Here is a 121,896-nt window from a genome sequence, read left to right as displayed (position 1 = left end):
GGACTTTTACTTTTCCTGTGATTTTGGTAGTGCCACCTACTATTGTTCCCTGAGTGTGTGATCAGTGAATTAATAGAGCGTATAGGAATAGAATGCTGCCACATTCATTATAAGGTTGAAGTTATTACCTCCTAACCTTGTGAGGTAGTTGTCAGAAAAAGCATAGGCTTGGAAATCACACAAGTCCTCAGTCTGCCATTTATTAGCTCTCTAATTTGGGAACAGGTTATCTAACCTCTTTAAGCCTCAGTCTTTTTCATCAGCGAAAAGGAGATAGTGACATTTAGTTCATAGAGGTATCAGAGGATGAAGTGAGATACTTATATAACATCTAGCAGAGTGCACCCAACAAATGCCAGCTCCAGTTCTTTCCTCTTGCTTCCCTCTCCTGAGCTCGCAGTCCATTCTTTTCCATCTGCCCCCACACCTTGCTCCAAAAACATTACCTCTCCTTTGCATTTTCTAAGTCTCCCTGTCCACTGGCTCCTTCCTTTCAGCCTACAAATGGCCTCGAACTCCAAGTTAAAAATAGTCCCTCTGTCAATCCAGTTTCCCATTCCCTTAAGCTACCTTTCCATTTCTCTTCATCCCTTTACCACCATACTCCTTAAAGGAGTTGTTAACATTTCCCAATCCAAGTTGTATCAAGGACCCTCAGCTCTGGAACCTGGGCTGAGAGAGGTGGGAATAAGAAAGGAGCCAAGACCCAATCACTGTCTCCAAGGAGGAGAACCAATGGTTTTGGAGTCACTGGTATGCTGACTGCCTCCACTTCTGAACTTCAATCTTTACTCTTCAACTTTTCACAACTGGACAATGTTCCAATTCTTCCCTTTCTGTTAGAACTTCTTATAAAACCACCAGCTCTCAAGGTCTCTCACTGGTTCTCATACTGTGCTTAAGCAAGCTATACCAGTGATCACTTCCTTTTAAGCATGCCCTTTCCTCAGCTAAAATTTCACTGAAGTCTCTAACCTAGTCCCACTGGGCTAATGATTTCACTCCCCCGATCAAAAACCTTTAATGTCTCCCTACTGTCTACAGCAAAAGTCTGAAGTGTTGAGCAACTCCCTTAAAGCCTTTCATGATCTGGTCTTTTTCCTTCTTCACTTTTTTTCAAACAACCTATGCTCCAGTCATACAGAATAAATCACCACTTCCTGAACATGCTCTGTATTATCATTGTTTGCTCTATGGCTTATGCTTATCTCCATTATCTGGGAAGCAGAAGCATTTCTTCCACACTCTGCCTAGTAAGTAGTTAAATCCATCCTTCTAAGTCCACCTCTTCAGCCCTCCTATCAGAAATAATCTAAATTTCTCTTTACTCTCATAATTCCTTAAACTTCTGTTACAGCTAATGACATCATTTGACTTGTATTACAGTTATGTGTGCTTACATTTATCTCCCTGACCAGGCTGGGAGATAAATGTAAGCACATTTCTTTCTTTTTTTTTTTTTTTTTGGCCGTGTGCGCATGTGGGGTGTTAGCTAGCGAGGCATGTGAGATCTTAGTTCCCTGACCAGAACTGAACCTGCACCCTCTGCGTTGGAAGCATGGGGTCTTTTTTTTTGGAAGCGCGGAGTCTTAACCACTGGACTGCCAGCGAAGTCCCTGTAAGATTCTTTCTTTAAAAAAAAAAAACTTCTTTTTATACATTTATTTATTTTTGGCTGCATTGGGTCTTCATTGCTGCACATGGGCTTTCTCTAGTTGCGGCAAGTGAGGGCTACTGTTCATTGCGGTGCACTGGCTTCTCATTGCGGTGCACCGGCTTATTGCGGTGGCTTTTCTTGTTGAGGTGGCTTTTCTTGTTGCCGAGCATGGGCTCTAGGCGCTTGGGCTTCAGTAGCTGTGGAACGCGGGCTCAGTAGTTGTGGCTCGTGGGCTTAGTTGCTCCACGACATGTGGGATCTTCCCGAACCAGGGCTCAAACCCGTGTCCCCTGCATTGGCAGGTGGATTCTTAACCACTGTGCCACCAGGGAAGTCCCTTACCTTCATTCTTTTTTTTTTTTAACATCTTTATTGGAGTATAATTGCTTTACAATGGTGTGTTAGTTTCTGCTTTATAACAAAGTGAATCAGCTATACATATACATATATCCCCATATCTCCTCCCTCTTGCGTCTCCCTCCCACCCTCCCTATCCCACCTCTCTAGGTGATCACAAAGCCCTGAGCTGATCTCCCTGTGCTATGCGCTGCTTCCCACTAGCTATCTATTTTACATTTGGTAGTGTATATATGTCCATGCCACTCTCTCACTTTGTCCCAGCTTACCCTTCCCCCTCCCAGTGTCCTCAAGTCCATTCTCTAGTAGGTCTGTGTCTTTATTCCTGTCCTGCCCCTAGGTTCTTCATGACCATTTTTTTCTTTTTCTTTTTTTTTTAGATTCCATATATATGTGTTAGCATATGGTATTTGTTTTTCTCTTTCTGACTTACTTCACTCTGTATGACAGACTCTAGGTCCATCCACCTCTCTACAAATAACTCAATTTTGTTTCTTTTTATGGCTGAGTAATATTCCATTGTATATATGTGCCACATCTTCTTTATCTATTCATCTGTCGATGGACACTTAGGTAGCTTCCATGTCCTGGCTATTGTAAATAGAGCTGCAATGAACATTGTGGTATATGACTCTTTTTGAATTACGGTTTTCTCAGGGTATATGCCCAGGAGTGGGATTGCTGGGTCGTATGGTAGTTCTATTTTTAGTTTTTTAAGGAACCTCCATACTGTCCTCCATAGTGGCTGTATCAACTTACATTCCCACCAACAGTGCAAGAGGGTTCCCTTTTCTCCACACCCTCTCCAGCATTTTTTTTTCCCAGAATTTCTTGTTTGTAGATCTTTTGAGGATGGCCATTCTGACTGGGGTGAGATTAGTATATGTGCTGTTGAAGTGAGCACTACCTTCATTCATAACGTGTTAGCAGCTATAAAGCACAGTGAGAGCGCTGCCTCTAGTGGTTCAATGATGTGCTGACACCTGCTGGTCATACCTAGTTCGGCAGCCCTGACCCCAGCACCTTCGTCTCTCTTAAGTATTAAGGGTGGGAACCCCCTTACCCAGCCAGACGCTGAAAGCGTATGCTCGTGGTAATGTCTCCCCACAGCGCCACCCACCCCTGGAGACTCCAGGGACACACTCCGACCTCCTGATCTCTAACTTGCCTCTGGTGTCTCCAGTCTAAGCTCAGTTCAATCTTCACAACTTTCCCCACGGACCCCCCACCCCAGCAATCTGTACTTAACATTTTCCCCATTACCACAGACATATAAGGAGAACAAGATCTCAAGGAACTGGGCAGCAAGGATAGAAAGAGGTAGACAACTTGGGAGCAGGAGATGTACAATTCCTCTTCCTCACCTCAAAGAATCAAGACTATTTCCTACAGAGTGCTATTCCTTTTGACCTTTTATTTCTAGGAGGCTGTCGGTGTCATAGACCTTCTTGGTGACAGTGTGATGAAGGGAGGTTGAGCACAGAGTAGGTAGGCGGGGCTTAGGGGTGGGGCCAGGCCAAAGGGCCTCTCACTTAGGAGCTTCTCCATTCTGTCAGCTCTCCCGGAACATCCAAGGCAAGACTGGCACCCAGGGCGCAGCAGGTGAGGGACCAGGCAATGACAGAAGGGTAGGCTTTAGGGGTGATGGTGGCAGAAGAGTCCTAGCTCTGTCAGCCTGAGCTTTCCATATTGTGAGACTCTCATTTGATAGAATTCTTGAGCCCCCAGTGGGGAGGTCCAGCTCAGTTCTTCCTGGGGCCAGGCAGCCTCAGTAAGACATGGTTTGGTTTGGGTGGGGGCAGGGCTGAGGGATGGCGGTGGATAAGGGTATGTGACAGACTACTGAGAGGTGCAAGGAGATCTTAGGAGACATGGAGGTAGATGTAGGGGCCAGCAGGATAGCATGGCCAGAGGGCCACAGGGCAGGACTCAGACAAGAGAAAACAGGAGACTGAAACACGGAGACGGGGAGAGGACAGTGGACAAAACGTGAGATGGCAACGGGGGCAGTGGAGAGCTGGGTAGCAGGAAGGCCAAGGAGGAAGGAAGGCTCACATGGAGCAATCTCCTCTTCCGGATGTACAGCGTGGTCCAGAAAGCCCCAGGCAAAGCCGGGAGCAGAGCAAGGTTCCAGATTCCCACTGGACCGATTCAGCTGGGGGAGAACCACCCCTCCTCCCCGTTACCCATTTCCCCTGCTTCTTCAGATTCCTATTTCGTTTGGGGGGAGAGGGCAAGGCTGCTCCTCACTGCGGTCAGAGCCACATCCTGCAGAGAAGGGGAGGGGGAAGTAAGAAGCAAAACAAGCAGAACCACCACAGGCGAGGACCATGGGGAGAGCGCCCTGGATACTTGCAGCTGATGTGCCACCAGGAGGTCCTCAGCACAGTCCCAGCAGAGGACCTGAGACCTCTAGGACTGTCTTGAGGTGCTTGTTTTTCATGATTCCTCAGTGTGCTTCAACCTCATTGAGCGCATTCCAAGGGAAGGAGGCTTCTTTGGATTATATGGTTCAAAGCCCGCTTTTACCATTTGCTAATGACTTTAGCCAAGTTGCTTAATTTTTCTTAGTTTCATTTTTCTCGTTGCAAATTGGGGATACCTACCTTACAAAGGGTTGGGAAAACTGAGATAAAGCACTTGGCACATAATAGGTTCTCAATAAATGTTCATTATTATTTTTGTCAGGACTCCCAGGACCCCTATATTTCTCACGTCTTTAAAGGCAGTACAGCACACTAGCTGACATGGGCTTTTGGAGTCAGAAAAACAGTTGTGTTTGACCTTGGGTAAATTATTTAACGTAAGCTTCAGTTTGCTCAGCTGTAAAACAAGGATAGTAATACCTACACCTCATAGATGTACGGTACCCAGGCAGTGTCCAAAAATGGCAGCTGTGAGAACTATCTGCCAGGTAAGCTTTATCTTCTCCACTGTAATAGCAACAGCCTACTTCCCCTGAGGTCTTAACTTGCGGTGCGCTAGCGTCCGGTGTGCCCTCATTCCTCCAGCCAAAGCTATTACTGCTCCTCTGGTTTTAGAGATCATGATTTCCTACAGTACAAAAGGAGAAAAAATGGAAACAAAGCACAGAGGACTGAGGGGGCCCAGGGGGAGAAAGATGACAAATAAAGATGAAGATGAGATAGAAACCAAAGAGACAGAAAGGGGAAAAGCCATTTCTCTCTAAGGAAGCCTGTGGCCTTTCTTCTAGTGACGACCACATACCCTCCTATCTAACCCTTCCCTAGGAATCATGGAGTCCTTCAGTTCAAAGAGTCTGGCGCTGCAAGCAGAGAAGAAGCTGCTGAGTAAGATGGCAGGTCGATCTGTGGCTCATCTCTTCGTTGATGAGACGAGCAGCGAGGTGCTAGATGAGCTCTACCGTGTGTCCAAAGAATACACACACAGCAGGCCCCAGGCCCAGCGGGTTATCAAGGACCTGATCAAGGTGGCCGTCAAGGTGGCCGTGCTGCACCGCAGTGGCTGCTTCAGCCCCAGCGAGCTGGCCTTGGCTACCCGCTTTCGCCAGAAGCTGCGGCAGGGCGCCATGACCGCACTCAGCTTCGGCGAGGTGGACTTCACCTTTGAGGCTGCTGTGCTGGCCGGCCTGCTGACCGAGTGCCGGGATGTGCTGCTGGAACTGGTGGAGCGCCACCTCACACCCAAGTCACATGGCCGCATCCGCCACGTGTTTGATCACTTCTCTGACCCAGGCCTCCTCACGGCCCTCTATGGGCCTGACTACACTCAGCACCTTGGCAAGATCTGTGATGGGCTCAGGAAGCTGCTGGATGAGGGGAAGCTCTGAGAACCCTGACCCCGGCACGTTCCTTCTTGGCAAAATGGCTGACTGAGAAAAAAACAGATAATGGGCTTTCTAACCCTGCTCATCTGCACTAATGCTTTTCAACCCTCAGGTTTCAGTCTTTCCCAAGAGTGCCTGTGACTCTGAGACCACCCCATGCCCAACTGCTGGTGGAGAAGAAGCAATGCTGAGGGTTGAGGCCTCTCTCCTACTCCAGCCCCAAGACAGGAAACAAAGCTGCTTGAAAAAGATGAAGCGAAACTTGGATCTCTATTTTCCCCACAAGGGACCTTTCAAACAGGGAAGCCCCCTCCCCTCAGAACCAGGGGAAGGGGGCGTAGCCCATCTCACTCCTCTGGGGACACTAAAGACAGGCGGTGCAGGGAGCCTTTAGAGATATCCTAGACCTTCAGTTCTAGACGAGTCTGGACAGATACCAGAGACTCTGCTCCAGAGGGCAGGAAGAAGGGGCTAGGGCAGGGGAGAGTCTCACAGAGGAAATAAAACTATTAAAACATGCACAGGGCTCAATGTTTAATCTCTCCAGCTTCTTGTATCTTATGATCATCACAGAGGAAAGAGGTATATAAACACCACTCATCTCACCTCTCACCATTTCCATACAGGAGACTGAGGCATATTTCCAGCATCACCGGGGTTCCCTTGCCTACTTCTTCTGTTTAAGAAACTCAAAAAAAACTGTACCGCAGATCAGTGCTACAAATTGCAAATAAATATGCAGTGAGGAGCAAGACATAGATCAATAGGCTCTGGTCGGGAAAGGATATAAGAAAAAAGACTCCCACAACTGTCCTCCTCTTCAAACTCCACGGCAATTCTTCTTCCATCCCTTAGCCTCACACAGGCTGAACAGAGGAGCAGATTAGAAGGGTGAACTGGTGGCATGGAGAGTTCAGGACCCTACATAGCTGTTTTTTTCTCAGAGCAAGAATTGTGAAAAAGTTATAGTGACCTGGTTAGTTAAGACTGAGCCCAAATTCTTCCATTTGAGATTGGGGGCGAGGCACAGTCTGCCATTCCCTGCAGCAGGGCTAGATCACTGATTGCCCATTCTCAATAACATGGCTGGCTAAGAAGGTGGGGAAGGTGGGCCAGGAGTCACTGGCTCACTTACTGTTCCTGGGTTCCCCTCATCCCAGGGCTATAGCAATCCCATTTTTCAGCTAATACTGGGAAAGAATAAGATATAGCAAATAAATAATACTTCAATATAGCACCAAATAAATTAGGTAACATAGTTGGAGATGGGGAGGAAGTTTGGGGCTGTGAGAGTCCCTGCCTCCCTGCTCTAAGGCCAAGGAATGGTGAAAGGGATGGGAAAGGCAGCAGGGATGTTAAAAGAGCCTTTTGAATCTAAAGGACAACTCTAGATTCAGCCCCAGAACTGAGAAGGGGTCTATTTCCCATCCCCTACCCTTGCCAATAGAACTGCTCCAGACCAAGGAACTCCTGACGGACAAGTAGGCTCAGAAGATGGCAGGAGTAAGGGAGGTGGGCTGGGAGGCCATGTTCCTGAGCCTCACCTCAGGCTCCTCTCTCCCTCAAGTTGCTCCTTCAACATCTGGCTTCTCTCAATCAGTTCTGGAGACATCAGAGTTTGAAGATTTCATCCTCCTGGTCCCGAAGTGTCCGGGTCCGAGAGGTCCGGGTCAGCGGCACAGGACCTAGGACTGCTCGTTGCTGCATCCGAGGAGAGCTCAGGTGAAGACCTGAATCCTCCCCAGGTATCCTGCAGGTGAGGAAAGGGGGAAAGAGTGACAGATCAAGGGAAGAGGCTGAGACTAGGCTGAGCGAAGAAGTACGTGGGAAGCTGTCCTTCTCTAATATACATGAGCTGGTTGCCTTAAGATGGAGTCTCAGTACCCTCTGGATAAATCCTAATCCTAATGCTCCTTCATGGACCATCAGAGCAGTAAGAACAGTCAACTATTTCACTCCACTGAGAACACAGAACCATTACCCAGTGCCTCTACCCATTCCAGCAGCCATAGGCTCTGCTCATTGTCTTGCGGCCACCTGAGGGAAAGGTTTCACCTTGCTTCTGCTGACACTGGAATTACTTACTTTGTGTCTGGTCAGGTATGGTTGGGGGAACAGAGAGTCTATGGACGGACTTAAAAGAACCCATTCAAACTTCCCTGGTGGCACAGTGGTTGGGAGTCCGCCTGCCAAGGCAGGAGGCACGGGTTCGAGGATCCCACATGCCACGGAGCAACTAAGCCCGTGTGCCAAACTACTGAGCCTGTGCTCTAGAGCCCACAAGCCACAACTACTGAGCCCACGTGCCGCAACTACTGAGGCCCATGCACCTAGAGCCTGTGCTCCGCAACGGGAGAGGCTGCCGCAGTGAGAGGCCTGCGCACCGCAGTGAAGAGTGGCCCCTGCTCGCTGCAACTGGAGAGGAGGGCCCGCGTGCAGCAATGAAGACCCATTGCAGCCCAAAATAAATAAATAAAATAAAAATAAATTTAAAAAAAAAGAAATAGAAAAAAAAATTTATATAAAAAAAAAAGGACCCATTCAAGACTCACCCACTTTCTCCCTTTTTCAGCTTCTGGGCAGCAGCCTTCTTTGACAAGCTGATCTGTGAATCAAGCTTCTTAAGGAAATCAGAGGCAGAGAGGTCGTGAATGGGGGGCTCCTGGCCAGCTGTAGGAAGGGCTTCACCATTGGCACGTCCCGAACCTGTCTCTTGTTTCTTCCTCTCAGCTGAGTGTGGCCCAACTTCATCCTTACTTGGCTGTACCTCTTCCTCTCCATCCTTCTCTTCCTCAGAATCCAAACCATTGAACAGGTCTCTGGGCTCTGTCAGGATGGGGATGTAGAGGGTTTTCTTCAGGAAGATCGAGTCATTAGTATAAAGGCGGTTTGCACGCTTAATCTGTTCCATCTTAAAAAAAAAAGTCACCACAGTTAATGACAGTAATAACAATCCATCTTATATTTGTATAGCACCTCATGCTTTTTAAAGTGATTGTACAAAGTCTTATCTGACCCTATAACAACCAAAACTACAGTGGGCTGATATTATCCCTATTTTTTTTATTGATCAGTAGCTTTCATACTTTTTGGTCCTAGGGCCCCTTTACATTTAAAAAAATTATTGAGGAAAAAAGTTTTTACTTATGTTGATCACATCTATCAATATTTAAGGTATTATAAAATTAAAACTGAAAAAATTTAAAAACACTTCCATTACATATTAACATAAATATTTTGATGAAAAATAACTATATTTTCCAAAACAAAAACAACAAACATGTAGCAAGAACAGAGGCACTGTTTTACATTTTTGTAAATCACTTTAATGTCCGACTTAATGGAAGACAACAGGATTCTCATATCTGCCTCTACATGCATCTGCTGCAGTAACACATGTCACGTAGCCTCTGGAAAACAGTACACTCATGAGAATAAAAAAGACAAATAAAGTCTTGTTATTATTACCATGAAAATTGTTTTGACCTTGTGGATCCCTACAGCGTCTTAGGGACCCCTAGGGGGTCCCTTTAACTACTGTTAAAGATGAAGGAACTGAGGTTCAGAGAGGTTAAATTACTTGCCTAGCAAGTTACTGACAGAGATAAAACTAGAATTCTAGGTCTTTTTACTCCTTCCAGGAATGCTTTTCTTATTATATTAATAATTTCACTGATCAAATATTTATTTAGTACTTATTTATTCATCACTGAACATAGTGACTGATATCACCATCTCTATCTACCTGCCTCCCAAGGTAGAAATATCAATGTCATCCTTAACTCATACTTTTCTTTCATGATCCAGACCTAACAGGTCAACAAAAATGCTGTAAAAATCTCTCACATCTGGTCTCATCTTCACATTCACTGCCATTGACTTAGAACAGACTCTTAATATTTCTCATCTGGGTACTGTAACAGTTTTTGTTTTGTTTTCTATAAATTTATTTATTTTTGGCTGTGTTGGGTCTTCGTTGCTGTGCGCAGGCTTTCTCTAGTTGTGGTGAGCGGGAGCTACTCTTCACTGCAGTGCGTGAACTCTTCTCACTGTGGTGGCTTCTCTTGTTGTGGAGCATGGGCTCTAGGCATGCGGGCTTCAGTAGTTGCAGCACGCAGGCTCAGTAGTTGTAACTCGTGGGCTCTAGAGCAGCTCAGGCTCTAGAGTTGTGGCTCAGTAGTTGTGGCGCACAACTACAGGCTCAGTAGTTGTGGTGCACGGGCTTAGCTGCTCTGTGGCACGTGGGATCTTCCCGGACCAGGGCTCGAACCCGTGTCCCCTGCATTGGCAGGTGGATTCTTAACCACTGCACCACCAGGAAAGCCCCAACCCACTACCTTGCTTATAAACCTTCTATGGCTCCCCATTGGCTCAGAGATAGAATCCAAATTAGCAGGACTTCTCTGGCAGTCCAGTGGTTAGGACTCAGCACGTTCACTCACAGGGCCCGCGTTCGATCCCTGGTCGGGGAACTAAGATCTCACAAGCCACGTGGTGCGGCCAAAAAAAATATCCAAATTAGCATTCAAGGGCATTCTCAATCTAGCTCTCATAGGAAGTCCACCCACACCTCCCTTCTTCTGCCACTTATACATTTTGCCATCCTGAACTTTTTATTTTTCTTCCAACATTTCATGATCTTTCACCTTTTTGTGTCTTTATCTGCCTGGAATGTTTCTCCACTACTCCCTTCTCTGCCTGGAAAACTTCTCATCAACTATCATTCCCTTTGTGTTATCTTCTTCAGGGCTCCCAATGCATACTGTAAATATTGCTGTAATAATACCTACCCTATTATATTGTTATTCATCTCTTTGCATATTTGTCTTGCTCAAACTGTGAGTCCTTTAAGGGCAGGGTTGGTGACTTGCCGTCTCTGTATGCCTAAGGCACTCTTCAGCATTGCACAAACTTGGCACACAGCAGAGGCTCATTAATGCTTTATGAGTAAATAAACTAGATAATAAAATATAGGAACCACAGACACAGTATGTCAGTATTTTATTATTCAAGGCCAGGCAGCCAGTTTTACTAAAAATTCATCCCATAATGGCACCAGTTTGGGAAATCATAATTCTTATATCTGTCAAATATCAAAGCTGTTTCCACTCTAAGGCAAGACTACTATAATAAAGTTGACTTATAAAATCTTATGCTATAATGAGTTTAAAAATAAAATTGGATTGATCTAACAATAAAAAAAAGTTAAAAATGGCTTGCAGTTTTGTACTTTTTCTTCGCCAAGTGCTTTGATGCTATTCATTTTATTTTGCCTAGATAATATCCTAGGTCTCTTTTGTCTCGATAATATCCTAGGTCCTTTTCTGTTGCTTTTATTATTTCCTAGCAGTACCATATAAGGGGACATTGTTCCATTTCCATTGAGCCAAGAGCTAGAAAGGTCATTAGAATCTAGTTAGTTTAATAGAGCAATTCAAAGTGAGGATTTTAGAATGAGACAACCTGGTCTGAATCTTAGCTCTACTAATTAGACTAGTTGTATTTAGTCTATGGCAAATTATCTCTCTAAGCTTCAGTCTCCTTATCTTTAAAATTTTATTTTTATTGAAGTATAACTGACTTAAAATATTTTATTAGTTTCAGATGTACAACACAGTGATATTCCTTACCTTTAAATAGAAATAGTTACATCTACCTCATAAAGATTTACAGAGAAATATGAGATAATATATAGCGCTTGGCACATACTAAGTGTTCCTTAAATGACAGGTAGGTAATTGATTTATCTAAGTTTTTTTTGTTTGTTTTGATTTATCTAAGTTTTAAATTTAATACATCTTCCTCATTTTACAAATGATAAGAAACTGAGGCCCCAAACAGGGGAAGTGATTGACTATTCAGTCACTCAGCTAGTAAGCAGCAGAATGAGGCCAGAACCTAAAACTCTTCTTCACTAGACTACAGAGGTTTTCTGTACTCAGAAAGGTACAGGGCTGTAAGAAAACCTCAAAAAAATTGTTGATTCACTAGCAGCACAGTTTCCTTCATTGCATGGCCTCTGAGCCTCTGCTGGGATGAAAGCACTGCTCAGTACTTTCACATCTACTTCTTTGTTTAGGCCATCCCTCTACTTGAAATGTTCACTTTACTATACTCCCAAATCTCCATGTGTGGAAATCGTAGCCATAATTTCATTCGTTCAAAAAACATCTATTAAGCTTTTATGTGCTGGGGACTATGCCAGGCTCTAGAGATATAAAATTGAAAGGAAATAGTTCTGTCCCTTAAAGAGAGTACAGGCTACCGGAAAGACAAAGATGTAAAAGGTGTAAACCACTGGATTACATAGGTTTATAGAGAGGAGCATAGAGGAAAGAATGTCCAAGTCTTTCAAGGCCCATTGCGATGGCTCCCTTAAAATCTGCACCGATGTCCCCTTCCAAATAAAAATCAGTCTTCTTTCCTGACTTCCCCCTCTTTGTTAACACCTCTACGAACTCACCACATTCTGTCACCTACAATCATTATTTATGTCCCTGTCCATATCTCACTAGACTGTAAATTCATGAGGGCAGCAACTATACACTTTATTTATGTTTCTGTCTCCCAAGGTGGTTACCACAGTGCTTTAAACATACCAAGCATTAAAATGTTGACTAAATTCAACCGGATATGGAAAAAAAAAACCACCTTTATCAACTTTAAAACAATGTATTTTTACATCTACCAAATACATCCTATGCAGGAGCTGAAATGCTTGGCATAGAGAGTACCTGTTTTGTACCAAGGAGGCCACCTTCCAGAAAAGAAGAGGGCAGAGCATTGAGGAGAAAAAAGAACAACAGACAGGCAGGTAGGGAACTTAGGACTAAAAACTAGCTCTCCACTGTTTGCTGTAAATGTTTAATCACTCTCAATTAGTGTTGCTATGTGGTTAACAGTACAAGCTTTGGAGTCAGACAGACCTGTTTGAATTTTCACTTCAACACTTTAGTTATTTGACCTTGGTCAAACTGGTTAACCAATCTAAGTCTCGGTTTCTTCATCTGTAAAAAGGGGACAATAATTGTGTGCTTGACAGGGATGTGAGGATCAAATGGGCTAACAGATGTAAAGTCTTTAGTATAGTGACTGGCATAATAAATAGGAGTTGCTCCCCTCCATTGGGATAGTGGGACAGGATTTGTCCCAACCAGACAGTGCAACCCTGCGATGGGAACACAAACCAAAACACAAAGGTGGACCAGACTTACACCACAATTAATTTATCAAAATTAGTTAATTTAAACACAATTAAGAAAATTTCAGGGGAAGTTGCCTAGAGGGCCACTACCTACTCATGAGAAATAAGTCTCTTTTAAGTGGGTGTCTGCGTCCCAATCCTGTTAAGACTCACCGTCACCCCGTATTTGAGTGCTAGTCCAGCCAGGGTGTCTCCGGGCGCCAACTGATGCTCCAGGCGTCTTTCCCTCACCGGGGAGCAGGCAGACTGCACCAGGCTTCCATAAGAACGAGCCCGGCTCCCTTGAAGCAGTCCTGACCCGCCAAGGGGGGCCTGTCTAGAGGGAGAAGCCATCTCCTCACCCTGCGGACAACTGGGGTTGCAACTGCGGGAGGCCTGTCTAAGTGACCAATAGTGACGGGCCCGGGGTCTCTAGGACTTAGAGGATTCCTTTCCCCTTCAGTCTTCTGTCCTAAGTCTCCCCGCCTCCCCCGGCACTACGCGACCTCACAGCCCTCGCTTCTCCTCCCTCCAAGCCCCTTTCCCACCAATCTGTACTCCGACTATTCAGTCTCTACCTGAGTCTCTCCTTAGCACCCCTCCGACTATCGATTCCCCACGACAACTCGCGACATTGACCTCTGACCTTTGAATTCTAGACAACCTCCTCAACACTCAGCTCAGTTTGCCCCTAGGTCCGGCAGCCCGACCTCCCGGCCCCTCAACACCCCGACTCCGCCCCGTCCCGGGGTGGGCCGGCTAGGGTCGGGAACAAATCAGGCCCACCCCAGGTGGGCTGTGGCCGCAAGAGAAGCGCGTGATGAAAGCGAGAGTCTACAGCACACTTTCCCCTCAGAGATCCTCAAAGGTACCCTCCACATCAAATTAGTCACACCCTCAAATTCGGGCTCCACATCTAGGTTCTTGTCCCTCCAAACCCTCGAATCTGTCAAGATGCAGGGGCCTGTATCCAGCCCGGCGGCAAGTTCTTTGAAAAAAAGACTTCATTTCCCTAAAGGCTCCGCGCCGGCGGGGTCGCAGGGCACCATAGGAAATGCAGTCCCCATCCGCAGGCAAGGGGCGGGCTTCCGGGATCGCGCAGTGCATGCGTGGAAGAGCGTCCCCGGAAGTAAGGGGGCCAACCGGAAAGAGACAGGAAAGGAAGGAAGGTAGCAGTCCCACTCTCGCTACGGTGGCCTGAAAGGAGTGCTGAAGGCGGAGCCGTAGAATTGATCGTTTCTGGGGCTCACAGTCGTGATGTCTTTCAAGAGGGAAGGGGATGATTGGAGTCAACTCAATGTGCTCAAAGTAAGCGCGAGAGAAGAGCGTCTGGAGCAGCTTCACCTGCCCTCTGAAGGATGTGAAGGAGCTGTTTTGTTGCCGTGACAACAACTGGTGGGGGGGGTGGTGCGGAGGGAGCCAGACGACTAGAGCTGCTGTTGACCCCTTCTTCGCCCCAGATCTCTGCTCGCCCCATGGTCTTTATTCCCTTTGAGTCCTCGTCCCTATCATTTCACTTTTATCCCGTCCGGACTTCTTCCCCTATCTCCTGCAGAAACGAAGAGTTGGGGATCTGCTGGCTAGTTATATCCCAGAGGATGAGGCGCTGATGCTACGGGATGGACGGTGAGGGCGAGGAGTGGATCAAGCCTAAGGGTTCTGCGGTTAGAGGCTCAATAAATTTTTTTTTTTTGGCTGCGTTGGGTCTTTGTTGCTGCCCACGGGCTTTCTCTAGTTGCGGAGAGCGGGGCTTACTCTTCGTTGCGGTGCGCGGTCTTCTCACTGTGGTGGCTTCTCGTTGCGGAGCACAGACTCTAAGTGCGCGGGCTTCAGTAGTTGCGGCTCGTGGGCTCTAGAGCGCAGGCTCAGTGGTTGTGACGCACGGGCTTAGTTGCTCTGCGGCATGTGGGATCTTCCTGGACCAGGGCTCGAACCCGTGTCCCCTGCATTGGCAGGCGGACTCTCAACCACTGTGCCACCAGGGATGCCTAATAAACTTTTGTTATTAAGGAGGAGAGCGGGAGTATCTAAGATTCTTTAGGAGGGAGCGACAGGGATGTGGTTGGTGGACATTGGGAGACTTTGGAAAGGAGTGCTAGGACGGGGTGGGACCTATGGCCGAGACTCCACTACTCTGGGGCCAGTTATCTTCTTCTTTCCTCCTCCCCAGCTTTGCTTGTGCCATATGTCCCCATCGACCTGTACTGGACACTCTGGCCATGCTGACTGCCCACCGTGCAGGCAAGAAGCATCTGTCCAGTAAGTTTGGGAGAAGACAGAGGATGGAGAATAAACCCTTAAAATCTCTTCAGACCACCCTTGGTGCTCTGCTTTTAATTATCTTCCCCTTCCTCCTCAGGCCTGCAGCTTTTCTATGGCAAGAAGCAGCCAGGAAAGGGCATGGAGCAGAATCCAAGAGAGCAGAATGAACTAAGGAGGGAAGAGACCAAAGTGGAGGTAATCAGAGTGGGGAGGTTGTGTTCCAGGCAGGACTGTGCTGCACACCCTAGGCTTGAAGGGCTTGGGCTTCTTTCTAGCTCTGAAGGCTCTGATTCTGTCTCCCATCTCCATGCCAGGCTCCTCTGTTAATCCAGACTCGACTTATCACCCAGAATGCTCTGCACAGAGCTCCTCACTATAACAGTTGCTGCCGCCGGAAGTACAGGTGTGTGGGGTGGGAAAGCCAGAGATAGGGAGGGACAGGAGATAGATGGCTCTAAAGTGATTGTTTTCCTAATTGTAATCTGAGGAATACTAGTGTTCTGGAGGTGTTAACTTGTATTTCAGGAAAAGGAATCTTGTAATTAAGAAAAAAGTTTGGGAAGTGGTGCTTTGTAATCCTATTTGAAGAATAGTAATATTAGTGTATTTTAAGGGGTCTACAAAGTCTTAAGATAAAAAAAAAACCTTAAAAAAGTTAACTTAGCCTTTCCTAAATTCACTGGATTCCAAAATCCTTTTTATGCACAACGCTTATTAATATCTTGAGGAACACAGTTTTAGGAAGCACTGCTTTAAGGGGTTGGGAGTCACAGGAGATTTGGCCCTTTCCTTCACTGCTTTTACAGACTTTGATTCTTCTCTACCCAGACGAGAAGCCCTTCGTCCCTCTGTCTCTCATTCCCCTTTGCCACCCCCAGAGGTTGAACCCCAAGGTGGGAAGATCAGTAGAGAACCCGAGCCTGAGGCTGGCTCACAGACCAAGGAGTCAGCAACTGTCTCATCCCCTGCACCTGTGAGCCCCACAAGAAAACGGGCCCTGGATCATTACCTCACCCTTCGAAGGTGAGTATGCAGAATCACTTTCCTCAGATTTCCCCTTTTCTCTCTGACCCTCCTTTTTTCAAAGCTTTTCAAGTGTTTTTACTTATCTCCACTAATTTCTTGATAAACTTCCTTTCCTGACCAATTCTCTTTTTTCTGATGTTTCCAGCTCTGGATGGATCCCAGATGGACGAGGTCGATGGGTAAAAGATGAAAATGTTGAGTTTGACTCTGATGAAGAGGAACCCCCTGATCTCCCCTTGGACTGACACCCTCTTTTCCCGTTCAGTTCACAAATAAACTACAGTGGGTGCTGGGAGCCTAACTTTCCTTGAGTCTGGCTCCTTGTTTCAGGATTTCAGAATTGTTCCTTCTCAGCCCAGCCAATTCTTCTCTGCAATGTACACAGCTCCCCATACTTCTAACCCCTCCCCCACCTTCTACCAAAGTCATGCCAAGCGTCAGCTGCATGCAGCCCGGTGCCCTATTAATAAGTCTGTCAGAAGGAGATTTTTGCCCTTCATGTTTTCTGCCTTCTTCTCCACCTCCACTCAAAGTCCTTTCCTCCTTCAAATAACATGGGGGTTGTGGGTAGGTGTTCGGGGGGAGGGGCTGGACATGTCAAGAAACAGGGCCAGGGCTGGCCACCCTGTGAAAGTAGAAGAGACTAAAGGCATTGGAAGGGTTATGGGGAACACCAAGGGAGGGAGCTCCCCCACCTCCTGCTGGTAACCTGAACCTCCCTGCCTGCTGATCCCCAGAGTATAAATAATCCCCTGATGAACTGGCAGTAACCCTTGGGGGTTAGCGCCAAGATTTCCACCCCAAAGCCGAAGGAAGGAGGCAGGCAGAGCGGACAGAAGGGCTTTTATTTACAAGATGAGGATTTAAGCTTTCAGGGCTCCGAGCTCTAGTTGGTAAAGGGAAGGGTAGTGTTATCTCTTCTTTTGCTGGCGACCTGTAAAGGAAGAAGAGTAAACACAAGTCGTTATCCCATCTCTTGCTTCCTGCAAAGGTGCTCTTCTTTCTAGTTCCTTGGCCAGACTCATAAAGAGGTAATGTCTTAGGCCACCAAACATGCCCTTCCCCCCTCACATTAACAAAATAAGAAACAACGCAGCAAATAAAAATACCATTCCCCCAAACAGGTATTTGTAGCTTCCCTCCGCCTCTTTCCTGGTATATTTGGGCAGAGGTGCTTTTCTGTCTACTTTCGGATCACCTGTGGGGTTTGAGCTTCTCATGTGAGTCACTTTGGCAGCACCCCAGGCTGTTAGTCACTAAGTCAGCTTTCAGGAGCATCCACCAGCTTCTGCAGCTACGTGCCCTCTCCCCCACACACCACCTCTGCAGCTACTCACGCAGTTCATTGTTCCGGGTCATGGCCTGGGCTGCCCGAGTTCGTGGCCCCTGCTGTGTAAAGTGGTAGCCAAAGCGGACAATGGAGGGGCACTGTTCAAGCACGGTGGCCATCTCCATCTCCACTGCGTCGCCAGGCCACTGGCGCTGGGGGAAGGAGAGATGGAAGCTGTCACCAACCCTGTCTGGCTTGTTCACTGTCCTAGACCACCGACCCTTTGGGAGGTCAAAGAGGCTTGTTTCTCCGGAGTGGGTGATAAGAGATGCTGCCTTGGCTCCCCTCATAGGGACAAAGAAGAGGAGAGTTCAAACAAGATCAGATGAGCTCCTGCCCCAGTGGCTGCCTCAGGGAGGAGGCTCAGTGAGTATTAGCTGACTGCAAAGACCAGGAGATGGGAAGGGAATGCTGACCTGGTTGTCTACGCGGAGCTCAGTGAGTGTGGCATTCTCCCGAACTGCCTTCAGCACAGCCATGAGCCCTGTGCTGCTAATGAAGTTGGATTCAATGTTCAGGCTCTGGAGGCTACGATTCTCACGCAACATGTCAGCCACCGCCTGGGTAGTAGGAACTTGGGTTAGGGTTAGGGGACAGTTTCACAGATGACTGAGGAGAGAAAGAACAGGAGCAAGAGGGAAACACAGCTCCTGGAGAAGAGTCCTTGAGCTGTGGGTGGGGCTTGAGGGAGGCAGGTGTGGGAGTAGGTAGCAAGGAAAGCAGGGAGATTAAGTGCGCAGTGGAGTTGGCGTGGGTAGGAGGGTTGTGGCTCTTCAGGAAGATGAGCTGAGGATTTCAGAGCAGTGAGTCATAGAACTGAGGGTAGGAGTCTCCAGCAGGGCTCCCCTAAGAGAGCATGATGGGAACAGCACCCCCAGCACAACCCTTTATGTCAGCCCTGCCAGCGGGGCATGTCAGGGTGCAGGGAGAGGGCTAGGGATGTCAGCTAGCCTTACACTGGCAACGGGGTCACCACTCCTTGTGGCCACCAGACTGAAGCTCCGGACATGGGTATTTGTCTTCATTGCTTCACACAGCTCAGTTAGCATGGGTATCGGGATGTCCTATCAAAGGGGAATAGGAGATGGTGGGCTAGGGGACTCACATATGTCAGCAGAGTTATCCCAGTGTTATTGCTTAGAGGATGGGGGCCAGATACCTGGATATTATTGAGGTTCACCTCCTCCAGCTCCTTGTCATTGCTTCGAACACTCTTCAGTATCTCCTCGATGTTTGTGGGATTTGGGGGCTCATCTGGCACTGGCTTATACTTGTCAGGCTGCACCACACCTGGTGGGTGAGGGCAGGAAGGAAACCCCAACATGTCCCCCACAATCTCCTCCCCATTGGTTCTCATGACTTATGCATCATGTCCTCTCCCTGATTCACCTGTTTCACCCGTTGCTACCTTTGCTCAGACTCTGGGACTGCCTGCCAAGAGCCCTGGGCGCCATGCTCCCAAACACACTTACTGCTAATGCCTTCAGTGTTGCAGATTTCTCCGCTGCAGATAGCATCATAGTATTGCTTGTTGCTCATCAGTGTGTACATGCCCAGAATGGCTGGAGAGAGTAAGCAGAGGGGAGACAGGGAATGAGAGAAATGGACTTGTTCCAGGTCCCCCACCGACCTCATTCTGAATCTGTTGCATTTTTGAAGGCTGACCTCTTCCACTCTCCCTTGGTCCCAGGGGTCCCTTCCATTAAACTGCGTTAAGGCAGTGGTTTTTAAAACATTGAGACAGGGCTAAGGGAAGATCCCTAAGGAGACACTACAGGGTGAGGGAGTCTGTCAGGGAGACCCTCCTGTTTTCAGCCAGAATAGTTTTGCTTTATAATTCCTGTAAAATTGCCCTAGAGTTGTTAACTTATTAAATTTAAAGATGAGTGAATACATACATAAACAAGTAAGAAAAATTTAAAACCACTGCCTGAGGCTGTCTCAAAACGTCCACATCCTGGTTCAGGGCCTTCCCCGCGAGCCCCATGCCATGGTTAGGAGCCCCTGCCCCAGATCTTCCCAACTCCTCAACTTCCCACAGCTGCCCACCTGCTATATCACACATCTCAGCATCTGTGGCATGGGCCAGTGCCTCCTCCAGCTCAGGCTCCAGAGTGATCTGCTCCTGGGCTGGAATTTCTCTCTTGGGCTGAATATAGGGTTTCCCTGATGGGGAGATGAGGATGGTTCAGGTACAGGTCATTTCTCCTAAGATCCTGGCCTCCAGATTCCTTTCCTTCTCCAGGAGGTGGAATGCTGGGTTACTAGGAGCCACTATAAAGCCTGAGTTCTCTACAAGCTCAGGACTCCTGGGTCCCCTTGATCTCTTCTAAGAGCTGAAGAGTGCAAGCTGGCATGCAGGTGTAGGCAGCTGAGTCCCTGGGCAGCTAGGAGCTGGAAGGTGAGAGGGAAGCTGGAGGGGACATTTGAGAGACAACAATTTGGGTTCTGGGAGGCATGGATGTTAGGGTCTCCATACCCTTCTTCTCGCCTGTGTAGGGAACCAAGTCATCACGCTCTTTGACCTCTAGTGCCTGCTGTTCCAGGTACTGCAAAAGGGCCTCTCGGTCCAGCGGCCCCGTTGGGCTCTTCTTTGTCTGGTCACGTTGTCTTAGTCCAGCTGGCAGGAGCATGTTCTTAGGGATGAGTTTTGGGGAGCAAGTCAGACCTCCCCTCTGACCTGGGGCACCTCCAAGTCTCCCTAAAACATCTCCAGACACCATTCCCCTGACCCTCTTGGGACTCCAGTCCCTGTAGATAGCCCTGGTCTCAGTCACCCAGGGCCCCACACCCTTCCCAAATGCCTGGGGACTGCCCCTGGTACCCTGTGCTAGAGCCCCTACCTCGGGGTCCATCTCCTGTAGCTCGCAGTCCAGCTGCTCTAGCTCCTCAGGGCTCAAGGTCCTTAGGATCTCATCTTCATCTATGTCTCTGTATTTCTCCAGTTCCTTCTGATACGATGACATAATGGCCCCCACCCCCTCCCCACAGTGTGGCACTCACGGAGCCTGGGGTACATGGGGAAAGTGGTTGGACAATGGAAAGATGTACATGGACGCAGTAGGGAGACAAAGAGACAGGTCAGTGGGGCAGAACAATAAACTGCTTGCCTTGGAGGATAGACCTAGTTGGATATGGGAAGATGGGGGAAGGCTAGGTTGTTTAGCTAGGACCAGAGCCTCCTTCTGGCTCCCACAGCTTCCACCCACTCCGGATGGGGATCCCAGGCATCCAGGCTGAATCTGCCTTCCCCAGTGTATAAGAAATCCTGGCAGTACCTCTCCCCTATTACCTCGACTGTCCGTGCCTCTTGCCCTAGCACAGCTGCCGGGAGCCCTGCAAGCACAGCTGGCCCCAAGCCCAGTTCCTATTGAAAGGAATGGGGGCAGGCAGAGAGCTTCAGGGAAATTCCTCCTCTCGTCCCCATAATCCAGTTTTTCCTAAACTGGCTTAAGAAAGCAAGGAGGATTGCAGCGGGTGGGGGCGGGGGGGGGGGGAGACAGTGCTCTGACTCTACCCTCATTTCCTCTTTTATTGTGTCGGATCAAGATTTCACTATGTTTGCTAAAATTCTAAATCCTAAGGCAAAGCAAGGGCTCAGAGGAGCTGGGGGACTTCCAGGTTGGGGGAAGGGTGGTATGGCCTTAGAAGCAGGTACTGAGTTCCCATAATTTGTCCCTGGCTTTGGACAGGAAGGTGACACCGGTCTAATGGGTGGGAAATGCCTTATAAATGGGATAAAGTTTCTCTAAAAACAGTGAGAGGATTAAACTTGCAATATCTTTTACAATGTGAAAAATAAACACAAGCCACACATACACACCATACTGAATATGAAAGATTCAGAAAATGTGTGAGATACTTACATTGACAATGTAAACTACAGTTAAGGGAGAACATAAGACAGTGGCAGAAACATGCTGAGTGACAAGAGGCACACACTCCATTTCATTCCCAATAAGAGCCACTCTTCTCCTCCCATCTCCCGCCAGGCTCTGATCCATAAGGCCCCTGCCTTCCCCACCTACCAGTCCTGGTGGCCACCTCCGTTCTCACCTCCCCTTCTGTAGGTTGGTCTGTCTGTTCTACTGGAGCACTGTCCTGGCAGCAGGAGAAGCCCAGCGACGGGGGAGAGGGTGGGGGAACAGTGAGCTCAGCATTTTATTATTTTAGCTCTGGCCAGGTGGGGGGTAGTGGGAGATCACATATACACAGCCCCCATACCCTGCCCAGCCCTGAGAGCCTCTAGTGGCCACTAAGAGCCATGGCACCTCCTCCTCTTCATACAAGCCCGAGTCCTAGAAACAAGTTCTATGAGAATCACACAGTTCCTACTTATTTGGTGCCTGCTATATTCAAAGCAGTGACTATACAGATATAAAGGTGAGTATAAGGATTTTGTTTTGGTGTCTAATTTTAAGGTGTTTATAAACTGTTGGAGGAATGAATATTTTACAATTCAAAAAGGGCAACTCTGGGAATTCCCTGGCAGTCCAACGGTTAGGACTCGGCGCTTTCACTGCTGAAGGCTCAGGATCAATCCCTGGTCAGGGAACTAAGATCCTGCAAGCCACGCAGCACAGCCAAAAAATAAAAATAACCCTTAAAAAAATAAATAAGTAAAAAGGGCAACTCATAATAAATGCTATTAAACAAATATAAAGGCCCATATATACGCAGACATTCACAAATACTTTTTGCTCCCAACTTAGATTAGACACCAGACAAAAGGGATCTTTCTATTTTATTAGATTAAAAAACACAAACAAAAGCAGTGTAGGAACTAAGGGAAAAGATAGGGAAAGAAATACAGAGACGGGCTGGACAAAGATCAGCAATGACAAAGGGGAGAAGTGGGCTTCTTAAGAGCCCTAACTTAAGAGCCCCAAGTTAGGACAGGAAAGAGGTTTCTAAGGACTAGACATCCCTTCATTTGATGACAATTTTCTGGCGCAAGGCTCGGGGCCCAGAGCCAGGGAGGGGCTCAGGAGGTGGTGGGCCAGGGCCCAGGGCTGAAGCAGTGGGCGGCAGTCCGTGGGCAGTGATGTACTTCTTGTAGGCCTCACGGATGATCTTGAAGGCTCGAGCAGTGGCGTAGGGTATGTCTGTAACAGGGTCCCGGTACAGGGCTGGGCGATGGGTCACTGGGCAGACCTCCTGAACAGGGACCTTTGGAGGCCGCCCTTGGGGAAACCATTCCTCAAACGTCGCATCGTCACTAAAAGTGATGAAGGTACGTGAGCAGCGAGCAGGAGGGATGACGGGTCCAGTCCCAGCACGGGGAGTCAATGCAGAAGCTGTGGGAGCAGGATCAAGTCTGAGGGAAAAGACAGAGAAAAACACAAAGAGCTGAGGGACTTCCCTGGTGGTCCAGTGGTTAAGACTCCTCTCTCCCAATGCAGGGGACCTGGGTTCGATCCCCAGTCAGGGAACTAGATCCCACATGCACACCACAACTAACACTGAGCGCAGCCAAATAAATAAATAAGTAAATAAATGATTTAAAAATTTAAAAAAGCTGAGGAGAGAAAACTGATAAAGAAAGAGATCAGACAGGTGAGGAAAGAGGAGGAGGCAGTGGCTGGCAACATTCTGAGAGAACCTATTAAGTGATAGGACAAAACAAAGCAGAGCTGGATGGAAAACCAGAAAAGGAGAAGAGAGAGGCTAAAAGAGAAATAGGAGATGACAGGAAGAGGAATCTGAAAGATACTCAGGTGTTAGAGAGCTGTGTGAGGAAAGCAAGTGAGATGGGGCTGAGGGAATACAAGCTGAATACAGAAGGGAGAAACTGCACTCCTCTTCTCCCCTTGAGGTTCACTCACTCACCCTTCTACGTCGACATTCTCTTCTTTAGGGCCTGGCTCCCCAACTAGTGGCACTGTCACTGAATGGTAGGTGATTATGGGCCCAGGGCACTTCCGCTTCTTGTGGACCTGCTTCTTTTTGTCAGCCTCAAGCCGCTCATATGTCTCTTCAGGAAGGAATGAGGGGATGGTCAATTCCTGTCTTCCCAAACCCCAGGTCTGTCCTACAGTCTCTTATCTTCCTGGCTGTCTAGTCACTGCCTACCCAAGCCAATCAGGAAAGTCCTCTAAGGCCCTCAAGCATCTCCCATTTCATAAGCTTTCTGCTTGCCCTTCTTGACATCCTCTCTGCTCATCATTTCTTAGGTCCACTTGGTTCCTCACCCACTCAGAACTGTAGAACTTCAGAGTTGAAAGGGACCCTTTGATGAAGAGCCTACTCATTTCCCCAGATACCCCTCCGTTACAGCCCTGTCAACTTGCTCCCGTCCAAGGCAGTGCACTGCATCTTCAGGCATCTCTAGTCATTTAAGAGTTCTTTCCCATTTTGAGCTGCAACATACTTCCTGTTGACACTGTTTTACCTTTTAAGGCCATAAGGGACACAAGTCTAACCTGTCTTCCACTTGACAGTCCTTTAAATAGTTGAAATTAGTATCCACGAAGCAACAGACAAGGGATTAATCTCCAAAATATACAAACAGCTCATGCAGCTCAATATCAAGAAAACAAACACCCCAATCAAAAAATGGGTGAAGACCTATATAGACATTTCTCCAAAGAAAACATACAGATGGCCGAGAGGCACATGAAAAGATGCTCAACATCACTAGTTATTAGAGAAATGCAAATCAAAACTACGATAAGGTATCACCTCACACCGGTCAGAATGGCCATTATCAAAAAATCTACAAACAATAAATGCTGGAGAGGGTGTGGAGAAAAGGGAACACTCTTGCACTGTTGGTGGGAATGTAAATTGATATAGCCACTATGGAGAACAGTATGGAAATTCCTTAAAAAATTAAAAATAGAATTATCATATGACCCAGAAATCCCACTACTGGGCATATACCCAGAGAAAACCATAATTCAAAAAGACACACGCATCCCAATGTTAACTGCAGCACTATTTACAATAACCAGGTCATGGAAGCAACCTAAGCGTCCATCAACACATGAGTGGATAAAGAAAATGTGGTATATAAATGCACTGGAATATTACTCAGCCATAAAAAGGAACGAAATTGGGTCTTCTGTAGAGACGTGGATGGACCTAGAGACTCTCATACAGAGTGAAGTAAGTCAGAAAGAGAAAAAAAAATACTGTATGTTAACACATATATGTGGAATCTAGAAAAATGGTACAGATGAACCTGTTTGCAAAGCAGAAATAGAGACACAGACGTAGAGAACAAATGTATGGACATCAAGGGGGGAAAGGGGGTGTGGGATAACTTGGGAGATTGGGATTGACATATATACACTAATATGTATAAAACAGATAACTAATCAGAACCTGCTGTACAGCATAGGGAACTCTACATAATGCTCTGTGGTGACCTAAATGGGAAGGAAATCCAAAAAAGAGGGGATATATGTATACATACAGCTGATTCACTTCGCTGTACAGCAGAAACTAACACTGTAAAGCAACTACACCCCAGTTAAAAAAAAGAAAGAAATTAGTGTCCGTCTCTCTCCAGGCTGATCACAACACCCCTTCCACTGAACCATTCCTCATACAAGTGGTTCTGAGTCACTCCCTCCTTTGCCACCCCTGTGCCTAAAATACTCTTCTATTCCTGTACTTATCACAGTCTATGGCAGAGGCTGCAAGATGGCAGCTCCCTTATGTGTTTTGCTTGATTTGGATAGCGTTTTAAAGAAAATTTTGAATTAGTTGCTGACATTTAAAAGTCAGGAAATTACATTTAAACACAGAGCTTTCTGGTCCCTTTTAAAAATAATAAGAAAATCTGGCAACCCTGTGTCTGTATTCTCACAGGGCAACAATTAGCTGAGCTGAGTAACTGCTCCTCCTTTCAGGCACTCCTCTCTAGTTCACCACAGTTCCCCTGGCTGGACCCGGTGACACTGCTCTATGGCAGTTCATTGTTGGTATATATGTCTCTTCCTTAAGGGCAGTGACTGTGACTCATATTACCTATACATTATCACGGTCACGCAGCATTCCACACATTACAGGAATTCAATAAAGATTTGTTAATGTATAAACAGATCTAAATATTCCTGGTCCCTTTGTCCTCCTTAAACGTGGGTACTGTGAACACAATCCTCTAGATAGAGTAAGAGCAAAAGAGTCCTCTGGACTACACCCCCCTGCCCCCCATCCCCCCACACCCCCAGTGATTTAACCTCTTTTGTACTTGAATTCTGGTTGGTAATATTGCTTTCTTTCTCTTGAGCCAACCTTCCAGCCCTTCTCTTGAACACTTCCCTGTACCCTCTGTGACTCCTGCTCTATAATCAGCCAACTCATCTATTTCCTCAATTTCCTCACTCAGCATGCCTTCCAAAACTTGCCTTACGGGAAACCTGTCTTCCACAGAGACCAACACTCTCCTCTGGTACAGGCTGATTATTCTCCCACATCCTGGGCAGGATGTGCCCATGTCCTATTGGGCCCCACACTTCAGGTCTCTTTGCTCTACACTCTAGATACCTCTGTTCTTCTAGGTCTTCAGTACTTCTAATACCAGAATATCTCTTCATTCTATCACCGCTTCCAGCCTTCATTTTCCTTGTTATTTATTTATTTATTCATTTAAACCCTCTGTTTTATTTATTTTTTGGCCGCACAGCACAGCATGGGGGATCTTAGTTCCCCAACCAGGGATCGAACCCATGCCCCCTGCAATGGAAGCACGGAGTCTTAACCACTGGACCGCCAGGGAAGCCCCTTGTTTTCCTTTTTAAATCGAGCTTAGGTTCCTCAATCTATCAGTCATTCTCTTGTCAGTCTAAACTCCCTCGCCCAGACCTGGATTGCTGAGTGCTACTGGAGAAAAGTTACACAATAGGTAGAGTGGAACCCCAGAAATTCATGGTCCCAAACTTCAACAGACCTGCCAACACCAGCAGATGATCCTATCTCCACAACTATTTCAAACAGTCTTCACTCTCAAGCTTCCAACTCTATTCCCAACACCTGAGAGATGACAGTGCCTAAAAGACATCTGATGAAAACTACTGCACTGTCCTGCTCTGGATTTACAACCCTACAACTATGAGCCACCCTTCCTTCCTTCCTCTTAATGGAGGCCAATTCTTCCACCCATGCCCTAGCTCCCACCCCGCCTCCCATTTCTCCAAAACCCTACACTACTAACAATCCTTTCTTTCTTTTCTGTCTTTAAATTCTTTCAGTTGCATCTCACGAAAAATACACACTCTCCAATCTTTGAATAAAACAGAACAATGACAAACTCTACCTTGACCCCAGACCTCCCTGTTCCCTCTCCTACCCTTCATGGCCAAATTTTAGAAGTCTGGCTTCCCAACCGACTTCCAAATGGCTTGGTCCCCAAAAAGTGCTAAGGTCATCTCTGACCTCCATGTCACCAAAACCAATGGACACTTCTCAGTTCTCTTCACTGGTGTCTCAGCAGCTCTCAGCAGCTACTGCCCTCTAACAGTCCCTTTCCTTAGTGCTCTTATGACAAACTCTCCTGGAGTTTCCCACTCTCTGGCCACTTCTCAGATTCTTTTCTAAGCTCCTCCTCTTATAGGAGACCATTACATTTTAGTGTCTGCAGGACCTTCTTGAGCCTCTGTCTACTCTTCTCCCTCTATGCTTTCTCCCTGGGTAATCTCATCCACTCCAATGTCAATTACCATCCATATTCTAAAACCTCCGAATTTGTATTTCTAGCCCAGATATCTTGTCCAAGCATCAGATCTGTGTATTTAACTGACTTCTCAGCACTGCATGAACTGTTCATAGACACTTCAAATCCAACATGTTCAAAAATGAGCTTATTATTTTTTCTCCTGCTAAACAAGCCCCTCCAGGATCTCCTACGTCAGTTACTGATATCAGAAGCTTGGGAATCACTTTCTTCACAGTGGCCTGAAACAATCAATGTAGTCAAAGGATACAGATTGTAATTACAGTGACATCAAGTGACCACGTTATTTGTGATGGTTCTCAGTCATTTATATGTTTTAAGAGATAGCTACTGTTTTAAAGCACGGCATTGTCATTATACAGACAGAGGTTATATTTCCCATTTTAAAGCTAATATATTAAAAAAAAAAATGTCACGAGAATACATCCTGAAAATGTTGGAAACGAATTAAATCTTTTCTCGGTCATTGTGGTCTTTTGGAGTTAAGTTATCTAAATTTCAAAACTATCATTAAACTGAAATGAGTTGGGTCCAGATATTCTGGGTAAACAATCTTCTACTCCACAGTAAAATTGTATTTGGGTTATACACATTCAATTATATGTGCTTAGTCAAAAAAGAGAGAGATTCAGAGAGAGAGAAATAACAAATTAAATGTTGTAGGAGATTTCACCTGTTGTTTCACTCAATGCCAGTATGCCCCAGAGTGAGCATGTGATGCGAGGTACGAAATCTGCTGTTCCCTCAATTTCTCACGTACCTCTCATGATCTGAGAATCCTCACCATCCTTCAAAGAAATGTATGTTTTTGTACAATATATTACCATACATGACTGTGTGCCCAATAGCACATAAACTGAAGAGATTTTAAAGAATTTTTACTTTATAGCAATGTATCCCATGAACTGACTGATTCTACTCAACTTCTAATTCTCATGATCATTAAAGTAGGCATCATCACCCCATTTTGTGAACAAGGAGAGAAAGATGCAAGTAGGTTGCACATAATTTGCCTGCAGTCTTACAGCAAACCAACAGCAGAACTAGGATCTGCACTGAGTTCTATACGATTCTTATTTTACACCAAAGTACTTCAATATAACTTGTTCTTCAGAGCCCTCATAACTGCTTACTTCCTTGCCCCTAATCACATACTCTCCCCATTTCTTTCTTCTGATTCCCTTGTCCCAAATCTCCATCTTTCCAGTTCTTTGGGTCCTCCAGGTCTCAGTTTTTCTCATGCTCCTCAGCCCCTCTACCCGCTGTTCTGAAAACCACAGACTGACCCAGTGAACGTAAATTGAGCTCCTCTGTGATCTTGGCCTCCCTGAGCAGCTCCTCCTGGGTCAGTGGCCGCTCACAGTGGGGCCCCTTTCGCCGCCGTGACTGGCCTTGCCTCTCTTGTACCCGAAGGAATGTTTGTCGTGTGTGCTCAGCTGTAGACTGCCGCATGGACTTCCGACCTGGGAAGAAAATAAGAGAGGGAGAAATCTTTGAATTCATGTCTACCTCCTCTGTATTTTTTTTTTTTAATTTTAAAACTTTTTATTTGGAAATCATTTCAAACTTACAAAAAATTTGTAAGAATAGTACAAAGAACACCCATGTATCCTTTACCAGATCACCCGTTAATATCTTGCCCTATTTGCATTGTGTGTGTGTGTTTTCTGAATAATCTGTGAGTTAAGTTGCACACATCATGGCTCTCTTCCCCTAAATACTCGGTGTATATTTCCTAAGAATAAGAATTGTCCTTACATACCCATAGTACAGTTACCAACTTCAGTAAACTTAACACTAATACAATATTTTATCACCATATTTCAATTTTGTCAGTTGACCCAAACATCCCCACTCACTGTCAGAGCCATCATCCTGTAGTTCTAGTGGAAGCAGTGCCTTCTCTTCTCGGGTCTTCTGAGAGCTACCAGCTGGGGTGCTGACCTTTCGAGGCCTCAAGCTCTTCAGAGGCTCCTGGCGACAGATTGGAATCAGACACCAGGGAAGAGAAGAAATAGAAGAAAGAAGATGAAGATCTTAGGAAGAGAAAACCAGCAGAGTAGGAAATGAGATTGGTGTGGGGACAACTGGGACCTGATGAAAGGGAGACTACAAATGAAGGAAGTCCAAGAAAACCAGGCCTCCCCTGCACCTTATATGCTTTGGTGACTACTCGGCGCTTCCTTCTTGGCTCTTCTGCTTCTCCATCACTGGATGGTTCATCCCCTTCGTCGATGTCAAAGTCAGAGTCCACCTCATCCTCTGTGTCTGACTGGTCTCCTTGATACTCATCATCTCCTGATTCCTGGGGACATAGGGAGATGAGGTTCTCACTGGCATCAGTTGTTAATGCCCCTCCAGGACGAAGAGAATCCCTTTGCTTATTGATAAGGGCTGCCCCACTCTCCTTCCCATCTCAACCTTTCATTTGCCTCAAGCAAGAAGCTTTCCTAGCTGATGGCTCCAGCACCACCCCTTCTAACATTAATTGCTTGCCCTTCTCCTCTAGCACACTGTGTTAAGTGCTGGGGTACAAAAGGATATGGTTTGATCTCTACCTTCAGGGGTCTCACAGTCTAGTAGATGTCACAGCATAATTATAAAAGGAAGTTTTAATACAAGGCAACATATAAACTACCAAAGGCAATAAAATGTTACAGGTGTTCAGAGGAAGGTACACCTGCTCTGAATAGGTGGCCTGGGAAGGTCTAAACTTTAGAGTTTATTCCTTTAGAACAGGGGTTGGCAAACTTTTTCTGTAAAGGGCCAGATTAAAATAGGTAGTGGGCCAGGTTCAGCCAGCAGGTTGTAGTTTACTAAACCCTGCTTTAGACTCTAAAGAATGAAGAGGACTTGAGCCATGGTTTAAAATACTGGTAGTATTTAGATAACCAAGAGGGAAGAAGGAATCATGGGCAGATCAAATGGCAGGAACAAAGATGCAGAAGCAGGAATGTGTATAACATGTTGATAGATTAAGCATTTAGACCTAAGTAAAGCAGGTTTGTCTCTGGCAAGAAGTCTTCCTAGCTGACTGCTTTTGGCTCCAGTACAGCCTCCTTCCAACATTAACTGATTGCCCTAGAGAGATACAAGATTTGAAAAGAAGGTTGCATTCAATCTGTAGAGAAACTTAAATGTCAGGCTAATAAACTTATGACTTTAACTTGCAGGCCAGTGATTCTCAATCCTCTCCCTCTCCTTACTTGTCCCAGCATTGATAATCACTGTTGAAGTAAACTAAAGTTACCGAGAAATATGTCTCATTCCTCAGGTGAGTTGGGACAGAAAAATAGTTGGGTACTACTACTATCTATAATGGGAAGCCACCGAAGATTTGCGGGGAGGGGAAAACTGTATAAAAGGGGTGTTTCAGAAAGCTCTGGAGGTGGTCGGATGCGCTGGGGAAGAGAACATGGAGTAGAGCCAAGGCCTGAGGTGATACAAGCTAGGGCTAAAACGGCAGCCACACTGGAAAGGAAAGAGGAAAAAAAAAACAGTTGGGGGCAGGAGAGTTAATTGGGCGGGGCTGCACCTCAAACATGTGGCTTTTCTCTTTAATCAATGATGAGATTAATGGGCTAATCTTGGTACACATGGTGCCAAAGTAAGCAAATAACACAGACAGTTGACACTCCAAGCCAGCCAGCCAGTGTTCATTCTTGCACTGATGACCATCATTTCCTCCCAACTGATGTCTGTGAAAGACAACCTGGGAACACATTAATCCCCTCAGCACTGACCTGGTATTAAGTCAAATCACCAGAGGGTAGTAGTTCAACCACACATTAGCTTAGTGCCCAACTGAAATGCTTTCACTAAGTTTCGTATTTACTACCATTCCTTTGGCTTTTATCGAGGGTCATTAAGAGACATGACTAGATAAGAGAATGTTTTTACAACATCTACCAAACCCCTGTTACTTTATATATAAGGATACAATTCTCCCTAGGTTTAAAGCTGAGTAAGTTTACCTCTCTTGAAGAACTTATATGCTTCTTTCTTACTAAAAAAAGAAATTCAGGATTTGGTTGCCAGGAAAGTCACAGCTAAATTTAATATCAACTGCTATTACCATTTTAGCGGAGGCCCTGGTACAATTACTTCTGATCTGTCTCTATTTTTACTGTTCCTACTTTTTGTTTATATGGTAAGCCTCCTTAGATCGTTTTTGGAAGCATGAAGGGTACATATTAAATAACGACTCGTAAAATGACAGGAATAGGAAAATGGCCTTTGGGGGAGGTATGAGAAGGTTCTATTTTAAACTAATTGGTCAGGGCTGTGTATGATTAATGATTAATAATGATTCCTGATCAGTCACCAAGTCCTGTGGGTTCTATTTCCTTAATTTCTCTTGAACTCTCCTATCCATGTTTCTCCACTCCCACTGCCTCCTTCAAATCATTTTCCTCATTACAGAGTGATCTTTCTAAAGTAAAAATCTGATCATGAAATAATCTTCTCAGTCCTTTGAATGAAGAGCAAAACTCCTTAACATGGTTCACAAGGCCTTACAGGATCTGGCCCATGCCTACTCCCTCTAACTTTTATTCTCCTCATGGTCTGGAGGATGAGAGTAGATGTGTGGGTTCCAGACAAGGATCTCAGTGCCTTTACATATTCTGCCCCACCCCCTCGCTGGACTAACCTTCCTCCTCTCCCTGCTTCCAGTCCTACTGCTCTTCATCCACCCAAGACCTACTTTTCATACTGTCCTCAGCTTAAACATCATGTCCCCCAGGGATGCCCATCCCAAACAACAACTTTGGCTCCCATGTGTTACCACAGCACCCTATATGCTTAACACTTATTTTACTCCTTATCACACAATATTTTAACTGACTGTTAACTCAGCTAATTCCCCCATTGGAGTCTGGAATATGTAAAGATAAAGAGGTGTTTTTAACTCCCTGTTTCCATAGAGCCTGTCACGGTGACTGGCTTGCTCTACGCGCTTAAAACATTTAAAGAATGGATAGATTCAATCAATAAAAATTTAACAAGTGCCAGCTCAATCCAGACACTGGACATATACTGTTGAAGAAAACAGACCACCTCTGACCTTACAGAGCTTACAATCTAATGGAAAAGTATAAGCAAATAAGCAAACCAAATCTAATTACAAATTGAAATATGTTTTATGAAGGAAATATACGGGGACACTTTTTAGGACAGTCAAGGAACGGTTATCTAAGACATCTATACAACGAGATCTGAAAGTTGAAAAAGGAGTAGGCTAAGTCCCTCTAATTTTTTTTGAGAGGTTCCTTTCTATACTTCACGTTAATAACCAGGCAGTGGGCCAACGAGATATATACCGCGTGACTACGATGTGCCTGGCATATGCTAGACACGTCAAAAGTGCACTGAGAGACACAACTGGGGAAATACACAGTAGGTTTCAGCCACACTCTGGGGTCCTCCGGACAGCTTCTCCATTCCTGACCCCTCCAACCCCATCCAGGGCTCCCATTCTAGGACTCCAGTTTATCCCCCCATGTCGCCCACCCCATCTCTAGGATCAGCTACCAGGGCTCCTCTCTCTTCCCCGCCCCCTTCTTTGTCCGAGGTTTCTCCCTTCGTCAGGACTCCTTTTAGCTTTCTTCCCTCCCTCTTCCTGGGCCCGGCTCTTACCTCTGTGAAACCCCCATAAGTCGTCTGGTAGAACTCATCTTCCTCCTCTGCCTCCAGGAGCCCAGAAAGTCGGTTCCCCGCGGTCTTCCGGGGGGCCCGGCCCCCAGCCAAGCTCATATCGCCTACACGAACTGCGTTGCCATCAGCAGCTCCTCACCCAGCACCGTTCTCTGGGCTCGGTGCTCGACACCACTACCTGCGGGCGGGCAGCGGAAGCCGGTCGCCTACAGGCAGAAGTAGCAGAACGTCGAGAGGCTCGTAGTCCCATCCCCTAGGCCTTCTCAAAGTTTCAGCCCCGCCCACTCCTGCGTAGAGACCACCCCAAGCTCCCCGCCCCAGTTCGCGCGCCCATCTGGGCTGTGGAATGACTCCACTCGGAGACACCAGGAGCCCCACTACCCCAAGTACAGAATTTGGGAGTCTAGAAATTTTCATTTAGAATAGGTCAGTCTCCCTCTGCTCCAGTACGTTTTCCACTCTGCTGTCAGTAGAAACCTTTCTAAAAACGCAGATTTTGTCACTCTTCTGCTCAAAAATCTTTAATGGCTCCCCGTCAACTACAGGATAAAGTCCAAAATCCTTGTGGCAGAATAGTAGTGTGGTTAAGAGCACAGCTTTAGAGCCAGCCAGACCTGAGTTTGCGTTTGAGCTTAAGGTCTTCTAGCTGTGTGACTTTGGACAAGTTGCTTTACCTCGCTGAATTTCAGTTTTCTCATCTGTAAAGTGGGACTAATAATAATACCTACCCTTTAAGGTGGTTGAGAAGTTTAAGAAATGTAATCCTTGTAAACTGCTTAGCACAGTATTTAGTAAGCACATAGATGTTTAGTAGGTGATAATTATTAATTTTTTTGTATTTATTTGGTTGCTCTGGGTCTTAGTTGCGTCAGGCAGCCTCCTTAGTTGCAGCTTGCCGGCTCCTAGTTGCGGCATGTGAACTCTTAGTTGCGGCATGCATGTGGGATCTAGTTCCCTGACCAGGGATCAAGCCCGGGCCCCCTGCATTGAGAGCATGGAGTCTTAACCACTGCGCCACCAGCGAAGTCCCTAGGTGATAATTATTCACATGGCATTCAAGGTCCTTCATAATTTAGCCTCTCCCTGCCTTTCATAGCCTCAACTCCTGCCACATCATCCTATTCTAGCATCATTTCCCTGACACCAATTCACTGTCATGCCTCCATGCTTTTCCTTCTCCTTAAAATCTCTTTTCTTTCTTGTCTATGTGGAAAAATTCCAATTCTATACGACAGTGGAGTCTTCTCAACACCGATTCCTCTCTTCCCAGTCACAGCTCCTATAACGCTTGGGATCATGCCTCCTAAATCCTCGGGAATAGTTCCAATCTCAAATAGTTTGTGGTATTATCAAGAATGTATCGGTACTTCCCTGGTGGTCCAGTGGCTAAGTCTCCACGCTCCCAATGCAGGGGGCCTGGGGTTCGATCCCTGGTCAGGGAACTAGATACCACATGCCGCAACTAAGAGCCCACACGCGACAACGAAGATCCTGCGTACCGCAACTAAGACCTGAGGCAGCCAAATAAAATATAAATAAATAAATATTAAAAAAAAGAATGTATCAAAATAACGCCATTCACAGCAGCATGGATGGACCTAGAGATTGTCATATAGAGTGAAGTCAGAAAAAGAAAGACAAATATAGTATAATATCACTTATATGTGGAATCTAGAAAAATGATACAGATGAACTTATTTGCAAAGTAGAAATAGAGTCACAGATGTAGCAAACAAACTTATGGTTACCAAGGAGGGAAGTGGGATGAATTGGGAGACTGGGATTGACATATATACACTACTATACATAAAATAGATAACTAATGAGAACCTATGTATAGCACAGGGAACTCTACTCAGTGCTCTGTGGTGACCTAAATGAGAAGGAAATCTAAAAAAGAGTGGATATATGTATGTGTATAACCGATTCACTTTGCTGTACAGCAGAAACTAACACAACATTGTAAAGCAAATATACTCCAGTAAAAATTAATTTAAAAAAAGAGTGTATGGGGCTTCCCTGGTGGCGCAGTGGTTGAGAGTCCGCCTGCCGATGCAGGGGACACGGGTTCGTGCCCCGGTCCAGGAGGATCCCACATGCCGCGGAGCGGCTAGGCCCGTGAGCCATGGCCGCTAAGCCTGTGCTCCGCGACGGGAGAGGCCACAACAGTGAGAGGCCCGCGTACCGCAAAAAAAAAAAAAAGAGTGTATCAACTTCTCTTCCCATTTTTTATTCTGAAAATATGGTTTTCAAAACACAGCATTTGTGCATACTCTGTGATGGCACCTATTATGTTTTATTCTGATCATTTCTGTGTCTGTCTTTGTCATTAGTCTGTGATCTTTTTGACGCCAGGGACTTTATCTTCATCTGTGTATACCAGGAATTCCCATAGTGCCTAGGATGTAGTTGAGGCTAAATAATGCTAATTCAATGAATGAATGAAATAATGACTAATTGAGTGAATAAGATACCCATCCTCTTACTTTGCCTCTATGTTGACCTAGCCACTCCATTTTGACGTTAGGAACTGTCCTAAGACATGAAGGTCACTTTAGTAAGGCTGTGTGTGTTTGTGTGTGTCTGTGTATACACTATTTCCTTCAAGTCTGTATGTGTGGCTCTATTTTGAGATCACCAGATTGCCACCCCCCTTTCTAAAGGATATATTGGTGAATTCCCTTTTGCATATCCTTGGGGACACCAAGCCAATGTGTCCTGTTCTGCCCCTGCTTCCACACCCTGCCACGTCACCCCAGTACTGCTATGCCAGGAATGTTACTGGGGTAGAGTGGCTCTATGACTCAGAGGCCTCGCCAGGGATTGACTGGGAGTGGAGGCAAAGACAAGGTTTTGGGGAAAATATGGAAAACACCCCTAGCCCCACTTTTTGAATTTTGCCCTCATCCATTCATATATTCAGGAGCATGTACTGGGCACTGCTCTGTGCCAGGCACTATTCTAGATGTCTGAGATATAAAAATGGATAAGATGTAATCTTTGCCCTGGAATGTTCACAGTCTTATGAGGGAGACGAACAAGCAAACAGACTGACATAATACAAGGTGGTAGGAGTAATACTAGCTATTTTCTGGTACGTAAAGGAGAAACAAAAACCCCTAAGAAGCTACAAAACAGGGGTCTCTTCTTTCAGGAGGGCTGAAATCTAATTCATAGATCAAATCCGAGGGAGAAGATCCCCCTGTTGACTTACCGCCTTGGTAAGTCAGGGTTTTATTGGTCTATTTCCAATTTTAAAATCAGAATCATAAAATACTTCAATGTAACACAATCCCACTGCTATGGAATTATAAGTGGTAATACAAGCATTTGAAGTTTGTCTATCTTCAGTACCTAAAGGAAGATGAATAACCCAGCAGGTGGCAGCAGGGAAACAATTATTTTAGATCTTGATGACGCAGGGGGTAGAAGGCAGAGGTAAATGCTTGGAGATATTTTCTGGACGTTCAGGTCCTATGTTCTCTTTCGAAGACCCAGAAGACATCCGGATAGAGGATAACCAGGCCCATGTTGGGGGCTGCAATACCTAGGATTTTTCCTCCATTCCTCTTCATTTATTCATTCCACGAATAATTATTGAGCCCCTACTAAGTACAGACTTACGTCATGGGAGGAGCTGGAGATACAAGGGTGAAACACAGTCCTTGCTCTCTAGCAGCTTACAGTCTGTTCAGAGATAGTCAGGTCTTCATATCCCCAACGGGGTTCATAATCTCCAGGGTATTTTGTTAAAATTGAGCGGGGTTAGTACGAAGACTAGACTAGAATGGGGAATTTCTCTGAGTCTCCATGCCCTTTGGAGCATAGGTAACTGAGAGAGACTAAGGGCCTGGATCACAGGAAGATTGTGTTAGGTTTCTGATCGCCTTCCGTTGCCCTTTTGGACAGCTCTTTATTCCTATCCATTTATCAAATAAATGGACATTATTCGTTCATTTATCAAATATTTACTCAACTCAATCACTGTGCCCAGTATTGCGTTTGAGGCAAAGTGTAGATCTGTTTCGAATGTCATTCAGAGGAAGGCAAGACATGCACGCATGTTAAACTAAATGGTAAACAAGGCAGTAAAGCCGGAAGAATACTTGGTGGAATGTGTTTTGTGATATTCGACTGTTTAACGTCTTTGACTTGACACCGGCGCTTCTATCGGGAGTTCTTCCTGGGCTGTGAACTGAAAGGGTCAGCCCCGCGTACTCAGATCCCCTGCTCAGACTTCGCAACCTAGTCTCTTCAAAGAGGTCGAACGTAGATTGACTCACCGAGGCACCGTAGACAGGGGCGCGCCGTCTTCGACCCTTGGATTTGTTAGGGCGCGAGGGACCCGCGTCATGTGACCAGGATCAGCCTCCTGATTGGCTTGATTTCTCTGGGGCCCTCCCTCCTCTCCTATTGGATGGGATGGGCCGCGGAGAAGGTTGGGCGCATGCGCGATGCCTGAATTGCTTTGGCCACCGGGAGTGGAGCGGTGGGGTTGGGCGATAAACTGGTTGTGGCTAGGGAGGAGGGGGAGGGGCCACTCGCTCCGCTGGGACTTCTCACTCTCCACCTTGTTCTTTTAGGTGTGGTTTGGTCCGGACGCGGGGTCCCGGCAGCTGGCTTGAGCTTCCTCTGTTGTGAAGGGGGAAAGTAGCTCCCGCGGAAAGCGGTTAAAGTTGCGGAGAGGGTGCGAGACGAGAGTTCTCCCCCATGCCCGCCGAATGGTGCGGCCCTGAGTTGGTCCCGGAGCCGGCGCGACGTATCTGAGAGAGGGGGCGGGGAGGCGGCCCGGAGAACGCGGGTTCTGTGAAGAGACGTGGGGAAGATTCGACTCCGAGAAGAGGAAGAGGATTCAAAAGGAGCGAGGCCGCTGAGGGGGAGGGGGCTGCCAAGATGGCGTCGGCCTCCTCTGGGTCGTCGGCGGTTGGGTTTTCATCCGCGGATGCCGGGGTCCCTCCCTGCACCTCGTCTTCAGGTAATCAGGGCGGAGCGTGGGCTGGGGGCTGTTGACAGCTGTGCGATGGGGGGAAGAGCGAGACCCAGGAAGGGCACCTGTAGTTGGGGATGTCCGAGTCGTTGCCGGTAAGGAGGACAGAGGACTAGGCTTTTCTAGCTTTCTGAGCTGGCAGGGGGAGTGTGAGGAAAGGATGGATTTGACTGAGAAAAGGGAAGCTGTCAGGAACATTGGCTGGCTTCGAGGAGACCGGGTTGAGGGCTTTGAAGGAGTAGGGTCAGGAAGGGATGGAGATTGACGGTGGGGGTAGGAAGGCAACAGAAAGGGAACCGAAGGGAGTAGAGAAAAGTAGAGTAAATGGAGGCTTCGTAAGTAGGGAGGAATTACGTAGTGTGAGAGGCAGGTAGAATCCAAGTTAATTGCGGGATTAATTGGATGAAACTGTGGAAGAGAAGCCATGGGACTTAAAAGGTATGGAAGCGTTATGGGACGCTTTCCATTGCTGGGGAGTTAGGGAATTGTGGATTTTGTTGGGGGTGGGAGTTATTGGAGCCGTCTTTTTAGTCACACCTTCCCCTAATGCGTCATTCCTTCTCACTTCGTGCCCCCCGCCCCCAAACACGCGTGCGCTCGCACAGATAAACGTACAATTTTATCAAACATTCTCCTTTGGAGACTCTCATCTCTAGACTGCCCAACTTTGGGAAGGAATGGGAGGTTTTGAAGAAAACCTTAGGAATGTGGGAAATCAGGGCTAAAAGACCCTGAAAACAGATGGAGAAGGCGGAACGGTGGCGTCTCGAATTGCAGTAAAGGTTGAGGGAGGTGATGCTGGGAATTAGGCCTGAGAAGGATGGGGTGGGGGTGGCTCTCAGTGCTGTGGCGAATATTGCATAATAGGAAATGGACTGGAGGAATGATTAGGCACGACATTGGCACTTGGAGAAGGGAGCCAGGGAATATAGCTCAAAGTGGTTAGAAACTATTGAAGATTGAGGAGGGCTGAGAAGCCCACAAGAAAAGCAACAGATTGTGTGTAGGAGGGAAAATGTGTGGTGTTGGGGTTTGTGTGTGTGTGTGGGGGTAGTTTGAGTCAGAAACTGTTCTAGAGCTTCCATCAGAAATGTCTGGGGTTCCACAGTGACTGTTGCCTCTACACTGTGGACGGGAGAGGCTGCCACATGATGGATGCTTTACCTGAGACATTGACATTTCCTTAGGCCTGGGATTGCATCCTTCCCATTTTGAGTTGACTAAATAGAGGGTTCCACCTTTCATATTCCAGTTCAGATGAGCAAATACTTGGTCACAAATATCTTTTTCCAAACTGCAGTTTTATTTATGTACATCTATTTTTAGTTTCTTGAGAGGTGATTTTTACCTTTCCTGTAAAGGATTAGCAGGCCAGAACAACTCATGTTGCATTCTAAATGTGAAGAAGGATAAAGTTAAAATGACAGTGTTTTTAATACAGTAGCTCCTCAATTTAAAGCCTCTTCTCCCGCTCCCCCAGTGCTGAAAGAAGAATGGTTGTGTACAGTCGTTAAGCAGACTTAACTATCAAATCAGATATTAGAAACCAGGTTGATCTTTTTTTTTTTAAATTAATTTATTTTTTATTTTCGGCTGCCTTGGGTCTTTGTTGCTGCGCTCGGGCTTTCTCTAGTTGCGGCCAGCGGGGGCTAGTCTTCGTTGCAGTGCCCGGGCTTCTCATTGCGGTGGCTTCTCTTGTTGCGGAGCACGGGCTCTAGGCGCACGGGCTTCGGTAGTTGTGGCTCCTGGGCTCTAGAGCGCAGACTCAGTAGTTGTGGCACACGGGCTTAGTTGCTTCGCGGCATGTGGGATCTTCCTGGACCAGGGCTCGAACCCTTGTCCCCTGCATTGGCAGGCGGATTCTTAATCACTGCGCCACCAGGGAAGTCCTACTATCTATTTAAGATGTCACTATTTGATATTTTTGTATGTTTTTATATTTTCTGCCAGATCCGAGGACTAGCAAGATGTAATTCAGATTGAATAAATGTTTTTTGCTATTGTGTTTTCACCAGAAAATCAAATATCAGATTTTAGTGGACATTACAGCTCCTTGGCTTTACTGTGTTCATATGTGAAGTCAAGATATATAAAAATGGCTAAAAATAAATAGCTTAGATTCCTTTTTTTACTTTCGTTTCTTAACACCGTCCTTTTCTGCTTCTTTGGCAAATACTGAAATGGATTAAGAAATTAAGAAAAATGCTCGTAAATATTTCTGAAAACATGGGATTATCTGTGTGCAGATAAGCATTGTTGACTTTTTGTTGTATCTGCATGTTCACTTAGGTTTTGGCTTACTGAATTTAATTTAATAGAATATTTCATTTCAGGGATATGTTTTTGAAGAGGATGTTTGATTCTGATGCAAAAAAAGCTACTGAGAATGTGTTTTATTTGTGATTGGAGGGGAGTGGTGCTGTGTCGGGATGGTACCAGGGGAATTAAGACATTGGCAGGAATAAACAATGGTTTATGATTTCCTAAATTGTTAAAGGCTAGCTTTGTAGAAATTCAAGGTAGGACTGTGTGTGTTTGTGTTTTAATCATCCTAAAACCAAGTTACTGTCCTTAGGTGTTTAGCTGAACTCAAATATTGGTGAAACTGAAATCCTAAAGGCAAGATTCTCTGGCAGTGTTGAAAGTGGATACAAAATAAGAATGTCAGGATTCAGGGACAGATTGATGTTTTAGATAAGTCACTCATAACCTTTGGAGGCTCAAAATCTTTTGGCATTCAAATTAGGAAGGACAGGTAATTTAGAACGGTTGTTCCCTGCCAGTATTAAACCCCTGTCTATATTATTTCACCATTAAGTGAGAGCTGGTCTTTTAAGCTGCTGACAAGTGAAATACAGAAGGTAGAGCAAAGCATTCGCTTTGAGAGATATGTGAGAGATGTCTGAGAGATCTTTTCCCATTGGAGTGATTACCATGTTTGGATTTGTGGGAGGGAGGCAATTATAAATGAATATCAGTTTACAGCAGCCATTATCATGTGCTTGTTCTTAAACTTTGGTTAAGAAAAGGTGATGCAGTTTGCTGTCTGCTGTTGCATGTGTTAAAGGAAATGTATTCCCTCTCTTCCTTTCCCTCCTATCCTCATTATTTGGACAGTGGCACCACTTAAAAAATAAAATCAGCCCTGATAAGGTGCTGTTGACAGTGCGACCATCTGTCACATCAGTGTAGGAGAGCCCCCTGTCTGCAATTTGACTAGTCCATCAAGAGTTTGAAATTCAGCCACTGAGTCCCCTTTTTACCACCAGGAAGGGAGTGAAGAGTTTCTGTTTTGGAGACTTGATTTGAAGTTAGTGGAGGAGTTAAAAAGTAAAGTTAGAGTGTTGAGGTGTCCTTTGCTCCCCTGAAATAAGAGCTGTGTGATAAAATCATGTGTGACTCCCCTAAGAAAAAGCACTTGAAACCTTAGAAGATCATGAACCTATAGCTCCTTTTGCTTCAGACCAGAACATTTCTGAAATTGTCACACATCACCAAATGATTTTATCATGAGCACAAATAAATGATTTGGAGGTAACTTTTACAGCTCCTTTCCTGACTTTCCCTTAACTAGTGAGGGAGACCCTGGAAGACACAGGAGAGAAGATTTTTGCTTGGAACTTTTGTAGTAGAGCCAGTCTTATCATTCCTTGATTCTGGTGGCTTTGTTCTTCTCAGCAGAGCTCCACAAGTAAATAAATGTATGCTGTAATCTGATAACTCCAAATGGTAGGGGTTTTTTGTCTGTGTTCTTTGGTACAGTGTAGGCCATTTGCAGACTGATCTCTTTCCTTTCAATTCTTCCATACTAGTGAAAAATAAAGCAACTTAAGCCACTTTATTGGAGTGAGAAACTGAAATTTGGAAAGGTAAAGATAGAACAGAATGCCATGTAGGCAGACTATCACCAGGTTCCGTTTTGATTGGTATTTTATAAGTAGGGAGAGATTTTTCTTTTTGCTTTCTCTGCAGAGGGTTTACACCCACCTACCCCCTCCTTTTTTCTTTTGTCCCCTTGGTAGTTTCTGCCAGAATACTGACATTAGAATGTCATTGTTTTTAATTATCCATTTATTTCTGCCATGGCTGCTCAAGCCCACTGTCAATTATATAGACTTATTAGGTATCCAGTATCTGATATTAATTGGTAATGTGTACTTATAAGTTAGCTTTGAATATCAAAATACATATTATGTTTTGTTTGTTAATTTCTGTGTGCTGTTCTGGTTTGATATAAAACTGTTCTGATTAATAACTTTGCTTAAATATGTGCTAGCTACTAGCTGTTAAATATTTTATCAGTCTATTTTTCTTTGATAATAAATAATGGAAACTATAGCCTGTGAAGTGAACAACAGTGATAACACCAGGCCAAATTCAGAACTGGGAAGAAGGAAAGTGTGGGGGGGTATTTTGTCCTTTAAACTGGATATTTTCTTTCCTAGAATTTTGGGATATTCTTACTTGACATGAAGAAAGCAAAAAGACCAAAGTTGTCAGTTTCTTCTCTCTCCTTTTTACTGGGTGTATCCTCTTGATCAAGGATACAAGTATGCTTCAGGAAGTATGCTGTTTCTGATAGCTCAACAGAGAGAATTTCTGTTTCTCTGTGTTCCAAACCCCAGCCCATCATTCAGTCTCAAAGAGAGAGTGTGTGGACTGATGGTGTTTCCTAGAGGAAACCCCTTCCTAGTTCATTTCCCCTGTTGCCCTTCACTTCTCCACCCTTTCCTATCAAAAGAGAACATTGTTTAGTTTGTACATATGTGTTGGTTCTGTTTCATTCATATCTCCTATGAGCTTCTGTTGTTTCTTTTACTGTTGTTTTGTTTGAAGTGAACTTTTTTCCCTCAACCCCTCCATCTTTTTAAACTTTGTTACTGATCATTTTTCTTTCTCCTCCTGTGAAATTAGTCTGTTTGTTTTTAATGGCTGTATACAATATGTATTAATTTTTAAATATCTGATTCCCAAAAAGTCACCTAATTGTTGGAGTCTGAAGAAGACTGGTAAAAAGAGAGAGAAGGGCAGATTCCTTGTAGGGAGTTCCATATATCTTATTATTTGCCTTGTGTACTAAACTGAGCAATATGGAGTTAACCAAGAATAAGCACTATCCCAAAGGATCAGTAATGTTGATGGGGAGTGGGCAAAGGGAAGTTACAGGAAGAGAATGGGAAGAGGTTTTTTTTTTTTATTTTAAGGATATATAAATAGCTTAGAGTATATTAACTTTTCTGTGCACAGTGTAGGTAAACATCCCTGGTAAACTCCAAGTTGTCATTGACAAGAACCTGTATAAAAGGGATGGCAGAGAAGGAACTTGGCCGTATCTCTTATTTTCTTGCATTAGTGTCTGGGAGGTGATTGAAGTGCATTGTTGAGGTAATTTATGCTCGTTATGATATCATTTAAGTTACTTTCTCGGCTCAAATATGTACATTCTAAGCCAGCAATATCCACTGCTTTTTTTCAAGATAGATAGAACCAGGTTTGGAAATAGAATTGGGAGGTGGTGATCTGCCAGAAATCTCAACTGCTTCTTCGCTGTGGGTTGGCTTATCCAGGAGACTCGGGTCTTTTAAAGAAGGACTCAGATTTTTTCACAAATTTCAATCAAAATTTTACTGCTAAGAGATACATATTTGAGGCCTGAGAACCATGAAATTTGGCTTATAGAACTAGAAGCAAAAATTACCACTAGGGCTTCCCTGGTAGTGCAGTGGTTATGAATCGCCTTCTAGTGCAGGGGACCCGGGTTCTAGCCCTGGTCCGGGAAGATCCCACATGCCACGGAGCAACTAAGCCCGTGCGCCACAACTACTGAGCCTGCGCTCTAGAGCCCGCGAGCCCCAACTACTGGGCCTGCGTGCCATAACTACTGAAGCCTGTGCACCTAGAGCCCGTGCTCTGCAACAAGCACTGCAATGCGAAGCCCACGCACCACAATGAACAGTAGCCCACACAGTAGCACCACAACTAGAGAAAGCCCGCATGCAGCAACGAAGACCCAACGCAGCCAAAAATAAATAAATTAAAAAAAAATTATCACTAGAGGGAAGTGTAGAGATATTTTAATTTAACACTCTCATTTTACAAATTAGGAAAGTGAGATTCAAAGACATTGTTAATAGTGGCAAAGACTTTGCATAAAGTCTGTATGTTGTCAAGATGGGTCTTAATAAATTTGCAGCTCATTCCTTGCTACTTACTTAGTTGGCTCTTAGCTGACCAGGTTGGCTCTCAGCTGACCCCAGGACTGGTAGATCAAACTGCTTTTGAGCTTTTGTTTCTAAGAGCATCCTTGCCTTTCTCATTTTTTCTAGAAGATCCTTAGGAAAAACTGACACCTGCTAGGAAACAAAATTTAGCTCTTCTCTAAGATGTGGCTTGGTTTTCTTAATTGGCTTGGTTTAGTTCTTATTGAGGGCATAGTAATAGTGCCTTTTTAAAATTTCCTTTTAACACTATCTCTTAGAGCTTTGTGCTCAGCAGTACTTCTCATTAGGTAGGCTGACACATCAGACATATTTGTGAGTATTTTCATTTGGATAACATATTATGCCTCCTACATGCAGTGGTATAATTAAAATTCAGTATTTCAAGTTAAAGAGGACCAGAGAGCTTGTTTGAGATAGTCCAGCAAACAACTGGGCTGATGGCTTTTGTTTTTTTGTGCAGGTTTTTGCTTTTGCTCTTTTTTTTTTTCTTTTGAAATCTCTGGCTCTCAAAATTATCAACCAAGAGACCCTCTAAGAATTAGCATTTTGCTTCCAAAAAGCCTGCTTGTCTCTTTCTGCTTTATGTAGGAATTACTGACACATTTTTGTAGTAGTATTGGTAGGTCTCTGGAATTGCTTCTCTATGACCTGTTCGGGCAAAACTCGTCTGAGCAATGCACATCCGGCCAACTTCTAGCCTCCCGAAATTATATGAGTACTTCAAACATTGAAGTCAGTCACAGACTGCCTCTTAGTTTCTCATCTGGTAGATGATGTCATCTCATCTCCGTCGGAAATGCTTCTGCTCTGAAAGCACTGGGAGAGGCTCTGGTATTAAGGCCAACTCTGTTTTGTTCCACACACTGAGAGCAGGGCGGGGGAGGGGAACAACAACTCATATTTTGGAGCTATTTACTGTCTGAAAATATCTTTGTTTCAATTATCTCCTCTTTTAAGGCCTTGGGTACCTTTTTCATCACAAACACAATTTAGGGTGGGGCCAAGGACAAAAATGGAGTGCTTCCTTGAGACCAGTACAGAGTTACTCAGAAAAATTTTCTGTGACATGGTATGATGATTCAACTTTGTATTTTAGCAGGAATTGATTGGGTTGTTTCCACTTAGGCACTTGACTTGGCTAGTTCAGCTGTTGTGAAATTACTTAGTAACATTAAAGATTTCTCAGCTAATTTTCATAATTTTGAGGCTCGATCTTTATTTTTCAAGTATCCAGGAGATCTGCTGAAATTAGGTATACATGTTTTATAGGAGAAAATTGATATTCTGAAGGATATGAAAGGTAAATTCTTCAGAGAGAACCTCTTATCCTATGTGCTGATATAGGTTTGTTTCAGGTTGTATAGGCATCTCAAAGTAATAATTAATAAAGAATGGGAGGGAGTGTATAGGAGTCATGCTTATTTGTGGCTTGGAATTGTCAGCAGCTTTCTAGACATCTTTTCACATTTTTCCTCTATCTCTGCAGCATCATAATATGTTGTAATGAGCTTGAGTTAATGTGTGGGGAGGGGATTGATGGTGGTATGTGTGGGACTGTTGAGCACTAGTTTACTGGGAGAAATGGTTATAAAACAAAGATAATAAAGCCATTCCCGTGTATCTCTTTCCTTTAATTGTTAAATTATCTAATTATTTGTTACAGAAAATTTATATAGATAAGGAAAAATAGAAACTTAAACTTACAATATCAACTTAATCCCACTATCCAGTATAGTCGTATTTTAACATTCTGGTATATAATCTTTTGGACGTTTTCTATGTATATAAATACATGTGACTTTATAGGTAAGTGTTTTAGAAAAATATTGCATTATGTAATTTTTTACCTTTTTCCATTCAGCAATTTATTGTGACATCCATAAAAATAATGGATTTTATCCTACACATAAAAATAATGGTTGTATACTAGTCCATTTTATGACTGCACTACAACTTATGTCACCTATATTGTTCATTTAGATTCTTTCCCATTATATCTACCCAATTATAGTTATTATGTACAACGCTACAATAAATATCTTTGTATATATGTCTTTGTCCACTTGACTATTTCCTTAGGATAAATTCTCACTTCTGGGACAAATGGTACATATTTGTTTTTAAGGCTTTTTGCTAGATATTACCAAATTGCCCTCACAAGTGGAAGACCGTCAAATAAAATGTATACACAGTCTTTTTTAAAAGGATAGAAGCCTGCATGCAAGGAGCTTTATACCTGAAATTTTTTGGCCTATCTGAAATCACTCCAGTGTGAAATTGTTTGGGTTGCAAGTTTTGTGATCACTCCTGGAATTTTTCTTTTTTTTTTTTTCCCTGGAATTTTTCTGCCTGAGCTTCTCCTTCTGTCTCTTTTTTTGACATTTACCTAGAACTGCAGAAAATCATCTAACATTTCCCAGTATGGTACTGGGGGTCATCAGGTCAGGTCCTGTTAATAATTTTAAACTTTAGCATTGTTGTGTGTTTTTTGTTTGTTTTTTTAATGTGCTTATTCTGCTGTTAAGCAGGTAGAACCCCAGAAGTAAGTGATAATTTTCTGTTTTTCCTCGTTTAGGTTTCAGCTTTCTGTGCTGTGGGGTCAACCGTAAGAGAGGTAGAACTGATGTGTATTTGTGCTGAAGAAGCATGAGTCCTTGTAGTTACTAGCAGCCAACTCCTCTTCCCCATAACAATTGCAGACTTTTTTTTAGTAGTAGTGCATGGCCTTCTGAGAAGGCTGTGGATGTCTTGCAAGCATTATTTCACTTTAGCTCCCATTTCCCTCTGTCCTCTCCAAAAAAGATGCTGTCTTAACCCAGAAACTTCTTTTCTCACAGTTCCACAGTATGAAATGAATCCGTTCACTATCTTTTGTCTCCCTCAAAGTCTTCCCATAACTCCATTTCCTTTTGTTTCAGTAAATGAGTCTCTTTTTCTTTTCCCTTTCTGTTGTACCTCTTATTTCCCCTGACCCTTCCCATCCTGTAGATGGGGTTTCATAATTCACAATGATAGTAGTAATAATCGCTAGTATTTATAGAGCATTTATTACATGTTAGGTGCTATACAGGACTTATTTAATTCTCATAACAACCCTATGAAATACATGTTATTATATGTCCATTTTATGGATGAGGTAACCAAGGCCTAGAGCATTTTAACCAACTTGTCCAAAGTTACCTAATTAGTAAATGGTAGATCTAGTATTCAAATCTAGCCAACCTAGGTGTTCTGATTTCAGAGCCCACATTCCTACCCACTATACCTTATTGCTCTCTCACTAATCTGAAAGGCTGTTTGTGAACTAACTTGACTTTAAACCAGGTTAAATATTTGTTGTTCAACAAAAGAATAGTGCAGAAGGGAACTTCCCCTTCTGACTTTAGCTGTCCTAAAAAAGCAACAAAATTCTGAGCTCCTCCATGCATAATATGTGGAGTTATTTTTTTTAATTAATTAATTCATTTATTTATTTTTGCTGTGTTGGGTCTTCATTTCTGTGTGTGGGGTTTCTCTAGTTGTGGCAAGCGGGGGCCACTCTTCATCGCGGTGCGCGGGCCTCTCACTATCGCGACCTCTCTTGTTGCAGAGCACAGGCTCCAGACGCGCAGGCTCAGTAATTGTGGCTCACGGGCCTAGTTGCTCCGCGGTATATGGGATCCTCCCAGACCAGGGCTCGAACCCGTGTCCCCTGCATTGGCAGACAGATTCTCAACCACTGCGCCACCAGGGAAGCCCTATGTGGAGTTATTGATCATACTTTAAGAAAATATTTTAGAAGTTAATGTGGATTTTTGCCAAGGATTGGTGACTGATTCTGCAGTCAATTCCAAGATCACTGAAACAGGAGTGCCCATCAGATGCCCTCTTTTTGTCGTTGCAAATTCAATGATCGTAACCCTTATGCTTTTAATCAGAGCAAGACATGGTTCCACTTACACCAAAAAGAAAACTCCAATCTGAGATGAATTAAAAACTTTTTCTCTCTCTCTCTGCTAAAGTTGTTCATGTCTTATTACAAAGACAAAAAGATACTTTCTACTGCTAGTGAGGACCTTAACATCTGTGAAACTGCTCTTTCAAGTATCAGACTTGAAAGATAGCTTCTGCTCCTCTAGAATACTGGCATTGTCTGATTCAGAACAAGGATAATCTCACTAAAAGAAATGAAAGATACTTTCCTACTGTTTTTGCCAGTGACATTGATGACTGTTGCTGGAGGAAGAGTGTTGTTATTCATTTCATTGAGAGGAACTGAAGGAGGAGGTCTCTGCTCTTAATCCTCTTATCAGTGAAAATGGAAGGGAAGGGAATACCTCAAGGGAAGAAAATATATGTTCATGTTGTCCATTAGCAATTCTGAGATTTATTTAGTTTGTAAAAGTATTCTAGTTCCCTTGGTTTCTTGTCCTACCTAGACTCCAAGTGGCCAGGAAATTGTAAACAAAAGATAGATTAGAAGAAAGAGAGTTGAACTGGGGCTTAGGAATATGGATTCCAGTTCTGGCTCTGTCACTGCCTTTGCTCTGTGATTTTGAGCACATCCCTTATGCTCTGTACTTTTACTTATAAATAAGATTAGATTAAAATCTCAAAGGCCCTTGCTGAATGATTTTTTTTCTCAATATAAATTGTTATTGATTTGTTTGCTTGAAAATGGGCAAGTAGGTTCATATGTGGCTGAAGGAACTAAGTTCTCAACTTGTTCTATTTAAAAATCAACTTTCATTTAATGTCTATAAATTTCAGCCAGATTGAACCTGCTCTGGTCAGAATTTTTTAAAAATTCCCAAAGTGAGTACACCCTTGCTCCTCTAGGTCTTTTATTTATTAATATTTTTGGTGAACAACAAGCCAGTCTTTTTTTAGTAAATATGTAATTGAGTACAGTTTTGTACCTTGATCCTTGGTAATGTCCTCTAGGTCTTTTACATTTCCATCTTTCTGCAGAAGAACTAGGACTTGAAATCACCATGGTTGGTTCTATATCATCTATTGAGCCACTCAGAATTAAGTTATTTGAACCATTATTTTTCTGATGCAGCCTATTTGTCATGGCTTTATTTTTTGCTTCCAGTAGAACAACATTAGCTGGTTGTTTAGAATGCTTCTTGGTCTAGGGCCTGTTAATAAGTAGGAGTTACATAGTCATGAAGGAAACAAACTATGGAAACGTTTTTCCCTGAGGAAGAGGAAATTTAACATTGGAACTCTGCCCTATACTCAGTTTCCCCACCCAAAAAGAGGATGATACATATGGATCGTGGATATGGGGATTATAAGATGATAGTATATACTTATCAGAGATCATTTTTCACACAGATGCTAGAAAACAAACTTTCTGTTGAATAACATTCTAGTCTTATCCATAAGGATAAATCTCGTTCTCCTTAAACATTGGCTGGATGGCATTGCTAAGCCGGGTGTTGCCATGCTGAGTTGGTATTCTTTTCTTTTCTCTCTTTTTTCCCCTCACTTTTCCTCCCCCCTCCGTCCACCTCCCCCCTCTTCCTCCATTTCTGCTCCTCCTCTTCCTTCTGAAGAGAGCTTGATTAGGAGATGAACAGGTACAGTGCTGGTGACTCTTCAGTCTCAGTAGGCAGTTTCTCATTGGCAGAGCCTTGGGCCAAATGGTCAAGCCTTAGCAGATGGTACCTGGTTCCCTGAAATATCACTGCTCTTCATTGGGTTTCTTCTGGACCAAGCTGGGTGTTACAGCAACATTGATAAAATTCTCCAGTTATTTTTCTATTCCTGTCCATTCTTCTCTGGGAGGTTGGAGCTCTGACCTGTGCCCTAGGGGCAAAACTTCAGACAAGGAAGAGAGTAAGTCTTGGGTCCCAATTCTCCTCCCCGTGTTACTTGTTCTGATTATTATTTAGACCCCAGTATCCATCCAACTGCTTCAGCTATAGTGTTCTTGGGATTAATCCAAGCTTTGCAGTTGCAGATAGCTAAGTAGTTGGCACCATATTCCACTGAGTGAAGTCCTCCCACCCTCATTCTGGGTACTTTGTAAGGGTGTAGCAGCCCTAGAGCTATGTGTTTGTGTGATAAAACTAGGAAAGGTAGCAAAGTAGAACTTTTTAGGGAGTAAGAAAGCCCCAGACCGGGCTTCCCTGGTGGCGCAGTGGTTGAGAGTCCGCCTGCCGATGCAGCGGACGCAGGTTCGTGCCCCGGTCCGGGAAGATCCCACGTGCTGTGGAGCAGCTGGGCCTGTGAGCCATGGCCACTGAGGCTGTGCGTCTGGAGCCTGTGCTCCGCAACGGGAGAGGCCCGCGTACCACAAAAAAAAAAAAAAAAAAAAAAAGAAAGCCCCAGACCTACTCTCTGCCTTGAAAATCACTTACCTGCTTTTTTTTCTCCATTGTTTAACTTGGTCCATTGACTCCTTGCATGCAGAAGAGGTTGTGTTCTAGGAGAGACTGTCAGCCTAGGACTGGATGTTGGCTCTTGGTTCTGCCAGCTCCCTCCAAACCCCTTCCTCTGGGGTAAAAGAGGAAGGGATAAGCCAGGTACTGACCAAGAAGTCCAGAATCAGTGTTGTCTTCTCAACTGAAAGCATACTGATTTCCTTATTGAGACTTACTAATTCTACAGTTGCCTGTACACTTGCACAAGGTTATGTTGGGGGGGAGGTGGAGGCTGAGGGTTTGGGGAGGAGCCAAGAACTTTGAGGTGCTAATTAGAATTTCATATAGGTCTAGGTAATTGAACATTAAACCTTCCTGGGGGCCCAGCTTTACTCTTGCATTAGAAATCACATATGGGCGCAGCGGCTCAGTGGTTAAGAATCTGCCCGCCAGTGCAGGGGACACGTGTTCAATCCCTGGTTCAGGAAGATCCCACATGCTGTGCAGCAACTAAGCCTGTGCGCCACAATTGCTGCGCCTGTGCTCTAGAGCCCGCAAGCTACAACTACTGAGCCTGTGTGCCACAGCTGCTGAAGCCTGCGTGCCTAGAGCCTGTGCTCCGCAACACGGGAAGCCACCACAAAGAGAAGCATGTACACCGCGACGAAGAGTAGCCCCTGCTCGCTGCAATGAGAGAAAGCGTGCACGCAGTAACGAAGACCCAACACAGCCTAAATAAATAAAATAGATTTTTAAAAAATTAAAAAGAAACCGTCTTGCACCGTCTGTGGTCTCTTTAAAAAAAAAAAATTCACATATGACAACATATTTGTATAGCACGTCGCAGTCCATGAAGTACTTTGATTTAGTTTATCCTTTTTTGGGCTGTGTTGGGTGGGTCTTAGTTGCGGCATGCAGGATCTTTCATTGCAGCGCGCGGGCTTCTCTCTAGTTGTGGCACCCTGGCTCCAGAGCGTGCGGGCTCAGTAGTCGCAGCACACGGGCTTAGTTGCCCCACGGCATGTGGGATCTTAGTTCCTTGACCAGGGATTGAACCAGCATCCCTGCATTGCAAGACGGATTCTTTTTTTTTTTTTTTTTTAATGCGGTACGCGGGCCTCTCACAGTTATGGCCTCTCCCGTTGCGGAGCACAGGCTCAGCGGCATGGCTCACGGGCCCAGCAGCTCCGCGGCATGTGGGATCTTCCCGGACCAGGGCATGAACCCATGTCCCCTGCATCGGCAGGTGGACTCTCAACCACTGCGCCACCAGGGAAGCCCTGCAAGACGGATTCTTAACCACTGGACCACCAGGGAAGTCCCTGATTTAGTTTGTCTTATCTGATCTTTACATAAACCTTCTAATATGGTTCCTCTTTTTTTAGTTAAATATAGAGAACAGTTTACCTGATGTAACAGGGATTTGAACCCAGGTCTTCTGATTTTTAAATAGCTCAGCATGTTGGCTCTTGTCTAAAAGTTTTAAGTCAGTAACAGTTTTATCATAAATCTGACTCGTCCTGGCTTATTGTTCCTTGGAAGCTTTAGCTTAGGGTTCCAGTTCTAAAATGGTCTTTCACCTACCTGAACTTGACCTGACTGAAGATGAAGCATCCTGCAAAAAGCATAGATTATTGGGCTCTGCTGTTTTTCTAATTTTCTGGGCCATTTTATGCAGCACATCTTCCTAACAGCTAGATGACATTTCCCTTACCTCCTTTTTTGGGAAGAGGAATGAAAACCATCTGTTCCCCATAGTTTTGCTACTCTGACTCACTATGGGGAAGGAAACTTGCTGCTCTGCTTATTGGTACCAGAAATGCTTAGTCTGTGGCCTTTGTACTACTAAGGTCTACCACAATCTCTTCTCTGAGCCCAGCTATATTCTGAAATTCTTAGGGCCCTTGATCGTTGGTCTTAAACAATAGTAATTAGAGCTTTACCTGATTGCCCTTAAGCCCATCTTGTCTCAAACCTTATATATGGACCAGAACTGGGGTCTTCCTATTCAGGTATTATATTATTGAGGATTCGTCCGAATTGGATTCTTCTTTTTAATTTTCTTAAATATGGCTAATCTTTATTCATTTTGAATTCTTTAGAACTACATCAAAGTAATATATCAGTAGTCTTTGAAGAAAAAAGGCCAACATTCTTCAATATGAAGGGGAGAAAGTTCTGTCTCCCTGTTTCCAATGTGATCATGGATGAAAGTTATAGGGATCGCAGACCCTTAAGAATTGATTTAACCTTTTAGAGTATTTTTCTATAGATAATGGTCTTTTAGTCACTTTCTAAACATATTCTTGAAATCTTTTTCTACATTTAAGTGGATAAAAGTCATAATATTGATGAGATTTAACTACACACTTATCTTACACATCTCCACTGATTATATATTTACTAAGTACACACCAACAAATTCCTGTTGCTTTTACAGCAGAAATCAAGATGAGGATGGAAGGATGTAGAGTCAGGTTCTGCCTGCACTCTGTGCTCTTCCATTTTTTTGACATTGCATTTCCCCATCCTTAGCCTCCTCATCTCCATAGATCAACTCTTTTTTTTAAAATTGAAGAATAGTTGATTTATAATAATATATTAGTTTTAGATGTACAATGTAGTTCAATATTTTTACAGATAATACTCCATTTAAAGTTATTACACAATAATGGCTATATTTCACTGTGCTGTACAATATATCCTTGTTGCTTATTTATTTTATACACAGTAGTTTGTGTCTCTTAATCCCCTACCCCTAGCTTGTCCCTCCCCGCTTTTCCCTCCCCACTGGTAACCACTAGTTTTTTCTCTCTGTGAGTCTGTTTCTGTTTTGTTATATACATTGATCGGTTTTATTTTTTAGATTTCACATATAAGTGATAACATAGAGTATTTGTTTTTCTCTGACTTATTTCACTAAGCATAATAACCTCTAGAGACATCCACGTTGTTGCAAATGGCAGAATTTCATTCTTTTCTATGACTGAGTAATATTCCATTTGCATAAATATGTATATGTATACACACACATACACAGACACACCACAGCTTCTTTATCCATTCATCTGTTGATGGACACTTAGGTTGCTTCCATATCTTGGCTACTGTAAATAAAGCTTCCATAGACCAACTCTTTACCTTTTTTCTGAAATAATTAGTAGAAGTGTAAAGCACCATAGATATGCTCTAAGAGTACCTACCCTTTTAGCTCTACAGGAAAAATTATTAATCAAGCCCAGGTTGTCCAATAAGTCTTGGTATCTCTTATGCCCTTTCTCTTTCAGCCATGGTATCAAATGAGACCCTCTGGCTTTGATGGTTAAATGTATCAAGAACAGATATATTTCCTAGAGAAAATATGAACACTTGTGTAAGAAAAAGGACTAGAATGAGAACAGAATATGCATAAGGGCTCTGTGAGTATGGAGGAGGAAAAAGAAGGGACGTTTAAAATCCCTATCCAAAAGGATCTGTTATCAATGAGCAAGAGGCAGGAGCTCATTGTCAGGTTTAGTGTGACTCAAATCCTGATTGTTTCAGTGGGCTTGATAGAGATCGTTGTGAGTGTGTGTATATACTTATGGTTGTGTTTGTTTATTTTATTTTTTTCACAGCATCTGGAATCAAGAGACCCATGGCATCTGAGGTGAGTTTTATATTGATACAGTGGTTCTAAAACCTTAATTCTGGGATAGAAGGATACCTGTTTATAACATCCTTATTTTCCCCCTACTTGGGTCTTGGAATCTAGATAGGGTTCTCACATCTCTTTGGTAGGCTAGTAATTATACAACTCTACTTTTGTCACAGTTTATTATGAATATTAATAATAGCTCAGATTTATTGAACTTTTTTTTAATGTTTTAAATTTACTTATTTTATTTATTTATTTTTGGATCTGTTGGGTCTTCATTGCTGTGCGCAGGCTCTCTCTAGTTGCAGCGAGTGGGGGCTACTCCTTGCTGCAGTACGTGGGCTTCTCAATGTGGTGGCCTCTTCCATCACAGAGCACGCGCTCCAGGCGTGGGGGCCTCAGCAGTTGCAGCACGCAGGCTCAGCAGTTGTGGCTCACGGGCTCCAGAGGGCAGGCTCAGCAGTTGTGGCGCACGGGCCCAGTTGTTCCGCGGCTGCAGGATCTTCCTGGACCAGGGCTTGAACCCTGCATTGGCAGGCGGACTCCCAACCAGTGCGCCACCAGGGAAGACCCTGAGCCTTTTTTTAATGTACCAAAGAGTAAATAAGGTACCTAAGTGTTCTTTATAGGTATTCTTATTTAATCCTTCAAAGAGCCTCTATGAGTGTAGGTACTGTTGTTATCCATGTTTTGTAGATGAAAAAGTGAAGATTAGAGGTTCTATAGCTTGCCCAAGGTCCTGTAATTAATAAGGTTAGGATTCAAAGCTAGTCTGACGCTAAAGCTCGTTCTCTTGTTTTGCTGTTAATACCTCCTGACTGCGTAGCTTCAGTGAATGTGGCGAACTTCTTTTAACCGTACTGAAGCTGTTGATATTCTAAGTTTTTCTCTTTTGTGCAGAATATCTTGTATTTGCTTAATTTTCTTCCCACAGAGTATTTCCCATTCCTCTTTTTACTTCTTGCATCTCTCCTGGGTTTTGTGACGGGACCTCAGAGTGCAGACCATTTTGGCGTAGGATTTTAGGCTTTTTTCTCAGAACATCTTCCAAGATCTGTCAGGTTATATACTGAGGGTTTTCTGGCACTAAGGGTCTTAGCAAGAAGAGTAGAACTTAAATATCAGGCCCTAAGATGGTAACATGCTATTTTCAGTAGTCTTTTTGCCTTCTGGCTTGTTAACTTGAGTATCGACATCATGAAGAATACCTTCATGTCTGTTGTGCTGGCATCTTGGCTGTGGAGAATAGCCTTCTAGCCTCTGCTCCACTGGTTTTACTTCTTCCTTTTTTCAGAGGCTGTGATGTATGTGAATAGAAAACAAAGCCATACCACGTTCTCAGGAATCTCTTTGAGGCACTGAGGCCCTTTTCTTAGAGGACTCATCTTATTGCCACAGCCTCTTAATACTTGGGCTCGCAGTACTTGCATTTGCCAGTGGCTAGATCATTTCTGCTGGTGAATTCAGTTTGAGCAAATAGTGTTCAGGTTGGGTTGAATATTAGAGGGGTAGTAGTTTCTGAAAGAAAGCTGGGTCTGTGGAGCTCTACTTCTCTCTTGCTTTTGTAAACTGAGGGTCTTTCCTTTTTTCTGGGGCTGCTATTGCTTACTTCCCCTGTTTCTCCTTTTCTTTAATGATAATCATTTTAATTTTCCATGTCATCTTTCTGAGAACCAAAGGTGAAATATATGTCATTTGGAGTTTTCTTTGTGTTCTTTTAGTCAGTTTAGTTCTTTGGGGAGCAACACTATAGCTGTGTGTTTGCATGGGAGGGATCTTCTGAAGATTTTATAAAACGTTCTTAACCTAAAAAGGGTGTGTTGCATGTTTTGTTTTTTTTGATTTACCATCGTGGTAGCTGTTTGGTGTGTTACATGGGAATCATGTACTAATCTTGACTCTTCTTATTCTAGGTGCCTTATGCCTCTAGCATGCCCATGAAGAAAATAGGCCACCGAGGTGTTGATTCCTCAGGAGAGACAACATATAAAAAGGTGTGTCTGGGTGAAACCCATTCATCTTACTCCAGGAAGGGATAGTTCTGTCTCCTTGATATTATTCTCCACATTCCATCCCATTTCTTGATACGCTAAACCTTTGCACAATAGCCATCATACAACTTGAACTTTTTTATTTTTTATAAATTTAATTAATTTATTTTATTTTTATTTATTTTTGGCTGCGTTGGGTCTTCGTTGCTGTGCGCGGGCTTTCCCTAGTTGCAGCGAGCGGGGGCCACTCTTCCGCTGCGGCGCATGGGCCTCTCACTGCAGTGGCCTCTCCTGCTGTGGAGCATGGGCTCCAGGCGCATGGGCCCCAGCAGTTGTGGTGCGTGGCTCAGTAGCTGTAGCTCGCGGCTCCAGAGCGCAGGCTTGGTAGCTGTGGCACATGGGCACAGTTGCTCTGTGGCATGTGGGATCCTTCCGGACCAGGGCTCGAACCCGTGTCCCCTGCATTGGCAGGTGGATTCCCAACCACTGTGCCACCAGGGAAGCCCCGCAACTTGAACTTTAGAATTTACTTCACAAAGGGTAAATTATTTCCCGTCTGTATATATGGGTTTTGTTTTGTTTTATAAATTTATTTATTTTATCTTTGACTGCGTTGGCTCTTCGTTGCTGCGCGCGGGCTTTCTCTAGTTGTGGCGAGTGGGAGCTACTCTTCGTTGCGGTGCGCAGGCTTCTTATTGCGGTGGTTTCTCTAGTTGTGGAACACGGGCTTTAGATGCGCGGGCTTCAGTAGTTGTGGCGCACAGGCTCAGTAGTTGTGGCTCATGGGCTCTAGAGCACAGGCTCAGTAGTTGTGGCGCACGGGCTTAGTTGCTTGGCAGCATGTGGGATCTTCCCGGACCAGGGCTCGAACCCGTGTCCCCTGCATTGGCAGGCGGATTCTTAACCACTGTGCCACCAGGGAAGCCCTGTATATGTGTTTTTCGTTTTGTTTGGTTTTGTTTCTGGCTGTGTTGGGTCTTTGTTGCTGCTCGCCAGCTTTCTCTAGTTGCAGCGAGCAGGGGGCTACTCTTCGTTGCGGTGCATGGACTTCTCATTGTGGTGGCTTCTCTTGTTGCGGAGCATGGGCTCTAGGCGCACAGGCTTCAGTAGTTGTGGCACGTGGGCTCAGTAGTTGTGGCACACAGGCTTAGTTGCTCTGTGGCATGTGGGATCTTCCTGGACCAGGGATGGAACCCGTGTACCCTGCATTGGCAGGCGGATTCTTAACCACTGTGCCACCAAGGAAGTCCCCATATATGTGTTTAAATGAGAATGTTCTTAATGAACAAATCTGGTGTTGGATGCTTTTTCACTGAGCTGAAGAAATTGTGTTTCCCTGTTAGATATAAACATGTAATAAGCCCCCAAGGCCATTCTTACCTAGCTTTAGGGAACCATGTCTCTTGTGCTGGATGTACATAAAGTGAAGGCTGGATCCCATTCAGCTTGGTGATACAGAGATAGACAGCAGGTCAAGAATTTTTCTTTGTGTGTGTGTATGTTTTGTTTTATTTTGTTTTTTGTCTGTGCTGGGTCTTAGTTGTGGCACGCAGCGTCTTCATTGCGGCATGCGGGATCTTTAGTTGCAGCATGTGGGTTTCTTAGTTGCGGCATACGGACTCTTAGTTGTGGCATGTGGACTCTTAATTGTGACATGCGGGCTCTTAGTTGTGGCGTGCAGGCTCTTAGTTGCAGCATGTGGACTCTCAGTTGTGGCATGCATGCAGGATCTAGTTCCCCGCCCAGGGATCGAACCTGGGCCCCCTGCATTGGGAGCATGGAATCTTACCCACTGGACCACCAGGGAAGTCCATGGGTTTTGTTTTTTTAAGATTGTAGTTTCATTTGGTGAATAGGGCCTAGAATACCTGATTTTGAGCTAGAGATATCAAATGGATTGGAAAGATAGTAGTAATAACCAAGAAGAGAAAATTGAACTGGTGAAGGGAAAACAGGAGAGAAGCATCCTGGAGTGACCCAATTCCCGAGTTCTGGACTAATTGGAGATGCTTAGGTTTCCTGGGGTACAGTGTTCAACCTCCTATTTGGCATCTGTACCTTGTCTGGCCCATGTAAATTTTTCTTGTGTTTGTTCTCTGTCTTTATTGCATTGTCCGAAGTGATAGAGGTGGACTGACTCATTCTCAGTCAGGGACCTGACTCTCCCTGGGAATGGACTCTGAGGCCCATGTCAATTAAACACATTTATTGAGCTCTTTTTATGTGCTGAACACTGAGACAAAAAGATGAGTTTCTAGTCTAATTGGAGAGGCAAGCACTTAAAAAATTTGTTATAATTTTATTTATTTTTTTTAAATATTCTTATTTAAAAATTTTTTTTTAAGTGTTAAATTTTTTTGGCCGCGTTTGGTCTTCGTTGCTGTGCATGGGCTTTCTCTAGCTGTGGCAAGCAGGGGCTACTCTTCGTTGCAGTATGCAGGCTTCTCACTGCGGTGGCTCCTCTTGTTGCAGAGCACAGGCTCGAGGCATGTGGGCTTCAGTAGTTGTGGTGCGCGGGCTCAGTAGTTGTGGTGCATGGGCTTAGTTGCTTCGTGGCATGTGAGATCTTCTTGGACCAGGGCTCAAACCCGTGTCCCCTGCATTGGCAGGTGGATTCTCAACCAGTGTGCCACCAGGGAAATCCCTATTCTTATTTTTAAAAATATTTATTTATTTGGCTGCATTGGGTGTTAGCTGTGGCACATGGTATCTTTCGTTGTGGTGTGCAGGCGCTTCGTTGTGGCTCACGGGCTTCTCTCTAATTGTGGCACGTGGGCTTCAGAGCGCATGGGCTTAGTTGCCCCATGGCATGTGGGATCTTAGTTCCACAACCAGGGGTCGAACCCGCATCCCCTGCACTGGGAGGCGGATTCTTAACCACTGGACCACCAGGGAAGTCCCTAGTTATAATTTTAATGCCCAATGAGGACTAGGTAGAATATTGATACAAGTAATATTTGGTGAGGGTTGGGGGGATAAGGGAAATCACTTAGAACAAAACTGTCCAATAGAACTTTCTACAGTGATTGAAATGTGCTATATCTGTGTTATCCAGTGTGGTACCCACTAATCATACCTGAATGTGGCTAGTAAGACTGAAGAAATGATTTTTAAATTAAATTAACTTTAACTTAAAATTAAATAGCCGAGTGTAGCTAGTAGCTACTATATTGGACAGCACAGAACTAGATAATACGACATTTTCCCATGACATTGAAATCCTGGATTGTAAGAGTGGGGCTCTTATATTTGTGTTTTGACCACAGTATGATAATTTTAAATCTAAATAGTTCTCTCAGAAATAATTTGAATCTTTCAGGCTTTCTTCTTCAGTCAGGAGCTTTTTTTGCCACTCAGTTGTCCTTGGAACGCCAGTCAGCCCTTGCCTTAGAGAACTGAACTTCAGTAGCTAGGCAGTGAATCAGAGTATCAGTTAATTTTAGTTACATTCTGTATCAGATGAATAAAATGTTTGGAGGACTCCATATACTCTGGGGGCAGGAACCTTTGGAGTGAGACCTAGGATTGTTCTCTCAGTACAACGTATCTTCCAGATATAGATGTGAATAGGAGGGAACACCTTGTTTAGAGAGTCCCCACTTTGCTATTCTGTATCTTCATGCTCTTCCAATCTTTGCAGGCTTAACTGCCATGTAGAGTGTGGGGATGGGGAAACTGGATTGCCCCAGTTTAGTCTGAACTACTAGATAGGCATTTGCTCTCCCGTGTTCCTTCTGGTTCTTCTGAGTTCTTATTGCTATGATCAGATTTAATACTAGAAACTTTCCTCTTGTTTCTCTTGTTTCTTAGACAACCTCGTCAGCTTTAAAAGGTGCCATCCAGTTAGGCATTACTCACACTGTGGGGAGCCTGAGTACCAAACCAGAGCGGGATGTCCTCATGCAAGACTTCTATGTGGTGGAGAGTATCTTCTTCCCGAGGTACAGAGGTTAATGTGCAGGGGAATGTCCTAGAAAATGTGGCTTTTTTATATCATCATCAGGGCATTTTAGGGTTCATGTCTAATTTAGGCATGCATCCAATCCTTAACCTGATTTTAATCAGGGTGATATGGGGACTGGAGAATTTGAAGAGCACATGCTCTCCTTTGGATGTTTCCATGAGCCTCCGGCCTGTGGACTGAGCCCTAAAAAACAATTTAGTGCATCGGGAGGAGGTAATATGATTCCCTGTGCCCATGTCTTAATCCCCGTGTTGTGCCTTGTCCCATTATGTAACTGACTCATCCAGTCCCTTTGGTTCTCTCAGGAGGGATGTGTTGACCTGGCTCTGGGTGACTGAGTGTCTTTCCAGGGTGTGGACTCCCTAAATTACAGGAACTGGTAAGTTATGGCTTCTTCTGTTCAACCCCACAGTGAAGGGAGCAACCTGACTCCTGCTCATCACTACAATGACTTTCGGTTCAAAACCTATGCACCTGTTGCCTTCCGCTACTTTCGGGAGTTATTTGGTATCCGCCCTGATGATTACTTGGTAAGCTTCCAGATTTCAGGACCCTGGGACTCCAGTATCAGAGGGATACTTCCAAAGGAAGACCCTCTCTCCACACTCTTGCTCTAGTTTTTCTTTAGAATTGCATCTGTAGTTGATTTCTGGTTGGGCATGCCCTTGTATCTCTGAACCTCTTGCTCTCTTTTCTCTGGGCCCAGTACTCCCTCTGCAATGAGCCGCTGATTGAACTCTGCAACTCTGGAGCTAGTGGTTCCCTCTTCTATGTGTCCAGCGATGATGAATTCATCATTAAAACAGTCCAGCACAAAGAGGCGGAGTTTCTGCAGAAGCTGCTTCCAGGATACTACATGGTAAGAGGACCAGGAGCACTGGCTGCCTGAGCTGCCCACTCCACTCCACTGGGGAGGCTGCCATCAGGGGGACAAAACAATGTCAGCCCTTCTGTCGTAGGAATGTAGTTCATCTTTGTGCTTTTCCCATCTCTTTTGTCTCTCTATGGCTAAAGGAGGTTTTGTTTATCTGTCCTATTTTAAGTGTTTTTAGCTTAGACCCTGCTACCCAACGACAAGATTCAATGATGATTAAAAAAAAATTTTTTTTTGTTGGAGTATAGTTGATTTACAGTGTTTCGTTTCTGCTGTACAGGAAGCAAAGTGAGTCAGTTATACATGCACATATATCCACTTTTTTTAGATTCTATTCCCATATTACAGAGTATTGAATAGAGTTCCCTGTGCTATTCAGTAGGTTCTTATTAATTATCCGTTCTGTGTATAGTACTGTGTGTATGTCAATCCCAGTCTCCCAGTTTACCACCTGCCTTTTCCCCCCAGTAACCACAAGTTTGTTTTCTACATCAGTGACTCAACTTCTGTTTTGTAAATAGGTTCATGTGTACCATTTTTAAAATTCCACATATAAGTGATAATATATGTTATTTATTTTTTGCTTTCTGACTTACTTTCACTCAGTATGACAATCTCTAGGTCCATCCATGTCGCTGCAAATGGCATTATTTCATTCCTTTTTATGGCTGAGTAATATTCCATTGTATATATGTACCACATCTTTATCCATTCCTCTGTTGATGGACATTTAGGTTGCTTCCATGTCCTGGCTGTTGTGAATAGGGCTGCAAAGAACACTGAACAGGAGTGGAATCGCTGGATCATATGGTAGCTCTAGTTTTAGTTTTTTAAGGCATCTCCATGCTATTCTCCATAGTGGCTGTACATTCCCACCAACAGTGTAGGAGGGTTCCCTTTTCTTCACACCCTCTTCAGCATTTATTGTTTGTAGATTTTTTTTTTTTTTGCGGTACTTGGGCCTCTCACTGTTGTGGCCTCTCCCGATGCGGAGCACAGGCTCCGGATGCGCAGACTCAGCAGCCATGGCTCATGGGCCCAGCCGCTCCATGGCATGTGGGATCTTCGTGGACCGGGGCACGAACCCGTGTCCCCTGCATCGGCAGGCGGACTCGCAACCACTGCGCCACCAGGGAAGCCCGTTTGTAGATTTTTTGATGATGGCCATTCTGACCAGTGTGAGGTGATACCTCATTGTAGTTTTGATTTGCATTTCTCTAATAATTAGTGATGTTGAGCATCTTTTCATGTGCTTTTTGGCCATCTGTATATCTTCTTTGGAGAAATGTCTATTTATATCTTCTACCTTTATTTTTTTTTTTACGTCTTTATTGGAGTATAATTGCTTTACAATGGTGTGCTAGTTTCTGCTTTATAACAAAGTGAATCAGTTATACATATACATATGTTCCCATATCTCTTCCCTCTTGCGTCTCCCTCCCTCCCACCTTCCCTATCCCACCCCTCTAGGTGGTCACAAAGCACTGAGCTGATCTCCCTGTGCTATGCGGCTGCTTCCCACTAGCTATCTACCTTACGTTTGGTAGTGTATATATGTCCATGCCTCTCTCTTGCTTTGTCACAGCTTACCCTTCCCCCTCCCCATATCCTCAAGTCCATTCTCTAGTAGGTCTGTGTCTTTATTCCTGTCTTACCCTTAGGTTCTTCATGACATTTTTTTTTCTTAAATTCCATATATATGTGTTAGCATACGGTATTTGTCTTTCTCTTTCTGACTTACTTCACTCTGTATGACAGACTCTAGGTCCATCCACCTCACTACAAATAGCTCAATTTCGTTTCTTTTTATGGCTGAGTAATATTCCATTGTATATATGTGCCACATCTTCTTTAATATTCATCTGTCGATGGACACTTCGGTAATTTCCATGTCCTGGCTATTGTAAATAGAGCTGCAATGAACATTTCGGTACATGACTATTTTTGAATTATGGTTTTCTCAGGGTATATGCCCAGTAGTGGGATTGCTGGGTCGTATGGTAGTTCTATTTGTAGTTTTTTAAGGAACCTCCATACTGTTCTCCATAGTGGCTGTATCAATTAACATTCCCACCAGCAGTGCAAGAGTGTTCCCTTTTCTCCACACCCTGTCCAGCACTTATTGTTTCTAGATTTTTTGATGATGGCCATTCTGACCGGTGTGTGATGATATCTCATTGTAGTTTTGATTTGCATTTCTCTAATGATTAATGCTGTTGAGCATTCTTTCATGTGTTTGTTGGCAGTCTGTATATCTTCTTTGGAGAAATGTCTATTTAGGTCTTCTGCCCATTTTTGGATTGGGTTGTTTGTTTTTTTGTTATTGAGCTGCATGAACTGCTTATAAATTTTGGAGATTAATCCTTTGTCAGTTGATTCATTTGCAAATATTTTCTCCCATTCTGAGGGTTGTCTTTTGGTCTTGTTTATGGTTTCTTTTGCTGTGCAAAAGCTTTGAAGTTTCATTAGGTCCCATTTGTTTATTTTTGTTTTTATTTCCATTTCTCTAGGAGGTGGGTCAAAAAGGATCTTGCTGTGATTTATGTCATAGAGTGTTCTGCCTATGTTTTCCTCTAAGAGTTTGATAGTCTGGCCTTACATTTAGGGCTTTAATCCATTTTGAGTTTATTTTTGTGTATGGTGTTAGGGAGTGATCTAATCTCATACTTTTACATGTACCTGTCCAGTTTTCCCAGCACCACTTATTGAAGAGGCTGTCTTTGCTCCACTGTACATTCCTGCCTCTTTTATCAAAGATAAGGTAACCATATGTGCGTGGGTTTATCTCTGGGCTTTCTATCCTGTTCCATTGATCTATCTTTCTGTTTTTGTGCCAGTACCATACTGTCTTGATTACTGTAGCTTTGTAGTAGTCTGAAGTCAGGGAGCCTGATTCCTCCAGCTCCGTTTTTCTTTCTCAAGATTGCTTTGGCTATTCGGGGTATTTTGTGTTTCCATACAAATTGTGAAATTTTTTGTTCTAGTTCTGTGAAAAATGCCAGTGGTAGTTTGATAGGGATTGCATTGAATCTGTAGATTGCTTTGGGTAGTAGAGTCATTTTCACAATGTTGATTCTTCCAATCCAAGAACATGGTATATCTCTCCATCTATTTGTATCATCTTTAATTTCTTTCATTGGTGTCTTATACTTTTCTGCATACAGGTCTTTTGTCTGCTTAGGTAGGTTTCTTCCTAGATATTTTATTGTTTTTGTTGTAATGGTAAATGGGAGTGTTTTCTTGATTTCACTTTCAGATTTTTCATCCTTAGTGTATAGGAATGCCAGAGATTTCTGTGCATTAATTTTGTATCCTGCTACTTTACCAAATTCATTGATTAGCTCTAGTAGTTTTCTGGTAGCATCTTTAGGATTCTCCTTGTATAGTATCATGTCATCTGCAAACAGTGACAGCTTTACTTCTTCTTTTCTGACTTGGATTCCTTTTATTTCCTTTTCTTCTGATTGCTGTGGCTAAAACTTTCAAAACTATGTTGAATAAGAGTGGTGAGAGTGGGCAACCTTGTCTTCTTCCTGATCTTAGTGGAAATGCTTTCAGTTTTTCACCATTGAGGACAATGTTGGCTGTGGATTTGTCATATATGGCCTTTATTATGTTGAGGAAAGTTCCCTCTATGCCAACTTCTGCAGGGTTTATATCATAAATGGGTGTTGAATTTTGTCGAAAGCTTTCTCTGCATCTATTGAGATGATCATATGGTTTTTCTCCTTCAGTTTGTTAATATGGTTTATCGCATTGATTTGCGTATATTAAAGAATCCTTGCATTCCTGGAATAAACCCCACTTGATCATGGTGTATGATCCTTTTAATGTGCTGTTGGATTCTGTTTGCTAGTATTTCGTTGAGGATTTTTGCATCTATGTTCATCAGTGATATTGGCCTGTAGTTTTCTTTCTTTGTGACATCCTTGTGTGGTTTTGGTATCAGGGTGATGGTGGCCTCGCAGAATGAGTTTGGGAGTGTTCCTCCCTCTGTTGTATTTTGGAAGAGTTTGAGAAGGATAGGTGTTAGCTCTTCTCTAAATGTTTGATAGACTTTGCCTGTGAAGCCATCTGGTCGTGGGCTTTTGTTTGTTGGAAGATTTTTAATCACAGTTTCAATTTCAGTGCTTGTGATTGGACTGTTCATATTTTCTATTTCTTCCTGATTCAGTCTTGGCAGGTTGTACATTTCTAAGAATTTGTCCATTTCTTCCAGGTTGTCCATTTTATTGGCATAGAGTTGCTTGTAGTAATCTCTCATGATCTTTTGTATTTCTGCAGTGTCAGTTGTTAACTTCTCCTTTTTTATTTCTAATTCTATTGATTTGAGTCTTCTCTCTTTTTTTTCTTGATGAGTCTGGCTAATGGTTTATCAATTTTGTTTATCTTCTCAAAGAACCAGGACTTTTAGTTTTATTGATCTTTGCTATCGTTTCCTTCTTTTCTTTTTCATTTATTTCTGATCTGATTTTTATGATTTCTTTCCTTCTGCTAACTTTGGGGTTTTTTTGTTCTTCTTTCTCTAATTGGTTTAGGTGCAAGGTTAGGTTATTTATTCGAGATGTTTCCTGTTTCTTAAGGTAGGATTGTATTGCTATAAACTTCCCTGTTAGAACTGCTTTGGCTGCATCCCATAGATTTTGGGTCATCGTGTCTCCATTGTCATTTGTTTCTAGGTATTTTTTTTATTTCCTCTTTCATTTCTTCACTGATCACTTCGTTATTAAGTAGTGTATTGTTTAGCCTCCATGTGTTTGTATTTTTTACAGATCTTTTCCTGTAATTGATATTTAGTCTCATAGCATTGTGGTCGGAAAAGATACTTGATACAATTTCAGTTTTCTTAAATTTACCAAGGCTTGATTTGTGACCCAAGATATGATCTATCCTGGAGAATGGTCCATCAGCACTTGAGAAAAATGTATATTCTGTTGTTTTTGGATGGAATGTCCTATAAATATCAATTAAGTCCATCTTGTTTAATGTATCATTTAAAGCTTGTGTTTCCTTATTTATTTTCATTTTGGATGATCTGTCCATTGGTGAAAGTGGGGTGTTAAAAAGTCCCCTACTATGAATGTGTTACTGTCGATTTCCCCTTTTATGGCTGTTAGTATTTGCCTTATGTATTGAGTTGCTCCTATGTTGGGTGCATAAATATTTACAATTGTTATATTTTCTTCTTGGATCGATCCCTTGATCATTATGTAGTGTCCTTCTTTGTCTCTTCTAATAGTCTTTATTTTAAAGTCTATTTTGTCTGATATGAGAATTGCTACTCCAGCTTTCTTTTGGTTTCCATTTGCATGAAATACCTTTTTCCGTCTCCTTACTTTCAGTCTGTATGTGTCTCTAGGTCTGAAGTGGGTCTCTTGTAGACAGCAAATATATGGGTCTTGTTTTTGTATCCATTCAGCCAATCTGTGTCTTTTGGTGGGAGCATTTAGTCCATTTACATTTAAGGTAATTATCGATATGTATGTTCCTATTCCCATTTTCTTAATTGTTTTGGGTTTGTTGTTGTAGGTCTTTTCCTTCTCTTGTGTTTCCTGCCTAGAGAAGTTCCTTTAGCAGTTGTTGTAAAGATGGTTTGGTGGTGCTGAACTCTCTCAGCTTTTGCTTGTCTGTAAAGGTTTTAATTTCTCCATCAAATCTGAATGAGGTCCTTGCTGGGTAGAGTAATCTTGGTTGCAGGTTTTTCTCCTTCATCATTTTAAATATGTCCTGCCAGTCCCTTCTGGCTTGCAGAGTTTCTGCTGAAAGATCAGCTGTTAACCTTATGGGGATTCCCTTGTGTGTTATTTGTTGTTTTTCCCTTGCTGCTTTTAATATGCTTTCTTTGTATTTAATTTCTGACAGTTTGATTAATATGTGTCTTGGCGTATTTCTCCTTGGATTTATCCTGTATGGGACTCTCTGTGCTTCCTGGACTTGATTAAGTATTTCCTTTCCCATATTAGGGAAGTTTTCAACTATAATCTCTTCAAATATTTTCTCAGTCCCTTTCTTTTTCTCTTCTTCTTCTGGAACCCCTATAATTCGAATGTGTGTTTAATGTTGTCCCAGAGGTCTCTGAGACTGTCCTCAGTTCTCTTCATTCTTTTTTCTTTATTCTGCTCTGCAGTAGTTATTTCCACTATTTTATCTTCCAGGTCACTTACCCGTTCTTCTGCCTCGGTTATTCTGCTATTGATCCCATCTAGAGTATTTTTTATTTCATTTATTGTGTTGTTCATCGTTGTTTGTTTCATCTTTAGTTCTTCTAGGTCCTTGTTAAATGTTTCTTGCATTTTGTCTATTCTATTTCCAAGATTTTGGATCATCTTTACTATCATTCTGAATTCTTTTTCAGGTAGACTGCCTATTTCCTCTTCATTTGTTAGGTCTGGTGGGTTTTTATCTTGCTCCTTCATCTGCTATGTGTTTTTCTGTCTTCTCATTTTGCTTATCTTACTGTGTTTGGGGTCTCCTTTTTGCAGGCTGCAGGTTCGTAGTTCCCGTTGTTTTTGGTGTCTGGCCCCACAGTGGCTAAGGTTGTTCAGTGGGTTGTGTAGGCTTCCTGGTGGAGGGGACTAGTGCCTGTGTTCTGGTGGATGAGGCTGGGTCTTGTCTTTCTGGTGGGCAGGTCCACGTTTGGTGGTGTGTTTTGGGGTGTCTGTGGACTTATTATGATTTTAGGCAGTCTCTCTGCTAATGGGTGGGGTTGTGTTCCTGTCTTGCTAGTTGTTTGGCATAGGATGTCCAGCACTGTAGCTTGCTGGTCGTTGAGTGAAGCTGGGTGCTGGCGTTGGGATGGAGATCTCTGGGAGATTTTCGCCGTTTGATATTATGTGGAGCTGGGAGGTCTCTTGTGGCCCAGTGTCCTGAAGTTGGCTCTCCCACCTCAGAGGCACAGCACTGACTCCTGGCTGCAGCACCAAAAGCCTTTCATCCACACGGCTCAGAATAAAAGGGAGAAAAGTAGAAAGAAAGAATTAGTAGAAGAAGAATGAAAGAGAGAGAGAGAGAGGGAGGGAGGGAGGAAGGAAGGAGGGAAGGAGGGAAGGAAGGAAAAAAGAAAGAAAAGATAAAGTAAAATAAAATAAAGTAAGATAAAATATAATAATTATTAAAATAAAAAAATAATTACTAAGAAAAAAATTTTTTAAAAAACAGACGGATAGAACCCTAGGACAAATGGTGGAAGCAAAGCTATACAGACAAAATCTCACACAGAAGCGTACACATACACACTCACAAAAAGAGGAAAAAGGGGAAAAAATCATAAATCTTGCTCTCAAAGTCCACCTCCTCAATTTGGGATGATTCGTTGTCTAAAGGAGGAAAGGAAAGAAAGAAAGAAAGAAGATAAAGTAAAATAAAATAAAGTTATTAAAATAAAAAATAATTATTAAGAAAAAAATTGAAAAACAAAAAAAACGGACGGATAGAACCCTGGGACAAATGGTGGAAGCAAAGCTATACAGACAAAATCTCACACAGAAGCTTACACGTACACACTCATTAAAAGAGGAAAAGGGGAAAAAATCATAAATCTTAGTCTCAAAGTCCACCTCCTCAATTTGGGATGATTCGTTGTCTATTCATGTATTCCACAGATGCAGGGTACATCAAGTTGATTGTGGAGCTTTAATCCGCTGCTTCTGAGGCTGCTGGGAGAGATTTCCCTTTCTCTTCTTTATCTCACAGCTCCCAGGGCCTCAGCTTTGGATTTGGCCCCACCTCTGCGTGTAGGCCGCTCAGACAGGACGGGGTTAAAGGAGCCACTGACTGGGGGCTCTGGCTCACTCAGGTGGGGGGGAGGGAGGGGCACGGAGTGGGGGCGAGACTGCGGAGGCAGAGGCCGGCGTGACGTTGCACCAGCCTGAGGCGTGCCGTGCGTTCTCCCGGGGGAGTTGTCCCTGGATCCCGGGACCCTGGTAGTGGCTGGCTGCACAGGCTCCCTGTAAGGGGGGTGTGGATAGTGACTTGTGCTCGCACACAGGCTTCTTGGTGGCGGCAGCAGCAGCCTTAGCGTCTCATGCCCGTCTCTGGGGTCCGGGCTTTTAGCTGTGGCTCGCGCCCATCTCTGGAGCTCCTTTTTTTTTTTTTTGGAGCTCCTTTAAGCAGCGTTCTTAATCCCCTCTCCTCGCGCACCAGGAAACAAAAGAGGGAAGAAAAAGTCTCTTGCCTCTTTGGCAGGTCCAGACTTTTCCCCGGACTCCCTCCCGGCTAGCTGTGGCGCACTAACCCCCTGCAGGCTGTGTTCACGCTGCCAACCCCAGTCCTCTCCCGGCGCTCCAACCGAAGCCCGAGCCTCAACTCCCAGCCCTGTCCGCCCCAGCGGGTGAGCAGACAAGTCTCTCGGGCTGGTGAGTACTGGTCGGCACCGATCCTCTGTGCGGGAATCTCTCCCCGCTTTGCCCTCCGCATCCCTGTTGCTGTGCTCTCCTCCGCGGCTCTGAAGCTTTCCCGCTCCGCCACCCGCAGTCTCCACCTGCGAAGGGGCTTCCTAGTGTGTGGAAACCTTTCCTCCTTCACAGCTCCCTCCCACTGGTGCCGGTCCCATTCCTATTCTTTTGTCTCTGTTTATTCTTTTTTCTTTTGCCCTACCCAGGTATGTGGGGGGTTTCTTGCCTTTTGGGAGGTCTGCGGTCTTCTGCCAGTGTTCAGTTGGTGTTCTGTAGGAGTTGTTCCACATGTAGATGTATTTCTGGTGTATCTGTGGGGAGGAAGGTGATCTCCACGTCTTACTCTTCCGCCATCTTTGAAAGAAGTCCCCATTTTTTGATTGGGGTTTTTTTTTTTTCTGATATTGAGCTGCATGAGCTGTTTGTATATTTTAGAGAAAAATCACTTGTCGGTCACTTCATTTGCAAATATTTTCTCCCATATTTTGGGCTTTCTCTTCATTTTGTTGATGGTTTCCTTTGCTGTGCAAAAGCTTCTAAGTTTAATTAGGTCCCATTTGTTTATTTTTGTTTTTTTTCAATGATGATTCTGCTTTCCATTCTTAGTCCAGCTCCTAGAGTAGAGTATGAGGTTGGTTACTTCCCTTGATAATACTGTATTTTTTCTTACTCTGACTGATACCTCTTGGAGGTTCTGGAGAAGTTAGGGAACTCTTCTTTGCCTCCTTTCATACTCACAAGAATATACTATACAGAAGGCTAAGCATTAAGTCTTTTTCAGTGCTGTCTTCTCTTAAACCTCTCTGAAGGAATATGTTCATCATATGTTTAGTATCCTGACTGCTTACTGTATTGTAGGCCTTCCACTCGGCTTGGTGGTGAGCTCATTATTGAGATAGATACATTGGGAAATTTTATGTAATGTGGGCTTATGGGCAGATTGTATCTGCCCATAATGTAATGTGGGCTTATGGGCATGTAATGTAATGTGGGCTTATGGGCAGATTGTATCTGAATCCCATGTAACAGACAAAGGAAGGGGGGTGACAGCTTTTGCCCTTGAGTTTTATTGAAAATCAGCTAATTTGCTCTTCTACTTCTTTTTACTTTCTTGTCCTCAGAACCTCAACCAGAACCCTCGGACTTTGCTGCCTAAGTTCTATGGACTGTACTGTGTGCAGGCAGGTGGTAAGAACATTCGAATTGTGGTGATGAACAATCTCTTACCACGGTCAGTCAAGATGCATATCAAATATGACCTCAAGGGCTCAACCTACAAAAGGCGGGCTTCCCAAAAAGAGCGAGAGAAACCTCTCCCCACCCTTAAAGACCTGGACTTCTTACAAGACATCCCTGATGGTCTCTTTTTGGATGCTGATATGTACAATGCTCTGTGCAAGACACTGCAGCGCGACTGTTTGGTGAGTTTGTCACATTTCCTTCTCTCTCAGGCACCAGAAATCTCAGTCTGTAAAACAGCTTGGTCGTTCTTAGGCATCTAATCTGTGGGAGATGGGACTCTGTTCCTTAGCTCCATCTGTGCCAGACTTCATTTAAAATAACTTTTATATTAGATCCTTTATGCCTTTACATTTTTACTTTCTCCCCGTTTGTCTAACTCCCCTCCCGTCTTTTTTTTCTCTACCTGCTACCTGTCCTGGGCCTCATAAGCATACATTCTCCTTATTTTCATACCAGCACCATCATGGCTCAGTTTTTGATCCTGTCTGCCAAATCCAAATTTATATCTTAGAAGCTGAGTGCTGCTGAAAAAAATCACACAACTGTGTATACTGGCATCTCTACAGATTTATGATATCCACCCCTACCTGGGCCCTCAGTATTCCTCATCAATCCATTTCCTGTTCCTCCCAGAGATTGCACATGATTGGCACTCTCTTCAAACAGGTTTCTGACTCTCATCCCCCCAGCCTTGTTTCTCAACAAACTACCTCAACTTTCTATTCTGTACCATCCCTTTGTCCTGCCCCCATCATCACTTTATAAATGGATCTACACTTAACCATCCTTAATCTATATTTTCTTCCCAACTTGGTCGATTATTCCAGGTCAGTCCCTTTTGTGACCTAGATCCATTTCCTCCTGTTTCTCTAGGATACTGCTTCATCACTTACTTCCTTTCCCACCTCTGGCTTCAGCCTCAACTGACTATTTTCTATCTATATACAAACAAGTTTATCTCTTTTTTATTTTAAGATTAAGAGAATGTTTTTCAATGTCTTCATTTAATGATGCCTCCATTTCTCTTTTCCCTTTCTCTTCTCCTATTCCTACCTCAACCCACCGTGTCCTGGCTTTTGCTCTCACCACTTCAATTGAACTGCTCTCTCCAATGACCACGTAGATGCTGAATAGAGAGTACTTCTCAGTCCTTCCTTGAATTTTCTGCAGTGTTTGACAGTTGATTGATTCCACTTTCTTTTTTTTTTGTTTTTTTTGCGGTACGCGGGCCTCTCACTGCTGTGGCCTCTCCCGTTGCGGAGCGCAGGCTCAGCGGCCATGGCTCACGGGCCCAGCCGCTCCGCGGCATGTGGGATCTTCCTGGACCGGGGCACGAACCCGTGTCCCCTGCATTGGCAGGTGGACTCTCAACCACTGCACCACCAGAGAAGCCCTGATTCCACTTTCTTAACATCTGTTGGTTTTTGTGACATCTTTCCCTACTGATTTTTCCACCCTTTTTTTTTTTTTTTTGGCAAACTGCTTTTGTAGGATTGTCATCTTCTATTCAGTCCATGATGTTATCCATCCTTGCCTTTCTTTGCTTACTCTGCATCTACTTCCCGGATAATGCCTATTTTAGTTTGGCTCTTTTGGTTGTGAGGACTGGAGACTTGGTGGAGCAGAGAGGTTTTTCAAACCACACATAAGAATCAGTCCTGGGCTTCCCTGGTGGCTCAGTGGTTGAGAGTCCGCCTGCCGATGCAGGGGACACAGGTTTGTGCCCCGGTCTGGGAAGATCCCACATGCCGCGGAGTGGCTGGGCCCGTTAGCCATGGCCTCTGGGCCTGTGCGTCGGAGCCTGTGCTCCACGGTGGGAGAGGCCAAGAATCAGTCCTGAACTCTCTTTATCCCTTACTCTATCCACCTACCAAAACCCCCAAAGTGAGCTGGTGGAACTGGTGGAAATATACAAGGTTGAGAACTGTAGGAGACAATCCAGGCTCCTTAATATGACACATCAGACCTGTCATTGTCTTGCCCCTACCATCCTCTCTCTCGTGCCAAACACCTAGCCTTTGCATTTTATGTTCTAGCAACACCAAATTATACCTCCCTGCATGTAGCCTGCTGTTTCATGCTTCCAGGCCTTGGCATTCTTCTTTCCTTCCTTTATTTACTTGCATTTATTTTCTCTCTAATCGATCCCTCATAAACCTATTTATGTATGTCTCTGTAGTATTCCTCAATCATATGCACTTGCATTGTTACACATAGTAGACTGTATTGTTTTTATTTTTACATTAGTTTCCCTTTCTAAATTATAATATCCATGAGGACAGAAGCTCTCTTACGTATCTTTGTATCCACATAAGCAGGCACAGTGCCTACAGATGGTAAGGATTCAGCAAATAATGAACTGAAGTGAAGCTGGCCATATAAGGACCTGCCACAGATCTGCTCTGTCACAAAGTTTACTTTTACCAGACCCTCCTTGTGGATTTTTTAGAGCTCAAATATGTGTTTCTTCTTTCGTTGAGAATATAATGCTCTTTTCATGAAGAGATACAAGGAAAGAACAAACAAAGAGGATCTTGTGGGCTAGGCCGTGGCCTAATTTGTATGTACTCTGGTGAAGGAAAGCTGAAGGGATATCAGTGAAGGGTGACCAGAGGAGGTCAATGTACTGTTCTCCAAGGAGTAGGAGGAGCAAAGGCTGATCCTGTGGTTATAGCTCTGGAGGTTCGCTATCAAAAACAGTTAGATCAGGAAAGCTGTGAGATCCTGAAAAAAGATTCTCATACCTCCCAAGGCTCAGATCATGTTTTTTCCTTCCATTAGGTGCTGCAGAGCTTCAAGATAATGGACTATAGCCTCCTGGTGTCAATCCATAACATAGATTATGCACAACGAGAGCCTTTAGGCAATGAAGCACAATATTCAACTGACACTCGCAGACCAGCCCCCCAAAAGGCTCTCTATTCCACAGCCATGGAATCTATCCAGGGCGAGGCTCGACGAGGTGGCACCATGGAGACTGAGGACCAGTGAGTGGACTCGGGCGCTGGGAAGGAGTGCATAGGCTCAGAGCACTTTTTCTTGAGGGAGGGACGCAGCTTCTGAGAAGGAGTAGCCTTTATTCAGTAGTTAAGTCAATAGATTTAATGCTTACAGAACTATAGGATGAGCTTTCCTAAGAATGTAAAAGGAAAGGAAGATGTCTTAAGTTTGGGATTTGTACATCTGGGAAGGAGAACTATTCAAAATTAAGAGACTTTTTTTTTTGGAATTTAAAAAATTTATTTTTATTTATTTATTTATTTTAAAACAAACATATAATTTCTTTTTTTTGTTATTTTATTTTTATTTTATTTATTTTTTATTTTTGGTTGCACCGAGTCTCAGTTGTGGCAGGCAGGTCCTGAGTTGCAGCTTGATGGCTCCTTAGTTGCGGTTCACTGGCTCCTTTAGTTGCAGCACGTGTGCTCCTTAGTTGCGGCTGGTGGGCTCCTTAGTTTTGGCATGCAAACTCTTAGTTGAGGCATGCATGTGGGATCTAGTTCCCTGACCAGGGATCGAACCCACGTCCTCTGCATTGGAAGGCAGATTCTTAACCACTGTGCCACCAGGGAAGTCCCAAGACTTTTTTTTTTAAATTTTTGGCTGCGTTTGGTCTTCGTTGCTGCGTGCAGGCTTTCTCTACTTGCGGCGAATGGGGGCTACTCTTCGTTGCGGTGCACAGGCTTCTCATTGCGGTGGCTTCTCTTGTTGCGGAGCACCGGCTCTAGGTGTGTGGGCTTCAGTAGTTGCAGCACGCAGGCTCAGTAGTTGCGGCATGTGGGCCCCTAGAATGCATGGGCCTCAGTAGTTGTGGCACGTGGGCTCAGTAGTTGTGGCTCATGGGCTCTAGAGTGTAAGCTCAGTAGTTGTGGCACATGGGCTTAGTTGCTCCGCAGCATGTGGGATCTTCCCAGACTAGGGATCGAACCCATGTTCCCTGCATTGGCAGGCAGTTTCTTAACTACTGTGCCACCAGGGAAGTCCAAGACTTTTTAAAAAATGTTCACTCAGAGTCTTAGATGCACGCCTGCAAATTATATTAGAACTTCATCAAAAACAATTTATTATAGACTTCTTTATGGAAGGCGTCTTTGTTACCATCATGGATCAAGGAAGTGTAGTTACTAAAGTATCAAATGTCTTTTAAGTGGTTTCATTTTAAAGTATTCTTTACCATGACTCTCCAGAAGAGTGTCTCAGTGGGCATAAATTAAAATATGAAAGTACTGGGGAGGAATTCCTGGGCGGTCCAGTGGTTAGGACTTCGTGCTTTCACTGCCGAGAGCCCCGGTTCGATCCCTGATCAGGGAACTAAGATCCCACAAGCCTTGCAGCGCAGCCAAAAAAAAAAAAAAAAAGAGTAGAGTACTAAGAAAGTTTAGAGTTAATTGGGAGAGTATTCCTAAAATTGCTGAGTAGGGGTGATTTTTAGATTCTCTTCCATGGATTTGGGGTGGGAGAGGCAGGCAGGTGAGATTTGGAGAGAAAGAGGTTACAATACATAAGCCAAAGTGGGTGGGGCTGGGCGAAGTCTCTTGCTCTTCCCCAGCTTATGGAAGATGGGACTTCTAACTATGCTTAGGTCTCAGTTACATGTCCTGATCTGATTTGAGGTTAGCAGAAGCCTCTGCCTGCTAGACAAAAGATTTTCTTACTCTTTCCTTCTTGTCTTCCCCAGTATGGGTGGCATCCCGGCCCGGAATAGTAAAGGGGAAAGGCTGCTGCTTTATATTGGGATCATTGACATTCTTCAATCTTACAGGTGAGGAGCATATAGATCCTAGGGGTAGAGTGGATGTGGATTTACTCACATAGCTGTTTTAGATGGGTGTCACCAAATTCTTCCTGAAGCAAGAAGAGTAAGTTGCAGTCTGGCTGCTTGCTTCATTGGGTTTCAGATGGTTTTTTATTTCCTGATTATGCCTGTCTGTTGGCTTCCTTATCCCACCATCTCCCCAAACATAGCATACACCTCTGTGGAAAGCTGAGTCAGTCCTTAGAAGCACCAGGGTAGAAACGCCATCTCTCTGGCTTTTTGTGGAAGACCTGTGAGATGAGTCATACTCCACATTAGGATACAGCTGGAAACACATCCCTCCTTTCCATGGAGGAAAAACAAGAGGATCACTGTGTTCTGTGAAAAGCATTAGCCTGTGGAATTCAGGCAGTGGTGTGGTAGTGAAGGAAGAGCTGGAAATGTTAGACCCAGTTTTGCTCCTGTAAGGTTTCAGGTACTAATGAGGACTGGACAGTACTTGACCCCCTTCCAGGTTTGCCCATCTGTCCCTCCAGCTCCCCTTTTACAATAAATATTCTTGTCCCTGACTTGCCGGGACATATTAACTACCCCTTTCTGAGGGGGGCAATAATCGACTTATCTAGAAACAGCTTCGATCTCCATGTGGAATAAGCACTACCTTGTCTGTTCTTTGGAAAGCCAGCATAATAGTGGGGGTGCTTTCCCGGTCTCTCTCTTTGCTACTGCGATTGCTCTTTTAACTCTGTAAAGTAGAAAACTATAAGGTCATTTGTTTAATGTTGAATGCATGATATACATTTTTCTTGTCAGGTTTGTTAAGAAGTTGGAGCACTCTTGGAAAGCTCTGGTACATGATGGGGTGAGTAGCAGTCAGCTAGAGGCTCTCCTCTTTCTGCCTCTCTCACTTCTGATTTGCCCCCTCAGTTTCCTCTTACCTTATTTCATTTGTGGGTTCTACCCTTCTGCTAGGCTCTCATCCTAGGGAAAAATGGCCCTTGGACCAGAGATCCTCTTGCTGGGCCTCCTCCTCTCTAACTCTGCAGCCATCTCTTTTGCTCTGCAGGACACCGTATCAGTGCATCGCCCAAGCTTCTACGCCGAACGGTTCCAGCGCTTCATGTGCACTACAGTGTTCAAGAAGATCCTCTGTAAGTGGCTTCTGCCAGATGACCCTCCAATGGCTCCCTTACTTCAAGAGATGGGGGGCAGGACACCTCTGTCAGGGAACTGCCAAAGCCAGAGGCTTCTCCTACTCTACCCACATCCCGTGAGAGCTGCTGCCCATCCTTATGTCGGTCACTTTGTCTGTCTCAGTTGTTTCCAAGTTGCTGCTTTCCCCCTGGCAATCCCTACATGTGTCATTGAGGGGAGGGGCATTTCTGAGAAATTGGTGGGGTTGTAAAAATGTTTAGTTGTGGGTATAGGACCCATGCCACAGGCTGAGATAGGCGAAGCTGGACTTTTATGGTCAGAGATAGGCAAGAATATTACCATATCCCCAAGGCCAGGAAGTTCTTAGATTAGGATCTTAAGGTTGGAGAAGCACTTACTCATTTCTGCTTAGCAGGTGTTCTTAGTCTCTTCCCTCAACTTTCTTGGTTGGGAAGTGCCAATGTTCTTCTTTCCAAACCTTTCACGCTGCTGCCACTGGCAGATTCCAGCTCCTCCTTCCCATCTCTGTCTCCTCATCATAGGCATCAGTTGTCCCTCGGTGAGGCAGAGCGGACTTAGGCATGCCAAACAGTCTTAAGAAACATGGAAAAATCCTTTCAAAGTCTTTTCAAAGTGATATATAAATAAGTGTAAAGTATCACCATCGTGCTGTGTGTGTAAGTGCTACAGGGATATAGAGTGAAAGGGTCATCTTTGTCTGGTTTAACTGAAGGATACTATTAAAGAACAAAGGAATTACAGAATAGGATACATGTCATCAGGCGGAAGCAAAGCCATTGAGGTTGCTTGTAGGAGGGGAGAGATATGTGTCTCCTTTCCTCTAGGTTCTCTGCTTCTTTTCCAAAGTGAAGTGGACTGAGATGCCCCCTCCTCTGAAGAGTAGTTCATAGAGCCCATCTTTGTTGACATTAACCCCTTTTCCTGCTTTGCAGAGGAACAACTTTGGGTTTGTGTTGGGGACGCTAGCAAGTTGTATCTATGTCTTGGTGACGGTTTCCGAGGTGGGTGCTAAGTAGGCTCTCTCTTTCCCTTTTGAAGTGAAGCCCTCTCCTTCCAAAAAGTTTCGGTCTGGCTCATCTTTCTCTCGGCGAGCAGGCCCCAGCGGCAACTCCTGCGTAACTTACCAGCCATCGGTCTCTGGGGAACACAAGGCACAAGTGACAACAAAGGCGGAAGTGGAGCCAGGTCAGCGCCAGGGTTGGGGTCCCCGTGTGATGGGGCACTCCCTCCCTTCCTTCTGAGTCCTTGTCTGCTTAGGACCTCTACTCCCCGTTCCTGTCCATGAAAATCCAAGTTGCTACATATTTTTTCCTATATTTTCCCCACCCCCTTTTCTCTTCTTTTTTATTTATTGATTTTCTTCCCCTTTCTTTTTTCCAGGCGTCCACTTCGGTCGTCCTGATGTTTTACCTCAGACTCCACCTTTAGAGAAAATCAGTGAGGTCTCGACTATTCCTGACCCCTATTTCTCACCTGTAGTTGGAGAGACTTTGCAAATGCTAACTACAAGGTTGGTTCCTTGGCCCCTTTCTCCATGTAATCTTCTCATCTCTCTCTTCAGGTCCTTGAGAACCTCCATAATTCTGTTTTTTCCAGAGACTATTGTTTGTCTTTTGCTCTTCACTAGATTTTTGCATGTTCATCTTCCTAAGAGCTCATCTTTAGTGATTTGGAAAAGTGTATCAACATCTCTGCATTTTTAGGGGGTGGTGGGAAGTCTTTATGTACAGACTTTTCTGGTATTCAATCAAAATACCCCAACTAATGCTTCATCTCCCGGTGAGTTAAGTGAGAATTCTTAGCTTAGGATTTAAGGCTGGAAAGATTCCCAGGCACTGAAGACAGTGAACAGTTAACCTTTCAAAAGGATCCAGTGTAAAGATTGTGATTTAATTTTTTGTTTTTGGTGTGTTAATCATCTCATTACATCATAATATATTACCCCAGAACTTAGTGACTTAAAATAACAAACATATATCATAGTTTCTGTGAGTTAGAAATCTGGGTGCAGCTTAACTGGGTCCTCTGGCTCAAGGTCTTTCATGATAGTGAAGCTCTTTGTCCAGGGCTAGGCTCATCTGAAGGCTCAACTGAGAGGCTTCACTTCTAAGCTCATTTATGTGGTTTTTGACAGGATTCAGTTTCTGGTGGGTTGCTGGACTGAGGGTTTTGTTTCTTGCTGGCTGTTTTCTGCGGGCCTCCCTCAGTTCTTTGCCACATGAGCCCCTCCATAGGACAACTAAGAACATGGCAGCTCGCTTCCCTTAGCATGAGCAAGTGACAGTGCATGCACCTAAGCAGAAGCCACAGTCTTTCATAACCAAGTCTCCTATTCTGCATTCTAGTCACTTAATCTAGCCCACACTTGAGGAATGAATTACCTAAGAGTGTATCAGGAAGCAGCGATCACTGTGGACTGTGAAACTAAAGAGACAGGCTATCTTCTCCCCACACACCCAGCATACAATGATGAGACAAACAATAGATAATCTCTTCACACATTCCTGTATAAAAAAGGGAGAACGGGAGGCACAGAGGAGTCTGATCCATAGCTAGTCTAAACCCCAGCAAATGTTGGAGTTTCTTTTATCAGGTCTCAAAGCATGAGAATAATTCGTGGCTCTTGGCTCTACCTTTGGGACTCTTGGTTTTGCCTTTTGAGTCTTCCTTTTTCATGAAAACTACAATGTGTTTGCAGCTGAGTAATTTTCTCAGCCTGCTTCTTGCCAGAATTTTGGGGATCCAGTGGTCTCTTTTCATTGTGTACTATTTCTGTCCCTTTCAGTCCAAGCAGGACAGTGTTTCTGCTGCTATAATACCCTCAAAGATTTTGTGGGCCTCCTATGAATCTCATTGGGATTCACGCTATTAGACAGAAGCCACAAATACCTTCTTGATAAGCTCTATGCTTCTTAGAGATCCTGTTAAGTTGAGAGGATCTGAGAGACATACCCTTAATCTTTTGAATCACCTTTTGTATGACTGAATAGTACTTTGAGTTCTTAACAGATGTTTTACAGTCATACCCTTGGCTTCATCTGTAGACCACATTTTCCTGGCAGTGCCTTAGATTTTATCCATTTCTTAATTTTAGCATTATTTGCTATCTGGAGAGGCTCAGAATTTTCAAAACCATCAAGTCTTGGCTTCCTTTTGTTTAATAGTCCTCCCCTGAACTTACTTTTCTTCTCTCATATTTTAACTATAAGCGTTAAGAAGAAACCAGGTGGCACCTTCAGCACTTGGTTTAGAAATCTCCTTAGCCAGATCACCCAGTTCATGAGGCACGTATTCTACTTTTCACATAACTGTAGGTGACATTGTTGCTAAACTTTGTTTCACTACATTGCAAAGATCCCCTTTCCTTCAATTTTTAATAAGATTTTTTTCACTTTAAGCCCTTACTGGCAATCCCCTTAAAGTCCAGAATTCTACAGTATATTCAGGGCACTTTTAAACTTTCACTAAAACTGTCCTCAAACCCAGTTCCCTCTTCCAGAGCCACTTCCACATTTTAGATTTTTATTACAGCAGTACTTCACTTCCAGGTACAAAAATATCTATTGTGTAACAAATTACCCCAAATTTTAGCAGCTAAAAACAACAAACATTATTATCTCAGATATAATGTAGCTTAAGAATCTGGGTGTAGCTTAGCTGGGTGCCTTTGGCTTAAAGTCTCTCAGGAGGTTACAGTGAAGCTAGTAGCCAGCAGCGTGGTCTCATCTGAAGGCTCGCCCAGGGGAGGATCAGCTTCCAAGCTTATCTATGTGGTTGTTGGCAGGATTCAGTTTCTTGTAGGCTATTGGGATAAGGGCTCAGTTCTTTGTTGGCTGTTGGCCAGTTCCCTCAGTTCCTTGTCACATGGTCCTTTCCATAAGGCAGCTCACTGCATGGCAGCTAGCTTCCTCAGAGCAAACAAGTGAGAGAGCAGGTACCCAAGAGGAAGCTATAGTCTTTTTGTAGCCTAATCTCAGAATTGACTTTACATCTCCTGTGGTGCATTCTGTTCACTAGAAGAAAGTCACTAAGTTCAGCCCACACTCAAGAGGAGAAAATTACACAATGGCATGACTATCAGATGGCAGTGTTCATTGGGTGCCTACCACACCTGGGGATTGAAGAAGGTAGAGGAGGGTGTTAGGAAATATTTTATAGAAGTCAAGACAAAAAAGTAAATAGTTAATTAAAACAATGTGCTTCCAAATCTGGTAGCTTCTTAGCCCCTTCTTTTTGAATCCTAAATTGATTCCCAATGAAATGGAGAAGTAGTATGAGATTTGACCTGAGAGTCCCTTTTCTCATTTATTTACTAATTCTTCTTTCTGCCTCCATTTTTTCCCCCCTCCTGTTAGCTCAACCCTCTTGGAAAAGCATGAAGTTCCAGAGTCAGAGTTCATCCATGTAAGTGTCTGGGATGTGGGGGAGGTGGATGCTTTGGAAGGGTATCACTGATGGAGTGGAGCAGCAACATAATTGGCAGGGTTAGGGGGACTGGGCGCCCCCCTAAATCTTACTTAAAAAAATTTTTTTTCTGATACCTTTGTACTTGGAAGCTGAGACTGAACTAGAAGGAAACTTGAATTCCTTTCCTGCCTCATCTCATACTGCACATCCTTAACTTTAAACCCTTTCCCTTTTCCAGTGAACAAAAATCCTCAGAAGACCTGGAGCAAGATTCTACCATCTCTGTGATCCCAAGATGTCAGCCCTTGACCCAGCAATGCTGAGTTTTCTTTTACTTGGTCATCAAAAAAAGTGTAATGGAGGCTAAGGGAGCTCTCCGTCTCCTCCCTGAAGAAGAACCTCTTCTACTTCGCCTTCCTCATGAATGGGCATTAGTGCCTCGGACAGTTGAGGACAGCGGCATCCTCTCTACTCCTGAGCTGGGTGGCACAGGTTTTCTACTAGCCAGCCTTCCTTCCACAACTGAATTGTTTTCAAACCCCCATTCTTCCTGTTGGAAGTGGGGTTGTTGGACTTGGTGGTTTTCTTCCCCCTCATCTACCTTTCACCAGGAGCTGGACTCTTAATTTCCTCAGGACAGACTGGCTGGTACATTATCCCAACCTTAGCTCTTTTTCTGTGGAAGAAGACCCCTGTACTCTTTTTTTTTTTTTTTTTTTTTTTTTGCGGTATGCAGGCCTCTCACTGCTATGGCCTCTCCTGTTTCAGAGCACAGGCTCCAGACGTGCAGGCTCAGCGGCCATGGCTCACGGGCCCAGCCGCTCCGTGGCATGCGGGATCCTCCCAGAGCAGGGCACAAACCTGTGTCCCCCGCATCAGCAGGCGGACTCCCAACCACTGCGCCACCAGGGAAGCCCGTCCACCCTGTAATCTTTGTAAAGGTGTTTTGGGGGGTAAGGGTGTTTAACCACCTCCCAGCCGCCTTCTTTTGGTTCCTTAAAAAAGGAAAAGAAAAATAGCACACAATTTCAAGCCAGACAGTTTCAGATCAGAACTCTGTAAGTATTGGTGAGATGCATATTCATAGGGTTCCCTCAGAAGAGCCCTGGTGTTTGAGAAACAGAAGCTGCTCTGCCAGGAGCAGCTCCTCTTTAACTCCTCCTCTCTTAATGAATTTCTGAAAGCTGAAGGAATGGAGAGAGTGGGACATGGGGTAATCTTTACCCCTTTTGTTAAACAGTGGGGCAGTCATAGGGGTAAAAGGTCAGAACCCTTCCTAGGCAGGACCCTACTCACGGCCAGGCCATAATGATTATTACTGTTTTGCAATTTGAAATGTATTCTGCTTGTTTTTCTAAATATGAAGACTTATCAAATGAATTTTAGATTCTTCTCCAAAGGAGATTTCTTCCTTGCTCTTACCACCTTTTCCAACAGCGTTCTGCTGTTCATGGAGCTGAGATGGAGAAGGGGACACCTGTGTCTGTTTAACAGGTAGTCCATAACTGTGAGGCTAGAGAATATTCTCTTAAACTCATGGAGAGCCAGCAGATTCTTGCCTTAGTGAGGTCATTGCTGTGCCACATGCCCTGCCACCTCTCTTCATGCAGAGAACGTGGAAACGGGCTGTGTAATCCCTCTCCTCCCCATGTTCTCCATCTGATCCTCCTCCCCCCTGTCAGGGGAAGAAGGGGGCCTGGCATCTCAGGCAGATTGTTGAATCCCCATCCTGTCCCCTCTCCATCCCACCCTGCCTTGATAGTAGGTTAGCTCATACCCCGAGTAACTGTCTATATTAGACACCCCCAGCCAGTTTCTGGCTGCCTGTCTTTGCTGCCATGTTCTTTTTTACAAGAAGAAAAGAAACAATTCTTGCTATTTTTTTTTCATAATTTACTATTTATGATGTATTTAAGTGTTTTATTCAGGACAGAGTTCTGTAGGGGGTGGGAGGGAATATTTGAGGGAGGCTGGGTCTTAGGGAAGGGAATGGGGAATCAACATTTTTATGAAGTGTCACTATTTGCCTCTACTTTGTATTGTTCAGAAATGGCAAATACAATATAAAAGTGATAAATACCTGGTTTTAATGTATTAAACTTTCATCAGTTATTTAGACTTCTTGCTTCTTCCTGGTTCTTTTTCATATACCATCTGCTCCACCCTCCTACCTCAGGCTCAGTTTTGTTCATGTTACCCTGAACAAATGCATCCTTTCCAGTTTTCCTCACTCCAATTTCAGTCTAACTCAGGCTGAGAGAAATGGCTTCATTCATTACCTTCTGGTCACCTCCTCCCTCTTAACAACTTACACTTGACAAGGAAAAGCTGTGAATGAATAGGAAGGGAATTAATGTGGGTCTGTTGCCTAGGGATTTGGGGACCCATAGCTCAAAATTCTACTCAGGTTTAGGAGGAAAGGAGAGGGACAGTGGGAAAAGCAAGCTTGAGGTTGGTTGGCCCTAGGATTCTCTGCCTTTCCTTCCCTTGACCTGGCCCCAGGGTGTCTGTCACTCCTAGAAAAGCATAGAGACTGCTTTCCTCAGCTATGTGTTTTTCTCTTCTGTGAGGTTGAGCTTAGGCTATTTTACTGGAATGGGAAACTAGACAAAAAGGGATGTTCTAAGGCGGTGGGGGAGATTTGGAGAGAAACAAACTAAAAAATGTTCCTTTCCACACCACTATTCCCTACCTTGTTAAGGTCATTCTACAAATATTTATGCAGCAGCTAATGAGCAAGAGCCATGAATGCACTGGGCAGTTGAAGGTCAAAAGAAGTAATTGACCTTCAAGGGTTTATAGTGTCCAGGAGGAGCACACACATACGTGCACACAAAAACAACATGTTAGATGTGATACAGTTAAGGATTTCAGTTCTCTGAAAGAGTGATACAGCATATAAAGGTCAAAGAAGATGAGAGGTTATTGTGGGCCTGAAGTGTTGGGGAAAGTTTCACTTGAGCACAAGGGCCTAGAGGTATGAGAATGATCTGTTCTAGAGAACAAGGAAGAGATCATGGTGAAAGCAATGGTGGAGGGAGACCTGAGTGAGAATATTGGAATAAGTATAGGTGGAGGCAACACTGGAAACCTGACTGATAAAAGCTGAGGGATTTTTATTTTAAACTAGGCAATGGGGAAGGATAGAACGTTTTTGTCCGTAAGTGGGACATGATCAAAACAAAATTCCGAAACTAATCTGTTGACAAAGTTCTATCACAGTGGATAGAAAAAGCAGACAGTTTAGATTGTAATAATTTAGGTGTGAGGTGATGTGCGTCTAGGATGATGGTGGTATCAACTGGAGAGGAAGGGAGAGAATTGTGATGGTAATAAAAAGGAAAACAACTTTATGATAGAACAAGTAATTGGAATAAAGGAGGAATTGGGTATTCTCAAAGTTTTGAATTTGAGTTTAAGCCACAGGCTCAGCCCTCCTTTAGGCTGGGTAAGGAGAAGACTTCTTCCCAAAAAGGAATTGAATCTGAACATGTGGTAGGGAAAAAATGATCTTTCTGCTACCCTTACCTCATCACTCTTTTTAAAAACAAAAAAAGCAAACATCTTTATTGGAGTATAATTGCTTTACAATGGTGTGTTAGTTTCTGCTTTATAACAGAGTGAATCAGTTATACATATACATATATCCCCATATCTCTTTCTTCTTGCATCTCCCTCCCTCCCACCCTCCCTATCCCACCCCTCTAGGTAGTCACAAAGCACCGAGCTGATCTCCCTGTGCTATGCGGCTGCTTCCCACTAGCTATCGATTTTACATTTGGTAGTGTGTGTATGTCCATGCCACTCTCTCACTTTGTCCCAGCTTACCCTGCCCCCTCCCACTGTCCTCAGGTCCATTCTCTAGTACGTCTGCGTCTTTATTCCTGTCCTGCCCCTAGGTTCTTCATAACCATTTTTTTTTTTTAGATTCCATATATATGTGTTAGCATAAGGTATTTGTTTTTCTCTTTCTGACTTACTTCACTCTGTATGACAGACTCTAGGTCCATCCATCTCACTACAAATAAATCAATTTTGTTTCTTTTTATGGCTGAGTAATATTCCATTGTATATGTGCCACATCTTTATCCATTCATCTGTTGATGGACACTTAGGTTGCTTCCATGTCCTGGCTATTGTAAATAGAGCCGCAGTGAACATTGTGGTACATGACTCTTTTTGAATTATGGCTTTCTCAGTAGTGGGATTGCTGGGTCGTATGGTAGTTCTATTTTTAGATTTTTAAGGAACCTCCATACTGTTCTTCATAGTGGCTGTATCAATTTACATTCCCACCAACTGTGCAAGAGAGTTTCCTTTTCTCCACACCCTCTCCAGCATTTATTGTTTCTAGATTTTTTAATGATGGCCATTCTGACTGGTGTGAGGTGATACCTCATTGTAGTTTTGATTTGCATTTCTCTAATGATTAGTGATGTTGAGCATCCTTTCATGTGTTTGTTGGTAATATAGATATCTTCTTTGGAGAAATGTCTATTTAGGTCTTCTGCCCATTTTTGGATTGGGTTGTTTGTTTTTTTTATATTGAGCTGCATGAGCTGTTCGTAAATTTTGGAGATTAATCCTTTGTCAGTTGCTTCATTTGCAAATATTTTCTCCCATTCTGAGGGTTGTCTTTTCGTCTTGTTTATGTTTTCCTTTGCTGTGCAAAAACTGACCCTGAATAGCCAAAGCAATCTTGAGAAAGAAAAACAGAGCTGGAGGAATCAGGCTCCCTGACTTCAGACTATACTACAAAGCTACAGTAATTAAGACAGTATGGTACTGGCACAAAAACAGAAATATAGATCAATGGAACAGGATAGAAAGCCCAGAGATAAACCCACGCACATATGGTCACCTTGTTTTTGATAAAGGAGGCAAGAATATACAATGGAGCAAAGACAGCCTCTTTAATCGGTGGTGCTGGGAAAACTGGACAGCTACATGTAAAAGAATGAAATTAGAACACTCCCTAACACCATACACAAAAGTAAACTCAAAATGGATTAAAGACCTAAATGTAAGGCCAGACACTATAAAACTCTTAGAGGAAAACATAGGCAGAACACTATGACATAAATCACAGCAAGATCCTTTTGACCCACCACCTAGAGAAATGGAAATAAAAACAAAAATAAACCAATGGGACCTAATAAAAGCTTTTGCATACCTCGTCACCCTTCAACATACTCAGGCAGCTGCTGAGTGGGTGCACTAGATGGTCAGAGGGTCCCTCTAGTGGTGGGTAGCAGCTACCACTTATTCTGCAGCTGTACCCTGCCATCTGTATTCAGATGCAAGTAGGGCCTGTTGCAAAAATGAGGGAAATCAAAACCATAGGATTATAAAGCTGGAAATCCTGGTCTAATGTTTTACTCTTAAGCATGTCAATCTCAGCTATTCTGAAAGTTATTTACCGCAGTTGGAGTCTCATTCACTCTTTAAACAAAGATTAGCCAGTTAAAATAGATTTCAGATTATCCTCTTCATTCTTGGGAATTCCCTGGTGGTCCAGGTTTAAGACTCTGCGCTTCCACTGCAGGGGGCCCGGGTTTGATCCCTTGTTGGGGAACTAAGATATCGCAAGCTGCATGGCACAGCCAAAAAAAATAAAGGGGCGTCTTGTTTTTAAAGGAAAAAAAAAAGCTGTTCATTCTTTAGTTTTTCAAAGACACAAAAACAGTTCAATATCATCTCCTGTAAAATTACTTCTTAAAAGTTCATTAAAGAGCATGAGTTATTTCTAATTTCTCCTCTTTTTTTTTTTTTTTTTGCGGTACGCGGGCCTCTCACTGTTGTGGCCTCTCCCGTTGCGGAGCACAGGCTCCGGACGCGCAGGCTCAGCGGCCATGGCTCACGGGCCCAGCTGCTCCGCGGCATGTGGGATCTTCCCGGACCGGGGCACGAACCCGTGTCCCCTGCATCGGCAGGCGGACTCTCAACCACTGCGCCACCAGGGAAGCCCTCTCCTCTTTTTTTTACAAAAAATTTTATTATGGAAATTTCCAAACCAAAAGTAGAGTATAGGAAACTGACATGTATGCATCACCCAGCTTCAATAATTGTCAACACAAATAAGGCCAATCTGTTTTATGTATACTTTCTACCCCACCCCTCCTTTCTCTCTGCACCTCCAAAGGATTAAGTTAAATCGGAGACATCATATCCGTTCATGCATAAATACCTCAATATATATAACTCAAGAGATAAGGGCTCTTTTTAAACATAACAACATTATCATGCCTTTAAAAATTGATAATTCCTTAATAATACCCAGGCAGTGGTCAATGTTAGCCAATTGTCTTACAAATGAATTTTTTTTGGCTGCGCTGTGAGGCTTGTGGGATCTTATTTCCCTGACCAGGGATCGAACCCGTGCCCTCGGCAGTGAAAGTGCAGAGTCCTAACCACTGGACCACCAGGGAAGTCCCGAAGTGAATTTTTACAGATAGTTTTTTTTTACCCCAATCTCTCTTGTACTCACTCCAAGTTTTTACCCTGACCACCCAACTGAAACATCTTTTATTAAGGTCGCTGATGACCTCAGTGTTGCTAAATATATCAGTCCTCATCTTACTTGACATGTCAGCAGCATCTGACAGTTTATTGCTCTTTGAAATACTTTTCTTCATTTAGCTTCTGGGATACTATGTGTTTTCTCCCGGTTGTCCTTACCAAGGTGCTACACTGCTCCATCTCCATCCTCTTTTCTGGTTCCTCCTTTCCTCTCTAACCTCTAAATGTTGAAATGTCCAGGGTTCAATCATAGGCCCCCTTCTTTTAGTCTACATTCACTCCCTAGGTAATGTTTTAAAGTTTTAAAGGCCCTGTATAATTTGTCAAACACCCCTGTCACCTCATGATTAGCTAAAAACTTCCAAATTTCTATCTCCAGCCCAGATCGTTTTTCTGAACTGCAAACTCATATATCTACCCACTTACTTGACATCTCCATTTAGGTGTCTAACAGGCATCTTAAATCTAACATGTCCAAAGCTAAATTTCTGGTTCCTGCCCCTCCTAGCCCATCTTCAGAAATAGTGCCTCCATTCTTGTAGTTGCTTAGAATCAACTCTAGTGTTTTCCTTAACACTCCCGTTTCTTACATCCTCCAACAAATCCACTGGCAAATTTTCTAAGTTTTGTATCGTATGACATACTCAAAATCCATCCATATGTCACTATTTTCACGTCTTGTTACCACCCTACAATAAGCCACCAGCATACCTGATCACTGAAGTAGTCTGCTAACTGGTCTATATCCTGTTCTTTTCCCCCCACAGTCTGTTCTCAATGCAGCAGCCAGAGTGATCCTCTTCTGAAAATTTCCAACAGCTCCTATCTCAGAGTCCTTAAAATAATCTTTGCAACTGTACATGATTCAACCTTTCCACTCCCTTTGCCTCTCTGGCCTCATTTCTTCTCTCTCTCTCCCTCTACTCCAGCCTTCATGGTCTTAAGTACACTCTTGCCTCAGGGCATTTGCACTTTCTCTTTCCCCCAGGTATCCTTCAGGTCTCTTTTCAACTGTAAGTCTTCCCTAATATTCTGTTTATATAAAAAGGAAAACACATCCATCCTAGTTTTATCATTTGACAATATATTTACTTATTGGTTTATTATCTGCCTTCCCCATAGAATACAAGCTCCACAAGGGCAGACTTTATTATGTTCCCTTCCAAGTTCTCTACATCGTGTAGCTCCTTTTCAAAAACATGTAATTCTTGTCTTGTTTTTAAAATATTTTGTTTATGTTTGAACTTGCCACTAATTATTTTTCTGTGCTTTCTTATTTTTCTTCCCTTTGCTGTCTACTATCCTTGTCTATGGTTACAGTGACAGGTTTTGGTTTTTTTTTTTTTTCTCTAGTGATACAGAGATTTAACTCCTACCAGCTGTGATGGTTACCAATAACTTTTGAACATATCCGTTAAAACTTTACCAACATTTAGGTAATATCTACAACACACTTGCCATTTCCATCTACTATCTACCATCTCTGGGGTGTGTGTGTGTGTGTGTGTGTGTGTGTGTGTGTGTGTAGGGGAAGGTAGGCCAAGGCATTTATTTGTTTATTTTAGTTTTGGCCGCGCGGTGGCATGTGGGATCTTACTTCCCTGACCAGGGATGGAACCTGTGCCCGCTGCAGTGGAAGCGCAGAGTCCTAACCACTGCAGGAAATTCCCAGCCAAGGCATTTTTTAATGTAATTCTTGATTAAGAAACCAAAACGGTTGACTAGGTTGTCTCCCATTCTTTGGGAGATTAGTTAAAATTACTGATTCGTCAAACTTTTTCTGCATTCCTACCATGTGTCAGGCTATGTAGTGGACTCAGGGATAGCAGAGATTGCCACCTTTCCTGCCTTAATGCAGTGGGAAAGATAGATACACAAGCAAATGCAATTCAGGGGCATAAGGGCTTAGTAGTTTGATGAACAAAGTGCCATGGGGAACAGAGTGAGCTGGAAAGTCACTAGTCATCCCACCACTTTTTAAAAATGCTGGAACAGACATAGCCACAGAACTTTCAAAGGTTCCTCCACAGCTTCTCTTAGATCCTGTCGGCAGGGAACCCCACCAGAAAACCTGAACGGCAGGGCAGGTGGAGGTGGGACCCTCTTTTTCACGTTATCTCGCCTCTCCCCCAACACCCACCCGCCCGAAACGTCCCTTTTATTTTGGCGGCGCCTACAACTCCCAGAACGCAACGCGGAGGATGGAGGCGGAACCAGCTGGCGGAGCTGAGATCAGTGATTGGTGATGAGCGCTGGGCCAATTGGAGGAGTTGTTGTTAGGTGGTCCAGGAGAACCGGTCGGGGAGGCAGGAAGGCGGCAAGATGGTGTTGGAAAGCACTATGGTCTGGTGAGGAGCTACCTCGGGCCCCCGTGGGGAGCGGGACTGGGTCGGCGGCACGTGTAGCTCGGAGGCCGGGCGGACCTCGGGTGGGTGAGCGCGCCTGATGGGCGAGATGAGGCCTTGGGCCGGGAGGGAAGGAGCCCCATCGACTCCCTGAGTCATCCCGGGGCCCCGGAGGTAGTTCCCGGAGGACAGGCCCGGGGTACTCCCCTTAACCCTCAATCCGCGGACAGTCATTGATCGGCCCTGCTGCCTTTCTCTATTCCAGCTTCGTCTTCTCTAGCCCAGCTCAGGCCTGTCTTTAGCCAGAGTCCTTCTCGGACTCATCGTGATAGTCTTCTGCCCTTCTCTCTTCTTCTCAGAATGATGGATGTTAGAAAGAGAGATGATAAATCCCTTCCCCGCCCCATTCAGTCTCTAACTCCATTGCCTTTCCCTGTATCATCTTCAGAGGTACTCTTTATAGCTTGCTTTCTAAGTGTCAGACATTTAATTTACTTTATCTGCCTTAAACCTCGCAGTACTTCAAGGTGAACATCCCTCCCTTTTGCAGATGAGGATACCAAGTCTCGGCAATTTTAAATGACTTATACAAAGTCACACAGCTAATTAAGTGGTGAAGCCAAGGTTTAAACCCAGGATTATCTGACGCAGAGGCTCTTATCCAGTGAGCTAGCTCTCTTCATCAGTCTCAGACATGGCTGAGTAGCTATTGGGAGTCAGATTTGCAAGTCTGATTTGCAAAAGTCAAACTTTTGCAAGGTTTCAAGAGTTTCTTCTAAGTGTGAGCATAGAATAAAAACAGAATAGTACACAAACACACACAAATCTCCAATTGCATGGAACAGACACCTAGGAGTTTTCTTTTTGCCGGGAGGATAGCGTTGCCAGATAACATGTTGGATGCCCAGTTAAATTTGAATTTCACATAAACAATAGTTTTTAATATCAAAAAGTGGCTATAAGTGTGTCACAAATATTGTGTGGGGCATACTTATACTAAAAAGTTATTGTTCATCTGAAATTCAAATTTAACTGGGAGTCCTATATTTTCGTTTGCTAAATATGGCAGCCTGTGGGAGAGAGCATATTAAGAGTAGAAAGAGGACAGGATTTGGAATCCAAAAACCTGTGTTTTTAGTACTTACCAGCTGCATGTTCTTGAGAATGTAGTAGATCTCTCACTTTATCTATAAAATGGGACTATAATAGCACAAGTAGGCAAAATGTAGGTCGTGGTGGTCTGTAAACTGTACAGCACTGTACATCTGTTAGTTGCCATGGTACTTGAGTCCTCAAGAAAGAATTTAAGAAGGGCCTTGAAGGGACTTAGACAAATGTTAAGGAGAGGCCATTACGAGTAGCGAGAAGGGCATAAAGAAAGCTGCTGAAGTGTAAATTATCAAGGCATGTTTAGGAAGTAGGAAATAGACTAGTATGACTTTATTATTAGGTTGTTGGTTTAAGGTAGTTCCTTTTTTTAGAGAAAGGTAGATACAACCAGGTAGAAGACCACAAATGTCAGGCTGAGGAGGTTGAGTTCCGTCCTGTACCCTTCAGTACAGGACTACTGAAAAAGTTCTGAGGTTGGTCGAGGCAGAGCTGTATACAAAATGGAATTTAAGAATATTGATCTGGCTTGACGTATAGGAGGAAAGATTAGGTCCAGAGAGACGTATTGGTGGCGTATTGTACTAGCCCGGCCTTAGAATAACGGTGAGAGCCACTCCTTTTCTCATGCTTTGCTGTGCATCAGAATTCACTGGAGGAGCTTATTAAAAAATTGTGTATATTTGACTCTACTCTCAATCTTCTGAATCAGACACCCAGCCAGGGAAGTTTAGGCATCTGTATTCTTTTTTTTAAATGAAGGCTTTATGGAATAGCTGAATAATATCATAAGCCCTTTTTGATATGTTTTTTTTTTTTTTTTTTGCGGTACGTGGGCCTCTCACTGTTCTGGCCTCTCCCGTTGCGGAGCACAGGCTCCGGACGCGCAGGCTCAGCGGCCATGGCTCATGGGCCCAGCCGCTCCATGGCATGTGGGAACTTCCCAGACCGGGGCACGAACCCATGTCCCCTGCATCAGCAGGCGGACTCTGAACCACTGCGCCACCAGGGAAGCCCTGATATGAATTTTTGTTGGGAAAAATAACACACCATTGCACAAAAGTAGTCACAGGAAATACATATATTATTCCATTCATATAAAGTTCAACATTGGGAAAATTAAACAGTACACTTTTTGGAGATGCATACATAGTTGTGAAGGCATCTGTGTTTTTAACAGTGCCAGCACCACCATCACCCTCCAAGTGGTTCTGATGCACGCATGACAGTGTGAGAACTACCGCCATGTTCTGCACTGTGAGTTCTCCCTCCCTCTCAGGCCCCGCTTCCTCTGACACCTTCCTTCCACCCTCATCCATCCGCTGGTCTTGCCCACAGTCTTTATTTTATTTTATTTATTTATTTTTGTTTGTGTTGGGTCTTCGTTTCTGTGCAAGGGCTTTCTCCAGTTGCGGCGAGCGGGCCTCTCACTGTCCCGGCCTCTCCCGTTGCGGAGCACAGGTTCCAGACGCGCAGGCTCAGTAGTTGTGGCTCACGGGCTTAGTTGCTCCGCGGCATGTGGAATCTTCCCAGACCAGGGCTCGAACCCATGTCCCCTGCATTGGCAGGCAGATTCTTAACCACTGCACCACCAGGGAAGCCCCCCACAGTCTTTATCTGGATGATCCTCATCTGGATGATCCTCAAAGCTTCCATTGTTTTTATATTTGGACTCACCTGCTGTATTTGAAGCTAGAAAGGCAGTTACTTCCCTGCTGGGAAAGTAATTGGAAACGGTGTATCAGGGAAAAAAGAATGTAATGCATGGTCAGTAGAGTCTGCCCTTGACCTCCTTTATATAGATTGAATTTCCACTATAAGGACTAATCTGTGTTTCATGCTTACTGTTAGGCACTGTGCTAAGTGCTTTCCATGCATTTAATCCTCATAGCAACCCTGTGAGTGTAGGTATAATAAAACCCATTTTACGGATGAGGTAACTGGATCTTAGAGAAATTAAGTAGCTTCCTCAGGATCACAGAACTAGTAAGTAGCAGAGTGGAGATTTGAGCCTGTGCCTGAACACTGCCCTTCCCTTCCTTTCTACTTGTCTTCCAGTAGCTTCTTAATTACCTCTCTTCGTCACTTTTATTTTATTTTATTTTATTATTATTATTTTTTTTTGCGGTACGCAGGCCTCTCACTGTTGTGGCCTCTCCCACTGCGGAGCACAGGCTCCGGACGCGCAGGCTCAGTGGCCATGGCTCACGGGCCCAGCCGCTCTGCAGCACGAACCCGTGTCCCCTGCATTGGCAGGCGGACTCTCAACCAGTGCGCCACCAGGGAAGCCCTCTTCGTCACTTTTGATTTGTATTTATTCCCAGGCGAAGGATAGTAAAGAAAAAAAATTGCTCCCAAGCCCATATTTTGCTTGCCAATAGAAATGAGGTGTCACATTGAGGACACTGCTTCCTTTTGGAGTTCTAAGGGACCTCAATTCATCAAGAATTGATTCTCTGCTGGGATATATAACTGCTTCACTTACCTGCCTTCTTTTGGTCTCCAGGAAGCTGGCCCTTGTATTTCATGTTATTTGGATTCTTCGCGATTGTGAAAAATTGCAGGGAGAGTGTAGGCGAGAACCCCAAATCTATGAAATCTCATTTTTTTTTTTTTTTTTTTTTTTTGCGGTACGCGGACCTCTTACTGTTGTGGCCTCTCCCGTTGCGGAGCACAGGCTCCGGACATGCAGGCTCAGCGGCCATGGCTCACGGGCCCAGCCGCTCTGCAGCATGTGGGATCTTCCCGGACCGGGGCACGAACCCGTGTCCCCTGCGTCGGCAGGTGGACTCTCAACCACTGCGCCACCAGGGAAGCCCTGAAACTTCATTTTTGCAGTTCAGTCCAGCTGCCAAAGCTGTTAAACATTTAACCAGATAATTACATTGTGCCTTCCTGCACTCAGTGCTGCCAAGTGTGTATTATTTTACAAGTATTTTACAAATATTTTTAAGTTGCCCTCTTCATTGCCTACCTTTGGAATACTCCTATTTTAGTAGCAGACAACATGTTCCTCCATAACCATGATTAATAACACTTAATGCACCTTATAAGAAGGTGGTTGTGGTACATTAGTAGCTCGCAGCCTTGGGTACTTACATTATCACTTGTGGAGACTTAAAAAGTTTTTCCTCCTTTGGTTATTTTGAGGCAGTAAGTCTAGAAGAAGGCTTGGTCATCTGCATAAAGAGAAAAGAAAAAGAAAAAAGGTTGCAGGTGATTCTCTGTTCCGCAAAGACTGAGAGCCGCTGCCATACACGACAGTGCCCCTCACAGGAGAGTTGTTGAAGGAGGTGGGGGTCCCTGGAACTGGAGAGGATGTCTCAGATCCTGCAGTGTGTCTTCTCTCTCCTCCTTCACCCTAATCTGACAGCGTGGACAACAGCGAGTATATGCGGAACGGGGACTTCCTACCCACCCGGCTACAGGCCCAGCAGGATGCAGTCAACATAGTCTGTCACTCCAAGACCCGTAGCAACCCTGAGAACAACGTGGGCCTCATCACACTGGCCAAGTACGTGGGGCAGAGCAGGAGGGGTTTGGGGGAGGCGGGGGTGTTTTCTGTATGTGACCCACTGTGGTGCCCAGGTAGCTACCCTTTTGCAGATTCCATGAGGCTTCCATGAGAACTTCCTAGACTGCCTTCTTCACTGTTCAGTATAAATATAAACAGCAACTTGTTTTTAATATTAACCTGAATTTAATACAGTTATGAAGCTAAATCTCCCGGGGTAAAATTTCACAGTGTATTTTTTCTTTTTTCTGGATGCACTGCGCGGCATGTGGGATCTTAGTTCCCTGACCAGGGATTAAGCCCCTGCCCCTTCTAGTGGAAGTGCGGAGTCTTAACCACTGGACCACCAAGGAAGTTCCCACAGTGTATCTTAAAGGCAGTAAGAAGCGGTTTTGGGTCAGAGCCCCAGGGCGTATATCACACAGCCTATTACCCCAAAAGTGATTTGTTTTAGGAACTGATAATCCTCAAATGAGTGACCACCCATCCCGATATACATGTTATTAGCTAGAAAATGGGTCTAGAAATGGAGAGGGTAGGAGAGATAAGAAGGCGCATCCAGATATTGTAGAGGATTCCCAGGGCTCCGAGAGCAAGATGACATGAGAGAGGTTGGGGGAAATATTGGGAGGAAGAGGGCAAGTTTCTCACAAAATCAACCACTTCTTATTTTCTGTGTTTCATGTCTAAACACTAGATGTTTTTCCCTAGTTTTATTGAGATGTAATTGACATGAAGTTTAAGGTGTACAAGATAATGATTTGATAAATGTGTATATTGCAAAATGATCACCACAGTAAGTTTAATTAATACCCATGTCTCACATAGTTAACAAATTTTTTTCCTTGTGATGAGAACTTATAAGATCCACTCTCTAAACACTAGATATTTGATTAAGAAAAATAGAGATTACAGTTATTATCAAGATCCCTAAAGAAAAGATTAGTCAAACACAGTTTGGAGGCACTTGTCCTGACCTGAAATCACAGAAGGTGCTTTCCCCACATCCCAGTGACTGTGAAGTGCTGACCACACTCACCCCTGACACCGGCCGCATCCTGTCTAAGCTCCACACTGTCCAACCCAAAGGCAAGATCACCTTCTGCACTGGCATCCGCGTGGCCCATGTGAGTCCTGTTGGATCCCTTTGGTGGTTCCTCCTTGCTCTGGGCTTCTGCCTCCACCCTTGTTCATTTTTCCCCTGGACTCTTGAGCTAGAACCAGCGCAAGGGAGAAGAGGTGACCTAGAGAAAGGAGTAGAAAGGATATGATGGGATGAATCCCAGGATCGGTGAAGATCATGAAGGGAAACATCCCTAGAATTGAGAATTAACCCCTCTTCCTTATCCACGGAGAGGCACAGCAAGAAGGGAAGGGTGTAGGAGGGGGTTTAGACCTGGTGTGAGCATGATGGTAGGCTCGAGGTACACAGAAGCCATAGAAAAAGAGCAGAGTGACAGGAAAGAGCTGGGTGATTCCTCTGGCTGACTCCAGGAACTTCCTCTTCCTTTTCAAGCTGGCCCTGAAGCACCGACAGGGCAAGAATCACAAGATGCGAATCATTGCCTTTGTGGGAAGCCCCGTGGAGGACAATGAGAAGGATGTGAGTCCAAGTGATAACTGGGGAATTTGGGCACCACATGTTTGGGAATGGGGTCTATTGGCCCCTAGGAGAGCCAGAGAGGCATTGGGTTCATCACTTTGGGGAAAGGAGGATGTGCAGAATTCAGTGTTTCTGTTGGGGGACCTTGGAGAGGTCTACCAATTCCTGTATGCTTTTGTGAGGTGTGTCATCTCCCATCGTGGTATGGAATAGATTTCCTTATTTCTCTCCCCTTCTTCGCAGCTGGTGAAACTGGCTAAACGCCTCAAGAAGGAGAAAGTAAATGTTGACATTATCAATTTTGGGGAAGAGGTGAGTAAGGACCATTCGGGAGGCATTGACTGCTGTGGTTGTAAACAGAGAACAGTCCTTACCCAGAGGAGTGTCTGCATGTGGGAGAGTAGCTACAGACAGGAGCTGACATGGCAGAGAATGGGGGGCAGGGCGAGAAGGAGAGCCTCCTATGTTCTTCCCTCCCCAGGAGGTGAACACAGAAAAGCTGACCGCCTTTGTAAACACGCTGAATGGCAAAGATGGAACCGGTTCTCATCTGGTGACAGTGCCTCCTGGGCCCAGCTTGGCTGATGCCCTCATCAGTTCTCCAATTCTGGCTGGGGAAGGCGGTGCCATGCTGGGTCTTGGTGCCAGTGACTTTGAATTTGGAGTGGATCCCAGTGCTGATCCTGAGCTGGCCTTGGTGAGCAAACGTTGACCTCAGGGAACCTTCCTTGTCCTCCTCTACTGGTCCACACGGCACATAGCTTCTCTAGGGCTAGACAGTCCTAATACCCTTGCTCGTTTTCCCAGAGCCCCTCTTGGTCCCTCTTCCCCACAGTTCTGTCTGATCTCTAGGGATACCAATGTCAGACTCTCTCTTGTTCACTTCTCCCCGTTAAACCCCAGGTTTCTCCCAAGTCCGTCCTTTTTTGCTATATCACCTGTTATCTCTCCAGCCCCTTCCCCATGTGTATAAACCAGAAGCTCCCCCTTTACGGTTTGTTCCCACCCCTCAGCTGCGTTCCCCAGCTGCCTTCCCTGGTGCCCAGGGCTGGAGAATGTCTGACTTCCCTTGCCCTTGGCCAGGCCCTTCGTGTTTCTATGGAAGAGCAGCGGCAGCGGCAGGAGGAGGAGGCGCGGCGGGCAGCTGCCGCCTCTGCCGCTGAGGCCGGAATTGCTACGACTGGGACTGAAGGTGAAAGAGGTGGAATCTGAAGTCCCGGGACTGCGGGGTGCTCAGTGGAGGCCTGGTGTAGATGGGGGTGGGGGGTCTGGCAGTGTGGGAACGCGTGGGCTTGGGGGTGGGTCTTTGTGGAATATGGCATGGTTCCACCCCGCCGCTCTCTCCCTTTTCCCAGACTCGGACGATGCCCTGCTGAAGATGACCATCAGCCAGCAGGAGTTTGGCCGCACGGGGCTCCCCGACCTAAGTAGTATGACCGAGGAAGAGCAGATTGCATATGCCATGCAGATGTCCCTCCAGGGCGCAGGTGAGCCAGAACCTGGGTGGTTGTGCTGAGGCGGAGACATTGGGTGAGGACATGAAACTGAACGGACTGACCTCTTTTCCTCAGAATTTGGCCAGGCAGAATCAGCTGACATTGATGCCAGTTCAGCCATGGACACATCTGAGCCCGCCAAGGTAAGGGCCAGCAATAACTCCCTGCCCCATCAGGCTTAAAATCCCCTTGTGTTCAGATCCTCAGCCCACTAGGCCTGGGACTGTTCCTCTCTTGGGGTTTCATAGATGAGCTCTTGCAGGAGCAGAAGGAAAGAAACACATGGATGTACATTCCTTGTATGTCAACCTTGCTAAGGCAAGAATGCTAGTGGCCAGAGTTGGAGAGGTGCCCTGGTATTTTGTAATTTTCCTTCCTTGCTGGTGGGAGCAGTCTGAACAATTCTCAGTGCTATCATCTTCCCAGGAGGGTGAAGAAAGGGTCCAGGAAAAAAGGGGGAGAGTGGGTGTCTGACAGCAGGAAACCTAAAGGTGATGGCATCTGTTTTTATCCTTTGAGCTCAGAAAGCAGAGTTCTCAGGCTTCTCCTCTAATCGGTCAGTAATAAATGTTTGGGGGAATTCTCTGGTGGTCCAATGGTTAGGACTTGGCACTTTCACTGCCGGGGGCCTGGGTTTGATCCCTGGTTGGGGAACTAAGGTCTCGCAAGCCGCGCCAGCGGGGCCGAAAAACTAAACGAAAATAAATGTTTGAGTTCATACTGTGTATAGGCGCTGGGTATCTTCCCAAATCCTCCTTCCTGTCCTTGGCCAGAGGTGCCCTCCATCCCCAGTCAGGTGCGCTCCCATCCTCCTGCACTTGCTTGCTCCCCGGCCAGCCTACCCCCGCTGCCCCGAGCTGACACAGCCCTTTTTCAGGAGGAGGATGATTATGATGTGATGCAGGACCCCGAGTTCCTTCAGAGTGTCCTGGAGAACCTTCCAGGTGTGGATCCCAACAATGAGGCCATTCGAAATGCCATGGGCTCCCTGGCTTCCCAGGCCACCAAGGATGGCAAGAAGGACAAGAAGGAGGAGGACAAGAAGTGAGACTGGAGGGAAAAGGGAGCTGAGCCTGTGCAGGGGGCCGAGTAGGGTAGGGTGGGATATAGAGTTAGATGCGTTGTCTGTGACCACTGCAACCTAAATAAAGCTTGGCAACTTTTTTTCTTTTTTGCTTCAAACAGCAGTAGCTTTGAGTGTGACCATTCCCCTTCCACCCATCTCCACCCCTGACAATCCTTCCTTAGGAAAAACTTTGCTGAGAGCCACCTGTGCTAGGCACTGGGGCCACAGAGGGGAACAGAAAACAGTACTGGCCTCTGGCCTTTTTTGCTGTATCACCTGTTATCTCTCCAGCTCCTTCCCCATGTGTATAAACCGGAAGGGCCAGCCTGTAAATGAGCAGTACCTGCGTCTAATAAGTGTCCAAAGAGAGGCCTGAACAGGCACTGTGGAAATGCTGAGGAGAGAGCGCCAAACCCTTGCAGCCTCTGGGAAGGCCCCTGGAGGCAATGTTTGAGCCCTCATCAGCCAGCGAGCAAGAGATAGGGATGCTTCCAGTCCGCAGGAACAGCGTGTGCTGATGGCGCAGAGGCACTTTGTCACTCAAAGACCGGTTGGGCGAGTGACAGGAGATGGAGGTGGAAAAGTCGGCAACAGTCAGAACACCAAAGGTCAGGGATCTTTGAGGCCTGACTTTCTCAAGGTGGGGTCTGTGAAGGAGAAACATGATGTGTCTCCTTGGAGCACCAAATTTAGAGGAAGGTTTTTTGTGGGGCATGGACTAGAATGCACAATTCACATAATCTCCCCCTTTGTTTATTATATTTGAAGAGGTAAATAATATTTTACACATAAAATACTTAACCTATATATAAATTGTTACATGTAAGAAAACTGACATATCTGAAACCACTCAATGTAAGAGCTGGAATATTCCTAACATCTTGTCACATACCTATGCCTTTTTTTTTTTTAAACATCTTTATTGGAGTATAATAGTTTTACAATAGTGTGTTAGTTTCTGCTTTATAACAGAGTGAATCAGTTATACATATACATGTGTCCCCATATCTCTTCCCTCACCTATGCCTTCTTGAACCCACCTCTTTACAGCCTCCTCAGACATAACTGTTATCTTGAATTTCACATTATTTTTTCCCCTTCACAATTTTCTCATATACATAAAGATTTCTGACGAGAATGTTTAGTTTTGTATGTATTTGAGCTTTATAAAAAATAGTTTTAGGGAATTCTCTGGTGGTCCAGTGGTTAGGACTCGGCGCTTCCACAGCTGGGGCCCCGGGTTCAATCCCTCATCGGGGAACTGAGATCCCACAAGCTGAGTGGCATGGCCAAAAAAAATTAAAAAATAGTTTTATACTGTGAGACTTCCGGGACTCACTTTTTTTTTTTTTTTCTTTCTTGCGGTACGCGGGCCTCTCACTGTTGTGGCCTCTCCCATCGCGGAGCACAGGCTCCGGACGCGCAGGCTCAGCGGCCATGGCTCACGGGCCCAGCCGCTACGCAGCATGTGGGATCTTCCCGGACCGGGGCACAAACCCGTGTCCCCTGCATCGGCAGGCGGACTCTCAACCACTGCGCCACTAGGGAAGCCCCCAGAACTCACTTTTTAAACAAATGTTTTGTTTCTGAGGTTCATCAGAGTTGCTGCACATAGCTGCTGCTTGTTCATATTTCATGGTTGTATATATATCATGTGAATATTCTACAATCTCCATTTTCCTGTGGATGGATCTGGCATTGCTTCCAGTTATTTTTCTATTACCAACAGGATCACAATGGAATTTTTCGTACACCTCTCTGGATGCACCTGTACAGGAGTTTCTTTAGGATACTTTACAGGATAATGCTGAATTGTTTTTCAAAGTGGTTGTATGAATTTGCACTCCTTCCTGCAGTATAAGAGTTCCTATTGACCACATCCTTTTCAGCCCTAGGGATCATTAAAAGTTCTTAATTTCGTCCAAACTGGTGAGGATAAAATGATAACTCATGGTCTCCTTTTTTTTTTTTTTTTTATATTTGGCTGTGTTGGGTCTTCGTTGCTGCACGTGGGCTTTCTCTAGTTGCGGCGAGTGGGGGCTACTCTTCGTTGCGGTGCACGGGCTTCTCATTGCAGTGGCTTCTCTTGTTGCGGAGCACGGGCTCTAGGCGCGCAGGCTCAGTAGTTGTGGCTCATGGGCTTAGTTGCTCCACGGCATGTGAGATCTTCTTGGACCAGGGCTCGAACCTGTGTCCTGTGCATTGGCAGGCGGATTCTTACCACTGCGCCACCAGGGAAGCCCTCTTTTCACTTTTTTTTTTTTTTTTTGCAGTACGCGGGCCGCTCACTGCTGTGGCCCCTCCCGTTGCGGAGCACAGGCTCCGGACGTGCAGGCTCAGCGGCCATGGCTCACGGGCCCAGCTGCTCTGCGGCATGTGGGATCTTCCTGGACCGGGGCACGAACCCGTGTCCCCTGCATCGGCAGGTGGACTCTCAACCACTGCGCCACCAGGGAAGCCCGCTCTTTTCACTTTTTTTAAAGGTATCCTTTAGTAACCAAAATTCTTAAATTTAATGTCAAATTTCTCAATCTTTCAAGGTTAGTGTTTCTGCATCCAGCACACTCTTTTCTAGGTCAGAAAAATAATTCTGTTTTCTTTTGAAAGTTCTATGGTTTTGCCTTTCATATAGAAATTCTATATTCCATCTAGAATTGATTTCTGTGTACACTGAGAAAGGGATCCAATTTCAATTTTTTAACATGGAAAACCATTTGTTATGGCATTGTTTATTGAAAAAAACCCTCCTTTCACTGTACTACTTTTCTTTTTTTTTTTTGGCTGCTTGTTTTGGGTCTTTGTTGCTGCACGCGGGCTTTCTCTAGTTGCAGTGAGCGGGGGCTACTCTTCGTTGTGGTGGGCGGGCTTCTCATTGCGGTGGCTTCTCTTGTTGCGGAACCTGGGCTCTAGGCACACGGGCTCAGTAGTTGTGGCTCGCGGTCTCTAGAGCGCAGGCTCAGTAGTTGTGGTGCACGGTCTTAGTTGCTCCGCAGCATGTGGGATCTTCCCAGACCAGGACTCGAACCCGTGTCCCCTGCATTGGCAGGTGGATTCTCAACCACTGCGCCACCAGGGAAGCCCTCACTATACTACTACTTCTGCCTGGGCCAAGAGTCCATGAATTTCATTTCCAGTATCCTGAAGTCAGACCTTAAAGCCTGCATGTAAACAAGCTTCCACCAAATGAAGCTAGAAAACCTACTTTGTGCTTACCTTATATTCATATTGGATGAGTTCTATTTCTGAATAATGAAGTTGTAAATGCTTGTGTCTAAATTTTAGAGGGAGACTGGTTTTGTTTTGAATCAAATATTACTTGAAAGAAATGTCTCATCATCTAGGGCTTGGGAATCTTTTATAGGTGTTGGTTATAAAGATATTGGTCACTTTGGCTTTCCTGGGCTTGCGTGTAGTTCCCCAGCAAAATCATGTTCTGGCGAAGTCTACCCATCAAGTCACGATGGGACCTGTGTCCCAGTCTCTGGTTCTCTGCATACCAACTGGGTGACTTCAGTGTTCATGAGGATGACTCAGCCAACACCTTGGCCTCTTCCAATTCAGAGATGATCATCACAGTTCATAATCTTTTGTACTCAACGGCACCACCTTAAGAAATGCTCCCTGCTGGAGTCAAATACTCACTTGGCCCATGGACCTCTCTCTTTTCAGATCTCCCACATTAATACTCCATGTATGCTTTTCAACAGTACTGTGAAAAAATGTGTGTACTCTGGGCAATTCCACTTCAGGAACTTACTCTAAATAATCGGTGATGTGCCAAAGACATGTACAAGGGTGATGAAAAAATGAAAACAACGTAATATCCAACAATTACGTTACATTATTATGGAATAATACACTATCAATAAATTTATTTTGGAAGAACATTTAATGGCATTGCATATATGATTATAATATTAGCAAATGCTTGTATAACACAATGTGCCAGGGATTATTCTAAGTGCTTTACATGTTTTAAGTCATTTAGCTTTCACAACAACCCTATGAGGTAGCTGTAGCATTATTAGTTCTGTTTTATAAATAAGGAAACTGAAAGCCAGAGAAGGTAGGTAACTTACTCTACAGTGATGGTTCTGACAATGTGGTCTGTGAACCCCTAAGGGTCCCCAAGACCCTTTCAGGGGGTTTGTGAGGTCAAAACTATTTTCATAATAATACTGTGCCATGATGTTATTCGCCTCTTCCACTGCGTTGACACTGGCACTGATGCCAAAGCCGTGGGGGTAAAAGTGTTGGTGCCTTAGCACAAATCCAAGGCGATGGCACGACACTGTGCTGGCCGCCATTGTGTCCGTCACCCCCATACACTCCTGGCTTGAAAAAAACCAAAAACTGTCCGTGATGAAGCGTTAAAACAAATTAATTGTATTAAATCTCAACCCTTGAGTTTACATACTTAATATGTTTGAGGTAAAGTGGGAAATACCCATAGAGCACTTGGCCGCATCCTGGAGTACAGTGATTGACCTGGGGAAGGGCGCTTGTGCGGCTCTTTGAGTCGTGAGATGAACTAGCCACTTTTTCACAGAATAACATCTTTACTTGAACAAGCTATGGTTACTCAGACTTGGATGTTTGGCAAACACTGTCTCAAAAATAAATGAAGTGAGCCTCACTTCAGGAAAAGCAGCTACAGTTTTTGTTGTCTGTGATGAAATTTGAGTTCTCAAGTGAAATTTTGAATTTTGGAAAACTTACGTGTGCCACAGTGAACTTGACATTTTCAAAATCTTTTAGATGGATATTAATAAATTTCTATTATGTATCAAAATTGTATATTGTAGTGTGCCAACATTAGGAAGATCTGCATTATGCAGTGAACCAATATTCTCCAAATAATCCATTTCAAATGCAAAAAAAAAAAGCAACGGATTCAAATGTAACAGGTTGCAAAAAGTTCACTGATACGGTTTTGGATTCCACATTGTGACTAATCTTTTAGAAGCTACTGTGTATCAAGGTTTGGTGTAGTATCAAAAATATCCACAGCTGTTGGAAAAGGGTTTTGAAATATTCCTCCCTTTTTTAACAACATATCTGTGAGGCTGGATTTACAGCAACATTTTGCAACAGACTGAATGCAGACACAAATATGAGAATCCAGCTATATTCTGTTAAAGAGACTTGCAAAAATGTAAAACAGTGCATCCTTCTCATTACATTTTTGTTTTGGAAAATATAGTTAATTTTTCATGAAAACTGAATTATGTTAACATGTAATAGGTTTATGGTTGCTATTTCTTAATGGATTAATATTTTAAATTTTCTGTTTTAGTTTCTAATATAGTAAATATCAATATATATAATTTACGTAAACAAAAGCTCTTGGGAATCTTCAGGTTTTAAGAGGATAAAGTCATCCTAAGACCAACAAGTCTGAGAACGGTTCTACAGCCTGGGAGTGATGGAGCGGAGGACAGCACCCAGGAAGTTTGGCTGTAGAATCCATGCTCTTGCGACTGAATTAGACACAAACCTCTCCTCTTGGGGCCCTAGCTGAACCCAAGTCCCCCTGGCTATTCAAGGTCTTCTTTCCTGCTCAAGTTCAAGTGGCCAATGATGAAACTGAGTTTGGTGCAAGCAAGACAGGCTTTTATGCAATGGCCAGAGAACAGAGAAGGGGAGTTCTAAAAGCACCTTCTCCCTAAAGGGAGGGGTGTAAGGGAATTTTAAGGGTTAGGAGGCAGACAATCATCGGGGCTCTAGGAAAGGGGCAGGGATTTTCAGGGGCAGCCGTGGCATGTGCAGTCTTCCACATTCCTTTGCACATGGCATAAACTGTTCTGGTAAAGTGCAAATGCCCCCTTTGTGTGGAGATCTTAGCAGGGTAGTGAAGCAAAGGTAACACTCGGACTGCTTCAGGTTTCATCTATGCAGGCGGGTTGCTGAGGTCAATTCAGAGCTGGTTTGGGGGCAGTTGAACACTGTGTATCTTGCAAAGTACAGCTGCAAAGCATCTCTGCCAAATAGCAGGTACATTCGAAGCAAACACAGATAAATCAGGGCAAGTGTCCTTCAGTTCTCAGGGGTTGGTATGGAAACACAGAGATGAATCAAGGCAAGGAAAGCGGCGACCTTTAGCGTACTTTGTCCACCATCTTGGACCTAATCTGTTCAGTATGGTTTTTTTCTCTGGCCTTTGTAACCTGTTGATAAAAGAACAGTAGACTGTCAGTTTCAGCCTCTGAGGCCTGGGCTGCATAGCATGGGTGACACTTAAATGTTTAATTATACCTATTGTTTCCAAGATTAATGCGAGGCCTGCCAAGACAGAGGTGAAAATGTCTTAGTATTTATTACTGGAGGATAGAAACCCAGATTTGTGGGGAGGTGTTGCTTTTATGAATGTTTGAAAATGTTTCAGAATGTTACTTTTGTAGTACAGGAAAACGTAAAAATACTTCTTTGAACTCAATTTCTTTTACTGATAGCTTCTTCCTTGCTTAGTTTCCATCTCTAGTGAGCAAAGACCTCATAACCTATCATTTAAAGTACTATCTTGCCAATAACTTCATCTCCCAAGCTCCGTTTTACCCCACACTTGCCCGGCTAAACCCCAAGCATGGATTGGTTCTCAACCATCTACCTTTTCAGCTTTTTCTTCTAGACTTGTCACGTTCAGAGAGGTTAAGTCATTTGAGCAAGGATGCTTAGCTAATTAGGGGTCAGAACCAAGATCAAAACCCAGTCTATCTCACTGGAATGTGAGCCACCACAAAACAGCTATTTCCCATTATCAGCAGCCCTCTCCCCATTTCCCTGCAGCCACGACTTCATCACACCTTCCTTTTCTCCCCTGTCACTCTCAGCGGAAGATGTCACCATGACAGAGGGAGGCAAGGCCCTCAGGAAGTCTGAACCCCTTCCCTCCCACCTCCTCCAGCCCCTCCTGGCAGCAGTTATGTCCTCTCTCCTGTCTCTTCTGTCTTCAGAATCTGCTCTGCCAGTGCTTTCCACTTGGCATGTACACATCAAGTCCACGCTATCAATAACCTTACCTGAGACTTTATACTTTGCTGGTTGATGTTTTATTTTACAATGTATATTTCCTTCATAATAACAAAAATATTATAGGTTATGGAAAGGGAAAATGCTCACGATGTATGAAATGAAACAAGCATCCTTCAGAGTTGCCAGTTTTTATTCAAATACATGTGGGTGAATTAAAGGACCGTCACATAAGGATGATGTCACCTCTGTCAACTGGGTTTATAGAAGAATTGTCTATTCACTCTTCTGAGCTTTCTTTTTAAAGGTCTATTTATTATTTTTTTATTTTATTTATTTTTGGCTGCATCGGGTCTTAGTTGCAGCACACGGGATCTTTCGTTGCGGCACGCGGGCTTCTCTCTAGTTGTGGTGTGTGGGTTTTCTCTTCTCTAGTTGTGGTGCGCAGGCTCCAGAGCACGTGGGCTCTGCAGTTTGCGACACGTGGGCTCTAGTTGAGGTGCACGAGCTCAGTAGTTGTGACGCAGGGGCTTAGTTGCCCGCGGCATGTGGGATCTTAGTTCCCTGACAAAGGATTGAATCTGCGTCCCCTGCATTGTAAGGTGGATTCTTTACCACTGGACCACCAGAGAAGTCCTTTCTGTGCTTTCTGAGTTGCATGAAAAGAATATGTAACTACTTTGTAATCAGAAAAGCTCACATGTTGTCTTTCAAAAATAAAATCACCAGGACTTCCCTGGTGACACAATGGTTAGGAAACTGCCTGCCCATGCAGGGGACACGGGTTTGATCCCTGGTCTGGGAGGATCCCACAGGGCATGGAGCAACTAAGCTGGTGTTCCACAACTGCTGAGCCTGCGCTCTAGAGCTTGTGAGACACAATTACTGAGCCCTCATGCCACAACTACTGAAGCCTGCACGCCTAGAGCCTGTGTTCCGCAACAAGAGAAGCCACCGCAATGAGAAGCCCACACACAGCAATGAAGAGTAGCCCACGCTAACTGCAACTAGAGAAAGCCCATGCACAGCAACAAAGACCCAATGCAGCCAAAAAAAAATAATAATTAATTTTAAAAATTCTTTAAAAAAGATGGAGCTGGGGCTTCCCTGGTGGCGCAGTGGTTGAGAGTCTGCCTGCTGATGCAGGGGACACGGGTTCATGCCCTGGTCCAGGAAGATCCCACATGCTGCGGAGCAGCTGGGCCCTTGAGCCATGGCCGCTGAGCCTGTGTGTCCAGAGCCTATGCTCCACCACGGGAGAGGCCACAACAGTGAGAGGCCAGTGTATCGCAAAAAAAGAAAAAAAAAAAAGAAAAAAGATGGAGCTGGAGGAATCGGGCTCCCTGACCTCAGACTATACTACAAAGCTACAGTAATCAAAACAGTATGGTACTGGCACAAAAACAGAAATATAGATCAATGGAACAGGATAGAAAGCCCAGAGATAAAGCCACACACCTATGGTAAGCTAATCTATGACAAAGGAGGCAAGAATATACAATGGAGAAAAGACAGTCTCTTCAATAAGTGGTTCTGGGAAAACTGGACAGCTACATGTAAAAGAATGAAATTAGAACACTTCCTAACACAGTACATAAAAATAAACTCAAAATGGATTAAAGACCTAAATGTAAAGCCAAACATTATAAAACTCTTAGAGGAAAACATAGGCAGAACACTCTGACAAGATCTTTTTTGACCCACCTCCTAGAGTAATGAAAATAAAAACAAAAATAAATAAATGGGATCTAATTAGACTTAAAACATTTTGTATAGCAAAGGAAACCATAAACAAAACAAAAAGACAACCCTCAGAATGGGAGAAAATATTTGCAAATGAAGCAACTGACAAAGGATTAATCTCCAAAATTTACAAACAGCTCATGCAGCTCAGTATCAAAAAAACAAATTACCCAATTACAAAATGGGCAGAAGATCTAAATAGACATTTCTCCAAAGAAGACATACAGATGGTCAAAAGCACTTGAAAAGATGCTCTTCATCACTAATTATTAGAGAAATGCAAATCAAAACAACAATGAAGTATCACATCACACTGGTCAGAATGGCCATCATCAAAAAATCTACAAATAATAAATGCCAGATAGGGTGTGGAGAAAAGGGAACCCTCCTACACTGTTGGTGGGAATGTAATTGGTACAGCCACTATGGAGAACAGTATGGAGGTTCCTTAAAAAACTATGAATAGAACTGCCATATGATCCAGCAATCCCACTCCTGGGCATATACTAGAGAAAACCATAATTCAAAAAGACACATGCACCCCAATGTTCATTGCAGCACTATTTATAATAACCAGGACATGGAAGCAACCTGAATGTCCATCAGTAGAGGAATGGATAAAGAAGATGTGGTACATATACAATGGAATATTACTCAGCCATAAAAAAGAACAAAATAATGCCATTTGCAGCAACATGGATGGTCCTAGAGATTGTCATACTGAGTGAAGTAAGACACAGAAAGACAAATATCATAAGATATCATTTATATGTGGAATCTAAAAAAAAGGGTACAACTGAACTTATTTACAGAACAGAAGTAGACTCACGGATGTAGAAAACAAACATGGTTACCAGGGGATGGGTGGGGAGGGATAAATTGGGAGACTGAGATTGACATATACACACTACTATATATAGAATAGATAACAAATAAGAACCTGCTGTATAGCACAGGGAACTCTACTCAATACTTTGTAATGGCCTATATGGGAAAAGAATCTTTAAAAAAAAAAAAAAAGAGTGGATATATGTATATGAATAACTGATTCACTTTGCTGTACCTCTGAAACTAACACAACGTTGTAAATCAACTATACTCCAATAAAAAATGTTAAAAAAGAGACAATCAAATCCCCCACTCCTTCTTTCAGCCACCACCCTCTCTCTCTCTTTTTTTTTTTCTTGCCATGCTGTGAGGCTTGTGGGATCTTAATTCCCTGACCAGGGATTGAACCCGGGCCCTCGGCAGTGAAAGCATGGAGTCCTAACCACTGGACTGCCAGCGAATTCCCCCAGTCTCTTTCTTTTTCACATCTCCGCTATTCCAAAGAGAAGTCTTCTCCACCTCCAAACCTTCTGCTCACCCCTCAGCCTGTTACAATCGCTCTTCCTCCACCTCCTGCATCCCTGAAGAAACCTCTTCCCAAGGTCACCAGTGACTTCCTCCTTATCGACTCTAACCCTTATCTTGCTTGCTCTCTCTGTAGCATTTGGCCCTGTTAAGCATTTTCTTCTTGAAACTTGTTTCTTCTCCTGGTTTCAGTGATGGCACTCTCTCCACTCTCCACCCCCATTTTTTGGCCCCTCTATTTCAACTTTCTTTTCAGGCTTCTCTTTCTCTGCTTTTTCCTTAAACATTAGTATTCCTTGGGAGTTCCATCCTGGGCTTTCTTACTTCTCACTCTATGCCCTCTCTCTCTCAACATCCCCAACATCTCATTCTCTGGATCTCCAACATCCGTCATATTTTTATGCTGCTGACGTCTGCATTTGTAGCTTCAGCCTATAGGTCGAAATGCATTCCAGAGTTTCAAATCCATAGAGCCATCCAGATACAGGAATTTTTAATTAAGTGTCCCACAACACCCAACCCATCTTCTTCCCCATGCCCTTGCCTGTTCTTGTTTTTCTCTAAGGGGGTGAATCATCTTTTGTTTTTCTCTTTTCTTGCATCCTACTGCCAAGCAATGTTGAAGTCCTGTCCTTTTAACCTCAAAATACCCCAAATTCATCCTCTCTTATCATCCCCCTACACACATTAGAGCCATGAAAATATAATCTATGAAAGAAAAGGAAGGAAGGAAGGAAGGAAGAAAAGAAAAGAAAAGAAAAGAAAAGAAAAAAGAAGGTTGGACAACAGGCTTCTAATTGGCAACAATAGATACAAAACCACATTGGAATTGTATGTAAAGTCTTGATGGAAAATAAACATCAGCCTGGAATTCTATTATATGCTCCCATTTTCTTTGGGTTTACTCTGCTGGGTTTTTTTTAACTTCTTAAATTGGCAATTAGCTCATTATTTTTTAGTCTTTATTGTTTCCTTGTTTGGTCAATTTTCATATAGTTTTATAAAATATATTTTTCCTCAGATTTTATTTTATATTACAATGTCATATTTTGACAATACTTGTGAGATATTCTTTTTTTAAAATAAATTTATTTATTTATTTATTTTTGGCTGCGTTGGGTCTTCATTACTGCGTGCAGGCTTTCTCTAGTTGCGGCGAGCAGGGGTTACTCTTCGTCGTGGTGCGTGGGCTTCTCATTGCGGTGGCTTCTCTTTGTTGCGGAGCACAGGCTCTAGGCGCATGGGCTTCAGTAGTTGCAGCACGTGTACTCAGTAGTTGTGGTGCGCGGGCTCTAGAGCACAGGCTCAGTAGTTGTGGCACATGGGCTTAGTTGCTCTGTGGCATGTGAGATCTTCCCAGACCAGGGCTCGAACCCGTGTCCCCTGCATTGGCAGGCGGATTCTTAACCACTGCGCCACCGGGGAAGTCCTGTGAGATATTCTTTTACTGACCTTCCTGAGAATGGAATGGAGTTAAAATATGAATAAAACACAAGGCCATTATCTGATGTCAGGATAGAGAAATCAGAGCTATATGACAAATGAGTTAAGACTATAATGATGAAACAACAGAATGAGGTATTGTTTGAAATATTGATAGAATCAACACTTTATGCACCTCAGAGTTATGAGGAAACTAACTTCCTATCCTGAGAGGACAAATTTGATGCAAAATAAATTATTATAATGTGAAAACACATTAGAGTAATCCAAGATGTGTTTTTCTAATAGATTCCATTAGGACACCTAACAATCATTGGGGGATGCAGTCATATGTCACTTCTGGTTCTCAGAGATATACTGGTTCAGTACATCTTGGGTGGGGTAACTAATCTGAATTTTTTTTTTGCGGTACGCGGGCCTCTCACTGTTGTGGCCTCTCCCGTTGCGGAGCACAGGCTCTGGACGCACAGGCTCAGCAGCCATGGCTCACGGGCCCAGCCGCTCGGCGGCATGTGGGATCTTTCCGGACCAGGGCACGAACCCGTGTCCCCTGCATCGGCAGGCGGACTCTCAACCACTGCGCCACCAGGGGAGCCCTAATCTGCATTTTTAATCACCATCACAAGTAAAACCGACTTAAGCTGTTTCAGAGATAACACTGTTTTCATATTGTGTGAGAGATGAATGACAATTTATACACTTCCTTTTGTTTTTGGCTGCAAGGCTTCCTGGATCTTATTTCCTGACCAGGAATTGAACCCGGGCCCTTGGCAGTGAAAGTGTGGAGTCGTAACCACTGGACCACCAGGGAATTCCCTATACAATTCTAATAGCTGCTTTTAATGTATGTAGAGAGAGATCTCCATGAAATTCTATAACTGATGTAGGAAATTTCAGCATTTTTTGCGCATTTTATTTAATTTTTTTTTGGCCATACTGCTACAGCATGTAGGATCTTAGTTCCCCAAACAGGATTCAAACACATGCCCCCTGCATTGGAAGGGCAGAGTCTTAACCACTGGACCGCTAGGGAAGCCCATCTGCAGTTTTTTGAGAAAAAAACCTTAAACCTATAGCTCATCAGAAACAAAATAAACCTCTCCAACCTACTGCTTTTAGGAAATGTTGCTTTGCAAATTTTGGTAATAAAATCAATAAAATCCTTAGTTCACTTAGTAAACTTTTTATGATAGAAGATTGGGATTTAGCTCTTTACTCCACATGCAACACTTATCCCCTCTTCCGATAGTAGACAATGATTTTTGGATAAATTGGTATTTACTGTTTGTATAATTATGACTATGCAAACTCTGTTCACTATTAAGCCACTATTAAATTTGACTCCTATGCACAGTTTTGTTTCTCCCAGAATTTATAATTGCCTTGGGCTCTTTTGTTTCTTTGTTTCATTTGCATTCCCTCTGTTAGAAGTGTAAACCTCTCAAATTGGTCAAACAAAGTAGGTAGCCTGATGACCACATGTGATGGCCTTCTGTTCCAATCTGGCTGGTTGCATGAGGCCTGCTGCAAAGTTGTCCTGGCTCTTCCCTACACCGTCATCCAGGGAATCCCTTTGTTTCTCTTCTGTGTGGATCCTCTGTCTCCTAGATACCATGTTCTGATTTTCCCTGGTTTCATGCTCTGTGTTAGTGGAATTCATCATCCACTAGCTTCCTGAGGAAGGGAGCCCAGAAAGCAAATTTCCTGTCTTTGCATGCCTGAAAACATCTTGGCGGAGTATACAATTTTATATTAAAAATAACGTTTGTTTAGAATTTTGAGGGCATTGCCCCGTTGTTTTCTAGTTTTTTGGAATATTATTAAATCCAATGCCATTCTGAATATGCAGCTGAGTATCTTTTGTATACAACCTGATTTTCTCTCTGGAAGACTTTAGAAGTTGCCCTTAATATTTACTCTAAAATTCCATGATGAAAAACCCTTGGGTGTTTGATTTTTTTAAATTTTTGTTTCTTTGTTTTTTTAAATTTAATGTGCTAGGCATTTAATGGGCCCTTTCAATCTGGAGTCTCATGTCCTTCAGTGCAGGAAATTGTTATTGAATTATTTCTTTAATAATTTTCCCACTGACTATTTCTTCTCTCTTTCTAAAACTCCTTTTACCCAGATATTCTGTCTCCTAGACTGAACCTCTTATTTTCTTACATTTATTTCATATTTTCTATTTCTTTGTATTTTTATTCTACTCTCCAGGATATTTCTTCAACTTTATCTTAGAATCTTTTTTATTAAATTACTAACTCCTACTTCCATTTTTTCCTTTATTTTTCCTTCATTTTTTTCACCCATGCCACGCAGCTTGTGGGAATCTTAGTTACCTGATCAGGAATCGAGCTCAGCCCACGGCAGTGAGAGTGCCACGTCTTAACCACTGGACTGCCAGGGAATTCCGTACACTTCCATATTTTTATTTTTAATTAATTAATTAATTAATTAATTTAGTTTTGGCTGGATGGACATATGGGATCCTAGTTCCCTGACCAGGTATCGAACCCATGCCACCTGCAGTGGAAGGGTGGAGTGTTAACCACTGGACTGCCAGGGAAGTTCCTCACTTCTTATTTTTAATTTCCAAGAAGTCTTTATTATTTTCTTTTTAAAAAAATTTTTATTGGAGTATAGTTGATTTACAGTGTTGTGTTAGTTTCAGGTGTACAGCAAAGTGAATCAGTTATACAAAAGATATGGAACAGGTACTTCCCTGGTGGTGCAGTGGTTAAGAATCCGCCCGCCAATGCAGGGGACACAGGTTTGATCCCTGGTTCCAGGAGATCCCATATGCCGTGGAGCAAGTAAGCCCGTGCACCACAACTACTGAGCCCATGTGCCACAACTACTGAAGTCCGTGTGCCTAGAGCCTGTACTCCGCAACAAGAGAAGCCACTGCAGTGAGAAGCCCACGCACCACAACGAAGAGTAGCCCCCGCTCGCCGCAACTAGAGAAAGCCCGCGCACAGCAACGAAGACCAAACGCAGCCAAAAAAATAAATAAAATAAAATAAAATAAAATGCCATCAGCTAGTGAGAAATGGCAACTACTCCATACCATCAGCCAACCCCAGGCCTTGGGTCCGCTTGCCTCACTTCCTCTTCCTTTAAAAAAAAAAAAATTTGGAACACTTCACGAATTTACGTGTCATCCTTGTGCAGGGGCCATGCTAATCTTCTCTGTACCGTTCCAACTTTAGTATATGTGCTGCCAAAGCGAGCACAAGTCTTTATTATTTTCTGAATGTTCCTTTTAAAAATAGCATCCTTTCTTTTATCATGGGTGCAATATTTTCTCTTGATTTCTGAAGATATTAATTGCAGTTTTTTGGACATTTTCTTCTGCTCCCTTCATTACCCTCCAGGTTCCTTTTCTTTTGGCTTCTGACTTTTATGTTTGAGGCTGCCTTCAACTCTCTGGCAAGCCTTGGCTGTCTGTTCCAACTTAAGCGTGAGGTCCAAGAGAGCTGACTGGAAGCCCTGTGGAGGTGCCAGAGATGGTCAGCTGGGGGTGACTCACTGTGTGGTGGGTGAGGGAGAGATCAGTCTTCTACCTCCTGTAAACTTTGTCTCCTGGGCCAATCATTATCCCCAAAAAGGAATTTTCAGTCCCCTTGCCCCTGCTTCCAGAGGACAAAGAACTTTTAATCTTTAAAGTCTTTACAAGTTCTAAGACTCCAATTATTTTATTCCTGTTTGGTTTTCCACTCCCTACCTCATGAGTAGAATGGAAAATATTCAAACTTAAGGATTTAAAACTTTACACATATGACTTTCCATTTTTCAGTATTACATCTCTCATCTTCTCCTTTATGTTTTTAAATTTCCTTACTCTCATTTTGATGTGGTTTCTGGATGAAGCAGAGATAAATGTGTGTGCTCAATCCACCATGTTTAACCAGAAGTTCCTACCTCCTTAAGTCTTAATTACCTTTTTTCTCTAACTCAAGACGTGGTTGTAAAAATTAAAGTTGGTTGTGCATGTGTAACGTGATGTTCAAAGAGATTTTTCTTGTTGTCTTAGAGTTTGAGCTGAGTCCTCAAGGAGAGAAGAGCATGTAGGTACTCCACATTGTAGAGAAAGACTTTACTGGACAGATAAAAGAGAACAACTCCTCTAACAATGATGGTCCCTTATCATCATCTTCAGCCTCTATAAATGAGAATATTGACAAGGGAATGGAGAGTTACGGAGATAGGGTTTTTGGTCTGTTCTGTAATGCATTATTGTTTCCCCTTCCTCATTCTTAGATAGGTGAGCAGAGGCTACAGACCAAGTAAGGAGAGTACCAAGAGATTGCAGGTGTTTGCAGGAAACTCAGTCCTTGGCTGAATGATTCTTGTGTAATGGAATTATTGTCCTAGTGCTGCTACAGAGCTCACGCAAAGCACTGTGAGAGAGTTTTGGGAAAACTGACATGAGTTTACTGGCATTTGGGAGTTGCATATGAACATAGAGATGAGTATATGCGGACAGTTTGGTGAATGGGGCATATTAGACATTGACTGGAGCCTGGCCCTGGGACAGCAGTGCTGAAGAGTAGCCTGTACTTCCAGCACCTGGCATGGGAAGGATGTGGGAGTTTCTCATGGGCCAAGAGGACATCATGGAAAGTACCTGGGCTTTAACCATCTAGATGGGACCCTGTCCAAGAGAGACCCCTGCAGGGCAAGAAGACTCTAATGGCAAGGTACTGTGGGCTAGAAGCTCAGGGTACTGTGCAAGATGTCAGTTGGAGATGCACTGCAGACATCAAGGACTATGCAGTGTGGAGGCTCCGTGAGTCTCCTCAAATACCGCCCCCCAAGAGAAAGCCAGAACTTAGGCATCTGTCATACAGAAGGTTCTAACAGCCCTGGTCATATCAAATTACCTTTTTCCTTTCTCCCACCATTCCAGCCCGCTAGAAGCCAGAGGCAGGAAGTGGAGGGAGGGTGGAAGAAGGGCGAAGATAAAGGTACCCTCCATCCTTTGCCATTTCAGGTCTCTGGGCTGTGGGTCCAACCTGAGCTGGGGGTGTGTGACCTGGGAATTGAATATAAGATTGAAATTTTAAAACTGGACTGTTCAAGACTTGTATTCCATGAAAATGACAAGAAAACCATGAGGTGTACTTGAGAGATGTGTTCCAGGGTGGGGAAGTCTGCTGACAGAGCAGGGTTGAAGGCAGCTGTTGATGGCAGGATAGAGTGGGGGGAGATTCTTTGCACCTTACCAAACCCAGACAGTTAAATAAATCAGCTATAACTTAAAGCGCTAGGCATTCATTCAGTCAGCATTTACTGAGTGCCTACTCTGTGCCAGATTCTATGTAAGTTTCAGGGAATAAAAATAATGAGTGAAACCAAAGGAGCCCCTGCTTTGGATAATCAAGTGAGGAAGACATACTGTCTAAGGTAAAAACTGCATTTAGCTGCTAATAATGGAGACCGGAAATAAGACTGGAGTTTTATTTTTCTCTTGTGTAAAAAATGTCCATGGGGAAGTGGTTCACAGTAGCTGCATCATCAACAGAGCCCATCTATCTCTATCACCATTCTTTACCTCTTTATCTCTGTCACCATTCTCTCTCTCTGTATCACCATTCTCAGACTGTGGTTTTCATTCTTAAGGTTAACTCATGGTCCAAGGTGACTGAATGGAGCTCCAGCTTTCATATCTGCATTCCAGACAGATATGAGGAGGAAAGGGGAAAGGGCAGAAGAGGATCAATATCAATTTTTTTGTCCCCTTTTAAAAAGCCTTCTTGGATGTCTCATCCAACAACTTTGGCTGACATCTTATTGGCCAGAATTTTCTCACATGATCACTCTTAGATGCAAGGGAATGTGGGAAATATAAGAATTGTTTTATTGAGGAAGAAGAGGAGAATGGAGTTTAGATAGATAACTACCAAACTGTGCAGCAGTACGTCCCTTCAGATACTCAAAATCTGTCAGTTCCTCACGTGGCTCTTTGTGGTCCAGCAAACTATAAACCAAAGACAAACTGTCAGCCCCCAACACACCTGATATACAATAGTGGAACAGGAAAAGTCAACCACAAGCAAAACTCTCATTCAGAAAAGGAACGCCTAGGAAACACCCAGCAGTCAGTAGTCACTAATCTATTGACCATTGAGTGGCTTGTGTATGTTCTCATCCCTTGAACCTGGATGTGCCAGTGGCTGCTTGACCAGTAGAGCATAGAGGAAGTAATGCTCTATAGCCTCTGAGGCTAGGTTCTGAAAGGCAATGCAGCTTCTGCCTCGTTTGCTGGAACATTTATGCTGGGACCCCCTAAGTTAGCACTCCAACTGCCCTGAGGCCACCATCTTGTGAGGAAGCCCAAATTTGCCTAGACAGAGAGCCACTGAGAAGCTCCAAGAATATATGAAGAAAGTGAGATGCCCAGTCAGCCCCTAGCTGCTCCAGCTTCAGCTGTGTAACTATAATCACATGAGATACCCTGAGCCAGAGTGCCCAACGAAGCCCTTTGGAGCCAAAGGAACTGTGGGGATAACAAATAATTGTTATTTTTAAAAATTGAAGTATAGTTGGTTTACAATGTTGTGCCAGTCTCTGCTGAACAGCAAAGTGGCTCAGTTTTATACATACAGACATTCTTTTTTTTAAATATTCTTTTCCATTATGGTTTATCCCAGGAGATTGGATGTAGTTCCCTGTACTATACAGTAGGACCTTGTTGTTTATCCATTCTAAATGTAATAGTTTGCGAGCTTCCCTGGTGGTGCAGTGGTTAAGAATCCCCCTGCCAGTGCAGGGGACATGGGTTCGAGCCCTGGTCTGGGGAGATCCCACAGGCTGCGGAGCAACTAAGCCCGTGTGCAACAGCTACTGAGCCTGCGCTCTGAAGCCTGCGAGCCACAACTACTGAGCCCACGTGCCACAACTACTGAAGCCCATGCACCTAGAGCCCGTGCTCTGCAACAAAGAGTAGCCCCTGCTCACCACAACTAGAGAAAAACCGCGCGCAGCAAGGAAGACCCAACGCAGCCAAAAATTAATTAAATAAAAATTTAAAAAATGTAACAGCTTGCATCTACTAACCCCAAATTCCCAGCCCATCCCTCTCCCTCCCTCTCTCCCCACCTTGGCAACAAGTCTGACCTCTATGTCTGTGAGTCTCTTCCTGTTTTATAGATAGGTTCATTTGTGCCGTATTTTAGATTCCACACGTAAGTGATATGATATGGTATTTGTCTTTCACTTTCTGACTTACTTCACTTAGTATGATAATCTTTAGTTGTATCCATGTTGCTGCAAATGGCATTATTTTGTTCTTTCTTATGGCTGAGGAGTATTTCATTGTATACATGTACCACATCTTCTTTATCCATTCCTGTCGGTGGATATTTAGGTTGTTTCCATGTCTTGGCTATTGTGAATAATGCTGCTATCATCATAGGGGTGCATGTATCTTTTTGAATTCAAGTCTTGTTCAGGTATATGCCCGGGAGTGGGATTGCTGGATCATATGGTAATTCTATTTTTAGTTTTCTGAGGAACCTCCATACTGTTTTCCATAATGGCTGCACCAAATTACATTTCCACCAACAGTGTAGGAGGGTTCCCTTTTCTTCACACCCTCTCCAGTATTTGTTATCTGTAGACTTTTTATTTATTTATTTAATTTATTTATTTTTGGCTGTGTTGGGTTTTCGTTGCCGCGTGCAGGCTTTCTCTAGTTGCGGCAAGCAGGGGCTACTCTTTGTTGCAGTGCGAGGGCTTCTCATTGGGGTGGCTTCTCTTGTTGCGGAGCATGGGCTCTAGGTGCACGGGCTTCAGTAGTCGTGGCACGCGGGCTCAGTAGTTGTGGCTCCCGGGCTCTAGAGCGCAGGCTCAGTAGTTGTGGCGCACGGGCTTAGTTGCTCCATGGCATGTGGGGTTTTACCGGACCAGGGCTCAAACCTGTGTCCCTCGCATTGGCAGGCAGATTCTTAACCACTGAGCCACTAGGGAAGTCCCTTGTAGGCTTTTTAATGATGGCCATTCTCTTCCCTGGTGGCACAGTGGTTGAGAATCCGCCTGTTCATGTAGGCGACACGGGTTCGAGCCCTGGTCCGGGAAGATCCCACATGCCATGGAGCAACTAAGCCCGTGCACCACAACTACTGAGCCTGCGCTCTAGAGCCCGCGAGCCACAACTACTGAGCCTAAGTGCCACAACTACTGAAGCCCGCACGCCTAGAGCCCATGCTCCGCAACAAGAGAAGCCACCGCAATGAGAAGCCTGCGCACCGCAACAAGAGTAGCCCCCCTGCTCGCTGCCCGCGCGCAGCAACAAAGACCCAACGCAGCCAAAAATAAATAATGATGGCCATTCTTACCAGTGTGAGGTGGTACCTCATTGTAGCTCTGATTTGCATTTCTCTAATAATTAGTGACGTTGAGCATCGTTTCATGTGCCTACTGGCCATCTGTATGTCTTCTTTGGAGAAATGTCTATTAAGATCTTCTGCCCATTTTTCGATTGCCTTGTTTGTTTGTTTTATTTATTTTATTTTTGGCTGCATTTGGTCTTCGTTGCTGCGCGCTGGCTTTCTCTAGCTGCCTCGAGCAGGGGCTACTCTTCGTTGTGGTGTGTGGGCTTCTCATTGTGGTGGCTACTCTTGTTGCAGAGCATGGGCTCCAGGCACTCAGGCCCCAGTAGTTGTGGCGCACGGGCCTAGTTGCTTTGGGGCATGTGGGATCCTCCTGGACCAGGGCTCGAACCCATGTCCCCTGCTTTGGCAGGCGGACTCCCAACCAGTGTGCCATCAGGGAAGCCCCAGTTATTTGTTTTTGTTTTTGTTTTTGTTTTTTTGCGGTACGCGGGCCTCTCACTGTTGTGGCCTCTCCCGTTGCGGAGCACAGGCTCTGGACGCGCAGGCTCAGCGGCCATGGCTCACGGGCCCAGCCTCTCCACGGCATGTGGGATCTTCCCAGACCGGGGCACGAACCCGTGTCCCCTGCATCGGCAGGCGGTCTCTCAACCACTGCGCCACCAGGGAAGCCCCTTTGTTTTTTTGTTGTTGAGTTATATAAGCTATTTTTATATTTTGGAGATTAAGCCCTTGTTCGTCGCATCATTTGCAAATACTCTCTCCCATTCTGTAGGTTGTCTTTTTTTTTTTTTAATGGTTTCCTTTGCTGTGCAAAAGCTTATAGTTTGATTAGGTCCCAACAAATAATTGTTATTTTAATCCACTAAATTTTGAGGTGGCAATAGATAACCAGAACAACAGTGTATATCAAATCTGGGGGTCAAGGACCACCTGCCCCAACACAGGAGTAAGTTCCTTAGTTGGTCTATCTGGCTTCCCCTGGTTCTGCCCCCTAGGAAAATCCTCACTGTTTCCCATGGTCCCTTGCTCTGTCCTCAGGGAGGTTGTTTCTTGTCCATCATCCCTCATGGCCCATCTGAACAGGCCCCTGTGGGTGACACCCTCTCTAAGGGCTACACAGTTTTGGCAGCACCTCTAGAGGGAGCCACTTCTGTGTAGGAGGTTCAGGATGTTTTAGCTTACAGCCATAGCTGTTGCAGGCCAGATATGGGTTTTGTGTGTGTGTTTTTGTTAACATAGCTTCCTAAAATAACTAGTAAGCTTCCAGTCAATTCTTAAGCATGAGTTACTATGGCCAAAGATCTTACACATCATATTAGGCCTAAAAACTCATATTCTGCATGTTGGTTACTGTGCTCTGACCATCTTCCCTAATTACTCCCCAGGGTTTGAAGGGGAAGATAACATTGTTAATCTGGTCTTTGCTGGGAGTCTTGCACTGGGTAGGCACAGACCTCTCAACAGAAGGTGCTTGAGAAAGGATTGGGTCCACAGTGTTAGATCCTGGCAGGGTGACTATTTAGCAGCTACCATTCTGAACTGCTTCCATTTGAACCTGTGTCCCCTGCAATGGCAGGTGGATTCTTAACCACTGTGCCACCAGGGAAGCCCTTCTTAATGGCTTTCTAAGATACAATGAGCAACCATTTGACCAAGTGGTTTGCAAATACTGAGCGTTGCCAGCTTTCCAGGCTGCAAAGGAGTGGATCCTCCCTACACACTTGCCCAACAAACTTCCCCTAAGCTAATGCCACATTCTAGATACTGTTAAGGCACTACCCCACTTCTAGTACCAACTATGTATCAACTTGGATTGCATTTATGTCTGTTACAGAGACTGGAAATAGCAAAGACTTAAACTAGATGGAAGTTAGTTTTTCCTGACAGGTGATAAAGTCTGGGTGTAGACAGCTCAGGGCTGATGTAGTGTCCTCAGGGATTCATCAGGTTCTCAGACTCCCTGTAACTGTCTCTCTACAATCCTTAGCCTGTGGCTTCCATCCTCAGTGTGCCTCCAATTCACAAGATCCTTCAATCATCGCTCTAGACAGGAAACAGAAAGAGGGGAGATGGGAAAAAAGGACTAAAGAATTAAAGAGAGTATATGCCAGCTGACTGACCTTCCTTCAAGGAGTTTTCTGCAAGAGGTGGTATATGTAATATTTAAGCGGGTTATGCTGCCACCCAAGATAACAGGGGCATGAGTAAACTTTTGGGGTTGATGAGTATGTTCATTATCTTGATGGTGGTGATGGTTTTATGGATGTATACTAAATCAAAACTTATCATATTGTACATTTTAAATACGTGCAGCTTATTATATGTCAGTTATACCTCAATAAATCTGTTAAAAATGTTGTACGTGTACAAGAAAAGAATATGTGCTCCCAATTATTGGCTGCAGGGTTTTAGAGAAGTTCAATATGCCAAACTTTAACTGTGTCGTTCAAACCTCCTTACTGAAAAACACTTTTTTTCTTGATCCATCAATTAACTGAGGGAAATATGTTAAAATTTCCCACAATTGTAGTGGATTTGTCAATTTCTCCTGGGAGTTCTGACAGTTTTCCTTTATAAATTTGAAGCTGTATCATTAAGAAATATAGGTTTATAATTATGTCTTCGTGGTGAATTAAAACTTATATCAATGTGGCAGGTCTCTTTATCTCTAGTTCATACTTTTAGTCATAAATTTTATTTTATCTAGTATTAATATATCTACACAGGGTTTTTTTTGTTTGTTTAGTATTTGCCTGGCACATATATGTTTTCTGTTCTTTTACTTTTAACCTTTTTTCTTACATTTTAGTTATACCTCTTGTAATTGACATATAGCTGGATATTAATTTTTATTTAGTCTAACAAACTATGTATTTTGACTGGAGAATTTACTCCATTTATATTGATTGTGATTATGTTATCACTGGATTCATTTCTACAAAAAAAATTGGGTGCTTTTCATCTGTCCAGAGTTTTCTCTTATTTATTTTTCCCCTTTCTTGTCTTCTTTTGGACCATTTGAAGTTTCTCACCCCTTATTCTTTTTTTTCTTCTTACATGTTTGGAAATTACACGCTCTGGTTCCATTAATATTTAAATTAAAAATTTTAACATGAACATTTAACAATCAAAATTAATTAAGGGAATTCCTTGGCTGTCCAGTGGTTAGGATTCCGCGCCTCCACTGCAGGGTGCACAGGTTCAATCCCTGGTCGGGGAACTAAGATCCCGCATGCAGCACTGTGTGGAAAAAAAAAAATCAATTAATATATCAAAACAAAAACATTAGAATAACTTTAATCAATCCCTTCCAGCAAATATGCAGTTATGCTCAAGATTTTAGTTCTATCTTTTCCTATTTTAGTTTTGTTTTTAGTTATACATGCACATAATTTGGAGTTAAACAGTTATAATACCTGTAAACAACACCTCCTGGCCCACACT

The 121,896-nt window shown here is 44.0% G+C and overlaps 7 protein-coding genes and 1 non-coding gene across 14 annotated transcripts; 4 read left to right on the top strand and 4 right to left on the bottom strand.

Moving 5' to 3' along the window:
• Window positions 1–3,529: 3,529 nt before the first annotated feature.
• Window positions 3,530–6,341, top strand: TNFAIP8L2 (TNF alpha induced protein 8 like 2). Its single transcript, XM_004285185.2, has 2 exons — window positions 3,530–3,616; window positions 5,266–6,341. Exon 2 carries the CDS (start codon window positions 5,271–5,273, stop codon window positions 5,823–5,825), a length of 555 nt encoding a protein of 184 aa, XP_004285233.1. The 5' UTR covers window positions 3,530–3,616; window positions 5,266–5,270; the 3' UTR covers window positions 5,826–6,341.
• Window positions 6,342–6,343: 2 nt separating this feature from the next.
• Window positions 6,344–14,042, bottom strand: LYSMD1 (LysM domain containing 1). The gene is made up of 3 exons (XM_004285187.3): window positions 13,180–14,042; window positions 8,375–8,733; window positions 6,344–7,572 (listed from the first exon to the last, which is right to left on the bottom strand). The coding sequence occupies exons 1-3, from the start codon at window positions 13,357–13,359 to the stop codon at window positions 7,434–7,436; spliced, it is 678 nt and encodes a 225-aa protein (XP_004285235.1). The 5' UTR covers window positions 13,360–14,042; the 3' UTR covers window positions 6,344–7,433.
• Window positions 14,043–14,143: 101 nt separating this feature from the next.
• SCNM1 (sodium channel modifier 1) lies at window positions 14,144–16,599 on the top strand. The gene is made up of 7 exons (XM_004285189.4): window positions 14,144–14,313; window positions 14,561–14,631; window positions 15,176–15,264; window positions 15,365–15,462; window positions 15,582–15,670; window positions 16,096–16,290; window positions 16,439–16,599. Exons 1-7 carry the CDS (start codon window positions 14,263–14,265, stop codon window positions 16,536–16,538), a joined length of 693 nt encoding a protein of 230 aa, XP_004285237.1. The 5' UTR covers window positions 14,144–14,262; the 3' UTR covers window positions 16,539–16,599.
• A 520-nt stretch (window positions 16,600–17,119) lies between these two features.
• Window positions 17,120–22,211, bottom strand: TMOD4 (tropomodulin 4). 3 transcript variants are annotated; one of them, XM_049709620.1, is made up of 10 exons: window positions 21,680–22,211; window positions 20,467–20,631; window positions 20,103–20,259; window positions 19,673–19,789; window positions 19,096–19,185; window positions 18,783–18,913; window positions 18,580–18,687; window positions 18,040–18,183; window positions 17,631–17,775; window positions 17,120–17,227 (listed from the first exon to the last, which is right to left on the bottom strand). In XM_049709620.1, exons 2-10 carry the CDS (start codon window positions 20,587–20,589, stop codon window positions 17,205–17,207), a joined length of 1,038 nt encoding a protein of 345 aa, XP_049565577.1. In that variant the 5' UTR covers window positions 20,590–20,631; window positions 21,680–22,211; the 3' UTR covers window positions 17,120–17,204. The 3 variants fall into 3 exon arrangements, with proteins under 3 accessions (XP_049565577.1, XP_049565576.1, XP_049565584.1); XM_049709619.1 differs by having other exon boundaries at window positions 21,652–21,831; XM_049709627.1 differs by lacking the exon at window positions 20,467–20,631 and having other exon boundaries at window positions 21,652–21,821.
• A 138-nt stretch (window positions 22,212–22,349) lies between these two features.
• Window positions 22,350–33,130, bottom strand: VPS72 (vacuolar protein sorting 72 homolog). The gene is made up of 6 exons (XM_004285192.4): window positions 32,940–33,130; window positions 29,455–29,607; window positions 29,162–29,276; window positions 28,589–28,765; window positions 23,453–23,597; window positions 22,350–22,940 (listed from the first exon to the last, which is right to left on the bottom strand). The coding sequence occupies exons 1-6, from the start codon at window positions 33,054–33,056 to the stop codon at window positions 22,553–22,555; spliced, it is 1,095 nt and encodes a 364-aa protein (XP_004285240.1). The 5' UTR covers window positions 33,057–33,130; the 3' UTR covers window positions 22,350–22,552.
• Window positions 33,131–37,463: 4,333 nt separating this feature from the next.
• On the top strand, window positions 37,464–83,076 carry PIP5K1A (phosphatidylinositol-4-phosphate 5-kinase type 1 alpha). 3 transcript variants are annotated; one of them, XM_004285193.4, is made up of 15 exons: window positions 37,469–37,932; window positions 54,136–54,167; window positions 56,069–56,149; window positions 59,957–60,087; window positions 60,523–60,640; window positions 60,817–60,969; window positions 70,499–70,798; window positions 73,401–73,606; window positions 75,298–75,381; window positions 76,189–76,237; window positions 76,442–76,526; window positions 77,590–77,736; window positions 77,932–78,061; window positions 80,907–80,955; window positions 81,197–83,076. In XM_004285193.4, exons 1-15 carry the CDS (start codon window positions 37,851–37,853, stop codon window positions 81,197–81,199), a joined length of 1,650 nt encoding a protein of 549 aa, XP_004285241.1. In that variant the 5' UTR covers window positions 37,469–37,850; the 3' UTR covers window positions 81,200–83,076. The 3 variants fall into 3 exon arrangements, with proteins under 3 accessions (XP_004285242.1, XP_033271485.1, XP_004285241.1); XM_004285194.3 differs by lacking the exon at window positions 77,590–77,736 and having other exon boundaries at window positions 37,464–37,932; XM_033415594.2 differs by lacking the exons at window positions 77,590–77,736; window positions 77,932–78,061 and having other exon boundaries at window positions 37,468–37,932.
• A 6,623-nt stretch (window positions 83,077–89,699) lies between these two features.
• Window positions 89,700–102,495, top strand: PSMD4 (proteasome 26S subunit ubiquitin receptor, non-ATPase 4). Of its 3 annotated transcripts, none has more exons than XM_033415595.2 (10): window positions 89,700–89,825; window positions 94,303–94,443; window positions 95,456–95,570; window positions 95,960–96,046; window positions 96,290–96,358; window positions 96,528–96,743; window positions 97,130–97,247; window positions 97,402–97,533; window positions 97,618–97,685; window positions 101,970–102,495. In XM_033415595.2, the coding sequence occupies exons 1-10, from the start codon at window positions 89,800–89,802 to the stop codon at window positions 102,114–102,116; spliced, it is 1,119 nt and encodes a 372-aa protein (XP_033271486.1). In that variant the 5' UTR covers window positions 89,700–89,799; the 3' UTR covers window positions 102,117–102,495. The 3 variants fall into 3 exon arrangements, with proteins under 3 accessions (XP_033271486.1, XP_004285243.1, XP_012394309.1); XM_004285195.4 differs by lacking the exon at window positions 101,970–102,495 and adding an exon at window positions 98,420–98,724 and having other exon boundaries at window positions 97,130–97,238; XM_012538855.3 differs by lacking the exon at window positions 101,970–102,495 and adding an exon at window positions 98,420–98,724.
• A 10,747-nt stretch (window positions 102,496–113,242) lies between these two features.
• Window positions 113,243–113,349, bottom strand: LOC117198537 (U6 spliceosomal RNA). The gene has a single exon (XR_004479743.1). It is a non-coding gene; the product is annotated as a U6 spliceosomal RNA (small nuclear RNA).
• Window positions 113,350–121,896: the final 8,547 nt, after the last annotated feature.

Source organism: Orcinus orca, chromosome 1 (genome assembly GCF_937001465.1).
Source record: "Orcinus orca chromosome 1, mOrcOrc1.1, whole genome shotgun sequence".
Classification (NCBI taxonomy): domain Eukaryota; kingdom Metazoa; phylum Chordata; class Mammalia; order Artiodactyla; family Delphinidae; genus Orcinus; species Orcinus orca.
This window is presented reverse-complemented; position numbering and strand designations above follow the sequence as displayed.

What these genes read in the sequence shown, in the direction of transcription:
- SCNM1 (XM_004285189.4), top strand. Translation starts at nt 14,263, where the DNA reads ATGTCTTTCAAGAGGGAAGGGGATGATTGGAGTCAACTCAATGTGCTC. An exon ending in GGGAAGAGACCAAAGTGGAG is followed by an intron (nt 15,463 to 15,581) that starts GTAATCAGAGTG and finishes TCTCCATGCCAG; the next exon opens with GCTCCTCTGTTAATCCAGAC. An exon ending in TGCTGCCGCCGGAAGTACAG is followed by an intron (nt 15,671 to 16,095) that starts GTGTGTGGGGTG and finishes TTCTCTACCCAG; the next exon opens with ACGAGAAGCCCTTCGTCCCT.
- LYSMD1 (XM_004285187.3), bottom strand. Translation starts at nt 13,359, where the DNA reads ATGGCTTCTCCCTCTAGACAGGCCCCCCTTGGCGGGTCAGGACTGCTT. An exon ending in CACTCAAATACGGGGTGACG is followed by an intron (nt 8,734 to 13,179) that starts GTGAGTCTTAAC and finishes TTTTTTTTTAAG; the next exon opens with ATGGAACAGATTAAGCGTGC. An exon ending in CTGAAAAAGGGAGAAAGTGG is followed by an intron (nt 7,573 to 8,374) that starts GTGAGTCTTGAA and finishes CCTCACCTGCAG; the next exon opens with GATACCTGGGGAGGATTCAG.
- VPS72 (XM_004285192.4), bottom strand. Translation starts at nt 33,056, where the DNA reads ATGAGCTTGGCTGGGGGCCGGGCCCCCCGGAAGACCGCGGGGAACCGA. An exon ending in ACAGGATGATGGCTCTGACA is followed by an intron (nt 28,766 to 29,161) that starts GTGAGTGGGGAT and finishes TTTTCTTCCCAG; the next exon opens with GTCGGAAGTCCATGCGGCAG. An exon ending in GCTCAATTTACGTTCACTGG is followed by an intron (nt 23,598 to 28,588) that starts GTCAGTCTGTGG and finishes TCCTTCCTGAAG; the next exon opens with AGACATATGAGCGGCTTGAG.
- TNFAIP8L2 (XM_004285185.2), top strand. Translation starts at nt 5,271, where the DNA reads ATGGAGTCCTTCAGTTCAAAGAGTCTGGCGCTGCAAGCAGAGAAGAAG.
- TMOD4 (XM_049709620.1), bottom strand. Translation starts at nt 20,589, where the DNA reads ATGTCATCGTATCAGAAGGAACTGGAGAAATACAGAGACATAGATGAA. An exon ending in TACAGGAGATGGACCCCGAG is followed by an intron (nt 20,260 to 20,466) that starts GTAGGGGCTCTA and finishes CTCATCCCTAAG; the next exon opens with AACATGCTCCTGCCAGCTGG. An exon ending in TGAACCTCAATAATATCCAG is followed by an intron (nt 18,688 to 18,782) that starts GTATCTGGCCCC and finishes CCCCTTTGATAG; the next exon opens with GACATCCCGATACCCATGCT.
- PIP5K1A (XM_004285193.4), top strand. Translation starts at nt 37,851, where the DNA reads ATGGCGTCGGCCTCCTCTGGGTCGTCGGCGGTTGGGTTTTCATCCGCG. An exon ending in TCCCTGCACCTCGTCTTCAG is followed by an intron (nt 37,933 to 54,135) that starts GTAATCAGGGCG and finishes TTTTTTTCACAG; the next exon opens with CATCTGGAATCAAGAGACCC. An exon ending in AGTGTTCAAGAAGATCCTCT is followed by an intron (nt 76,527 to 77,589) that starts GTAAGTGGCTTC and finishes TCCCTTTTGAAG; the next exon opens with TGAAGCCCTCTCCTTCCAAA.
- PSMD4 (XM_012538855.3), top strand. Translation starts at nt 89,800, where the DNA reads ATGGTGTTGGAAAGCACTATGGTCTG. An exon ending in TTGGAAAGCACTATGGTCTG is followed by an intron (nt 89,826 to 94,302) that starts GTGAGGAGCTAC and finishes CTAATCTGACAG; the next exon opens with CGTGGACAACAGCGAGTATA. An exon ending in TGGGACTGAAGGTGAAAGAG is followed by an intron (nt 97,248 to 97,401) that starts GTGGAATCTGAA and finishes CCCTTTTCCCAG; the next exon opens with ACTCGGACGATGCCCTGCTG.